At 43.0% G+C, this 128,998-nt stretch overlaps 1 protein-coding gene across 2 annotated transcripts; it reads right to left on the reverse strand.

The window, feature by feature from the left end:
* Window positions 1-7,655: 7,655 nt before the first annotated feature.
* Window positions 7,656-67,223, reverse strand: NEO1 (neogenin 1). Of its 2 annotated transcripts, none has more exons than XM_032232570.1 (28): window positions 66,554-67,223; window positions 42,004-42,321; window positions 38,986-39,261; window positions 38,316-38,469; window positions 37,094-37,230; window positions 34,247-34,401; window positions 32,081-32,201; window positions 29,279-29,438; window positions 27,912-28,066; window positions 27,660-27,808; window positions 26,899-27,037; window positions 26,366-26,415; window positions 25,759-25,903; window positions 24,806-24,916; window positions 24,268-24,462; window positions 23,590-23,685; window positions 22,171-22,346; window positions 21,660-21,798; window positions 21,437-21,544; window positions 20,420-20,614; window positions 17,226-17,294; window positions 16,828-16,972; window positions 15,639-15,877; window positions 15,444-15,536; window positions 13,744-13,902; window positions 12,514-12,771; window positions 11,240-11,376; window positions 7,656-9,594 (listed from the first exon to the last, which is right to left on the reverse strand). In XM_032232570.1, exons 1-28 carry the CDS (start codon window positions 66,678-66,680, stop codon window positions 9,511-9,513), a joined length of 4,290 nt encoding a protein of 1,429 aa, XP_032088461.1. In that variant the 5' UTR covers window positions 66,681-67,223; the 3' UTR covers window positions 7,656-9,510. The 2 variants fall into 2 exon arrangements, with proteins under 2 accessions (XP_032088461.1, XP_032088459.1); XM_032232568.1 differs by having other exon boundaries at window positions 29,279-29,498; window positions 66,554-67,222.
* Between the last annotated feature and the right edge of the window lie 61,775 nt (window positions 67,224-128,998).

Here is a 128,998-nt window from a genome sequence, read left to right on the forward strand (position 1 = left end):
TTCTAACTCCTGAGCCCTGTTATTATTCTGAATTCTCTGCCGCTGCAGAATGAACGTCAGGAATTCAAGGAAAAACGAGGATCCCTCCCAAGGGTGCCAAGATCCATACTGGGACAATAGCACTGATTCTTTCGGCAGCCCTGAGCTTTCTCTAAATGTTTTGCTCCATTTTATACCAAAATAGTATCGGGAGGGTCTCTCTCTCTCTCTCTCTCTCCCCCTTGGTTTTTGTTTTTTGCACAAAAGAGAAAAAAAGAAAAAAAAATTCCTTCAAAGACGAGCAAAAGAAATCGACTCTTTACTATGTGCCTCTTAATCTTCGAATGTTTGCCCCGAGAATATAGCTAGCTTCTCCTGCTTCAAATGCTTTTTGCTAGGTGGGAACGGAAATGTAAATTAAGTTTTGGTCTTCCTTCAAGGTTTAAGAGTATTCTAGGGAGAGGGAGATCTTTTTTTCTAATAAAAATTGTGAATGAAAGAGCTACAGGAGTGTGTGTGTGTGTCCATGCATAGGTGTATACGTTCAGTTTTGCAGTTACTAAGATTGTAGGACAAGCAGGTACAAAAACAGCCAGGGAACGGACCTCTTCATATCCATCATCGGACATTGGGGATCCTGTTGGCAATCCTATTTTTATACAACAGCTGCCAAAAAAATATATGCTGTTGAGTTTTGTCCAAACCGGTCCCTTAGGTTTTGACTCCATGCTGTTGTTCTTCTGCCTGGACCTTCCTTTGTCTTCAATCTTTCCCTGGAGGATTCTGGGTGTCGTATCACCTGTCCGAAATATTCTTTCACTTTTTGACGGGTTTTGACGATGTCCCTTGGCTTTCCCAGTCGGCTTACTCTACAGAAAGACTCCTCAACTCTCAGATAGCTTGATTTCCCAGTGATTCCCTTTCTCACATTCCGTTCGGTCACATCATCCATCCTAAAGAGCTTTTGATTTATTGAGTTGCCGTGCTCTGCAGAGGATGGGAGAACTACGGATGGCTTCTCTGCCTTAGTAGGAACAACGTAGTAGACCAGGAGTTTTCCTTCTGTCTAATCATGCTTCTCACTAATGCCCTCATTGGGAAAGAGGTTCTCTCCCCCCACCCCACTGGTCTCATCCCATGGTTCTCCAATTTAGCTTTCGCGCGGGGGGGGGGGATTTCCACAAGCGAGCAGTGCTGCGGCTTCTCCCTCTGCACAAAGCAAGCAGGGATTTCCCCGAAGTGCCCTTTTGTTTCTGTCTCCTGGCATGACGGATGCCACTTCAAAGTGGAGCCGGCAGCCCAGGAGCTGCCGTAGCTCCATGGCAACAGGAAGAGAGGATAAACAGGCCAGTTTTCTGCAACGGATTCAGGTGGCCGGCTATTAAATTGTCCAAAGGATTCACGTGCACGTTGAAACAACAACAACGGGAAAAACCACCACCTATTATTTTTTAAAAGGGAAGTTATTTTTAAGAACTCACTTTTAAGAGTGGAAAGCAAGATAACAAAGCAAAGAAGGTGCCAATATGGTAGGAGAACTAATATGGTGGGATAACAGAGTTGGAAGGGACCTTGGAGGTCTTCTAGTCCAGCCCCTGCTCAAGCAGGGAATCCTATTCCATTTCAGACAAATGGTCGTCCAATCTCTTCCGGAAAACTTCCGGCGTTGAGAGCATTTCACAAGAAAATTCCTCCTGCGTGCTAAGTTGCGTCTCTCCTTGATTAGTTTCCACCCGTTGCTTCTTGAGCCAAAAGCCACTGGATTGCAAAGGTGGAAACTGCCTACTGATCATTTCCCTCTCCTGCTCTGAATGCCAGTCCAGGTGCCTGCGGGCTAGGCGCCTGAATTGCAGACATGATCACTGCAGCCACAAGAGGGCACAAAAGTCTTTCCAAAAGGAAAAAGAAAAAGGAAACGCGGAGCACTTAAAATACTAGTTGCTGTGACAACACAGCAGAGGATGGAGCCTCCGCTAAGGCTTAACAGCTGGGAGGCCAGCGCTAATTAAATACCAGCCTGACAAGAGAAATTAATAGACGAGAGAGAAGCCTGGTCTAAATCAGTCAGGTTCAGATTGTTGTGACCTGAACACCTTGTTTCTCTCCTCCTTTCCTTTCCTTCTCCCTTTTCCCTTTCTTTCCTTCTTTTTTTCCTTTCCTTCTCCCTTTCTCTTCTTTTTCCTTTCCTTCTCTCTTTCTTTCCTTTTCTTCTCCTTTTCCTTTCTTTTCTTTTTTCCTTTCCTTCTCCCTCTCTCTTTTCTTTTTTCCCCTTTTCTTCTCCTTTTCCTTTCTTTCCTTCTTTTTTTCCCTTTTCTTGTCCCTTTCTCCTTTTTCCTTTCCTTCTCCCTTTCCCTCCTTTGCTTCTTTCTCTTTCCTTTCTTTTTCCTTTGCTTCTCCCTTTCCCTTCTTTGCTTCTTTCTTTCCTTTCCTTCTCCCTTTCCCTACTTTCTCTTTCCTTCTCCCTTTCCCTCCTTTGCTTCTTTCTCTTTCCTTTCTTTTTCCTTTGCTTCTCCTTTTTCCTCCTTCTTTCTCTTTCCTTCTCCCTTTCCCTCCTTTGCTTCTCTTTCCTTCTCCCTTTCCCTCCTTTGCTTCTTTCTCTTTCCTTTTTTTCCTTTGCTTCTCCCTTTCCCTTCTTTGCTTCTCTTTCTTTCCTTCCTTCTCTCTTTCTTTCCTTCTCCCTCTTTTCCTTTCCTTCTTTCCCTTTGTTCCTTTCTTTCCTTTCTTTTTCTTTTCCTTCTCCCTTTCCCTCCTTTCCTTCTCCCTTTCTCTTTTTCTTTCCTTCTCCCTTTCCCTCCTTTGCTTCTTTCTCTTTTTCCTTTGCTTCTCCCTTTCCCTCCTTTGCTTCTCCCTTTCTCCTTCCTTTCTTTTTTCCTTTCCTTCTCCCTCTCTCTTTTCCTCCCCTTCTCCCTTCCTCTCCTTTGTTGCTCCCTTTCTCTTTTCCTTATTTTTTCCTTTCCTCCCCTCCCTCCACTAAGCTGGTGGTTTAGTGTCCACCTCTAAGGCCACAGCCAAATACAGTGATGGGATCCTGGGCAAAATAGATTGAAGGGGAAAGGGGTTTTGGGGGAGTTGGGAGGGATTTCAAGTGAGAGAATGCTTCATCTTGTAGAAGGCTCAATGTTGGTTCCAACCAAGCCTTCCATAGCACTGAAAGGTCCAACAAGGCGATTCGTTTTCCCAACATACATCTTCCAACAAGGCGATTCTTTCCCCAACATACATCTTCACGCAAGATGAGCCCACACCACATCGGGATAACTTGGCTTGAGAAGAGTTACCTGGAGTTCAGGAAGCCCCCAGTCCCCTTTTGAGGCATCCTCAGAAGCCAGAAGGCTCTCTGAAGGGGGAGGAGGAAACCCCTGGAAAACCACTTGCTGTCAGCAGAGATCAATTTTACCGCAAAGAGGCGTCCTCCGTGTTGGTTAGCCTTCAGTTCCCAAACCTAACTGACCAAGCTAATGGCTGAAACCCTACTTAAGATTTGACTTACTTCGCCCTATAAAATTCAGGACAACCAAAGACTCGGGAGCACGTTCAGAAAAATCTTGCTGAGCTTCATAATAAGCGGGGAGATGACAAAAGCCATTTGAAATAATGAAGGGGGTACGACAGGGATGTCCACTCTACCTTATGACTTTAGAGATTTTATTAATAAGAATCAGATAGACTTTGGGAGTTAAGAGGAACTAAAATTAAACAAGAAGAATATAAAGCACAGGCGTTCGCAACCTGATATTTTTCATAGAAGAGCTGTTGGAATCGGGACCAATACTAATACGAGAGATAGAAAAATGTGGGGAAATAGCAGGCCTTACAATTAATAAGGAGAAAACCAAAATGCTAGTTAAAAACCATAAAGGAAAGAGAGAGAGAAGGAAAAGGGGCTGCAGATCGCAAAGAAGTCAGATATCTAGGTATTTGGCTAGGCGAGATGCTCCTCAATAAATGATAATTACAAGATCCCTTTTTCAACAAAGAAAGAAAGACTTAGAAGTAGGGGGGAAGTACAATTATTGTTGTTAGGAAAAATTGTGAGCAGAAAAAACTTGCTGGTCCTTCTTGGCTCATCGCTCTGGTTTCAGGATTCAGACAAATGTCAATGCGAAACAACCTTTTTCAAAGTTGGTGCCCAGTTTTCAGAGAGTTTCGGCTAGAAGTATTCAAGCATCATCAACTTCACAGATTACTAAAGGCCACATCCTTTTTATTCCCTTAAGCCTTTCTCCCCCGCACCCCTACCTTGGGGAAAAAAGGAGAGCATGTTTTATTAGAAGACACAGAGATGTTTTTCCCCAGGTAATGCAAAAAGTCTCCCGGTAATAAAACTTGTTTAAATAGAAGACACCCGGTTTCCCTGAAAGACAGACCTCCCTAGATAATAAGCCCAATCGGGCTTTTGAGCACATGCACTAAAATAAGCCCCCCCCCAAATAAGCCCTCCCCAAAAATATTGCAATGCAGCAGCAGTCAGGAGGGGACCAGGCTCACCGCCTCCTGCACCTCAAAAATAATAAGACCTCCCCGAAAATAAGGTCAAGCGCTTATTTTGGGTGTCAAAAGACACGCCCTAAAAAGTTGGCTTTTCCAGCAAGCCAGTCTGGCCTGAACAAAACAAAACAAATTATTGATCATTGTTAATTTTAATTCAATTTTTTTTAAAAATGTTATTGTTAATTCTAATTGCGTTTGTTTGGGATATTCTATTTTTTAAACTTTTGTATTATGTGTTTCTTTTAATGTTGTACGCCGCCCTGAGTCCTTGGGAGAAGGGCGGCATATAAATCTAATAAACCAAACCAACCAAGTCAAAATAAGACCCTGTCTTATTTTTGGGGAAACACAGTAATTATGTGGAACTTAAGGTCGAACTGTGCAGCTTTTGGTGGTCTCCAAGTTTGGTTGTTGGCTTGCAGACATTTTATTACCCAACTAGGTAGCATCATCACTGTGTGACTTGGGCTACACCATTTGTACATGGTGCACAAAAGTAAAAAGAGAAAACCACAAGAAGAAAATGAAAACAATAGCACACCCCCTCCAGGAGCCCAGATTCAAAGAAGCAGGGATTAATACCAGACAAACAATCAAACAGAAAGTAATGCTCTAATCAAGGAATTTATCAAGGAGAAAACCATAACCCTACCAACCCAGGCTACTGTAATGAACTGGGAACAAATCCTACACTCATCGCACGGATGATGTTACGTAGTTGGGCAATGAAATGGCTGCAAGCAAACAACCACGCTCAGATAAAACTTTTTTCTATCAACTTCAAGACATTCACCCAATTTATAACCCTAGGGCAGTGGTTCCCAAACTTGGCAACTTTAAGACTTGTGGACTTCAACTCCCAGAATTGTGGACTTCAACTCTGGGAGTTGAAGTCCACAAGTCTTAAAGTTGCCAAGTTTGGGAACCACTGCCCTAGGGATATATTTTATCTTAGAAGGTGTGTGTATAATTTCTGAAACAGACATAAAACTATTTTGTATTCCTTATTAAACCCTTAAAATTGTTAGTAATGATTCGTACATGTAGTACCCATTTGAAGAGGGTTATGATCCTGTCACTCATATGGGAAGGCAAACTATGAAAACCAATTGACAAAAACTCTGGACAAAATTGGAACTGGGTTTAGATTTTAAAAAAAAGTGTATTGGATATCCAATACCAAATAATAAACATGACAGTATTAAAAATGTAGAGAGTATACAACAAATACTACAGAAAAATAATGTACAGAAAGGTCGAAGTTTACAGCAGTCTTCAGAATTCTCCTACATCAGAACTGTAAAGCAATATACAGGAGTCTCTTCTGCCCCCCTGGGCTCCCCCATCCCACCAGCCCCCTCACCCCCTTCTTTTATTCAAGTGGAGGAAGCTGCCCAAAACAGCCATGAGGCTTACAAGATACACAATGTCGCAAATTTAAAATCACACGATATGTAAAAAAACAGTGTTAAAATGTAAAAAGTGCAATACATATTATACACTGGCTTGAATAAATGTTTTTTTTCTTATTCTTCTTATTTTTGATTCAACCTTTTAAAAAACCAACTCTGAACAGTTGCTTTATTATTAAAAAATATTCCCCCTCCCACCCCCCTCCCCAGACTCATGGCGGTATCGACAATATTATTCTTGGATGTTCTATGAAAGTAGCAATATAGTATAATATAACAAGAACCCACCAATGGGAGGAATACTGAATATACAAGAAGATGCTTCTTTGGGTCTAGTGAGAGAGAAAGGCACACACCTGTGGAAGCAGTGTGTCTGTGTGTGTGCCAATTAAATTCAATGGATGCGGCGAGAACTCCGAAGATAGAAAAGACTTCATACTCTTGGCTATGAAAAAGGATCTGTACAATGACGAATGGTCATACAAAACGCTTTTAGCCACCAGAAGACCCAACTAATGTCATTTACTTTTTACATGCCCGTCTTCCCACCAAAGGGTGGCGCTGTGTCCATTCACCCTGATGGACACACAATTTTAGATCACGTCCTACAGTTCGATTCAGAAAATGTGGGTGTTTTAACATCCTCTTTTAACATCTTCTAATGAGGCAAAAGGAGTCTTTAAAAAGATGTTTCTGGTTTATGAAGGTGGGAAAAGGGGGGGGACACCTTTCTTCCTTGTAGGGAAACTGCGCCCCAAATATGCATAGGGAAGACATCTAGATGCAGGTCAAGGCGTGAAACTTTCCACTGCTCGGATTTAATTAAAAGCTGGTCACCCTTTTTTAATTATTATGAATTGCTTCACCTCCAAGTAAAGTGGAGGATTGCATTAACTCATTAGAATGAAAAGACGTGGTAGGCAGAAATTTACACCCTAACCGTAAACAGCGTGAATTGTTAATGTTGGAAGACAGAGCACTGAGTAAGGTGGTCTACTTTTTGAGTTTTCATGGCACTTCTTATACAATTGCAAAAAACATTCTTTTAAAAAATAGATGGCTTGTTTGGATTCAGCGTGGCAGTTAAGGTTCATGCTAAAGAGGGGCTAATTAGAATGAATCAAGTTTCAGCTCATCGGTGCAAACGAAGGCTGAGTTGGAAGGGAAGGAAGGAAGGAAGACGGTGTGGGGGGAAAATGATAAATGGGACAGACAGAAAGGCGGAGAAAGGGTGATGTAGCTCTCTTCTTATCTGCTCCTAAAAATAATATCTTCTCTGTACAATTGGAGATAACATAAGCCAAGGGACTCTAAACTTGAATTGCTAGCAACATGCAATCCAAGTTTTGATCATATAGGAAATTAAAAGAACTTACAACATCTCTGACTGATCCCATCCTATCATAATCTTGTTATCACTGGGTTTGCAACAACAGCAATAGCACTTAGACTTATATACCGCTTCACGAGACTTTACAGGCCTCTCTCTAAGCGGTTTACAGAGTCAGCATATTGCCGCCAACAATTTGGATTCTCATTTTACCGACCTTGGAAGGATGGAAGGCTGAGTCAACCATGAGCCGGTCAGGATCGAATTGCTGGCAGTGGGCAGAGTTAGGCTGCAATGCTGCATTTTAAACCACTGCACCAGCATGGCTCCAGTATCACTTGGACCAATTATGTTGGTTGCAATAAAAAGATAATCCAAGCCTCCCATTTTTCAATCGCTTTTAAAGCCAGCATGAGATAACCAATGCTATGTTTTTTTAAAAAAAAAAAACAAATATTATTTTCTTAGCATGTTTATCATAGATGATGACAGAGAACAGTATGATTATGGGCAGCAAACACAAAAAGAAAATGTAATTTTACCAGTTTATTAGGAATTTATTTATCTCTCCCAATACACCCCCTTCTTCTACCGGCTCGGGCAACACCTGAGTCACAAACACACACACCTATGTCCCCCCCCCCCACCTTTCCTGCAAACTTAATTTGTTTTGATTGTGGTTCAACACTGGAAGTATTCCCCAAAACCTTGAAGATGATCTAACAGCTACATAGTTTTATTCCAGATACGTTAGCATACAATGATCAAACATAAACTATGTCTGAGCCATAGCTTATGTCTGATCATTGCATGCTAAAGTATCTGGGATAAAACTCCCACTTCAACGCAAATATCCAGAAGGACACAGCTTTGAAATCAAACATTCAAACAAGAAGAGCTGTGTTGCTAAGACGCATTGTGGTAACTGAACTTAAAAGGACCCAACATTTATGAGAGGGTTTTGCTCAACGCAACGTCCTCTGCAATTGGCAAGAAACAGGCTAAAGCCAAGAGCTCCAACTTTGGCAACTTTGAAGGTTTGTGGACTTGACGTCCACAAGCCTTGAAGTCGCCAAGGTTGGACGCCCCTGGACTAAAGGATGAATTTACAAAGGAGACCGACAAAAGCCTTCATTCTATTTTTTACAATTCCCTTTGATGAATTGCGGCTGGTTGACACCATGTCTTTGGAGCCACTTTCTGTTTTGGCAAGGCCTTGGACGGACGGAGGTAATGACAAAAGTGAATCATTGCAGGTAAGAGTTAACATCACGGCCATCCTTCAGATTACTGTGTGACTTTTTTTTCCAAGTCACTGTGATCAGGGAAGTTACTCGTAATAATAATAATAATTTATTTAAGTCACAACCGGGCATATTGCAAGGGATGGCTTATATGAGCCTGAAGGATAGAGCTGTGTTGCATTGCATTGTCCAATGAAGCTTCCTACCACTCTGTGGCTCCCAGCCCAAGGCTTACTTATTCTACTCCTCCTGCACTGAAAACGCTCAAAATAAAAATTAAGAAAAGTTTGCTCCGTGTTACATTTCTAGTTAACCTCACAGTGATGGGAAAGGATCTAATCAGGCTTTTTGAATTATTATTATAATATAAAAATAAAAAAAAGCTTACAAAAAGCAATGCAGCATATCCCAAGGCCATGGATTACAACTGCTGGAAGGTGACAGAATGATACAAGCTTTAGAAAAGAAAAGAAAAGAGAAGAAAAGAAAAGAAAGAAATCCGAACGAAGAAATGAACGGAACAATCCACACTGGCAATGAATTCCCGTATACACAATAGAACAAGCAATCGGACATCCGTCTAGGCTTTGGGGGAAACAACACAATTTTTTTTTTCTGTCAGGTTACACTTTTTAATAAAAAAAAAAGATACAATAAAATAAAAACACTCAAATAAAATTGTACATAAATGTGAATGTCCAACACTGAAAAAGCAGGGAAGGTTGCAGCACCGGGACAAAAGCTGCCTCCGATGAATGCGAAGTTTGTCTGGATGCTGGATTTCATCAGCCTGAGACGTCGCCCCACTCCTGGTTCATATCGGCATCAGCAGCGCAGCGAGGAGCGGAAATCCCAACAACCTCCAAAGAGGTTCATTTCAGGCCAATGAACTAGAAGAGCCATTTGGTTCACCGGAAGGGGCCCCCGGTGGTGCTGCAGCAGCCGGTTGGCAGGTCTCTTTCTGTGCTGTCCCCTAGTCTTTTATACATTTCCTTGTGCTCCAAGGCGAAGTCCCAAGGCCTGCGGGTCTGGAGTCATTCCTTGGGGAAGGCGATCACGCTGTGGTGATGGCGTTAAGGTCCTTCATTAGTCCTTCCAGGTGGGCCATCTCTTTGGTGAGTTCATCCGGTTCGTAATTCTGCAGGAGATTTAATAGGGTTATTGGGCTAGATGAGCTGCCTTGGGTGGGAAAGAGGAAGGAGGATAGCGGCCAAAGAGCAATAGCAACTAGACTTATATATCGCTTCAGTGCTTTACAGCACTCGCCAAGCGGTTTACAGTGTCAACAATCTAGGTCCTTTTACCGACTGTCAAGTGCCAGGGAAATCAGAAGATCCAGGCAGTTCAAATGCTTAAGCTCTCTACAAGAATCTGAACCACTAATGGCCAAAGCAAATTGGCGGTAGATAAGAGATAAAAGAATTCAAGGTGGACTGAACCTTGATCTTTTGTAGGCACAAAGGAACTCAGGACTGATGGCACATTTGTCCCCTCCTCCCTCGGGCTCAGTCTGGTCATCTCCTACATTGACCATCTTAAGGCTGTCAGGATCAAACTCCTGGCTGTGGGCAGACCTAGCCCTCAATACTGCATGCTAAGCACTGTGCCACCTTTCCAATGCTTATAAGGTAGGACTGGGCAGTCAAGCAAGATTGCTCAGCAGTTGTTGCTGCCAAAATGGGCCCATTCCAATTTTCGTTTTGTAGGGAGAGATGAAAGTGGTGGTGGCAGCAGCAGCTCCAGAACACGTCACATAAATGAGATCATAAACGATGAACCGAGAGCAAAAGTGACGGGAGAGGAGAAGACAAGCAGGCAACTTTCCTGCACCCACGACGATAATAGTTATGAAGCAACGATTCACATTTAATGGCCTCTCCAAATGTTGCTATTATATGGAAAGGCTGCAACCAAGCCCATTTAACTGGTGCTTTGGAAGGCTTAGCAATGCTACTTCAGATCTTTGAAACTCGGCATTAGCCAAAAGGGAACAGCTATTGAAGGGCAGAAATGCCTCATAATGGATGAACCAAAGATGGGGGCAATTTAACAACAGAGCACCTCATAAATGCTTAATATATCCTGCAGTTAATTGCCATTGGCTTTTCAAAAGCTTGGGCTGCAATGTTGTGATCCAAAGGTACTTTCCTAGGGGCCAAAGGATGGCTTGGTTTTCCCCAAGGTCAGAGGAGGACAGTCTACGATTGGACAGAAACCCAACACTGGATTCCCGCTCGCACCAAGGTTGATGGCTTTTAAGAGCGGTGATCCCCAGCTTCAGTTAGAAAGGACACTGATTGCCCCACTGATTGCCAGGAGAGATGGATCAGGAAGCGCTTCAGACTGGAGAAACCGTTTCCATAAAACTTGACCAGCTTATACGGGTTCTCCTCGACTTACGACCTTTTGTGCAGCAACCATTCAGAGTTAGAGCAGCACTGAAAAAAAAAACTTATGACAAGCATTTGCGATCTTCCCGGCTGGCTGGCTTTTGACAAGCAATTCAATGGGGGAAGCTAGCTTTGCTTAACGACGGTGTGGTTCACTGAACAGCTGAAGTGATTTGCTTAATAAACGTGCCAAAAAGGTTGTAAAATTGGATGTTACTCACTTAACAACCTCCTTGCTTAGCAATGGAAATTCTGGTCCCACTTGTGTTTTGTAATTCGAGAACTATCTGTATTTGGTCGATTTTCTTTCTGCTTACACTGTGCAGTGGAAGGGCTTCATTACTATTATTTTTACATTTATGTACATTTATTGTTACATTTAAGCCCACTTACACTTTCTGTGTCTTCAAGCATTCTTGTGGTTTCCTGCACTTCAGGGGCACTCGGGACTACCACTGGCATTGGAGGCCGAGTCCTTCCCAGAGTTCCAATCGATGCTGTCTTCACTGAATGAACTGGATGGCTAGAAGCTTGACACAATTATAATCATGGTCAGTCTTTTAATTGGCAAACGTATATCATGGCATGTTGATAACAAACCAGGGTTGTTGCTATTTAAATACAGTTAGATGCAAAGCAAATTCTTTTCAGGTTTTGATTCTGTGCCAAGTCTAGCCCACAGCCAGAAAACTACACATCAATGAAAACTATTATAATTGAAATTCGGAACTGAGAAACCAAAATTAAAAACTGTTATTTACAAGCCCGGAATGAAGATAAGCCACAGAGGCCCTAAGGATAACACTGGGAAAGCAGCTATATATGATACTAGATTTCATGGGTGTTTTGCAGGGAACTTCATTTGGGAGTATGACCTTTCCAGAGAAAGTCAAAGATGGCACCTGTGGCATCATAATCCAAACCCCTCCCCTTTTGTATACACATCAATGAGCCATAGGTATACACAAGGATGGTGTTTCAATTGCAATGCCACAAGCATCAACTTCTTTGCTTTAATGAACCTGCTTGGCTGCTGGGAAGGAAGAACAGGAACCACTTAACAGCCATAGCATGTACTTTTATATCGCTTCCCGGTGCTTTACGGTTCTCTCCAAGCGCTTTACAATATCACCCTACTGCCCCCAACAATCTGGATTCTCATTTTACCGACCTCAAAAGGATGGCAGGCTGAGTCAACCTTAAGCCAGTCAAGATCAAACTCCTGGCTGTAAGCAGAGTTTGCCTGCAATACTGCATTTTAACCACTATACCACCACATATCTCTGTAAGCTGACCTTCTAGAACAAGGGGGTCACTTGTGATGACATATTATCATCATGTGACATATCACAACTTTTTTCCTATTCACTGAAATGGGGGTGGATGTGACCAGTGTGTGACAGATCCAGGCCGCGGGCTGTGAGTTTGACACCCCTGTTCTAGAGTAATTGTGATTTCTGTTGCAAAAACCTCAAAGAAGCTGTGACAATTGCCTGTAGATCAGCGTTTTTCACATTTGGCAACTTTTGAGGTGTGAGGACTTCAACTCCATACATGCTGGCTGGGGAATTCGGGGAGTTTAAAAAAAGAAAACGCAAAAGACCCAAAAGATCACGTTATCGCTCACCTCCCTCCCCTCCATTCAACTTTCATTCTCCCGTTCTCACCTTGCTGTGATAATAAAGGTGTGCTTGGCAAGGCAGGGTCGTAGGTGCTGCCAGTGGGTGGGACGGCTGGCACAGCAAAGCTCTTCAGAGGATGAGAGGGGCGGACATGGGCAGTGGGCAGGTTCTGGCTTGTCTCCTCTTCCTGGGCGCTGGGCAGGTAGGATGCTGAAGCACTCTCTGGCTCTTGGTGGTCGGCACAACATGCCTGAGATGACGAGGCTGGCATGGTATCTGTGCTAGGCGTATTTCGAACAGATTCTGGAGATGAGGGAAGGGAACGAGTGGTTAGCTTTAACTTTTCAACCTAATGCTCAGAATCTCCCTGAAAATGCCAGGCGCCTTCAATGGCATTAGTTGGGTCACAAACTCTCTTTGGTTCCAAAGGAGGCCAACAAACTGAGAGAATGAGAAAGTCATCCCAAAGTTCACTTAGTTAGCACTTACACGTAACTCTACATTGCTGCTAAAGTTTTATGCTTTCTATTTAGGCTCTATAAAGAGTTAATTTGTTTTTTTAAAAAAGCATGTGATCCCATCATTTAATCAAAACAAAACAAAACAATGTATTCAGCTTTCTAAATCACCACTGAATTTGCTCTCTGATTCATCCTTTAGTGATCTGTCTGGAGATTTCTTAGTTGCCTATCTTTCAAGTGGTTTTTATTAAATGCTAGGTATAGATACCTCTAAGCTGTTAGTATTTCCATATTCGATGCAAAAATGGGTTCCTCTTGATGTTGGAAATTAAATCAGAAGCTACTAGCACTGTACAATTAAATAAGGGAGTATTCTCACTTCAGAGTCATTATTTGCAGCTTTAATAATACAGAAAGCAAATTATGCAAATCAAAATTCTCAACAGAGAAACCGAATTACCATCAGATCCAAGATTAAATAAAATTCTAAACACTTAAATGTGTCATTCACGAAACACACAGAAAGGGCAACCTTATTCTCAGGGCTTAGAGAGTCTAGAGGTCTAGTGTGACTCCAACAGAACAAAGTGCAGCAAAACAAATCCATCCACAATGTGTGCTATTAGCAAAAGGAAGAAAGGAACACACAATTAGGTCCAATCAGCAAATACAACCTTCTGAATTCTGTAGATTTGGGCTAGAGACAGCCACCCAAAACATGTTGTTTGATATTTGCAATTAGATCACATGAGGCTCTGGCCCTCATGGTTCTTTTGCCAATGGTGGACCTCCAAAAACGGATCGTTCTTCTCACCTGTGGAATTAGCCCTGTCTGAATGGGATACAGATGTGCCAACTGGCCATAGGTTTGCCTGATGATGGAGATAGTTGCAGGTTGGAGAAGCGAGGTTGCCGGAGTGGAAATGATGGTGAGGGTTATCAAGGGAATGGATGGGATGAGCACTAACCACAGCTGCGAATGAACATAAGACAGAAAAAAAAAGCTTAACACAAGACCAACCGGCATGCAGGCCGAAGTGAAGGCCCCCCCCACTTCATAAATGATGAACCTGCAATGTATTTTGTAATGAATAGTTTTGATATACTGCAGACTGGAATAAAATAAAGGGTGTAGCTTGCAACAAACTCGGTCACTGAACCATTCTCATGCTGTTGGTTCTGTTATTCTATGCCAGCCTTTGGCCATAATAAAGTTTAGTTTTCCAGTAAAAAGAACCATACACAACTGCATTAACAGAACTCTATGATAGGAAGAAATAATGTCTGAAAAGGAAGCAATGTTATTGATCTCCCTTCATTAAGATTGAGGAAAAAAGCAACGGGAAAGGATTGGTAAAATTATGAAGGATTTCAAACATCTCATCTTAGTATGATGAACATTTTTGGGCACTATGGGTGAGAAAATAACTCTGTAATATATTCCCACCCTTACCAATCCACGTTAGTTTGAATATTACACATAAAAATGGTTCACCTTTATGATGGGAAGCATGGCATTTGGATTTTTATCACCGTCAGTGTTTCTGAAATACCTTTTAGATCACAGTGATTAATTAGTTATAGGCATCTTCTCCTTGCCTCAATTTCTCAAAATATTTTTCTTAACTCTTTCACCACCCTGAGTGGGGAACGCCATCAAGCAAAAACTTGTTCTCTTCCTCACCTCCAATCTTGTAACCTTCACAGCCCAAAAACATGTGTTTCTCTCTAGCTCTTTCCCAGCTCTTTCAAAGAAAAAATAAACCCATCTAAAATCTTTTGCAATTTCACAACACACAAATTAGTATGGCCTCACCGTAATAACGTCATTTACGATAAACGGAGGACCTCGACCCACTCTGCTGAAAGGAAAACTCTTTTCTTCAGCTCCTTCTACTACTTGTGTACATGATTTGTAATAGGTATTAGCAGGATTTGGCTAATTTACAAATGCAAGCTGGCACTGATTTCTATGGTTCTGGCATTTATCTAGCCTATAATACCTAAATAGATTAAATTGATAGAACCCTCAATTGCACACGACATCTATTGGACCTGCCATACATAAACGACGGCTGTGCAAATTCCCATTTAGCTGGCAATGTTTGTTGTTTAAATCCACTAGGCTTGTCATTAGCATATCGCTATGGAGATCCAGAAACTACAACCCTGTTCTAAGGTGAAAAGTCCAAGGCCATCCATTGCTTGGCGTAAGTCTAACCTATGATATAATACAGGCAATTCTGCTCAGAATATCTGCATGACACACAGGACAGGCAGGGCAAATTTATTGCTGCTGCCAGGATGAATCTACAAAAACAGAGAGGGCCTGGGGTTGAAGTCAATGTCAAAGGGAAATGTAAACAGGCTATTTAGCCAGAGGTTTATTTCGTGCTCTTGAGGCTAAGCCCATTGGACTATTGCTTTAAATGAACTGCAAGATAATCTTATATGGATGAGATGGAACCAGAAATGTTGGATTTAATCAAGGTGGCTTTGGGAAGCTAGACTTACGTTGAGGAGGTTGAGAATCAAACGGCATCATCATCTTTGGCCGCATCCCTCTTCTTCCGGCGAGGGTGGACATGCTGTCCTCCGACTCATGCCCTGGATTCAGAAGAACAGAAGTCAGGTTCCGCTTGTCTTTCTGTCCACGTTAGGAAAGAACCACAGGATTCAGCAGTGAAGCTAACAATGGTGTCATCTCACCTCTGTAGGAGTTTCGCCTCTGATGAATATTGCTGTCCATAGAGTTGTCAACGGGGGTGATGTCTTGGGAATTACGAGGGATCGGGGTGTCGGTCATGATTGGATTGGGATCTGGAGATTTATCAATAGGCTTCAGCTCCAGCCTCTCGTGATGGATCCAAAGATCCGGTGGCTTGACGTCCTTGGAATTGCCTTTGTATTTATGAGACCCATTCACAGTTTTACAAGCAGCTCGTTTTCTTTAAAAGGAAAAAAAACAAAACAAATCACTCATACAATTTTCCTGCAAGAGTATCTTTGTGAACAATAACGCTGCCCAGTAGTATGTTTTGTGAAGGTCTTTGGTGCTCTCCGAGCTGGATTGTTTTCTTGCAGATGTTTCATTATCCAAACTAAGTATCATCATCAGTGAAAGCAACCCAGCTCAGAGAGCACCAAAGATCCCTCATTTCAACCTTGAGCTACAAATATTCTCCTTTTATTAGTCTGTTTTCTATTGTGCATGCAGGATCTTCGCTCTTTCTTTCCAAGGGCTCATCCAAAAACAGTGGGAAGTGTCCTTGTGTATCTTATTGGATGCCAAAATCCATTCCGTACCACCAACGTTTTCACCTCTCAAGCTCTGAGAAGCAGCCTGAAGGCAAACAGCTACTCTTTTCACTTCTGCTGACTTCTAAATACTGAGAACTGTCCTGCCACTAGCTGTTGTATATCCTGTAGCAATGAAAATCACCTCATCCACACTTCATGCAGAAGGGGAAGGAAGAAGCCATGGAGATGACCTTGGAGAAGTCATCCAGAAGCCCTTAAGACCGCAAGATTTTTGTCACTATCGCCAATCTCAATAGCAGCTCAGAGCAGCTAAAAAAAAACCCGAAATATGGTTCTGAAATGGTTTCAGCTATACTGCATCTGAACCATTAACAACTATTATTATGTGTTAACTGAATACATTAGTTCACCCTCCAACACTGTTCATGTTATAGAATCAGAGAAGTCTATTAAACTGGCACAGAATCTTTATGTGAGACAGCCCTAAAATTTAAGTCCAAAGCTATTGAGCCTTTTAGTTTGCCTTCATTGTAAATCACACCCGTATCCCTGAAACCAGCAGAAAGACAGACAGACAGACAGACAGACAGACTGACAGACAGACAGATGCACACACACACCGCTCAGGGCAACTTACTTCTTCTGGTGAGAGGTGGTCCTTCGAGTGCAAAATACAGCAACAATCACCACAACCACAATGGTTATCACTCCCACAGACACAATGATGATCAGAAGCATATTGTATTCTAGCGGGGAGGGGCTGCCATGAGGGCTGTTGCTTCCTAAGAAAGAACACAAAAATTATCCGAAATGATTTTTTTAGAGCTGTAATTTGAATTGGAATGAAAGAACTGAAAATTATTGCTTAAGCTAAGTAAAAATCCATGTTATGTGAGAGATACGGCCTCCCTTGTTGGGAATTTCAACTGACTTTTTCCTGTAATAAGCCTTTGACATTGACCTGCAAAACACACGCTATTGTAACATGAATTATTTCAAGCTCTTGGCTCTCAACAGAGATGAGAAGATACTTACCACTGATGGGAGTTTTATAATCTGTTCCAACATCCACTGGTCGATTTCCTTTTCCTGCAGTTCCCGATGCTGGAAAATAAAATTTTAACTGTGTTAAGGCTTTTGACGATCTCATCTTGTTCACTTGTTCAAAAATATAATACATTTTCCTTTTGGTTTTACACAGGTCACTGATGGGCAATTTGTGGCTCTCCGGCACCTACTCAGCTTGAGATTACATTGCCCCAAATATTTTATAGTGGAAAATCTTTACTGTATTTTCCAAAAGTAAAAGATAGGAATGGGAACAGGAGGGTTCTAATAGGCCAACCACCCTCTGTAATAAAAAAGAGCCCTCCCTTTCAAAAACATTGACCCTAAATTGTGCCAGAGAATTTAAGACCACTTTGTTGAAGAATTTTAGTAGGAAAATTTGGACTCTTGGGGGGGGGGGGGGAGAGTTAAAGGAGGAAATAGGAACAATTTGATTCTCATAATACTTTTATTTCTATCCCCACTGTTAAAACCCTCAAAGAAAAAAACCCCACCTCTCAAATACATCTTAAAGGAGTTAATTGCACTCCTTTTTGTGATCTCATCAACCAACAGGATGGTCTCTGAAGCCCTCTAAAGAGGCTGAGTTTTTGTCTGACCTCCAGGATAGATGCATTCTCCAAGTACACCCACATACAGACATACACAGAGAGAGACTGCAGAACATATTTAAAAATGTCAAACCAATTATATTAACAGCTAGACTATACCTCTGTAATCACGGATATGCAAAACATAACGTAGTAGCCTAAATCTTTTCTGATAACAAGACAAAATGTAATTTTCCATCCATGTAAGAACTTTGTCTTTTTTTTTCCTAATTCCCTGTCCCCCATTTCTGAACAGCTGGAGCCTAATGCTTATCTTACAAGAGCTCATACTCAATCACTGATATGGCAGGTATTTTCAAGACATATTAAATCCGGAAGGGAAGTGGGCACATTATGATTATCCCCCGGCTTAATCCTTTCTAACAAAGCCCAGATCACATGTAGGGATCTCTACAACCGATGTAACATTCAGTTCTTGACAAATTCCAGTTGATAGATGTTCCTGTCCATTGGGGGCTGATAAGAGGTAAATGCAGGGAGAGAGTCACTTCAAAGAGAATACAAGGCCGGATGAATGCAATCGTTCTTTGCCACCGATGGGCTTTTTCTTCTTCTTCTTCTTGCTTTCATTTATTTAAGGCTATTGTATGTTGATTCTGGTTTCTGATTACTGTATGCATACAAATCCTTATTTATTTATATGTAAATCATTTTCGCAACGTATTTTCAGACCTTCTAACAAATAAAGGAATACTATAAAAGTAAAAAATAAATAAAACTAGAAGATTAAAAAGTCAAAAACCTACCCATTAAATGGACTATTTTCATTTTTAAAAAGAGTGAAATGTACTGGCATACAGAGAATTTAAAAAGTCATTGTGCAGTTTTAATTTGCAACTATTTCACTTCTAGATTTAAAAAAACCCAGCATACGTTCCAAATCTACACTTTGCCAAAAGAAACCCCGGCTTTTGAGGTTCTAAAATTTCACAAGACTACTGTCATTTAGTAGCTCAAGAAGAAGAGTAATACTCATAGAAGACAGCACGACACATAAAGCACATCTATTGGTTTACCTTGATCATTAGACATTTTATCTGATGATTCCGCTACCAAGGGAAGCAGAGGGGAAAAAGCACACAAGAGACCAAAAATCACTGACATGGAAACAATAATCTCTGAAAACGGGAAAGGAAACTCATACTGGAGGCTATGAAACTCAAATGGACACAACTAAAGCGTCCTCGACTATTGACTGCTCACTTAGTGACTGTTCAAAATTCTGACAGGCTTCCCTGGAATATCCAAACTCATAGTTCTCATAGGCCATGATTGCATTTTCCAACAGTTTTGCTGGAAACCGGCTTTTGGTAATGACTGCTGTAAAAAAGATTGTAAAATCAGGTGGGTCACAGAGGTTGACACAATGTATAACCAGCCCTTGAGGACTATCTGGACTTCCACTGGCAAAGTAGGTGAGCAGCTTTCACCCAATGACAAAACCCTTTGCAAGGCCCAAAGAGCTTCTCAAACCTTTACCTTTAAAGCCCTACATGGCTCAGGACCAGCGTATCTGCGAGTCCACCTACTGCCACACACCTCCCAACGGCCGATAAGACCCCACAGGGTGGGCCTCCTTCGGATGCCGTCAGCCAGACAATGTCGGCTGGCGGGCCCCTGAGGAGAGCCTTCTCTGTGGCTGCTCCGACTCTGTGGAACCAGCTACCCCCAGGGGTCCGGACCTTACCCACTCTCATGGCCTTCAGAAAAGCTGTTAAAACCTGGCTGTTCCGGCAGGCCTGGGGCTGTTGACCTTATTGCTAAGGTCCTGCCCCGATTAGAAATGTTATGTGCGTTGGGAATTTTTAAATTATTCTTTTATTTTGCTTTTCTTTTTTTTCTTTCTATGTAAGCCGCCCGGAGTCCTCCGGGATTGGGTGGCCTAGAAATTTAACAAATAAATAAATAAATAAACAACCAATTCACACACTTTCCTCAACAGCAAGGAAGGAAAGAGGTGTGAGAAGAAAAGGGGGGGGACTTCTCTTACTGGTTGGTCAGCTTTGACCAACTTTGGTCTGCAATCCAGCTCCCAAAAGATGAATCCTGGGAGAACCCATCATTCAAAGAGACGAGGCAGCCCACCCCTGTGCTAAAGCCTTTCGGAAAGCATTAGCTGCTCTTCAGATCAGCCAGTACATTATCTATATCAGAGAAACTTATTTCCAAACAAAAACATTCTAGGTCACTGCGTTGAGCAAGTTCAGGTAATCAGCAGTTCTTATAATGAGGACAATGCCTGATAAACAATCTGCTTAAATGAATGTAAAATATTGCTTATAACAAAAATGCCCTTTACGTTGATTGCCTATTGGTTTTCACCCTACAAAAATGACCAGAAAAGTTACTATTATTATTGCAAATGTTTTAACAACTGTTTGTTTCCATCTACTGTACTTGGGTCACGGCAAAGTAAAGTCAAAATCCCAGATAGAAAATTACTTTAATTAGAAAAAAAACATCTTATAGCTCCTAGCACCAAGTGAAAACCTTTTCCTCATCAATTGATTGTCTCATATATTAAATTGGAAAAACAGAGCATTTCTTTACCTTTAGGTGTCCTGAACTGTACAGCCTCTGACATGGGGCCCATGCCTTTGGAGTTCCGGGCTTGGATCTTGAAATAATATGCTGTGTCAAGGGTCAGCTCTTGAATCTGATGGGTCAGTCTATTGCCTACCACTGGTTCAATGACCCAGTCGTGTATTTCAGCATTGACATCGGTGTTATAGTAAATTATGTATCCTGCATAACAAAAAAAACAGGAGGGTTCGCCAGTTATGAAGGCATGTTTCCGAGCTCTGAAAAATTCACACGTCTCAAGTTTTCTTGCTATCTCTTCTGCTAAAGAATTAGTGCCATTAGGAAAGTCTGTGTGTGTGTGTGTGAGAGAGAGAGAGAGAGAGAGAGAGAGAGGGAGGGAGAGAGAGGGAGGGAGGGAGGGAGGGAGGGAGGGAGGGAGAGAGAGAGAGAGAGAGAGAGAGAGAGAGAGAGAGAGAGAGAGAGAGAGAGGAGAGAGAAATATGAGGGTGAGACCATCCCTCCCCATCCATTGATTTTCTTTTAGCCCAGGTCTCATCCACGTGTACGCCTTCTTCCAGATGTTGCTTAAACCGGCAGATTTTGAGTGTGTAAGAGTTTGTAAACATATGTAGTAAGGCTGTAGAGTCCTTCCCATTCAATCCCCCAAAGCGGTTCAGAGCACCCAAGGGCACAAATATAGCATCTCTTTGCAACTCCGTCAAGTAGCTGCTCCTTCTCCTACACTGGGCAGCTGCTCTCCACAGCTGTTGTGCAACTCTGCCTGGAGTGGTGGGAAGCTACTTAAGAAGTTGGAGACAAGCACTGCATATGTAAGTCCTTTACATCTTCTCAAGTATCTTTCTGAAATGAAGTCCAAGGCATTTGCACAAACAAGTGACAAATGCGTACACACTGTTGTGTTTGTTGCGGATCTACTGAATTTGCCATAAATATATATATATATTACGCAAATATTGCAATCAATAAAAAGCTGCATCCAATGTCATTAATGTCTTTCTGTATTTTATCCAAAAGACATTTCACCTGTGATTTTGCCATTGGCTTCAGACGGAGGTTGCCAGTTGACGATGATAGTTCTGGGCTTTCCTTCTTTGCTGACCACTGTTACATCTTTTGGTGGAGAAGTTGGAACTGCAAGAAAATTTAAATTAAACTGACACAGAGCTTTAAAGTTTTGCTTTAAAGTTAAAGCAAAAGAAGTGACAACGTAATCCTTTAAAAAAAGGGCATCGCATGTGGCCAATACCTTGCTCAAAAGTAGTGCCATGTGCTGTCATGCTCCAGGTGCTTGATCTTCGGCCTTTAGTCACCATGACAGAGAATTCATATAAAGTGTTGGGTTTTAAGCCAGTGACCAAGAAGCTTAAGGTAGTTGTATTTGCTGTCTATGAAAATTAGAACATAAAAATGTAAAGATTTCATTCCTATGAGCCGAGGTGGCGCAGTGGTTAGAGTGCATTACTGCAGGCTACCTCAGCTGACTGCGAGCTGCAGTTCAGCAGTTCAAATTTCACCAGGCTCAAGGTTGACCCATCCTTCCATCCTTCCGAGGTGGGTAAAATGAGGACCCACATTGTTGGGGGCAAATAGGCTGACTCTGTAAACCGCTTAGAGAGGGCTGTAAAAGCACTGTGAAGCGGGTTATAAGTCTAAGTGCTATTGCTATTCCTGCTCCCTCATGGAAATACACATTGAATCTCTTTTTTTAATTGCAGATGGTTTGGACAAAATTCCTGTAAATCTACCATTTTTCTCACCTTGTACTTTGTGTTTGCAGGAATGTTGGTTTTCCAGCGGACGGTGTAGTAACGGGCATCCGAAACCTTCTGGTTCTTCGGCAGAGAGTTGTCTGCCCAGGTGATACGAATGGTGTCATGGCTCAGGATGGAAGCCTGAACTCCCACGGGTGGCATCATGGGGGAGGGGTCTGGCACTGGAGTGTATGGAGCATTAACAACAAATAAATCAACTTCAGAAGTGTCTAAAGAATTGAGGGGTAAAATGTGGGGTATTGCAATAAAAAAGAAAGGTGGCGTTATACATGAATAGAAACAAAAGGGTGGAATGCAGGGCAATACAATGAAATGAGAGGTGAGGAGTGGAGAAAAAGAGAGAAAAGCCAGAGTTAATAGGCAACAAGGCACCAGCAAAACAAGTTCTCAGCTATTATTTTGCTTCCTCTTAAAAAAACACAGCATCAGCAGATTCTACAGGACTTAGCATTTAAGTAGGTTATCGAAGATAACAAGGACAATGACTTTCAAATCTTCAGTATTCATTTGAAAAAGTTTACTAAGGATATATACAGTATTATAGTTGCATTGAAACGTTAATTTATTCCAACTGAAAAATCAAGGTAGAATTAGCATCCAAAAGAGGCAGTGATAGAGAAGTACAGTATTAATGCTTAGTATTAAAAGGAAAGTGCATATCTCCAAACTGTATAACAACTACTAGGATCTAGGGGGAAAAAACCCCAACAACCAGTCCAACAATACAAAATCAGTGTTTTCTTTCAAATTACTTATTTTCCAAAGCACCAGAAGGAAGGACAAGAAACAATGGATGGGAACTAATCAAGGAGAGAAGCCACCTGGAATTAAATTTCCTAACAGTGAGAACAATCAACCAGTGGAATGGCTTGCCTTCAGAAGTTGTGGGGGCTTCATCAATGGAGGTTTTAAAGAAGAGATTCGACAGCCACTTGTATCAAATTGTATAGGGACTCCTGCTTGAGCAGGGAGTTGGACTAGAAGACCTCTAAGGTCCAGCTGTATTCTGATTGATCTCTCTACAATGTTTTAAAGTTTTTTTTTTAATCCAACTGGTCATTTAGTTTAAAGAATGATAAAAACAAACAGTGCTGAAAAACATAACATGCTATTGACTGACATATATACCAACATGCTTACAATTATAATACTGTAGATTGGGAAGATCAGCAAACAAATTTAAGAATGTATAATCCATGCTATGGCCAATGTCCCAAATTGAAAGTACGGGTTATAAAGGAAATCAGGAAATCGCTGATCCAGATTTCAAAGTCATTGTTCAGAAGACAGTTCAGCAAATTATCTCTGAACACGGAACAAAGAAACAAGCCACCAGCAAACTACAAACAGTTTGTATTCCAGTATATTTTTTGGCTAAACCATCTAGGCTATTCCCATCTTTACCTGTATAGGCTCTAGTCACTGCACTCTCATAAAGAGGGATTCCTTCACCAACATTGTTATATGCTTTCAAAGTTATCACATAATGGGAACTGGGATCTGAAAAAAAAGTAAGTATATTAATATGTATTAAACACAAAATTTCTTTAGCGCTACAGAAACATCTGTTTTCCGAGATAGTTCAAGATTCATATAAAATGTCCTTAGCTTTATCATATTAACTCAGGCACTACAACAAGAATGGAAGAACATCCATTTTGCTATTATTTCCAAACATCATGAAATCTAGAGTGAATATAGAGAGCAAACACTTTTGATACCAATGAGGACATAAAAAGCAAGCACTTTGATCAGCATTGCTTTTATATTTTATATAGATGAGATTTTATACAGATGAGCTATGGTGGTGCAGTGGTTAGAGCGCAATACTTCAGGCTACTCCTCATGACTGCCGGTGACTGCAATTTGGCAGTTCGAATCCCACCAGGCTCAAGGTTGACTCAGAACTTCCATCCTTCCGAGATGGGTAAAATGAGGACCCAGATTGTTGTGGGGCAAGAGGCTGACTCTGTAAACCGCTTAGAGAGGGCTGTAAAAGCACTGTGAAGCTGTATATAACTCTAAGTGCTATTGCTATATTGTTATTTAGCAAAGTATCAGATTAAAATCTTGTGTAATTACCCAAATTTTCAATAGTGTAGTATCGTTGCTTATAATCCACCTTGATGGTCTGAGCATGGGGACTGCCAACGCCATACCCTATGGCGTAGCCTCTGACCACAACGTTCTGGTTTTCTGGTGGGGTCCAGCTGACAACAATACTGGTTACTAGTGGGCGGACATGCAACGAACTTGGCACTTCTGGAACTCGAGTTTCTAAAAAGAAGAGAACTTATTGTTTAAATATGTTAAGACAAGAAATAATAAAGCTAGAAGATGTATTTAGTTTTAAGAGACGTCACTGAGTTATTTGGATGATTCCATCCGCGCAGTCTCCTTATAGGGGAGATTAGCAGCACAAAACTATAAAATAATTTCTCAGCCTTATAAAGTAGACCAGACTAAGAAGCCAATGCTAATGTCAGGACTACTTTTGCTGACAGAATCTTGCATGTCTGAATGTGCCTCCACCCATCATCCTTTGACGAAGGAATGAAAAGATTTCTGTATTTTCTCATGAAGCTTTCATGATCGTAACACATGTGCTTGGTATCCATACCATCAAGGTCGCTCTCAAATGTTTCTGCTGATATCCAATCCGTAGCTATTCCTGTGCCATTGACTGTTAAGGCAGCCACTCGGAAGCTGTACTCGGTCCCTCGTTCCAAACCTAGTATAGAACACATCATACTGAAATACAATATTCAATATTAATTGCAAGCAAACTTCCTGCTTCTGATTAGAATAGCAATAGTTCCATTATCCTGTTTCTTCAAAGTGCCCCAATGAGTATCTTCAAGTGATTATTATTTCAAAGTTATAGTTTGAGTCACGGCTGACACAGATCTAGTTAAACAAATACTTTATGTTTTGGCCTTTCATCTTCCTGATGGTTGCTGGAGCATAACCCACAGCTAAGCAGGACAAATCAACAACGTTTGCTGTAAGACTCCAAGAGATTCAGTTGACAGAAATTACTATCTGTTAAGCATGAGAGGACCGACACACTGCAATGACCTTTCCTGTGTGTTGGTGGCAAAGGAATATGTAATTTTCTTTCAGCAAATAGAAGAACTAAGAGTTTCAACTGATTTACTCGTTTTATTTATTTCCACAGCGGGTGGTCTTAACATTTTCTATAAAAACAAAACACCTAGACAAAGGCATAACAAATCAATTTAAAATGTGAATTAAAATACTCTTATCCGATGAATCTGATTTATGGGGACATTACTAGATGGGTGAGCCCTTATTTCAAGGACAGAGAAAGCAGAACTAAAGAGAGGCTTCCTGAGAAATAAGAATCACCTGCCAATCTTTAGGATGGCTTGACTGAAAAAGCAGAATCTGTGATAATCCCACAAACTAAAACTAAGAAGACTTCCCAGAGCAAAAGAAATATTACAAGGACAAGAGGAGGTTATTTTTATAATAGACCTTTTTCTTTTCCTAAAATAAGAAGCTTGCAGTTAGTTTAGGTTATTATTAGATTGGGAATTCCAACTTATTCACCTTCAATCATCTGTGAAAGTTGTGTCCCCACAATGATTTCGGTGACATCACTTTTGCGAATCACTTTTCGGTACCGAATCTTATAGCCAGTAATTTGCCCATTATGTGTTCCTGTGGGAGGAGGCTGCCAATGCATCACAATGCTCTGTGGGAAGTTAAGCAGCATTATCAATCATATTCTCTAAATTAAATTAGGCTAATTGGCATGCTTCATTAATCTCCATTATACTGGTCCAAGAAATAATTTACACATACTTAGAAATATTATATATGAACTTAATATCTCTGACATTAAAATTATGTACCTGGAAATAGCCCAACCGTGTAACTTGCAAATAATATTGTATGTATATAAGTGTCAATAATTTCCACAAGGTACTTTGAAACATTAACGTGACTCTTCACCATTGGGGAATCTTCACTATTTGCACACTGGGCTAGTACGGTTAATGTTTACTGCAGCTTTTAAGCATGCAAATTGAGAATTTATCAAGTCGTCGTCCCATTTTGGGGGGAGTTTATAAACTATAGTGGATTCATCATATATTCAAGTTCTAAGGAAGAAAATCAGATGCTTCATCCATGTCTAAAGAGAGAAGTATCTTACCTTGGAGTTTTGCACTTCTAATGTTAGATTCTGGGGTGCAGCACTGGGAACTAGAAACATTAAAAGAAGTTATTCAAATATGGTTCAAAATTGAACATTGCTCAGGGAGCACCCTATCCCCAGTGTAAATTAAAAATGAATTATAGCTCTTCCAGTTTAAAAGCAAGTGGATTTTATCATGATCTCCCAATTTCACTGAATGTTTATCTCTGTGTGTAAATTTTCAGAGTAATATCTACAAAGATTTGCCAAGATAATGTCTTATGTTGATAGAAGCAAAGATATATGTGTACACCCGGAGGGGGGGGGGGGAGAGTCTCTCTTAAGATACTTTGCTCTATGCCAAAAATAGAAGGCAAAATAATAAAATATAGAAAATTCAAGGAAAAAGCCCAACAAACCATTTTTCCCAAAAGATTTCAGCATAACTTCCTATTTAGATCTATATAGTATGAAGAAGCCAAACCAAATTGGTTATATATAAAATGCAAATAAATACATAGGAATTCTTTCTACAATTAGAAAACACTTACCATCTGACAGTGTACGAATGACAACATCTTGAGTAGACACACCTGGACCATGTTTATTGTAGGCCACAACTCTGAAGCTATACTCTGTATATTTTCTCAAACCAATTATTGTATAGGAAAGACCTCCAACATCAATGTCCTATTTAAAAAAATGAAAAACATGATGTATAAATCATAATTTGGGCTTGATAATTTATTAAATATGCAAAGTCCACATGAGGCTGAAATTATGGCTATACTTGAATATTTGCTCATTTCTGATTCTGGAGATGTCTATCTCTGTCTCTGTCTCTCTGTCTCTCTCTCTGTTGTCCTGGGTTCACATCAAAATACAATACAATTGAGGACAAAATAATCTATTTAAAGTCAAAGCAAAGCTTCCTAACAAGTCAGGGTAACAAAGGCATGGTTTTTTGAGTAAATAGATGCTTCCACAGTTTTGCACTAATACGTTCAAAAATAGAAGGAAGTACTGACAAAAGTCAACGTCAATTTTAATATATGTGAAAATTCCTCAGAAAATCATTCCACCAGGAAAAAGTCATCTCTTTATATATCTGCAAGCAACAATTCAGAGGACAGGGGCATTCCTAAAGATCACACTTTTCTTGATGAGATATTCTGACCTAACTGGAGTAGTGTTGGTTTTTTTAGGTCTTAGTTATTAGGAGCAAAAAAAGGATAAGCAGATTCAAGAATTATATCCCATAATCATCATATGCAAATATAAAAACTGCTTCCTTAACATACAGGTCTCTCACCTGTTCGTTCTCCATTCCCTTCTCCATGTAATACAGTTTGTAGTTCTGGATCTCGCCATTGCCCGATAAGGGTGTACCCCAAGTAACAGTGATTGACGTGGGGGAGGTGGCATACGCACGAATGTTGGGGGCTGGACCTGGAAGCTGAACTAAATAATAAGCAGGGCGTATTACAAAATAATAAAAAATATTAACCACAAAAATGTTAAAAAGAGCAACGTAAGTAGCAAATCACCAATGTTTAATGCTTACCCTCAGGTTGTGTGGCTACTTTCAATGGTACCGAACTCTCCCCAGGTCCATGTCTGTTTTGGGCTACCACTCTGAAAATATATACTGTTTCAGGCATCAGGCTTTGGATTGTCACTTGCATTTCCCCAGGATGACTTGTGTTTTCAACACGCTCCCTTTATAAAAAAGAGAGAGAGAGAGTTGGGAATGGAAATTGGCATGCAAGACTTATTACGACAGATCATTGTTGTTTTATATTAGAGTGAAATCATCAATTATGGATAACATGAATAGTACTACTGTTGTTTTGATTTAATCTAGGAGAATCAATTGCGATGCTGTAATATGCATTATAAAAAAATGCAACTATGATAAACTTCATTGAATTAATGTGGAGTGCTAGACGATATAAAATAAACTCATCTGTGACCACCACAGCCTTCAAGTAATTGATACCCAACTTTTAGTATAACCATAACAATAGATGCCTTTCAGTGAGAAATTGGTAGAACATGACCTGCTAAAAAAGCACTACAATTTTTTTTTTTTTTAAATCAGGATCTATAAGCTAGAAGTCGAGACTGTTAGAAGAACTGCTACAGAAAAGATGAATAGAAAAAAAATGAAGCAAATAATTATTGGCAGAACAGCATATTTTGTCTAAGCATGGACAGTCGTGACTGGAAGTATTTATGCAATCTTTGAACCAGTGGGATCTGATGGCATCTTCCATTAAAGTTCTATGTCTTTGGCATAGCTTGATGTTTTAGCATCATGAAAGTCTGGAACAATTTTGTGAAATCATCTAGTAATTAGTAATTTAATAGTAATTTAATAAATTTGTATGCCGCCCAATCCCGTAGGACTCTGGGCGGCTTACAGAAACAAGATAAAAGTTAAAAGTTAACAATAAAAAAAGATACAATTTTAAAAACAACACACCATACGTTCCGTCTAGATGGGGCTGGACCTTGTTCAACAGCCCCAGGCCTGCCGGAACAGCCAGGTTTTAGTGGCTTTTCGGAAGGCCGAGAGAGTGGAAAGAGTCTGGATCTCTACGGGTAGATCGTTCCACAGGGCCGGAGCAGCTACAGAGAAGGCCCGCTACAGAGAAGGCCCTCCCCCGAGGGGCCCCCAGCCGGCATTGTCCGGCCGACGGCACCCGGAGGAGGCCCAACCTGTGAGATCTTATTGGTCGTTGGGAGGTATGGTAGGTATGTGGCTAAACTAATTATCTAGTTCTGGTTATTTTAATGATTAAACTTCGGTCTTAATAGGTACTAAAATAAGAGGCTGTGATGCTTTGCCTATCAGCCCAACTCTTATTTTTCAGTTATGGCTCAATGCTCCTAAATGCTCACAGTTTAGCAATATTTAAATAAGCACACCTGTTACTCATTTCCTTAGTGTAGAACACCGAGTAGGTAAGATTGTCTCCCTGTGGATCAGATGCAGGGGTCCTCCATGTGAGCTTGATGAAACGAGTAGATACAAGAGACGCCACCACATCTCGAGGGGCAGAAGGCAAAGGTCCAGTTGTAGCTGGTGCTAGATGGTCAGTAGTGGCACTGGTCAGTGAAGTGGGAGGTAATGTTGGGATGGCAACATCTTGTCATGTGCAAACATTGGGGAATATGAAGGGCAAACATCACGACGATTTAAGGAGAAACAGAAAAAAAAACAAAATAAAAGAAATAAACAAAACCACGATGGAAAACAAAAACAAAATGAACACACAAAAAAGGCCATTAAACTGAAGGTTGGCATGCAGGCAAAAAGGCAACTACTGAAAACTAATGGGAAATATCAAGGAGACATCACTATTGGAGAAGCAATCAAAAAAATCTCCATTATAATGAAAGTGAGAAGGAAGGGTAGGATGAAAATTACATATAAAGAATCATTTCATCATTAAAACATTAGTTTCTGAAAATTAAGTCTGGTTATGGGGTAACAGTTAATTTTTAGAAAACCATCTGTTCAAATCTGGAGTCAAATGCATGGAGGATTATAGTATCTGTCCTTAGCAGAACTAGGACAGAAATGCAGAACATTCAAGGTAAGGTAGCACTGTAAAACTTCTTAAAATATTGGTAAATTATGCAATTTTTAATTTGGGCATTTCCTTTTTACTGATCTCAAATACCCACTATATGAAATGTCATAGTAAAATGGTCGTGCTAATTTAAAATGGCATTTCTTTTTAATGCAACAATTATATTTTAATTAATTGCTCTGAACAAAGAAGAATATTCAATTAAAAAAACTTTAAAATTGCATATTATATCCCTCTTCATTAAATCTACTGAAAACTCATTAGCAAAGTCATTATAACTAAATTCCATAATATGATCATCCATTCTGAAACAGAATGGTTATTTTGTTCCCCAACACTGGCCAATGATATTCTGCCTTGTACAGTCATACTGAAGAACAATAATTAGAACAGGATCCTTTACATGTTAACAAAAAAGCCTTTAAGTTATCTCTTCTTTTATCTTCTTTAAGCAGTGTCATTTTTCAATATTAACTGGAGGCAATCATTAATTGATACAGTATTATTTATGCGTTGGAATAAATTTCAGAGGCAACTCAAGTGCCTTGACAGATGTGGAGAGTATATAAAATGGTTTGGCATAATGATGAATAAAAGATGAATTCTAGAACAAGGGAGGAGGGGAGAAAGGGAGAGAGAATTGAAAGGGGGAAAAACAAAAGATGGAAAAATTAAAGAGATGAATAGTAATACTTATACTGAATTTACTGTAAAGAAGTTGAAATACTACATCAATGAGACATTTTTGTGGCATATACACAACTTGGCTGTAATGCAACGGGAAGTTTATGGAAATTGCCAAGCCTTTACAGTTTCAGACTGCAAATTTGTATTGATCAACTGCAACACAGACATTCCAACTCCATATGTTATATTTGTAATTCTTGAATGGTGCGGACAATATGAGGATATTTTAATTATTTAAAACTTTGGAGAGTTGATTTTTTTCCTGATCTTTAAAGCTATTGAAAGTCTATCTGTTGAGCTCCCTGACAAATGCATGAGTTCTACTGATTTTGACTGGGATGATTTCTTTAATCTTTTTTTCCCAGTGCAAACTTTTAAAGGAAATCATAAAAGTGCAATAAAAACAACTCTCCCGTATTTTGGGAAATGTTTTGTTTTAAAGGAAGTCATTTTATCCTGTACTATCATGCCCAAATAATTAAAAGGTGTGTCACCATCAATATATCAACAAAGAACATTAAAAAAAGGAAAGCAACATTTCCTGCCAATCCAACCAGAAGCGATGCTGTATTTTAGATTAGATAGCAAAATCAATTGTTAGTAACATAAAGCAGAAAATATTTTGCACATGTCCAGTAATAAAAGATATATGCTCAGATCTTTCCAATGAGGGAAGGACACCCTAACATGCTCCATTAGAACTTGGAAAGAAGAACAGCAAATAATTACGATATGTCATTAAAATCTAGCTGTCACACACAGATTTATCTTTTTGAGAACTGTGAAATCTTCAGAATTACAGCGTCAAAATCAATTCTGAACACTTGGGCTTCACATATGATGCTAAATCATAATGTGGTTCATATCATAGTTCATATCGGAGCTCTGCAGCTTTTTCAACAAACTTAGCCTCAGGGTTAACTTGTAAATAGCTGCAAGAATGGAATATTACCCCGATTATAAAAACACCAATGGATCGCCTTAAACTGACAGCCTTAAGTAGATTTCAAATTCTGTCCTAATAAACCTATGGATAAACAGCTCAACAAGAAGAAATAAACTGATATCAATTTCATACTGATAGGACAGATTTTAAAAGTATTGATAAGAATAGAATGCTAAAAAGGCATGTCTTAATTGTAGGCCAAGGTCATGAGCTCCGGTCCTGCCTTAAGCATAATGGCAGCTAGGTAATCCTGGGCGAGTCACGTTCTCTCAGCCCTAGGAAAGAAGCGATGGCAAACCACTTCTGAAAAACCTTATCAAGAAAACCGAGGTGGATTGTCCAAGCAGTATCTGAGAACTGGACATGATTGAATGGGGTGGAAGAAAACAAAAATTATAGGTAGGAACAATCTATCCATGAGTGAGCAGTGCCCCATGGAGAGTAAAATATAGCTTGATATTCTGCCCTATATTTTAACAATGTATGACTCTACTTTCTTACCATGATCCAGTATTATCAGCTGGGCTCCAGACTGTATATTTCCCACATCATTTTCCGCAATACACTGATAAAAGCCTTCATCTGATTTCACCAAACCCAAAACTTGTAGGTTGTGCTCATTCTTTAAAAAAAAACAAAAGATGTACAGCATTCACTATAACATCTTCTACTCATTGTTCTGGATTTTGAAAATAAAAGCTATAAAAAATATCTCTGTGTTTGTTACGTTTCTTCACAACTCTCTTTCCATCCTTACCATTCTGATTTGTCCTTATTTCATTCTTCTTTTTTTTTTTTTTACATCTTCACTCCCCTTATTTATACCGTTCAACGCTGACAGGAGTAATTTAATAAGTCCTTCGTTATTTTTTTACTTCTGCCATTTGCGTATTGCCCAATCTGCAAAGTATCCCTGCTGCTTTGTGATCATCTCCCTTTGGTGGCTCAACCTCCAGCTGCTGTGCCCTATCAGCAACGCCGGGAAAAGATATTTTGCAAGCAAAGGGCAAGCCAGTGCTCCCTTTCTGTCCAATGTCCATAAAGCAACAGAACTGAAACACCATTTCTTGTTTTAACACTAACAACCTGATTGCCTTCTTTCCTATGCTATCTAAAGAGAGCAATTTAGTCCATATCCTCCAACATGCTAATCTTCGGTCTCTGGTTCTGGCTGAAGCAGTTTGTCAGGCCTGCAATTATATTCCTTTTAGAATTTTGGCCTGCCACACTTTCTCTTATTTCATTATGCTGTTTCATTAGTATAGTTGATGGGAGGGGGGAATAGAAGGAGTAGGATTGTGGAATGTATTATTTTCATTCTTTACTAGAAGCCAAGGTCATCCTTTGTCTCCATGTTCTTTGACACCTGACCGGAAGCAGCTGGGTGGAGATGCCCGCGTGGAAGAAGAAGATTGGACCATGTGATGGATTGTGGGTGTGGGGACAAGATCATGAACTTTTAACTGGGTGGAATTCTGATGTCATTTCCAGTATTGGGATTAACACAGATGTGCCTAAGATGTCTATCTTATTAAATTGGAACAAAAAGGATCATTTTGCCTTGGACTCTGATTTAATTCGGAATGATACTTGGAACACTGACACAGTTGCTATATTCTAGCTAAAGATAGGTTGGCCTTTTATTTTCTCTAGTTTTCCTGTTATTATGCTTCTGGTTGTTAGATTTTCTTTTCTACATTTTACTGCCATTGGAGATTTTAAGCTTGGTTATAACAAGGGGATCAATGGGGAATAAATTTTCTCCTTAGAATCCTACTCCCCACACCTTCAAAGCAAACATGAATGGTAGGATTCCTTGCAAAGTAATATAAAACTGAATTGGTACATTTTTAGTGGCTGTGCTCTAGGATTCAGTTTGCATCAACTGTATAACTGGAACAGTTATACAGTTTAAAGATGAGGACAAAAACAGTCATGCGATCCCAAAAGCTCTTCCAACTCTCTAAGTGCAAACTCTTGTGACTGGGTTATTTGAAGGGAAAGATTTTTACACTTTCAGTGATCCAAAAGGATTGGGAATTCTTTTAGCAATAGCAATAAGAGCAGGGGTCTCCAACCTTGTAAACTTTAAGACTTGTGGACTTCAACCCCCAGAGTTGAAGTCCACAATTCTGGGAGTTGAAGTCCACAAGTCTTAAAGTTGCCAAGGTGGAGACAATAGCAGTAGACTTATATACCGCTTCATAGGCCTTTCAGGCCTCTCTAAGCGGTTTACAGAGAGTCAGCATATTGCCCCCAACAATCTGGGTCCTCATTTTACCCACCTCGGAAGGATGGAAGGCTGAGTCAACCCTGAGCCGGTGGGATTTGAACCGCTGACCTGCTGATCTAGCAGTAGCCTGCAGTGCTGCATTTAACCACTGCGCCACCTTGGCTCAGACCCCTGACTTAGACTTATATACTGCTTTACAGCCCTATCTAAGCGGTTTACAAATATTGCCCCTAACAATCTGGATCCTCCTTTTACCAACCTCAGAAGGATGGAAGGCTGAGTCAACCTTGAGCCTGGTGAGATTCAAACTGCCAAATTGCAATCAGCAGAAGTAGCCTGCAGTACTGCACTTTAACCACTGCGCCACCATGGCTTCTAAGTGGGAGCTCATGATCATTACACTACACCAAATGTCTTATTAAATATGTACTTACTACAATTTTAAAGTAGTCACTAGGGATGACGACGTCTCCGTTCTTCACCCACTTGACCGTTGGAGTTGGCTTTCCGCTCATATCACATTCAAACACAATATCCATGGATTCGTGTGCATAAATATTAGCAGGCTGCTTCAGAAACGTGGGAGGCACTTCAGAGTGAGAGAAAGGTCAATGGCTAATTATTGATCAAACAGAAAGTGGCTTGATCGGACGATACCTTTTCATTTCTTTTTCAAAGGTATCTAACTTTGTTCTAAGATGCTTTCCAAAAAATGAATGGTTATTGGTAAAGGACAAAAAATTAAGCAATACAATTTTACTAAGGTTAACTTGTGGAAAATTTTAACAGCTTTTTTTTTAATTACCAAATTATACTTTAAACAAATAATTTATGAGAAGCAAAGACAAGTTTTATGGCTTGCTTTCATATTGCCTGGCATTGGCAACTATCTTGTGAAATCCCAGTTAAAGCTTTCAGCAATATTTTTTTATATCAATTAGCAGATCAAGATCAAATGTCCTGCTTTAATGAGCGTAACACAATTCTGAGTGTCTAAGCTCAAGCACATGTTCAAACTTCACCCACAAATGACCTTTTTCTGAGTGGTAAAGGGAATAATTCTGTTTTCTATGAAATAGGCGAGGCACAGCTGTGATGTTTTAGTCAGCAACACCAGAACTGATTCAAATAAATAGATCTGAAATATATTATAACCATGAATGCTTAGAACTGTACTGTTGGAACTGTATATAGTAATGTATCTCAATACATCTGCCTTTAGTCTCTACAAGCCCCATTACCTTTCATAACTTGTTGATAATGTGCTATTCCAGAGTCAAAAGAAGATATTTTTTTAAAACATCCCCTTCACTTTTAGCCAAAGGAATTTTAATTTTAATTATAAGACCAATGATTTCAGATAAGCGCTAAAAAAGAAACACAAAATTTCCCACTGTTGCAGAATTTAAAAGTGGGAAAGCAAATAAAATGCTGCCAGTGTAGCAGATATAATCTTCTAAAACTGGCAAGCTATCATAAAGCAGCAGCTGGCATAAAGCTTTGTTAATACATTATAAATCAGTTTTTAAGAAATCCTAGCTGAAATCTAAAAGCTATCAAATACAATTCTCTTGAGTGTCAATATCACTATCACAGATACTTTACGTATATACATATCAACTACTCAGGGATATATTTTGGTCCCACAGGATTTGATGGGAAGCTCTTACTGAAGAAGCAATTTTTCACAAAGATTCAGTCACTAATATCTTGGTTTTAAGTTTCATAATGCTTCTTCATAAAAGTAAAAACAAAGCAATTCATTAATTCTAAATGATGTCTGTAAAGAATTAAAACAAAGAAGACTGTTGATGAACAATGCTACTTTGGGTATGTATTCGTCAATATTTTCATTTTATAACTCTTTTGAAGTCCAGAACAATTGATAACATAGCAAGGATGCTTTTGAAAATAATTCTGCCACTAGAGACTCCAAGATTTCCCAGGTGTCAAAACAAAAGGCAGAGAAACCACCTACATGTGATATCAAGGCTTTTATTTTATTTCATTTAATGAATTAAGAGCAATAGCAGCTTCTAAATTCACACACACACACACACACACACACACACGGAATTGAATCCCATTTTTTTAGCACTGAGATATTATTTAAATCAGCCCATATACTCTGGTTACAGGAGTAATCTGGGATGCTATCAGTTCATTTACATTTTTCAAATGCTCGTTTTAAATCTTCATTTTAAAAGAACAAAGAGAAATTCCACTTGTTGGAATTTTTTTAACAATAATATTTGACACTGACAGGCCGGGAAGCTCAAAAACTAATGTAATTTACGTCATACAATCTCAGGAATCGCCTGCAGAGCTAAATACGGTGGTTGACATTCCCAGCTGAAAAGTGAACTCATAACCTTGTCTTCATCTATCTGTCTTCATGTTACTTCCTGAATTACAGTGATAAAAGGGAAAACTACCTTCTAATCATTTATACAAGGGAAATCTGGTAAGGGAGATCAGATCAATTTCCTCTTCCTTAATGTACCTTTTCATACAGAGCCCTAAAATTGAAAGTTGGAAATTTACAGAGGTCGAAAGTTGTTTGAAAGCCAGTTTGGTGTAGGCACCAGGCCAGATACCAGGACATGGGGAGTTTTAGTCCTGGCTTAGGCGCAAAGCCAGCTGGGTGACTTGAGCAAGCAATCCCCTTTTATTCCTAAGAAGGAAACAACGGAAAGCCACTTCAAAAATTGTTGCCAAGAAAAGTCCATGCAGACATCAGACGTCAGGACTGACTTGTAGTACGTATACAGGTGAATAATTATCCACCTGTATATGTACTACACTGTCTGTGTACATTTATGCAGATGATCTACTTTACTATAGAAAATAATGTGTGCCTCTATTGAAGAATATTGCACTCTCGGGAGAGAAAGGTTCTTGTTATCTTCAAGCCACAAGGTAGCAATGCCATCTCTGTATTTGCAAAGTAATAAATTAAGCACCTTTATGCCATCTGTTTATCTGTATACCTAGCACTGTTTTCGAGGTGGAACCTTTCCAGTGGTTTAAGCTGAGCTCTTTCCCAACTCTGCATAGAAATGTCATAAATTTAATTTGCAAATGATCTATTATTCCATTTCTACGCTATAATAATACTCTTGCGCCAGTCACACTGCTCTCCCGATACCTGGGATCAGTAATCATAACTACGTTTATTTTGCTCCTAAACAAAACAATGAAGAATTCAACTGCCTCAGCTATATTAGCATGATTTTTTTTTTAAAAAAAGTGTATATATGCATATAGATATAGATATATACCCTGCACAGTAAGGTCAGCTCGAGCTTCAATAGTTTCATTCCCATTATCTGCGATGCAAGTATATGTTCCTGAATCATCTTCGGTGATATCATTTATCTTCAGCATTCCCCCAGACAGGAACAGAAATTTGTGAGAACTGTATAAAACAAGAAACATCACTGGAATGATTTTTCTTTTAAGTATGGGGGATTCAATTTTTTTTAAAAAAAATAGAAACATTTACAACATTGGGCTGTTGGTTTGAGCTCTGAGCTTGGCACAGACGAACACAATTCAAAGCGCACTGACGATGTCTCCTTGAATGGTGATGAAACGTTTGCAACCAAATTGCCAAGCTTGGAGCTGAAACCAACAGCCCAACTACCAATCCGAGCTACTAATATTCAAATATATTTACAACATTCTTCAGAAGCCAGAATATTTTTGTAACATCTTTCCTCTCAAACCATTTTAGTTCTTATATTCAACTGAAAATATTCTGGTTGAAAATCTGCTGCATTAATTATTACAGGTGATACAAGTTCAACATTGCCATAGCAACTATCCAAGACTTAGGAATGTTTGAAGAGTTAATAATTGACACAAAAACAATAATTAAAACAAAAGCTCTAATGAACAAAGCTAAAAAGCACCGAGCTTATAATTACAAGAGCTTGAATACTAAGAGGGGGGGGGAAGGGGGGGGAATATTTCCAAAGTATATACAGTTGTGTCATCAAATACTGTATGGCTTAGAGATTGGAAAGCTGCATAGACAGATTTATAGCGCAATGAGGCATTTGATTGCATGGACCATGATAAAATGTGAAATAAAAATCAAGACATATATTAAGAGATCTCTTATGGAAAAGAGATAATAAACCTCCAAATAATGGGTTTGGGAGCGGCTTTAATTTCAGTTTTTAGTGGATCCAGTTGTAGAGGAGCTGCTTGTGAGGACCACATTTTGAAGAAATAGAAGATTTCATTAGACCATTAGTCTAGCATCATGCCTTGTTGAAAGAAGACGACCCCACTGATGCCATTTCAATGCTTTCTTAACTCAGGGACAAATTTGACACACACACACCCCCATCAACATTTTGAGGGTTGTTAGGTCCCTCCTTTTAGCAGTTTCCATGATACGGGACCGTAGTTGCTGGTTCTGTCTGCTACCCAGCTGTCCCCCAACAGCAACAATTTCTGTGACTTCCACACGGAACATCAGAATTAAAAACTCACTTTTCGGTAACGAGCTCTTCCTCTTTTCTTGTCCATCGGATTAGTGGGACAGGAATGCCTGAAGCAACGCATGGTAAAACTGCACTCTGCCCAGTCACTTTGGTAAGGGGAAAGGGTTGTTTCAAAAAAAGCAAGCCTGAGGAGAGGTCGGGTTCTGCAAATAATATCAGGAAATAGGTGGTTAAGTTAAATGAAAAGGGGTGGCAATATAATATTCTAACCGGTTTTTCACTTGCTTCTAATTAAACATTTAACAGCAAATTAGGATTAGAGAAATGAGCTTGAAATTGGCATAGATAACTGCCTTATCTTGCTAAAGTGTCTAAAACTACACCTGTCTTGCAAAAACAGGTGTATAATACGTTTTGTTAATATTCATTCACCCCCTGGCAAAAGAATTGAAACCGTTAGAACAGAGGTGTCCAACCTTGGCAACTTTATTCCCCATCCAGCTTGAAGTCCCCAGGTCTTAAAAGGTGCCAGGATTGGACATCCTTGCTTTAGAATAAATGTTTACAAGGACTTTTAGCGGTCCCAGAGAAGCATCCATTTCAAATGAGCAAGTCTGGATACCAAGTTTTTAGACTTTCTGACACCTGTTGAATGACCCTGTTCGTCATCCGCAAGAAAGGAGCCAGGAGAGGAAAACCCTCCTCGCAGGTGCCTGTACCTGGAAGAACTTTGATCTCTGCTTCGTCGCTGTATTTGGGAGAGCCCCCAATTTCAATAACACAACAGTAAGTTCCAGCATCCTCATCTGTAGCATTGCTGACAATTAAAGTCCCACTTGGCAACTTGAGGACACGGTCGTCCAGAAAGAGGGGCTGATGATCCAGCTCCCACCTGACGAACGGTGCTAAGTCAGCATTAACTTCACAGTTAAGAACTATGGGGTTTCCTCTATGGACAGATGCAGACTCTGGCTGGGTAATGAATCTTGGAAGCCCTAAAGACAACAAAAATGGAAAAAACCAAACAAATAAACAAACAATGCAAGTACATTCCTACATCTTTTGTTTTGCCCTGAGATGTTCTAACAGTATTTTAAGCTAGCATTCTTTTACGCACCAAAAGATTCACGAATTCGTTGTCCAGGTGTCTTGTGAACATGGGGAGTGCAAGTTGTTATTATAGATTCTAGTTTACCTCTGAGAAATTACTTTTGAATGCCATATAACCAATAATGAGAGTAGAAACTGATACCGTACAGCTGCTCCATGTCACATATTTAATTAAATTAGGGCCTAATTGGAACCACGGTTTAAAATCAGGTGGGAGAAAGTAGCACGTCAGATGAATAGTGATGTACAGCTAAAAAAAATTCATGAAGTAAAAAGAAAAACATAAGAAGAAAAGCCACAATAAAATATAAAGGAATGACCTTGGGCCAGTCACTCTCTCAGCCCTAGGAAACAAGCAATGGCAAACATTTCCCCAAAACCTGGCCAGAAAATTGCAGAGGCTAGAAAAGGAAGTAGCCAAGAGTCAACACTGACTTAAAAGGACAAAAACAAGCCCCTAACACAAGTATTTACAACTTATTCCACTAGTGAGTCCATAAACAACAACAGCATCAAATATATAACCTGCATAGCTGCCACCCCATAATTATTATAGTAGTATCCCAGGAAAGCTTATTATATTCTAGTGTTATAAAAATGCAAACAGTTAGATGAGTGGTCCGTTGAGAAAACAGCAAATGCTGTTGCCCTCTGCAAAGAAGGAAAGAATACCTAGTTAATTGCTGCAGGAAGATCACCCAGTCTGATTACAAGCAGCAGCATAAGAAAGAAGCAACAATGGTACTTTGGAAGATGTGCAAGAAATACAATTGGTCTGTAAGCAAGAAGTGGTGGGGCCACAAAAACGAGACAATCGTAGAAAATGAAGAAGCTAAAGTACTTTGGAACTGTGGATTTCAGGCAGACAAGCAGCTGCTGCAGAATACTCCCAAATAAACAACTGTTGATTATAACAAAGACAAAGAAATCCGACAATACTAGGAGGCAGCAGAATAGACAAAAATATCACACAATACAAAGACCCACACACAGAGGTGGAAAGATTGTAGCAAAAGAAAGCACAGATAGTACCAATAGTCATAGGCACCTTGGATGCAAATCCTGAAACATCTGGAGCAACATCAGGACTGACAAAATCACCATCAATCAACGATAAAAAGCAGCTTTACTTGCAACAGCTTACATCTTGTGATGAGACCTTTAACACCAACGAACAACATCTCAACAACATCTGCCAATCCAGATCCCTGGGAAGGATTTGATAGGTGAATAAAAATGTCAAATCTAGTCTAAACATCTGGCAGATCGTGCAACCAACCATACTAACACTATACTCTTTTCTAAACCATAAGAAATGAAAGAGGAAAATATAATGGCAAATGATGATCAAAGAAACAATTCACCTAGCTGGAAAAAGCTTTTTAATGCCTTAAACCAGTTCACGGTTAATCATTCTTTCAAAATGTTTAATGTACTATAAAAATAATTTTGGCTGCACAAATTCGCTGAGAAGCAATATATTCAATTAAAAGATATTCTGACTGTTTAATCTGAAGCTGATAAATTAGCAGCTTCTAAAACTCCCAAATTATTTGACTGAGAAATGTTTGTTTGACTGGAAGATATCAAAGCCGCCAAAGTAATGAGGAAAGGAATAAAATGAAGGTTCATTACTTTCCCTCCCTATTGAAGAAAAGTAGGCTCTTGATTTTCCTGACAGCACCCCACAAATCAGAGAACAGTAACAATGATCTCATGAGATAAATGATCATCTCCCAAATTAAATGAGAATCTTGGCTATCAGAAGAACTGGAGACCACACTTGTCAGTAACAAAGTATTATTTTACTAGAGGTGGTTGGGAAAGTGCAGTACGCTCAAACACAAGGCATTCTGTAATGACAGCAGGCAGGAAAATCCCCGAGGAGGAAAAACACTATAGCTGCTTCATGTGGAAAGGTCTCAGGCAATGCCCACCCAACCTTTCATTGTTCTCTACTTCACTTTATTTTTTAAAAAATAATAATAATCAGGAAATGACCTTCATAGAGTGGGGAGGAAATGGTGGAGTCAGGAATCACACGCTAGATTATTTAATAGCTATTTAATGTATATTTATAACTAACCTCAATATGAATAATTCAAAATGATATATAATATAAACCAGACCTAGTCCTCGGTTTATGACAAGTGAGCCTACTATTCTGGCTATAAGTTGTAGTGGTTGTAAGTTGAGACACCAGGTGAGTGGACTTGATTTTATGACTAGGAGGCAACCCCCCAACCCCCAATTTACTATATCTTGCCCTCTAACACTTGCCCTAAAGTTAACCCTCTAAAGCAGTGTTTCTCAACCATGACAACTAGATATGTCGACTTCAACTCCCAGAATTCCCCAGTCATCCATTCTCCATGCTGGCTGGGGAATTCTGGGAGTTGAGGTCCAGACAACTTAAAATTGCCAAGGTTGAGAAATACCACCCTAACGTTTCAAAGTAAGAAATGGTCTCTGAGGACTGCCCTTTTTTAAAATAGACATTACTTTTTTGCGAGACTGCCTTCTCAGACTAGTTCTTCTGCAGTACACAATATGCATTTATTTCTGCCGAAACATCAACCTCAGATTTGGAAAACATACAGCAATAGCTATCCAAATAAGGTTTTCACCTGCAACTGTAAGCTTAGCTGTCCTGCTTACGATGGTGCCAAGACTCTCCACGGTTGCCACACACTGGTAATGACCTTCATCAGGTTTATTGTGCTTGGAATGGACAACACTGTTGATTAACAAAGATCCATCTGGTAGCAATTGCCGGCGGTCATCTGATACCAAGTTCAAGAAAGTCCCGTCCTTTCTCCATTCAATTTTTGGAGGTGAATCACAATATGCTGAACAGTTCAGTATAACAGAAGACGCTCTAACTGACAGAGTGTCCACTGGTTCTACTAGGAAATAAAACGGAGTAAAAGTTCTCACTGTAGGTTCTATAAGAGAAAGAGAGAGAGAGAAATGGCATTATTTAGGGCATTCCAAATATATTATGCAGAAATCTTATATTATTATGGATATAAAAAAGACCTTCACTGCTCCAAAATCTATCTTCCTTGTATATCATACTAAAATAAATCCTCAAGCTTCTTACACAAAGAAGTCTAGATTAGCAGAAGAAACCATAATCAATAGTCTGAAGAATGACTTTTGCAACCTGGCAGGCAAATACTAGAGAAGAGTAGGAAAAAGCAGTAGCAGTTTCTAGACATTTAAAACAAAGCCTCCAGTTATTCTCCCTTTTTGAGAATGGAACAAGTGTCTCACAAAAACCTTACCTTCGGGTAATTTGGGTATACATTGCCCCATATTCTTAAAAAGAAAGAAAGAGTGCAACAGTGTGTGTCACTAGAAAACATACGGCCCCATAATTAGCATGCACATCTTGTAATATGTCATTCTCAAATATTAACAAAAACCCTGATCTCTATCAATACAATTTTGAATTAGAAAAGGAGAGAGAAAATGCAGATCATGGCTTCTGGGATTCTTTCCAACCTTTTTATCAGAATTGGCCACAGGAGGCATCTATATTCTCTTCTATCTGACCGAGTGTACTAATCTGTTGCATCTCTGATATACGGTGGAAACCACAGGGCTAGTGGCGTATGCTTTATTACAGATCACATGACCAGAAGAGAGGTGGGCTTGGAATGGAACAATCAGCAACATTTTGAACACCTAGCTGACTGTTCTATCACTGGGATTTTTTATGAAATGTTTTTTTTCTCCACAATTTTCAAAGACCCAGCCCATTATTAAGGCTCAGTGTGTTGCTTGCCAGATTCTCCGGTTCTGTTCACTTTGCAGATAATTATCCTGTGAAACAGCAGGGTTATCATTTATTTCCTAGCATTCGAATGGAATTGAAAGAATAAAAATGAAGAGCTATTTGTGCATAAAGCCTTTAATTAAATTATGCAACACTATTTTGCTGTGTTAATTTTTTAGCCAATAGCATCATCTCTTCCTTGCAATATCATTGATCCAAAAGAAAATTTGTTTTGTTTCTCCAATAACTGTGGCATTTAATAACAAACATTGAATTGGGTCTTTTATGTATCAATGAACTCAATGCAGGTCCTAATGCGGTTTTCCTATAAACACATCTTACAATAACTACAAGATTTAGAACTTAATATTTCATATTCCATATGAAGGATTTCTTGAAAACTTTTAGAAATTATTTTGCATCTTGGGGAAGAGCTTAAAAGTGGGGAAACCCTTAAGGTAGAAAAAGAGATTCCACAGCCACATATGTTTTTCCCAAATCATAAGCTCTTGCAAGTAGAGCATTAAACTAGGCAGCAGATTTAAAACACTGTAACAAATAGAACAAGAAGCAGGACAAAGGAACACTTTATGAAGACTTACTTATCTCTTTGTTCTCCTTGTGCATTAAAGTAACATCACAGCCACTAGATGGCATCCAAACCAACAAAATAAATGCCCAAGGGTGCTCAAAATTAAAATCTTGCACTGCTGTAGGACTGCTCCTTTATGGGCAAAGTGTCAGATGCTCATTTCTAGTATAGTTATACAATTTCAGACCAAGATATTTTTACTATAATGCTGAAGCCACCTTCTAAAGATTATTACATTTACACACAAAATTTCATTTTCCCTAAATGTGCATTGACTACCAGATACAGAATAGAAAAAAATAATAATATAGCCAACAAATCCCTTAAAATACGGCTTGAGCTGAACAATAACTTAGAATGTATTAAAATGCGGATATGTCTTATATACTAAAGGAGTCAACTCTTGGTTCTTCAAGGTCAATACTGATCCCTTGCCAAGGCAACCAACCTTGGGGTTCCAGCAGAATCCCTTCTCAATTACTAACAAAACTTTAGGAATACTTTGGTTACATTATTAAGCTATTCCTACTGCCTGGGAAGGGGTATCATATGTTGTTGTTGTTTTAAAAAACGGTTCAGCAAATATGTGCTCCCTCCCATTGCAGTCAGAACTACATGCATGCCACCTAATAACAAAAGCAACAAGGATGCAGTGTGTGTGTGTGTGTGTGTGTGTGTGTTTGTGTGTGTGTGTAAAAAATTCATCAAAACTCTTCAACTGGAAAAACGCTTTGCTTTTTAAGGGTATATATACATCCTGGCAAATGTATGCCTTAATTGCCAATTGGAGACAGACCCATAAAATAAAGTGTCAGAAATGGAGACAATACTCTAATAGCGTTGTTTTAAAGCTTATTAAGAGTGGAAATAAAATGTGTTCCACAAAAAGCCAGACCCCCAGTCAGTGGGGGGCTGGGGAGAGGGAGGTTTCTGTACTGAGTCATCCACCTTTCCCTATAAGGGAGAAGAGGTTGGGGGGGGAAGCAGCTGGTGTTCCTCCTGCTGCTCTAAAAGTAGCTCCTTATGACTGTTGGCAAAGGCAGGCCATGCTCCAAAATTGTTCCCGTAAATCAAGATCTGGATTTGATCAATGCTAGCACTGGATTCCAATTCCACAACCAATTTATAATATATAGGAAATTGATTCACCGGACTCTCAAATGCCCAGTTGATTTAGATCCCCTCAGATCCCCTTTAACCATTCAACGCAACTTTCTGATTTGAAAGTTGAGCTGATTCAACAATGTGACAGAATCTGCTTTGGCCAGAATAACCAAACTTGAGGTTTTGCACAGCCCTATTTACCGAAAAAATTGAATTGACCTCCCCATGACATTCTTTCACACACACACACACACACACACACACACACACACACATATATATATATATATATATATAATATGAAAGGATAGTTGAAATACACAAATAGTGGAGATATTGCACTTACTCCTTGCCTATTGCATTGATTGGCCAGTTGTTTCAGAGTACAATCCAAGGTGTTGATTTTGATCTTTAAAGGCCTATTTACATTTACAAAGTCCTGAATAATCTTGATGCTTCCTATCTGCAGGCTTGATTATACCTATGAGCCTGCAGAGAGATAAGAGAAGGCCTCATCCACTGGCTTATCATTTGCCTTACTAGATAATAAAGTTCTCTAGGCAGCAATTCCTTTCCCTTGCAATTTCCTCTCATTGCTTTTAAAGACATTTTTCCCCGATCGCATTTGGCACTTTAAAAAGTTGGTAATAAACAAAACCAGCTTTTTAAATATAATTTCAGTATAATTACTTCTGTGTAAGAAGAATCTCATGCACTATCTTGGGAGGCAATTTTTCCTGCAGCAGATTTCAAATCTCCAAATAATTGATTAAACAAAATGAAATTAGTTGGCAGTTTTGTGCCACAGTTTTGGAACCAGACACAGTGCAGTATTTCTGCCTGCATCTACAGTTAACTGCAAAGAACATTCTGAATGCGCATTTAGATGTGCAGATTTGTTCCCTTTCCACTGAGCTACATAGAGCAAGCAACATATCACTTCGCAACAGATTCATTTCAAGGTATCTTTCTGTTCCCATTGTTTTGCATGTAGGGTTGCTTGCCTAGTCTTGCTACAAAGAAGTACAGCTTTTTCAAATTGTTTACATATTGTCAACACCTCATGCATCTGCATCAGTCAACTTTCAGTATGTAACTCTTGCAATGTTTACTGAAGGTCACTGACATCAATCCAGTCCTTTGACAGACAGGCACAGCACTGAGAGAGTCCTAAGAGAATGGACTTGGCTGAAGGAATTTGCTTTGTAGAATACAAATAATTAGCACGATGATTTTAATCTCTGTTATGATCCACATGGAATGAGGAAATATACCTCAATTTCTAGATTACAGTCAAAAGGGGGGAAATGTTAAAACACAAGAACCCTGCTGGAACAATTGAAATTTTTAAATAAAGCGAACGATTTACTGGCCAAATAAAATCTTCTATAACAGAAATCACTTATCCTGGCAATAAATGTTATGCTAATTATGTATAGTAGAAAGCACCTTGCACCTGTCCTGTGCCACTTCTAATCAATAGGTAAGAGCACCAAGGTCTCATACTGCAGGGAAATTTTTCTATTTGTTTTATTTCTAAATGTATAAACTTTTTAAATTTTATGTACTCATTTCTGGAAAAAAGAATTCATAGGGAAAATGATACGACGTCATTTTAACAGTTATTCTTTTCTGTGTTTTCCCTCCTTTGTTATTAATTTGGTGATTAAGTTAAAAATAAAATTAATTTGGTATTCAGACTGCTTTACATATTTATATAACTGTTTTGTTTATACTCTCTTTTTAGCACTAAGCAATGGACACAGCTTAGAGGTAAGTCAGATGCTTTTGGCTGCAGAAAATCTTCCTTTGTGGAATCATCATTATTCAATACCTGAATCACAAAATTCTACTTTCCACCAATTCATGGCTAAAGTTATATTGATAGCTCTAATTTTCTACATCCCCAGATGTTTTGATTATGCAGGAAGCTTGTATGTTAATTATTTGTAACAGAATATTTTCAGCAAAATAAGAACTACAACTCTTGTTAATCATTTTCCTGTAACATAGTAACCCTTCTCATGATATTTACAAAACAGTCAAAAAATTCCCAGAAGAACCTGAAAGATTGCCCAACTGCAGCAAATCCAGTGCCAACAATCTACTATAGTTTCATTACTGGAATGGAAGCACCTTCTAATCTAAAACACCAATTAAACTAGGGCTATATTTTTGGATCTGGTGTTAGAAAGCAAGCTACAATCCTTATAAAAATGTGCACTAATTAGGAGTTTAACTGAGATGTAATTATATATTTAATAATTTTGGCCCACCATGCTTACCATCTGTGGGAGGCAGGCAAGCTGTGTGTGTCTCAGAATGAAGGAAAGGAGGGCATGTGACAGAAGCAAACCAACCAAGCAGGCACTATTGTTACGGATCAAGAGAAGAAAGGATAAATTAAATGTTCTTTTTGCACTTAAAAAAAGGTGGTGTATCATCTGACTGTTGTTTAGAACTACTGTGCTAATAACAGATTTCAGTAGAGCTTCATGCTTCTATATGATTCTGTGTGTGATGGCGAACATACAAAAAAGAGAGAAGACAAAAAGAGAGAGATTTTGTGTGTGTCTCTTTCCTCTTCTATGAAAAATAATTAGTAGTTTGCATTAAATAGTTCTCATGACTCTCTCACATTGTTTTAATTGGCAAAGTAAAAGGCATGGAAGACACATATGTGGCTTTTGGTTTGGGAGGGTTGCTGTTTTAAGCAGGGCACCGTGAGTGGTGATGGTTTTAATCTTCACACACTGTCCAAAGTCAATGCAATTAGATAGGAGACTCTATAAATAATATAAATAAATGTATGCCCTGCATATTAAGCAACAGCATAATGTCTTGATTGCTGATTGTAGGCATCTATAAATATTACATGAAAATGACCAAAAATGTTCTATGACCTTATAACATAACCCTCATAGCTTGTGTACTTGCTTGATACTGGACACAAGTGTATTAATGATGGACTAATCATGACTCAAATTTCCTTATTTGCCCCTTTGCTTCCCCTATGGATGCTCACATTGCTAACATCACAGAATCGTATTAAAATTATATCCATGCCATACCGGAGAACACAATGCCATAGTCGGAACGTAGGCAATAGTTCTATGAAACGATTCTGATTCAGGAAGAAAACGTTACTTGTTGTGTGCTTGGATGGACACATCACACCTGCTGGCAATTCATTATAGAAGATGCCAACTGGCCTAATTTGGGTCCACGTGTGCTTTAAATCGCCTCCTCCCGTTCGGATCTAGGACCCTCCCGATGGCTCCTAAAAGACAAAACTAAACTGTTCGTGTAGTGAATGCTGGCATTTTCACAGGCCTCGACTTGTTCTGCTTGGAAGAGTTTTCTTTCCCCACCCACTTCTTCATTGACATAATTAAAAGCTGCTTAACTCCATTGCAATCTTAGGGGAAACTGAGGGAGATGGTTCATCAACATTTATATGAGTTAGATAACCCAGAGCCCTCAAGATGTTCTAGATCGTTTTACTAAACCTTACAGAAATCTTGAGGACTAGTTATGAGGATTAGTCATGAAGAGAAGAACATATGGGTATTTCAAGCTTATTTACTATTTCATTAGAACAACAGTTCTTGTCTTAGGAAGCTGAAACAACTTGATGCATGCAATTGCAGTTTTACTTTTAAAGCCTGAATTTTCGCTAAACGGGGTACAGAAAGTGTTTTCAAAGTTCCAAAATTGGTATTAAATCAGAAGAACTCAGTGTGTTTAACATGACAAGTCTTTCACTGAAATAGACTTTAGTGCAGAGAACGGCACTGAACTATTATCACTTAGAAATATTTCTGCCTAATTTCAGTAAAAGCTACATTTAATAGAATTTGGGGGGGGGATGTTTGTTAAAACTGAGTGACCCTTAAATCTGAATTTACATCACTGACACAATTTATGTCATTCATTTGATTACCCAATTAAGGTTTTCAATCATTTGTTTTAGTATGTCTCCTATTTATGAAGCAAATGACATCAAAACATTAATGTAATGTACTCAAAATGAAACCAATGGAGCCAAATGACATAACTTGTATCAATGGTCCAGGCTGTTAAAGTAACAAGAAAAACATCTGATCCATCCAAATATATATATATATATATATATATACATATACATATACATATACATATACATATACATATACATATACATATACATATACATATACATATACATATACATATACATATACATATACATATACATATATATATATATATATATATATATATATATATATATATGTTTTGTTCAAAATCTGCTGAATGCCTATCTAGAAAACTGAGGATTGATTCTATGACAAATTGGCACCTGTCTTTGCAACAACCTATATCTTTATGCCCTAAGTTGTCAACTTAAAGCATTTTGTTTGTTAGTGGAGGGAGGGAAAATGTAAATCTGTGCCCTTACTGAAAGAACAAACTGAGAAAATACTTTTTTGGCAGAACAAGGAGGAACAGTTTAACCAAAGCCACCTGAGAGCCTTTGTGCAGGCTTTCTGAATACGAAGGGGGGGAAATGAAGAAATAATGCTTTCAGAACAATTTTCTTCCACTGGAATATGTACAGGATGGCAAGATTTCAGGGGAGAGTGTTCAAGCTCTGTTTTTCATCCGGCTAACTAGAGGAGAAATAATGAAGTCCTTGGCAGTCACAAGCAACACACAGCAAAGGATGTCATTCAAGCCACTGAATGTATCTTGTTTTGGAAAGCTATTTCTTAAGGTAAAGGTTAACAGCGCAGACAAAGCTGTGTGAAAGGAAGAAGAACATGCTTGACGTTTAATTTTGTTCCAAAGGCACTCCTGTTGCATAGAATAAAATTCAACAACCCCTTTACATCAAACGCTAAGTAATATTCACAGAAACGAAAATGACTTTGTGAGTTTGACATAAATCTCTGATATTAAACTGTTATTGTTCTTTCCATGCAAACCAAGACCTTGGAAAAGTCATTTGCACCTGGAATATTTATGCATTTAAATTTCTTAAATTATGAATATTGTTATGTTAAAAACGTTAAACATGACTGAATCTTGGATAGCAACTTATCTAGCAATGTAACTCAGAGCCTAATTCAGTGTTTCATTGTTCAGTTTTATGTACTTAAGAGCAGCAATAAGCAACAAATGATCATTTGTTAAATTAACACTTTATTGATACTCTTTTTTTTCTTATGAACCAACATGATGTATTTTACTTCATGCATAACCTGGAAAATACCTACCCTAATTGGAACCAGCGTTGGAGGAAAGAGCTTCCACTATTTATTTATTTTTAAACCCTCACACTGAGATCTACTTTGCACACAACTACAAGTTAATATTACAACTTAGTTTGGAACCTTTTAAGTATTGCTGCAGTGCACTTTTTACATTGATCCTGTTTTAATTCTGAATCTAAGAGTTATAATGGATCTTTGAAAATATATTCTCAATGTGTATTGCAAAAGAAGCTGTTCATATGAGATTTCTTCTTCGGAAAGCATGGTATGAATGGGCAGTTAATTCTATTTCATTCCTCTTAGTCTCCCAACCATTTTTAAAAACTAAAGTATTGAATTACGAAGAATTCAAAATTAGTTTCAATGCAGTTCATTTGATATTCAGTTCAAGGTTGGCATTTACCTACTATAGTAGTACATGGTATCTGACTAGGCAGTGTTTTTCAGCCTTGGCAAGTTGAAATTATATGGACTTCAACTCCCAGAATTCCCCAGCTGGGAAGTCCACTAAAGAAGTCCACACATCTTCAACTTGCCAAGGTTGAGAAACCCTGGCTAGGGCTAAAGATGGCCATCATATGGTTGCTCTCTCCCCTGACATTAGTCAGGCACAAATTATTTCATCTGTTGAAAACCTACCTCTTCACCCAGGGCGTCTCTCTGTGAATGTTTATTTTCCAAGTCCTTCTCCTTTTGAAGATGGGATGACATTTGTTCTTGTCTAGTCTTCTGAAGCTTCAGCAGTTGTCCAGAAGGTTTCAAAATTTCCAAGAATGGTTCTGTGATTAGCTCCACTGATTTGTTTAGGACCCATAGAGACAGGGTCATCCACCTAACCCAGGAATCTTGAGTTCACTTAAATTAGCTAAGTTCTCCCTTATCCTCTCTTTGTCTACCTTACGTTGCAGTTCCCTCGTTCCCCCAGGGATGTAATATTGAAAGAGCTGGAGTTTCGTCTCCCTTCTAAGAGGTAAAAAGGTGCAAAAGAGGAATGGAAAATTATGTCTTTTTGTTTGTGGAGATTCTCAGTCATCCAGGTCTTGGTTGCTCCCAAAGGTGCTTTTCCCAAAAGGCAGCGGGACGTACTTGGTTTTTCTGTCTTTTGCCATCAGCCACTACCAATTCACCACATTCTCAAGGTTTCAATTAGCTATAATTGCGCCTTGGATAAACCTCATTGGCTACGATAACTGCCACAATCTACATATGCCCTCTGAGCATTGATTAGGTAGAAGCTGAGTTTAGTACATCAAGTATGTTCAAACACAAGCAAGTACTCTACAGGTAAGTGGGGTCATTTGCTTATACATTCCTGCTTGGGAAATCTCTTTGTGCTTCCTAACCCCTTGCAGTTATAATTTTCAAGGCAGTTGTCAAATACTTTATGTTGTTACTTATATTTGTGGAGATCTGGATTTGTTAGGGATGAGATTCATAGGATTCCCAGTAAAGCTATTTTCCCAATATGAAAGCTGTGCTGTTCAACACAGAATTTCATATTTGTCATTGTTTTTGCTCTAGGAGTTCCTAGGCTATTTGGATAGCTTAGTTCTGAAGAAGATTATTAATGTTGGAACTAGTCAGGCTGCATAAGCTTCCTGAAAGGAAGCAATTGCAAAATAACTAGGAAATAATTAGGAAATGAGGATTTCTGCTTTTGCTTTGTCTTTATGGAAAGGGCACAGACTTTCTTTGGCAAATACTGATGTGCAAAAAAAGAAACCCATAATTTTGGGTTGATTGATTATTATGAGAGCTTTTTTCTACAGCGACTTTGACTTCAGAAAATTTAACTTTATTAGTCTTTTAATTATCATTTGAATAGAGATTGATTGTTGGCATGCAGTGCTCCTAAACAGCTTTGAATGGAATGGCTCTCATGTTTATATATTGTTTATAAATTGTTTTAATCATAAGTTGATATTTACGAAGGCAAGCACCCTATTTGGACAATCCTATTCATATCAGTATGTTTACCTAAAATGCTAATAAAAAATGAATTCCTAGAAGTATTATAACTTAAATATAATTTCACTCATTGTATCTGTTGGTGGCTCCTTAAAAACTGCACTTTTTCCTGAAGTTGCATAGTAGCCATATAGTCCTAGAAAGAATAGGCATTTCAATTAAGAAAGCACCAACAGCAGGCAACAAGATTATCATGTCCTATTGCTACCTCTTTAATGTCACATTATTTTATAATGTGTTTATAAGTAATTCTGACCACTTAAAATATTTTATTTGTTAACAAAACATGCATGCATATATAGCAATTCTTCCCCCCCCCCTCCTTTAAGAGTTGGAGAAGAAACCTTTCCTTCCTTCCTTCCTTCCTTCCTTCCTTCCTTCCTTCCTTCCTTCCTTCCTTCCTTCCTTCCTTTCCTTCCCTCCCTCCCTGAGAGGCTAACAATAATTAAAAACAAAACAATCAGAAACCCATAGCTGAGATTAAAAATACAACACAATTCAGCACAGCCCACACAAATGCTCACACACAAATCTGGATCCCAAGCCTGGCCCCACAGCCATGTCTTTGAGGTCTTGTGAAAGGCTGATGAGGTCCAATCTAATTTCCGGGGGAATGAAGCTCCAAGGAGAGGATGTAACTCCAGAAGAGGCTGTATACCTGGACCCCACCAGATGACACTCCCTAAAGTCAACACCTGGAGTCTTGACCCTTCCTGCTAGACCTTGTGGGACAAGTGGACATAATTGGGAAGAGTCAGTTCCTCAAAAATCCCATTGTTCTTATAGGAGCTTTTCAAAGACTATAGTCTTCAAAGCAAAACCAGAAAGCCCAGTTGCCTCTTAAAAAAAAGCACCTTTGGGACAACCATGACCTGGGTGAGTGAGAATCTCCATAAACTTTTAAAAGACTATAGGTATTCCACAGGGGATTTTAAAAGATCTTAATAGGCCGCCTGTCTATATTGTGATTTATCCATCTTTTTTTCTGTTTGTCTGCTGTAGAACATCAATAGGAAACTGCTTCTTCATTCATTGTTGTTGGGGTTTCAGGGGGTTCTGAGTACTGCATGTTTCTTTAGAATCTGTTGATAGTTAACAGCCCATATTTCTCCTGATAGAGAGAATTAATGGCAAAAGAAAATCCTTTCCCACATGAGCATAATACTTTTTGGCAAATATGAAGTCAAAGTTTCTTTGAGTTCAGTAGCTATTGTTACTTAAAACATGGGTCAGTTCGGAAGCAATTACATCATAATTTTAGGTCAAACAAGTTTTTGTTGAAGCCTAATTGGATGCATGTGGAGTGGAAATATCTGTTGTGAAAAGGCTTTGGATTCATTGGCAAGTTATAAAATACTTACTGGTAAAACAAGCCAAAATTCCTGGACTTCATAGTGCTGCAAATTCATTCTTTAAAGTACTGGAAGAACAAATCTAACGTTTCAATTTTCTTTGTTTACTTGAATGTTGTTCAACACTTGGAAATGTTTTCATAGGGATTGCAAAAATAATTATAGGATGAAGGAATTATGTTAGTATTGATTTCTTCATACCATCTCATTTACTCCACCCGTCGGGAACTGCCACTTCAGCATTATGACTATGATGATGGATGGCCTAGCTTTCTAACTTAGAAGGGTTGGAATTTGTTAGTTGTGTGGGTTTGATGGCCCCCTTTTCTCCTGTTCCAGGCTATCATCTAGTGATCGATGTGCCTGTGTCACATAGATCAGGATTGGACATCTTTTTTCTCTCTGAAGTCTACCTTTATCCCCTTCCCTCTATCATACCCAACCTCATTCCAGCATTCTCTACCTCACCAAGATTGTTGGAAAGAAGAAGAAAGTTTTTATCACTTGGCCATTTTAATGCATTTGAAATTGCAGCAAGATTGAAGCCCCCACACCCACCCTTCAATTCCTTTCCTTGCTTGCCCTCTTCCTCCCTGCTACTCTTACAGTTGTTAACCTTCAATTTTCATGCACGTTTTTTTTCCTGCAAAGCATGGTGACCATATTGTCCTCTTGTGTATAAGAAGGTTCAGTTCTCTGGCTTCTGCAGAGACAGAACCGACGGTAGCTGCAACAAGTGCGAGGGGGAAACAGATCGGCACCCGTATTGTAATGGATTTCCCCCCAAAGCACTGAGTAAAACCATATGTTGCCCTATCCCGACTCTCCTGTTATAGATTGTATCTTCTGGAGCTTCATTTAGTATGGGGGAATGTATTTTAAACTATATTGATTACACAACATCTGTAGTTTGTTTCTAAATGTTGCCTGTATAATATATTTCTCCCTCTGCCTGGTATGTTACTACTAATTCTCAAACTTTTTTCTCTCTCGCAGCATTAATGTTAGTGTGTGTTTCTTTTCCATTTTTAACTTCTTATTGTCCTAAGGGACTTCATAAATATTGCTTCCTCCTACAAAGCTGCTGACATGTAGCAAAAATTTCTAATTCATTATTCATGTGATGTTCATTTTCTATGTTTAGGAATTAATGCATCTTCAATGGAGATTTTTTTTTTCCATGGCTGCAGTACGAAAAGAAGAAAGCAGGCAAAGCAAACACTACATGCAGAGTTATGTGGCAAGTGCTAGAATGCTAATCAACAAAGAAAATGGTGGGCATAAATATTTGCTATACTTACAGAGGAATTTAATTTTATGGGGAGAGGAAATGTGTAGTAGTATTTTTATTAACGTACTGTATGTTATACTGTTTCATATACAAACACATCTCAAAGTGATTTACAAAATAAACATACCAATAAAAAATGGTAATTAAAAATAATATTAAAGAAAGCCTGTTTACTTTAGAAACAACAGTGGAGAAAGGAAAGAAAATTATCAGCTTCTTTGCTGTGCTACGAAACTGTAGTGGTGTATTTCTTGACTGCTGGTTCCTTTACTTAAAAGGCAGAACCTATCCATTACTTCAGTATCTTAACAGGTAGCCCTCAACTTACAACCGTTCGTTTAGTGAACGTTTGAAGTTACGACACTGAAAAAATGACTTATGACTGTTTTTCCCACTTACAACCATTACAGCATCCCCATGGTCATGTGATCAAAATTCAGATGCTTGGCAACTGACTCATATTTGTGATGGATGCGGTATCCCTGTGTCATGTGATCCCCTTTTGCAAACCTCTGACCAAGAAAGTCAATGGGGGAAGCCAGATTCACTTACCAACCATGCTACAAACTGAACCGCTGCAGCGATTCACTTAACAATTATAGCAAGAAAGGTCCTAAAATGGAGCAAAGTTCACTTAACAACTGTCTCACTTAGCAACATAAATTTGGGGCTCAATTAAAAGTTGAGGGCTACCTATACTATGAATTCTAAAGCTGACTGCTATCCTTGATGCTATGAGTTTGGTGTTCTTTATATTTAACTTAAGTCCCACTTTTCCCCACTATGATCCCTGCTTATATATTAGCTGGATTAGCAAGAATGAAGGAGGTGGATATAAATATCACTGTAAAACATTTATAAATAGTGACCTAGAAACCTGAAATTATTACCAGTACCATTTTGACAAATGTACTTCAGCAGCATATTTTATGTATAGGATTAATTTAAATAAGCTGACTTTCTAAAAATTGCACTAGTTAATTAGATTTGTATTGCACTCTTTGAACATGTTCATATGTTATGATGGAAGCTTCTTGTCACAGCAGGGTTTTTTTTTCTTTTAAGGCAACTTCCTAAGCTATTATTATCATCACCATAATCAAATATGGGAGATGAAGATTACTGATTAAGTACTGACAGAACAAGGATCCACGAGTTATAGCTTAGTTTAATAACCAACATTTACTTATGCTTATCATTGTTTGCTTTTTTGTTAAGTCTCTACAAAGGGGGACTCTGTTTCTAACAATTTTATTTCTTATTTCTTAAAACAGTTTTATCCCACATTTTCTCTCTTTAGAGCAGCATACAATCACTCTTTTTCTCCCTCTGACTGATATACATGTAGCCGAAATACAGTGACTGAACCCGGAGTCCCACATCAACTTCATGATGGAAGAAAGTCAATCCAAGTGTACATGTTTTAATCAAAATATTTAGCCATTGCCATGCACTAGTGTGTAGAATACTATGTTCCCTCTGAAAATTAGAGTGGCAAGCTACTATAGCTCTTAGGTCCCAATTGTCTTATTAACGCAGGATGTTATTTACAATAAAATAGCTGCACATTCCCATTTAGTTTTGCATACAACCACTGTTTTCTGTCCCCTGCTGTGGACAGAGATCCTTAAATACTGTTCAGCAAGAAAACAAAAGTACCCAAGCATTACTTGGGTGGATTTTCCATTTTATACATGTGGGCAGAGACACATTAGGATTGTAATTCTGTATTCACTTCTTGGAAAGTAAGATTTACAGAACCCAGAATCCTAATTTTAAAGTCTTATTATAAAAGAATAAGCAAGCATTCATAGAAATAATAGAAAAAGTCTACTAACAAAAAGAATATTTAGACAAGGTAACATTTTACAAATATTTCATTTAATAGGTTTTTTTTTAAAGGACTGTTTTAAGGAATACTTTTTTCTAAACTGAGAGAACACTGGGTGTTTTGTTTGAGCCTGCCAAGAGCCATACACCAAAATCAGACTTTCTCCCCCCTAAAGTACACAATCTTAGTTCACATCACACAAGCTTCCTTGTTCCTGCTTAAGTGCTCTCTTCTGTGAAGCAAGGCTTTATATGCCTGTGGTGGAAAAAGCCCACTAGTTTATTTCTCTTTCAAAATGTATGCAGTTAATTAAAGTGTAAAGTAATACCTGTTTTGAAAGTTTGGCACGGAGGAGTGACATGTTCTTTTAAACTGAGAATGTGTCAAAAGAAGGTCAATTTGTGCTCAGGAGTCATGTAAACGTTTCATTTTAGAATTCCTGTGCATTTTTAAAAAGCTAGGAGAATTAGTTGGTTATTATAAGTTCATCAATTTCCTTCTTCAGTTTTAAACTATTAGTCTAATGGTCCAAACATGCAATGACTGGATTTTCCTTCCCATTTATTTTTCCCCTTAAGAGAATGCCCTCTTTATTTCTACTCAGACAATCCGACACTTTATTGTTTTATTCAAACAATAAAACAATTCATTTTAAAAAACAAATCCAGAATGCAAGTACAGCCTCTTGCATTTAGGAAAGAGTAACTTTTTGGGGCTTCCCAATGAAACTCACCTCATGTAACTTTGTTGAGACTACAGCACTGCTGCATATTTTGCCTACTTCAACCTAAGAAACGTGTAACCCAGGGTGAGCAATCTGTGGCCTTCACCCCTTATGTAATCCTTGGTCTAATCTTTTTTGGCCCTCAATTAATTTCAAGAGCCCTTTGAAGAAAATCAATTCACCTTGGGTAGGAGCAATCTGCCAAGGAAGGATGGACAAAGGTATCAGAAAGAGAGAGGGGAATATTGTAACTTCACTGTTACACTCTGGCCTTATTTATTGCTTGCTGAACTCCCAATTCATTACTGACATGCAGTTCCTACAGATTATTTCCAAATAAACATGAACCTCGACAGAAAAAAAGTTTCCCATTGTATACATTTACCTACAGGTCTTACAACCATAAGATCGTGTTCAGCAAAAGCAATACTATATGTTAATAGTCACTTTCCTTTCCTAAAGTATGCTAAGGAAAAACACCTCTGCACATTCCCTTTAAAACATTTAAATGTATTATGAAAGGAGTGCATCAAATATTTTTATTTCATTTTCTAGATTATCTCCCCCCCAAAAAGGATATATTATTTCTAACAACTGTTATGACTGTATATTATTAATACAGTAAACACATTTCCAACTGCATTACACTACACAATGGGTTCCAGTGATGGCAAATGTGTTCCTTATTTTTTGTGCCAGTGAAGAAAGTTTCCCTCATAACTGCAAGTTTGCTTAAACATTGGTTGATCAATATTCTGGGAAAGGACTATAAAGCAGCAATAGAATTTGTGCTTTATATATGCACATTAAATAAAGAACTTACATTATTCTTTATTCAGCCTAAGAGGTTTTTTTTTAATGATTATTTTTTACTTATTTCGTAAGTAAACTCTGGCCAAGACACTAAACCCACTAAAAAAATTCAGATTAAACATCTAATCTACAGACAATTTCAAAATTGTATATAGTGTAGAAATTTACAGAATCACTGCATTTGACATATCACAGATCAAGGACATTTTTCCAAAGGGAAAAGTGGTTGAAATACAATCATACCAACAAGAACCGCCAATTGTCCTCAGATGCATTATCAGCTGATTATACTATATCCAAGTTATCTACTGAAATTCCTCACAGACAAGCAGCAAAGCTTAGTACAGCTCTTGGCAATTTGTATTTAAGATCTCACTAGAGATCTCAATCTTCCATATTCTATCATCATATGTGACACTATAGCTAGATTCACATATTCTAAATAAACCAATACTGGCTGGATTGAAAGAAAACTTTTGAAGACTCTGTCAGAAGTACAATATCTGGAATCATACAGCATGCTGGGATATTTTGCCCATCACATCAATGTTTTTTTTTAAGAAATCTATTTTATATTTACCTAACTTGCCATTGATAGTGACTTTATCACTCATCTGAGATAAGAATCATACAAAATCTTCTTTGGGCTTTAAAGGGCCTGACCAAGTTCCTAGGTGACCAAGTTCCTGCTTATTGGGTTAGTCAGGGAAAGTTGTCTAGAAAGGAAGGCACAGCCAAAGTACATTAACAAAGAAGATGCAAAAGCTAGAAAGATAATAAGGCATAACAAGAAAAAATGGAGAGCTATTAAATAGATAAATAAGTGCTATTTTAATTAGGACTTTGAAGTCTCATAATGAGATGCATTATACTGCAATTCAATTAAATGAATTGTGTGTTTTCGAATAATCTACAAGCTACTTTCTGACTTGATTAGTTTACTAAAAATACAATGTAAACATATATAGATGCTCACTCAAAAGTACACAGGATGCTAGACAGATTTTCATTACCTTGCAAATCATATTATGAGTGTTACTATGTTATAATGTTATATTTGCAAAGTACAGCTTGGAAACATTTAAAAATAATAAATATCTCCATCTCTAAGCAATGGAGTGTACAATAAAGTATCACCTAGAAGCAGAAATATACAAGCCTTCCAACTCCACCCTTCTCTCAGTGAGATGAATGCATTGGAAATAAGTTACCACTAATTCAAAACTGACACTTAAAAAAATTAGCCAATCAATACATTTTTAATTTCCTTTGCATAGCTCTATGCATGCATCCACTCCGATACACCACAGTTCTTAGTTAACTTATTTTCTGTGGGAAATAAATATCAAATTGTTCAATATCTATAGTGTTGATTATTATGGAAGGCTATATTACTATTTACTTATTCATTTCAGAGGCAAGGACAGAAAGTAGTTGAGTTTCACTGTAGAAACAAATTTAGGATTAAAATGGCGGAAGAAACAGCGACTCCATGGATACAGCAATTCCTCTGCAATGTATGATTTTTCTTTTATGCAAGGAGAATAGATGCTGATAGATAACTCTTCAGAGATCCTGTGTCAAGTATTCTTCAGCCTCTGGCCAATGTGTTATTGTACACTTATCATAAAGTTATTAATGAATAATTTGTTTTAAGTAGATTAAAGAAGACATTTATTATCTTCTTCATATTTTAGTGTTATAGCATGTGTATTTACATATATATTCTACTATTGTAAAGTAAAGCCAATTAAATTAGTATGGTCATTTAAAAAGCATGAAAATGAGTTCTTTGAATGGATAATCAATGTTTAAGCAATAGTACAGCCAAAAAAGTTTAGGTAACACATCACTTATAATCAATAAGTATAAACCAAGGATCATTGTTATTATTGCTGTTCGCTCATAATTTCTGTAACTATTGATTCCTAATATTTTAATTACATGATTGCTTATATTGTATTGTTGCAAACTGCTGTGACCCTATTGGCTGATAGACAAATACAATAAATGAACTGATAAATTCCTGCATTTTGGATATTTTTGCTTATTATCTCCATCCACAATTTCCTACTTTAGTAAACCGTAGGCATTAAGTTCTGTTTCCTCTGTTCTCCAACAGAATCACAAAGGAATCAAACTCACTATATAATTGGCAATGGCCTTCCTAAAGCTCATACATTACATCTCTGCTTTGATAGCTGGGAAAGAAAGTGGGGTCTCTCACACATCCATATTCTCCCTCATAGAGTCTATTCTTCTTCACTGGCAGTTTAACAGTGCTGCATCAGGCATTTTGATGGTGAAACCATTAACACAGGAAACCCTCAAGTGTCTGGAGGTATCCTTTGACATACTTTTGATTAGCAGATTTCAGACATGATGGACAAAATCTGTCTGGTCATTGCAAGCTTCTGCATAAAATCCCACCTTTAATGATGCGTGTGTAAAATTCCATAACTCTGGGAGACCTGGAGGAAAGGGGGACCTGGTGTGCTATGGTCCATGGGGTCACAAAGAGTCGGACACAATTTAGTGACTAAACAACAACAAAATACACATGCTAAAAAATAAATTCTTATGCATGCATAAAATTACATTTAGATTTAATAAGATTCTGTTTTAATGCATAACTCTTCATACCTTGTTAGATCAAAAGATTATTAATATGTGGGGAAAAAACAAAGCTACTAATCTGGACACCCCACCCAGTTCTACCACAGCTAAAATGCTGTCCATACTTTTTAACCTTCTCTCAGTTGGGATCAATGGGTGGAAAGACACAGGTGTCATCATCCGACAAATGATGCAAAGTCATAATGCAAAATAATTCAAATATGTAATTCATGATTAGTTAGCTTATAACTGAGCAGATGGTTGGGAACCAGTTCAATGATAGACTAGCTAAGTGTCAATCTGACACCAAGGAATAATGGAGAATTCTCGCATTTTCTCCAAAGAAAGAATTATGTGAAAATAGGTCACTGACTCAAAATAATCAAATCTGAATTTGAATTATGTGTTATCTGAAACAACATAATTTGAATTATGTTAAATAGAGCATTGAGCTGAACAGACTAGTTCCACAAACCAACATAGCATTTACAAATTTCTGGAAAAATACATTGCCCTTCTCAATCAAGTTACCTTAACTTTCCATATACCCATTGTTTTGCTAATGGATATACAGATAGTCCTCGATTTATAATGGTTCATTTAGTGATCATCCAAAGTTACAATGGCACTGAAAAAAGTGACATATGACCACCTCTCTTGCGTCCCCCACAGTCACATGATGAAAATTCAGATGTTTGGCAACTGGTTCATACTGATTGACCATTGATCTGTCCCGAGGTCATGTCATCCCCTTTGGTGACCTTCTGATGAGCAAAGTCAATGGGGGAACCAGAGTCACTTAGCAACCGTGTGACTAACTTATCAACTGCAGTGATTCACTTAACAACTGTGGCAAGAAAGGTTGTAAAAAAGAGCAAAACTCACTTAAGAAAATGTCTCAATTAACAACAGATATTTTGGGGTCAATAGTGGTTATAAGACAAGGACTACCTGTATACAAAGCTAGGTTTTGCAATGAATTATGAAGAAACAGCAAAACCTGGAGCTTTTTTTCCTCTTTTTTCAGTTCTGAGCCACTCATCACAACAATGGCCACAGGAGAAGCTATTTAGTCTCCTTTCATGTAGGAATGGATGGCTCTACTGACCCCAATTTCTGTTCCTTTATCTACATAGTTTCATCCGGCATTGGGACCCAGCATTGTGAAACTGATTTTCTGAAGCAGAAGTGCTCTAGTTGTTCACTTCAGTTCTATTCCATAATTCCATCTATCTTAGTCCCTATCTGTCTTGTTTCAGCTATCACAATGGCAATAATCACAGCAATAGTGAGATGTGGATATTATTTCACATATTTCTCACCTTCATCGATTGAGACAACAATAGTTTAGTGGAGGGAAGGGAGGAACTAGGATTCCCTTTCATTCAAGGAAACTCCCTAATACTACAATATAATTTTCCCATCTTGCTCTTTGATGATAGCAGCAATTCGAACATAAAGGAACATTACAAAAATCAGTAACTTTGTTGAAAAATGCAACGTTCCAATAATGTATAGCGGTAGGATGTTTTTTGTTGGAGGGAAAGTTTTTTATAGTATTTTACCATCTCACAAATTTTGTCTTATGACAATTGCCTTGTGAGATGCTACAGAATCATGGTTGTCTGTTTTGAGTGACTCATTGGCAATTCTCAAGGGAACAATTTAGAGATGAAGCCATCATACCCCACTGTTAGTTCATTACCTCTGTCCTAGAGAATTTTTGCATAGGATCAACGGAACAGTTGCACATACCTACACCACTTTCTGTATAACATGGGCATTTTCAAAGACAGAATTGGTTTATTGTCTATTTATCTTTATAGCTATTGGTCATATTGATATTCTACTGAAATGCAAGGACTTTTGGCAGCTTCCATTATAAAAAAAAATGAGATACCTACAGTACATAAAACATAAAACTATAAACCAATAAATTTTTGTCAACTATTACAAAAACAAAGGCAAAACATAAACATGAGAATAAAAGATGGCACAAGTCATGAACTTGGCTGGAAAGCTCTCCAACATCCTTCTAAAAATCATCAGGGAGAAGGCTAGTCTGATCTCCCTTGGGAAAAGTCCTTGACTTACAACCATTCATTTATTTCTGACCTGCAAACAGATACCTTAAATGGAAATACTTAAAAAAAAAAAAAAAGCAGTTTGATACATCCAAATGCAACAATTACACATCTGACAATTCACAAAGTGTAATTTACTAGGACGTATCCTAAGGATTTAAGAACAAGTAGAAGAGCCAAGGTGGCGCAGTGGTTAAATGCAGCACTGCAGGCTACTGCTAGATCAGCAGTTCAGCGGTTCAAATCTCACCGGCTCAGGGTTGACTCAGCCTTCCACCCTTCCGAGGTGGGTAAAATGAGGACCCAGATTGTTGGGGGCAATATGCTGACTCTCTGTAAACCGCTTAGAGAGGCCTGAAAGGCCTATGAAGCGGTATATAAGTCTACTGCTATTGCTATTGCTATTTATTGACTGAAGTTACAATGGCCCTGGAACAAGTGACTTACAACCTGTCCTCGCACTTAATTCGCTTAATGGTTTTGTGATTCACTCAACAATTGCAATGGTTCACTTAACAATCATGGCAAAAAGGTTCTAAAAACAGGCATGACTCACTTAACCACCAACTTATTTAGCAACGGAAATTCTGATGCCAATTGTGGTTGTAAGTCGAGGACTACCTGAATTCCAAAACACTTGAAAAGTAGTGCCTTCCTGAGTTCAGCTCCTTTCACCTCCTTGGAAGTGCAGAATCCCAAGCAGTTTCTACTTAAATGCTCTGGTGTATTGGGCCAATTCAGATTGGCGGAGACTGCCCTATAGGCACTAAATCTGGAGTCACTTGTTCTAAATCTACCTTGAGTACTTATCACCAGAAGCCCTTCATGGAATATCAGAGATGGTAACTTTCAATGTGCAATTACAATCGAAAAGGGATGTTTTCAGCAGCAGCAGCCTCCTAATAGTAATTCCTTTCCTCAAAAACTACCTGACATTTAGTTGATTATCACTTTTATCTTTCTAAGTCTTTTAAACTGTTTTAAGGCCATTTGTGGATTTTGCTTTTTATTCCCCTGCTCTTTATTTTAATCTGGTGGTTTTTTCTTTACAGTATCCCTTCTTATAATGATTGTTAGTTTTAAGTTGCCAGACACACAAAGAAATTTAGTTGCAGAATAGCACACAAACAAAATAAATAAATGAAACATTTTAAGTACTACCTTCTAAGTCATTCTCCAAAGATGTAAACATTCAAAGAACACACCCAAACATTTATGACTGACTTTTCAAACTATAGTATCAGTAGCCACAACTTCTGCCATGTCAGGGCTTTTGCATGTCAGTCATCTAAACTCACCTCAAATGCACAAGGATGCTAAGCTCAAATATAGACTTCAAAACTGTGACTAAGGTAAAGATCATAAGGCATAAACTAAAACCAGCTCATAGTTTTAATAGGTATTATTTATTACCATTCAGAATTTCAGCCTTCTCCAAAGTGTTGCCCTCTAAATGTTTTGGAGTACAACTGGCATCATCCTCAGGCAGCATATTTAAAGTGGTAATTAAACCAACTGGAATATATGAAATAGCTGAAATAAGAGCCCTTTGCAGTTTATGTGCCTTCTCTCAGCATTATTCTGATTTCAAGTTGAGGTAACTTCCCAGCTAAATGAATCAACATTCCCTTTGTGTGTACACATTTATCCCCACACAATACACACTGCCAACTCATTTTTTTCCCAGCTTAAGCCATGTACCATAACCACAGGATACACCATAAATACTACAGGTACCGAAAAGCTGAGATCACTGCAGATATAATCCACTGAAAAACAAAACCCATGCCAGATATAGTAAGTCCCTTGATGTGTAATGTCAAAAAGACAAGCATAACCATTTGAGGCTGTTTTCGACATTCCTGACCAGATTGAATCTGCTTTTATCTGTCTTAGTATCAGCTCTCCTTCACTGCGTTGTGAGAACCCAGCCTCTTCTAGTGCGCACATTTTTAATTTCAAGCCTTTCAAATCTGAAATGTTGCAGGTTCCAAACACGTTGCACCTCCCTAATGCAGGGCTGCAACTTACACATTCCTCCGGCAGTTAATTAACTTTACTTTCTGTCTGTGACACAAAAAGCCATTTACGTGGGCAGCTCGCTAATTGCTAACACCAGCTTCCCATCCTGCCCAGGTCTGTAGAAGTAAACAAGCCCAGGATCACACTTCACACACCCACAAGATTGAAGGCTAGGTCTGCTCGCCACTGCACCTGACATAACTTGGGGATCACGCCTGCGCCGGCATCACACACCAGCTTTAAAAAAAAAGCAAAAACCACCCACACTGACTGCAGAAAGCCAAGCAGGTGAAGGGGAGGGGGATTCCCTCCTTAAGAATACCACCAGGTTTCCCCCTACCCTTTGCCTACCACCTCAAAAGAGCTGCACTCATCCAATGCGATGGCGAGCGGGGAGAGGAGGGGTATTCGCTGATGAATGACCAACCAAAGACGCACTTCTGCAGGGGCTCTCCCTCCTTCCTTCCTTACTCCACAGCCATAGTAGTAGTAGTAGTAGTCGTCGTCACCATCACCATAGTAAATGGCAAGAGCAACTGTCTATTATTGAGAGGCGCAGTGGCCTCTGCTGGCACAGCAAACCCTTGTGAAACACGTTGAGATGGGACTCTTACAAGTGGAGGCAACCTGTGCAGGCTTTTTTTTTCTGGGGGGGGGGGACACTGGGCAGAAGGAGGGAATGCCAAAAGAGAGAGAGAGAGAGAGGGAGGGAGGGAGGGAGGGAGGGAGGGAGAGAGAGAGAGAGAGAGAGAGAGAGAGAGAGAGAGAGAGAGAGAGAGAAGGCTGGAGAGGGGGGGAAGCACCCCTTTTCCCATCCTTTTCTGTCCACCTTTCCATCCTTTTCTGTCTATTTTTCAGGCTGGGGTGGTGGTGGTGGGAGAAAAGAGACCCCCCCCCCCTCTCTTCACAGCCCATCTCAGCCACACATCCCCATCACTGGCCAAGTCTCTCTGGTGACTGCTGACAAAAGACCTACACCAGCCCCCCACCCACCCCTCACACCCACCAACACACACACTCAAGAGACGCACAAACACCCACCACACACACATGTGGGGAGGGGGGGACAGAGTCCTCTGCCTTGGGAAGCGAAGGAAGGAGGAGAAGGAGAAAGAAGAGAGAGAGAGAAAGGGAAAGGAGAAGGGGAAAAGGAAAGAAAGGAGAGAAAGAAAGGAAAGGGAAAGGAGAAAGAAAGGAGAGAAAGGAAAGAAAGGAGGAGAGAGAGAAAGGGAAAGAAAGAAACGAGGAAAGAGGGGGGGAAGGGAAAGGAAGAAGGAGAAAGAGAGAGAGAGAGAAAAAGGAGAAAGGGAAAAGGGAAAAGGAAAGGAGAGAAAGAAAGGAGAGAAAGGGAAAGAAGGAGAAAGAAAGGAAAGAAAGGAGGAGAGAGGGAAAGGGAAAGAAAAAGGAGGAAAGAGAGAGGGGAGGAAAGGGAAAGGAAGGAGGAGGAAAAGAGAGAGAGAAAGGGAGAAAGGAGGGATCCCCGCCTGCTGTTGCTTCTCCTGCTGCTTCCACAGTCCAGACCGGCGCCTGCGGGGCTCCTTGGCGGCATCCCCGCTCCGAGGCCAGCAGACCCTCCGAGACCCTCCCCAGCCGGGGGTCCCTTTCGGAGGGGAGGGGGGATTCCTGACGGGGCGCCCAAAGAGACCCTCCGTCCCCTCCTCGCCGCCCCCTCCCCAAACGACCCCCTCCCGGCTGCAGCAGCGGCGGCGAAGAAACCCCCCTCCCCAACCGGCCGGGGACTCACCTGCGGGCGGGAGGTGCTGAGGCGGCGCGGCGGCGGCGGCGGAGTCGGGGCGCTGCCCGCCGAGCAGCGCGACCCACAGCGAGCCTAGGAGCGGCAGCAGCCGCCGCCAGGCGCCCCGCGCCGCCATCGCTCGCTCCCCCTCAGGCCGGCGGCCGGGCACGCAGAGGGGGCGCGGCGGCAGCGAGGGCAGCCGAGCGGGGGCAGCGGAGGGAAAGAAGGGATGAAGGAGAGCCGAGCTGAGGAGGGGGAAAAAGAAGCTCTGCCGGGCGAGGGACCGGTGGGAGGACGGGGGTTTCACTCCATGGCGGGCCGGTCCCGTCGCCGCCGCGGAGCCTTTTATTTTATTTTTTTCTCTCTCTCCCCCCCTCACGAAGAGTCGCGCCGACAGGAGGAGCAACAGCCTGGCGCGCGCGCCCCCGATCGCGGCCTGCCTGCGCGCGCGCGTGCGTGCGTGAGGCGCGCGCTCCCGTCCTTCTTTTAAACACCCCCCCCCCCTCTCTTCTTCTTCTTTTTTTTTTCCCCCTTCTCCTCAGGCTGCCAACCGCCGTCCTTCGCCCGTTGGCCGGCCGCGCAGGCGCGCCAGCCTTTCCATTGATCCCTGGCGGGGCGCGCGAGCGGCTGAGCGAGTGAATGTCTGTCCGTCTGTGTGTGTGTGTGTGTGTGTCAAGGAGGGAGAGGTGAGCGCGCGCTGAGCTGACAGAATTCCAAAGGAAGGGGGAGGGGCACACACGCACACACATACACACACACACCCGGCAGGAGCCGAGGAAGCCCCCAAAGGGGGCGTGTCCGACGCACGCGCACGCGCGCGGCTCGCCCCCCGCCACCTCCTCTCTCTCTCTCTCTCTCTCTCTCTCTCTCTCTCCTCCCCCCCACCACCATTCGTGTGTCTCACGGACATTCCCGAACTCCGCCCCGAGGAGTGACGGAGGGCAGCGGCAAGGAAAACCCGGCGAGCGGGAGAATTCCAAAGAGGAAGAGGAGCAGCAGCAGCAGCAGCGGAGGAATCGATTGCGCTTAAAGAGACGGGACGGGGAGCCGGACGGAGGGAGGGAAAACCCGTCCTGGCTTCTTCGAGTGCGTGGGGGTGTGGGGAAGGGGACGGGAAGGGAGGAGGTCCAGCGGGGATAAATAAAGGGGAGTTTGGGGGGATGAAAAGCATATTCTTATAGGACCAATCTCCCCCCATCCACCCACCCATTTAATGGACACTGGACCCGTTGCACGGTCGCTAAGCAGGGTGCAGGCAATCCTCGCTTTGCAACCATCAATGGGAGCAGAATTTCTATCGATGTGCCAGGGGTACCTAATTTGGCCAACTTTTTTTCCCCCCTCTTACAGCTATTATAGTAAAATCACTGCGGCTGTTAAGTGAGTTGTGCGTTGTTAATGCTGCTTGGAAAGCAGGCTGGGGGATCACACACCTGTCATAATATGGGTGCCAAATGCCTAGAACAGTGTTTCTCAACCTTGGCAACTTGAAGATGTCCGGACTTCAACACCCAGAATTCCCCAGCCAGCGAATGCTGGCTGGGGAATTCTGGGAGTTGAAGTCCGGACATCTTCAAGTTGCCTAGGTTGAGAAACACTGGCCTAGAATTTTAATCCGTGGGAATGCTGGGATGGTTGCAAGCTCGAGAAACGGTTGCAGGGCGGTTATGACTTCGAACCAGTGGTGAAATTCATTTTTTTTAAAAACTGCCCGCTCTGTGGGCGTGGCTTGGTGGGCGTGGCAGGGGAAGGATACTGCAACATCTCCATTCCCAGCCCATTCTGGGGCCAGCCAGAGGTGGCACTTCCTGCTTCTCCAAACTACTCAAAATTTCCGCTACCGGTTCTCCGGAACCTGTCAGAATCTGCTGAATTTCACCCCTGCTTTGAATCGTCACTAAAAGAATGGTTGTAAGTTAAGGACAACCTGTATTGATAGATGGGAGTCGAGACAAGGTTGATAAAGATATCCCTTGTGGGACAAGTTGAAGGAACGATCTTTCTGCCAGAAAAGAAAAGGCTCAAGAAACATGATACCCTGTTATGGTGCATAAAAGGACATGGTGGCTCAGTGGCTAAGACGCTGAGCTTGTCGATCAAAAAGGTCAGCAGTTCGGCGGTTCGAATCCCCAGCGCCACATAATGGAGTGAGCTCCCGTGACTTGTCCCAGCTTCTGCCAACCTAGCAGTTCGAAAGCAGGTAAAAAATGCAAGTAGAAAAATAGGGGCCACCTTTGCTGGGAAGGGAACAGCCTTCTGTGCGCCTTCGGCATTGAGTCATGCCGGCCACATGACCACGGAGATGTCTTCGGACAGCGCTGGCTCTTCGGCTTTGAAACAGAGATGAGCACCACCCCCTAGAGTCGGGAACGACTAGCACATATGTGTGAGGGGAACCTTTACCTTTTTAATAGAGAAGTTGGCTATTAGTTGGAATTGCTAGATGTCACGTAAATATAAGGAAAATCTTCTTGATGGTAAGATTTCTACACAGCAGAGCAGTGTGTATTTACACAAATTGGTAGGGTCCCCACCCAAACTTTTCTAAGCTGGGACATTTATCCCAAGCTCACACTGAATGTTCCTGCAGCCGACAGGGAGCTAAAATTACACCCACACCTTAGGAAGAGCCCAGAGGAGATCTGTTATGTCAACTTGCGAAAAGTTTGCCGTATGAAAAACAAATCTATCAACACGCAATTACAATCCAGAACCACGGTTCTCTCTAAGCAAACTATCTATCTATCTATCTATCTATCTATCTATCTATCTATCTATCTATCTATCTATCTATCTATCTATATCTATCTATCATCTATATAAAAGCAAAATATCACTCACGCATCATCACGAAATCTCTAGAACTGTAAAGCCTACAAACTTAAAATTTGGCATATACTTTCCTCTTGGCTTCTAGATGCTCGCTAAGAAAGGATTTTTCGAAATGACCATCAGATCATCAGTATTCCTTATACAGGATTATATTAACCCGCATCCATGCTAAGGAGTTAAGATGTTCTACTCCCCCTCCCCACGGGAAAGGAACTCTGTTCCAACTGCCAGTTGCCTTACATGAGCGTGGCCAGCGCACGACTCATCCAGCCCGATCCCATGGCTTCATAGCGAAGCATGAAGTTTCAAATAAAAACTGAAATGCCCAGGCATACCAAATAAGGTTGGACTCTTTTATTTATAGGATGGGCCAAGAAGATGACCATTCCATTCATTACTTTGGCATAGTTTGGCACACAAAAACCTTGCATTGGGCCCCAAAACGCCCATCGTTCGTAACAGGCCCAGATTTTTAAATTATTGAAAACTCGTTTCCCTGGTTATCTTGGCAGGCAACCTCTTTATCCAAATGCACGCCATGAATATTTTAAGGATCTTTTTTTCCCCCCCGAGATGTTTTGAAATGTCTTGCTTTTGTTGATTTTTATTTTTTGAAATCCACCCCTTCGAGAGCTCCCTGTTTTCAGATTGTTTCATCCTCCCTTAATGAATGTGGAAAGAGTTCGCCCATCCCCTCCTCTCCCTCGGCTCTGTTTCCAACACCGGGGAGAGGGGCTTACTCCACGCTCGAGCCCACGCCAGCCGTGGTGCCCCCGATTCAACTCGGGCCAGAGCTGAGAGAGCCGTATTGCTTTCCAAAGGGCTGAATTTTGCCAAGCTCCAATCAGTTTCCCACAGCTATTTAAAAACTATGGGCATCTCTCCATCGCTGAAACACAAGCATTTCCCACCCAGCTCCGTCTGGCGAAACACTTGAAATTCCTTCTAGAAATATAAATTAGTTTTATCATATAAAATACAAAGCGATGCGGTGGCTCAGTGGCTAAGACGCTAAGAGCTTGTCGATCAGAAAGGTTGGCAGTTTGAATCCCTAGCGCCGTGTAACGGAGTGAGCTCCCGTGACTTGTCCCAGCTTCTGCCAACCTAGCAGTTCGAAAGCAGGTAAAAAATGCAAGTAGAAAAATAAGGAACCACCTTTGGTGGGAAGGGAACAGTGTTCTGTGAGCCTTCAGCATTGAGTCATGCCGGCCACATGACCACGGAGACGTCTTCGGACAGCGCTGGCTCTTCGGCTTTGAAAGGGAGATGAGCACTGCCCCCTAGAGTCGGGAACGACTAGCACATGTGTGCGAGGGGAACCTTTACCTCATAAAATACAAAAAACACAAAGGAAAATAGTAGGATAGTAAGAGAGGGAGAAGGGAAGGGAAAGGTGTAGGGGAAAAGGGAGAAGCCCAATTCGCTTAACGACTGCAGTGATTCACTTAACGACCGTGGCAAAAAGAAGGGCCATAAAATGGTGTCGAACAGAAAGCGGGAAAGCTGCCTGTTTCTGTAGGGCAGGAGACCCCGGAAAGAAGGAAGTCTTCTTGGTGCAGGGGGAATATTCCATTGATAGGAGAAGAACAGAAGAAGCAAAACCGTTCTCCCATCCCATTCCCAGTTTTCCTAGTGGAGATCCACATCCCCACTTTTCCTGCCATGGGAAGAAGAAGGAGAGAAGAGAGAACCATGGACTGAAGATGGGACACCTCCCTCCCTTCCTTTCCATTCCCTCTCTTCCTTTCCTATCTCCCTCCCTCTTTTCCTCCCTTCCTTCCTGCCTTCCTTCTTCCCCTCCCCATTTCCCATCTCTCCCTCTTTTCCTTCCTTCCTTCCTTCCTTCATTCTCCCCCCTTTCTTCCCTCTTTTTCTTCCTTTCCTTCCTCCTCCTTCCCTCACTCTTTTCATTCTTCTCTCCCTCCTCCGTTTTCCCTTCCTTCTTCCTTCCCTCCCTCCCTCCCTCACTCTTTTCCTCCCTCCCCTTCATTCATTCTTTCCTTCCCCCTTTCCCTCCCTCTTTTTCTTCCTTTCCCTCCTCCCTCCCTCTCTCCCTCCCTCCCTCTCTCCCTCCCTCCCTTCGTTCATTCTTCCCTCCCCATTTTTCCCTCTTTTTCTTCCTTCCCTTCCTCCTCCCTCCCTCACTCTTTTCATTCTTCTCTCCCTCCTCCTTTTTTCCCTTCCTTCCTTCCTTCCTCCCCCCCTCCCTCTTTTCCTCCCTCCCTCTAACTTCATTCATTCTTCCCTCCCTCTTTTTCTTCCATTCCCTCCTCCCTCCCTTTTTTCCTCCCTCCCTCCCTCCCTTCCTCCATTCATTCTTCCCCTCTCTCCCTCCCCCTTTCTTCTCTCTCCCTCTTTCCTTCCTTTCCTTCCTCTTTTCCTTCCTTCCTCCCTCCCTCCTTCCTTCGTATTCCTAACCGCGGCCCAAACCCTCTTCTCCCTCGTTGTCCACCCTGAACAAGGATTGGGGGCTCAGCCGTCTCTTCTTTAAGGTAACCCGGCTTCCTTCCAGCCACCCATCCACTCTCCCCCCCCCACTTATTTAAAGTAGGACCCAGAGCAGCCCCTCCCCGAATCCGCTCCTGCTTCCCCCCCTCCCCCTGCCAGATGCTCCTTTTCACCCCCCTGGCTTCATTTAGGAGGGATGGTGCTGAAGGGAAGGCGGAGCCTTGTTGATTCTGTGCAAATGAGCTTTCAACAAGTCCGTTCTGATTGAGGCCAGGTCCCTGTTTGGTTTTTATTTGATTTTTTTTTTTTAATCTGGCTGCGACCAACGACTTCAAGACAAAAGGGAATTTCTCCCCCCCCTCCCACTCTCCACAAACACAAAATAAGATAGTAATGAGAAAGCTCCTAGTGGAGTTTATCCTAGTAGTGACCAGCTAAAGCCAGAGGTCTTCAAACTCCCAGAATTCTCTCTCCCTCCCTCTTTTTTCCTTTCCTTCTTTCCTCCCTTCCTTTCTTCCTCCTCTCTCCCTCTTTTCCTTCCCTCCTCTCTTCCTCCCTATTTTCCTTCCTTCCTCCCTTCCTTTCTTCCTCCTCCCTCCCTCTTTTCCTTCTCTCCTCTCTTCCTCCCTCTTTTCCTTCCTTCCTCTTTTCCTTCCTTCCTCTCTCACTTTTCCTCTCTCCCTTCATTCTTCCCTACTCTTCTCTCCCCTTTCCTCTCTTTCTTCCTTTCCTCCTCCCTCCCTCCCTCTTTTCCTTCCTCCTTCCCTCTTTTCCTTCCTCCCTTCCTCCGTCCCTCACTCTTTTCCTCCCTCCCTTCATTCTTCCCCTCTCTCCCCTCCATCTTTCCCTCCCTTTCCTTCTTCCTTTCCTTCTTCCCTCCTCACTCCCTCTTTTCCTCCCTCCCTCCCTTTCTTCATTCTTCCCCACCTCCTCTCCCCCTTTCCTCTCTCCCCCTCTTTTTCTTCCTTTCCTTCCTTCCTCCCTCCCTCTTTTCCTTCCTTCCTCCCTCTTTTCCTTCCTCTGTCCCTCACTCCTTTCCTCCCCTCATTCTTCCCCTCTCTCGCCTCCCCCTTTCCCTCCCTTTCCTTCTTCCTTTCCTTCTTCCCTCCTCCCTCTTTTCCTTCCTTCCCCCCTCCCTCCCTTTCTTCATTCTTCCCCATCCTCCTCTCCTCTTTTCCTCTCTCCCTCTTTTTCTTCCTTTCCTTCCTCCCTCCCTCTTTTCTTTCTTCCCTCCCTTCATTCTTCCCCTCTCTCCCCTTCCCCTTTCTTCTCTCTCCTTTTTCTTCCTTTCCTTCTTTCCTCCCTCCCTCCCTCTTTTCCTTCCTTCCACAGGTTGAAATCCACAAGTCTTAAAGTTATCAAGTTTGGGGACCCCTACGCTAAACAAAGGATTCCCTGCGCCATGAAAGGGAAGGGAAGATGGGAACCTTAGCCCAACAAACTGGCTTGCGAGAACTTGTTTCGCTGAAGTGGGTGGATTCTGTCCAAGCAGACTTCTCAAAGAGCCCACTTGTTGTGTGCCCAGGGAGTCTGAAGGCATCCATAGGCACGGAATCAGGAAATGCAGAATGGGGAAGAAAAGAAAAAGAAGTAGACACTGAGAAAGGAGGAGGAGGAGGAGGAGGAGGAGGATGCCTTTCTTCTGTTGGGTAATTACACAGATTTCCTCCCCAATCCAAATTGCTCCAGAGCCCCCTCACCACCAGCACAAAATAGGATGCCTGGTGCTGAATCTCATTTGGCATTCTTTTGCAAAAACCGAGGAAATGTGGCTGAGATGTTTTCTTCCTTTTACAAAGCCTCGGAATTAAGATTGGGTTGATTATTTTTAAAACAACAAAACCCAGCTAAATGGCACTGTCAGCGTTCTTCTTCTCCTCGCAGCTTTCTTGTATGTTCGCTCTCCTTGATTATTTCTAATTCTTTCTTTTAGAAATGGTTGTTGTTTAATATAGGTCTCTCTCTCACTCCCTCCCTCTCTCCCTCCTCTCTCTCTCATCTGTCTCTCGGTCTGTCTCTGTCTCTCTCTTTCTTTCTCTCTCTCTTCCTCCCTCATCTCTCTGTCTGTCTCTCTCTCTCTTTCTTTCTCTTTCTCTCTCTCCCTACCTCTCTCTCTCTCATTTGTCTCTCTGTCTGTCTCTATCTCTGTCTTTCTTTTTCTCTCTCTCTCCCCCTCTCTCATCTGTCTCTCTGTCTATCTCTGTCTCTCTCTTTCTTTCTCTCTCTCTCCCTCCCCTCTCTCATCTGTCTCTCTGTCTGTCTCTGTCTCTCTCTCTTTCTTTCTCTTTCTCTCTCTCCCTCTCTCATGTCTCTATGCCTGTCTCTGTCTCTCTTTCTTTCTTTCTCTCCCTCCCTCTCTCTCTCATCTACCTCTCTGTCTCTGTCTCTCTCATCTACAGATCTCTTTCTCTCTCTCTCCCTCTCTGTCTCTGTCTCTCATCTGTCCCTGTCGCTCTCTCCCTCTCTCTCTCTCTCTCTCATCTGTCTCTCTGTCTGTCTCTGTCTCTCTCTATCTCTCTTTCTTTCTCTCTCTCTCTCCCTCTCATATCTCTGTCTGTCTCTGTCTCTCTCTCTCTCTCTTTCTCTCTCCCTCTCTCCCTCCCTCTCTCATCTGTCTCTATGTCTGTCTCTGTCTCTCTTTCTTTCTCTCTCTCCTTCTCTCTCTCATCTGCCTCTCTGTCTCTCTGTCTCTCTCTCTCTCTCTCTCATCTACAGATCTCTTTCTCTCTCTCTCCCTCTCTGTCTGTCATCTGTCCCTGTCGCTCTCTCTCTCTCTCTCCCTCTCTCTTTCTCATCTATCTCTTTGTCTGTCTCTCTCTCTCTTGTCTGTCTCTCTCTCTCTCTGTCTCTTCCTCTCTCTCTCCCTCTTTCTCTCTCCCTCTCTTCCCTCCCTCCTTCCCTCCCTCTCTCCCCTTTTTCTCTCTCCTTTAGATCATGTATTATATCGCCCCGAGGCCCAGATGGTCTGGTATTAGTGGTTGTGAGATATCCATTCCCCCAGGACATTCAGATAGGAAAGCGAGATAGATGGGCCACAGTTCGCTCGCCTGAGATGATACCACTGGCTCTTCTCTCCAGCTGGCCAGGAAAACATTTTGCTGTAATAAGAAATGTCTGAGAAAATGAAAATAATTGCTGTCCTCCCCTTCCTCTTCCCTCCAAAGCTCCATCTACAGGTAGCCCACAACTTACGCCCCCCCCACCGAGTATCCCAAATTGGGAAGCAACATCTGTGATGCTCCCTAGGCCTGGCCTTTTGTATCCACGTCCACCTTTAAAAACTTCCACTTCCCCTACCTGGCCCACCTTGCTCCCCCCCACCCCCAAAGGTACAGTTTCTTCTCGCCACCCGCTTTATGCTCCTTCCCTCCCGTGTTTCCTGCAGCCATTGTAATCCTTGTCATGTCTCATCGCAACCTCGCAAGGCGAGGTCTCCATTCTGCACGGCGAATTATTATCGTTGCGCGGCTGATTGTGCGCACGCCGCATGCACACACACACACACACACACGCAAAAAGATCTCACTCGCTGGCTATTTTCAGAGCTGGCCTTGTTGGGACCGCACGACAATTTCCTTTTCACAAATGTACAGTGAAGCTGTCATTAAACGCACAGGCATATTGTGCGCCTGTTGTTGGGAACTAATGCCGCCCGATTCAGCTAAAGACTATTGTCTCGTTGCCCATACGCACACACCCACGCATGCACACACACACACACACACACACACACACACACAGAAACACAAGACGCCATCGCTGAAACAATTTACACTGTTTGCCCTGGAAAACAATAGGCTCCAAAATTAAAATTAGATTTTCATTGTAGTAGATTTGTAACACAGCAGCTTGCTCATCCGTTGGACGGTTGAAGCCAAGGGCGCAAGCTGTTTAGCAACTAGAGATTTGCAAACTGTAACCAGGTGTCCCACCTGCTGGAGGAAGGCAAGGTGCAACTTCATCATTTCTTACAAAGGATGGGAGAATTACCCCCTGCCTGGTCTCATAGATACAAGCCATAGACCAGCCCTCTCTCCTTGATGAGTTTCCACCCATTGCTTCTTGTCCTGTCTTCAGGTGCTTTGGAGAATAGCTTGACTCCCTCTTCTTTGGGGCAGCCCCTCAAATACTGGAATCCTGCTATCATGTCACCTCTAGTCCTTCTTTTCTCTAGGCAACCCCTACCTACCCTACGAATTTGTGTAGGTACACACTGATCTGTTGCCTACACATCTTACCGTCAAGAAGATTTTCCTGACGTTTATGTGACATCTAGCAATTGCAACTTTTACTCATTATTTTTGGGTCTATTTTGGGGGAATTAATGTCCAGCCACACAATGGGTTGAATGCCAGATGTGAATCCAGTTGTGTAAAAACCCTGCTGATTCACATTTTAGCATCCGTTAGTCCAGTGGTGAAATTCAATATTTCTTTTTTGCTGCCGGTTCTGTGGGCGTGGCTTGGTGGGCATGGCAGGGGAAGGATACTGCAAAATCTCCATTCCCTCCCCACTCCAGGGGAAGGATACTGCAAAATCTCCATTCCCTCCCCACTCCAGGTGAAGGATAGTGCAAAATCCCCATTCCCTCCTCACTCCAGGGGAAGGATACTGGAAAATCTCCTTTCCCTCCCTACTCCAGGGGAAGGATACTGCAAAATCCCCATTCCCTCCCCACTCCAGGGGAAGGATACTGCAAAATCTCCATTCCCTCCCTACTCCAGGGGAAGGATACTGGAAAATCCCCATTCCCTCCCCACTCCAGGGGAAGGATACTGCAAAATCTCCATTCCCTTCCAACTCCAGGGGAAGGATACTGCAAAATCTCCATTCCCACCCAACTCCAGGGGAAGGATACTGCAAAATCTCCATTCCCTCCACACTTCAGAGGAAGGATACAGCGAAATCTCCATTCCCTCCCCACTCCAGGGGAAGGATACTGCAAAATCCCCATTCCCTCCACACTCCAGGGGAAGGATACTGCGAAATCTCCATTCCCTCCCCACTCCAGGGAAAGGATACTGCGAAATCTCCATTCCCTCCCCACTCCAGGGGAAGGAGACTGCAAAATCCTCATTCCCTCCCCACTCAAGGGAAGGATAATGTAAAATCTCCATTCCCTCCACACTCCAGGGGAAGGATACTACAAAATCTCCATTCCCTCCCCACTCTGGAGCCAGCCAGAGGTGGCATTTGCCGGTTCTCCGAACTGCTCAAAATTTCCGCTTTAGGTTCTCCAGAACCTGTCGGAACCTGCTGAATTTCGCCCCTGCCTTAGTCCTCAACTTCTGCTTCCCGTCCGATCTTCTTTGACTCCTAATGGCTCTAAAGCATCAAAGAAGACGGACAGATTCGCCATGATGGGGGCAGCAATAACCTCATTCTCTTCTGGGATTTTCTAAGGGAACATTTATGAGCCAATATGTCAGGTTTTCCCCCACTCTTCCCTCCCCATTTCAATATTTAAAATTTAACCAGAGCTGCCCACGTCGGCTCTTCCTTCCATTCCCTGCAACCTTCTCTCCTTTCCCATCGACTCCACCTCTGTACAGTCTCCTGGGGAAACTTGAGGCCTTCGGACCCAAAGCTTTTGCAAGACACATGTCATAAAGAGCCGACACGCAAAGTGCTTCTTGGCTCTGGGGCCAGGTTGTTGTGACCCTCAGCATGTCAGAGAAGGCCCCCGGGAATCACCGTGACAGCGGCCTTTACGGTATCATTAGTGGTGAAGAAATCCGTGATTAACTTGGATTTAAATACCAGAGGAGACATCTTGCTCAAGTGGAGAGTTGGATTCCCACTGGGCTCTGAACTAAAGCAGATATTTACGTATTTAATTTCTATATTTATCCTGAGGGGACGCGGTGGCTCAGGGGCTTAGATGTTGAGCTAGTCAATCAGAAAGGTCGGCAGTTCAGCAGTTCGAATCCCTAGCTGCGTAATGGAGTGAGCTTGCATTACTTGTCCCAGCTTCTGCCAACCTAGGAGTTCGAAAGCATGTAAATAAATGGAAGTAGAAAAAATAGGAACCACCTTTGGTGGGAAGGGAACAGCGTTCCGTGGGCCTTCAACGTTGAGTCATGCCGGCCACATGGCCACGGAGACGTCTTTGGACGGCACTGGCTCTTCGGCTTTGAAACGGAGATGAGCACCGCCCCCTACAGTCGGGAACGACTAGCACATATGTGTAGGTTCGAACAATTTTTGAAACCCACCACTGACCCCAGCAGTCCCTCTTTACACCGCCCTTCCCCCCAAAACAAGAGAGAAAACGTAGGGAACCCTACTCACGAACGCTTACACCTCCCTGATAGAAGAGGTGCTAAAGGCACCCTTCCATATTTGCGCCCTGCTGTAGCTTGAGCATCCTTGACCTTGTGCAATAGCCCTTCCAAATGAAACGACAGCCAGCCTCACAAACTTTGAATCCTGACAGCGGGATTGAAAACTCAATTCTGTCCGAGGCTGGGCTGACGTGGCGTGTGTGTGTGTGTGTGTGTGTGTGTGTGTGTGTGTGTGTGTGTGTGTGTGAAGCTCTGGTTGTGCCCTCTCATGAAAGGGAGAGTTGTGGGGTTGGTTTGCTTCATGGGGGGGGGGGGTCATCATGTTGCTTTGCTTTCGGCTCCGTGTTCCAGTAGAGCGTCTGGAAGCATCGGTGCGGAGAATCTTCTTCCAACGGAGCGCAAGGAAATCGGATCCTGGAGTTAATAGGAAGCTCTTCAAGAAGGACGGGGATCACCGTTCAAAGCGGTGGTGCAAATCTCATTGTTTCTGTGGCATGGAAACCCCTCGATGAGATGAAGCACATATGCACATTTGACACCCAAATTATCTAGCTATCTTGACGCACAGAGTCTGTATTCTCTCTGTCTGTCTGCCTGTCTGTCTCACTCTCTCTCTCGCTCTTTCTCTGACTGTCTCTCTCTGTGTCTTTGTCTGTCTGTTTCTGCCGCTCTTTCACTCTCTCTCTCTGAATGTCTCTCTCTCTCTGTCTCTCTGCCTGTCTCTCTCTCTTTTCTCTCTCTCTCTGTGTCTGCCTGTCTCTGTCTCTCTTTCTCTCTTTCACTGTCTCTCTCTCTCTCTCTCTCTCTGCCTCTCTCTCTTTCTCTCTGACTGTCTCTCTGTGTCTCTCTGTCTGTCTGTCTCCCTGTCCCTGTCTGTCTGTCTGTCTCTGTCTTTCTCTTTTACTGTCTCTCTCTCTTTCTCTCTCTGCCTGTCTCTTTCTCTGTCTGACTCTCTCTTTCTCTCTGAATGTCTCTCTCTGTTTGTCTGTCTGTCTCTGTCTGCCTGTCTGTCTCTCTTTCTCGCTCTCTGTCTGCCTGTCTCTGTCTCTCTCTTTCACTGTCTCTCTATTTCTCTCTCTGCCTGTCTCTCTCTCTGCGTCTGCCTCTCTCTCTTTCTTTCTCTCGGACTGTCTCTCTCTGTTTGTCTATCTCTCTGTCTGCTTGTCCCTGTCTGTCTGTCTATCTGTCTGTCTATTTTTGTCTCTCTGTCTGCCTGTCTCTGTCTTTCTCTTTCACTGTCTCTCTCTCTCTTTGTGTCTCTCTGTTTCTGTCTGTGTGTCTCTCTCTCTCTCCATCCACCCATTAAGAGCCGAGGTGGCGCAGTGGTTAGGGTGCAGTACTGCAGGCCACTTCAGCTGACTGCTATCTGCAGTTCAGCGGTTCAAATCTCACCGGCTCAGGGTTGACTCAGCCTTCCATCCTTCCGAGGTGGGTGAAATGAGGACCCAGACTGTGGGGGTGATATGCTGACTTGTAAACCGCTTAGAGAGGGCTGAAAGCCCTATGAAGCGGTATATAAGTCTAACTTCTATTGCTGTTGCTATTATCTATATGTATAAAGGAAAAAGTAAGGTTTTTCTTCTCTAGTTGTGTCTGACTTTAGGGTGCGATACTCATCTCCGTTTCTCGGCTGAGAGAGCTAACATTGTCCGAAGACAATTTCTGTGGTCATGTGCCCAAAATGGCTGTACACCGAAGGCTCATGGAATGCTGTTACCTTCTCATCAATGTGGTACCTATCAGGGATGAAATCCACTTACCTTTGCTAACAGTTCGCAAATGTGAGTGCGTGCATGCACTCTGCTTGCACTTGCCACCTCCGCGCATACACAGGTCCTTCCACGCATGCGCAGAGTGTCAAAAACAGATGTGATGTCTGGGTGGGTGGGCGGAGCCTGCTACCGAGTGTGCCTGCAAAGGTAAGTAGAACAGCGAGTGGTGGTGGTGGTGGTGGTGGTGGTGGTGGTGGTGGTGATCCTGCTTTCTACCTAATATAAATTGTGTGTCACAGTTGATAGTTGGAAATACCGGTTCACCCGAACCGGTAGCATTTCACCCCTGGTACCTATTTATCTACTTGCATTTGCATGCTTTCAAACTGCTAGGCGGGCAGGAGCTGGGGCAAGGAATGGGAGCTTACGCCATCCCCTGAAACTCTGGTCTCGAACCCAGGGTGTCAGATTTCCAGCTGACAAGCTCAAGGCCTGGAGCCGGGAACGACTAGCACACATGTGCGAGGGGGAGCATTTACCATTTAAAGCAAGGGGACCAATATTCCCGCCTGTGGCGTGGGATTCATCTTTTCTCCCGCAAATGGCAGCTTCCTCCTTGCTGCTGGCTGCTTCGTAAGCCTGGGAGCCTCGAGGAGTCACGTGAGGCTCAAACCGGTGAAACACGGAGCCTCATTCCGCCTGCCAACATGGCTGCTCGTGCTGTATTACATCCAGCTGGGAAGGTTGGAGGAATGCTTGCAATAATTAACCCTACAATTATGTGCGCCGGGCGAAGCCAACAGCCAAAAGGATTGAGGCCCTGGGAGTGTCCTGGCTTTGAAATGGTTCACCTATTTTTAGGATAGCAGAAGACACACACACACACACACACACACACACACACACAAACACACACACCCTTGCTGGGTGCAGCTTCGTTCTGTTGATTGCAACAGCCCGGCAAAAGATTTCTTTGGGAAGATGAGGCCACGGATATGGAAAGGGTGGAATGCGAAAGGAGGGAGGTGAATGGTAATTAGGAGGACAACACCACCACCACCACCACCCCCTTCTAGCATTGATAATGTCACCTAGTTTGGGTCATGTAACATCTGCAAGAAAACAACTAACCACAGAGAGCACCAAGGACCCCTCAAAACTAGTCCAGGCTCGACATTCTATGCCAACTCCCAGTAAATAAGTTTCAATTTGCCATATAGCAGGCATGTTGCAATGATTCTGGCTTTGGTATTAATAGACCAGATTCAGCAATAAATCACAGGGTTGTACGGCATTGGTAGAATAGAATAGAATAGAATAGAATAGAAAATAGCAATAGCAATAGCAGTTAGACTTATATACCGCTTCATAGGGCTTTCAGCCCTCTCTAAGCGGTTTAGAGAGTCAGCAAATAGAACAGAACAGAACAGAATAGAAAATAGAATAGAATAGAATAGAAAATAGAACAGAACAGAACAGAATAGAAAATAGAATAGAATAGAATTAGAATAGAATAGAAAATAGAACAGAACAGAATAGAAAATAGAATAGAATAGAAAATAGAATAGAAAATAGAATAGAAAATAGAATAGAAAATAGAATAGAAAATAGAATAGAATAGAATAGAACAGAACAAAATAGACTAGTTAAAGGGACCTTGGAGGTCTTCTAGTCTAACCCCCTGCTCAGGCAGGAAACCCTGATGGTGAACCACAGATGGCGCCCAGAGACCTCTCTGCGGGCACGCAAGCCATTGCAACAAATGGTTGTCCAATCTCTTCTTTAAAACTTCCAGTGATGGAAGCACCTATCACTGGGTGTTCAGTTACAGACCTTATCTGGCTTGGAGAGCTGCCATTCCGATATCTATTTGTCTCCTGCAAACTCCACTCCCCTTTCGCTCCTCTTTTAGTTCCTCTGGGAGGGGCCATTCATCGTCCAGCTGTGGCCTTACTCCCAAGTCCACCCCTGTTCTTTAGTTGTCCCCTTCATCCGGCAGCTCTGCGCATGCGCACACTGGGAACAGGCTCCAGCTGTTCGTCTGCCTCATTGATGTCTGACTCTGAAGGCAGCTGATAACTGGCATACGGCATACGACACAGAGACCTCGTCAGAGCCTTCCCCAGACTCCAGGACTGGCCCAGGTTCCTCCCCAACCTCCTCACTGTCCGAATCTGCTGCCAGCTCCACTGTCCGCTGGCAGGCCACAACATAAACCACGATTTACAAGCCACAAATGTAGCTTGTCATGTTGGTTGCACACAAGAATGCAGAACTTCACGCATGAAAGCAAAATTCGCTGGGAACTCCATTCAACCTCAATAACTCCCTTTTGGAGATCAAAAAAAAGCAAGTTATTGCAGATCTTTGCTTCTCCCCTCTGTCCTCCTGAGAACCAATACTAACTCTTGTCTTTTTAAAATTCTGCCGGTTTAGCAAGTACGGCGAGATGTTTTATGCAGGAGCCCTTTGGAATTTAAAAAAAATTAATCCTTATTTTTGGAGAATGCGAACTTATAAAAGACCAAGATACAGCATGCTAAAAGGAGAAAATTAAACAAAATACCCCTTTCAAAAAAAAAAAATTAGGAATCTGGGTTAAAAATGAGGGAGGAAATAACAAACAAAAATATAAACACTGTCACCCATTTGTTAATAAATATTGTGTCCTGTTATAATACAAACCAATGCTTCTCAACCACAGCAACTTTAAGACAAATAGACTAGACTAGAATAGACTAGAATAGACTAGAATAGGCTAGAATAGACCAGAATAGACTAGAATAGACTAGAATAGACTAGAATAGATTAGAATAGACTAGAATAGACTAGAATAGAATTACTGGTCATGTCCAGCCAGCATATTTTAAAATGTAGGGAATTCAACTCCCAAAATTTTGGGAGTTGGTCCACAGCAGTGATGAAATTCAATTTTTTTTACTATTGGCTCTGTGGGCAAGGCTTGGTGGGTGGGGCATGGCTTGGTGGGCATGGTAGGGGAAGGATACTGCAAAATCTCCATTCCCACCCCATTCTGGGCCAGCCAGAGGTGATAATTGCCGGTTCTCCGAACTACTTAAAATTTCTGTTATCGGTTCTCCAAAACCTGTCAGAACCTCCTGAATTTCACTCTTGGTCCACAGTTATTAAACCATGCTTGCCGAGGAATTCTGGGAGTTGAAGTCCACAGCTATTAAACCATGCTTGCCGAGGAATTCTGGGAATTGAAGTCCACCGCTATTAAACCATGCTTGCCGAGGAATTCTGGGAGTTGAAGTCCACAGCTATTAAACCATGCTTGCCGAGGAATTCTGGGAATTGAAGTCCACAGCTATTACACCATGCTTGCCAGGGAATTCTGGGAATTGAAGTCCACAGCTATTAAACCATGCTTGCCGAGGAATTCTGGGAATTGAAGTCCACCACTATTAAACCATGCTTGCCGAGGAATTCTGGGAGTTGAAGTCCACAGCTATTAAACCATGCTTGCCGAGGAATTCTGGGAATTGAAATCCTTCAAACCTAAAGCATGCTGACTAGGGAATTCTGGGAGTCGGAGTTCGCCTAGCTTAAAGCAGGCTGGCTGGGGAATACTGGGAGTTGAAGCCCACGCCTTTTAAAGGAAGCAGACTGGCCAGCTCTTAATTTATGGAAGTCAATTAGCCCTCCCAGATTACTTCAGACGATTCGCTCTCTAAGATTTCAGCCGCAGTTCTTTGGCCTCACCTGAAATCCCAAAGCTTTTTAAACAAGAGAGCAGGAATTCAGACTGCAGCCTCCTGCTGTGTGTGTGTTTGAGAGAGAGGGAGGGAGGGAGAGAGAAAGAGAGAGAGAGAGAAGGGAGAAGAGAAGAGAAGAGATTTATAGACGCTGGCGCTCGCTAGTTTTCCTAGTGGGATCTGCAGAGGGAAAGAGCATGCTCTAATTTTGGGAGCGAGAATTAAAGGGGAGGGTTTTTTTTTCCCAGGGATATGGTGATTTATGAAATTGACTAGAGCAACTTGCACATTTCCTGGCAAGCGGGCAAAATGCCAAGTCAAGGATGGAAAAGGGAAGAGATTTCTGCTTCTCTCAAGACAAGGTTTTTTTTTTTTTTTAAATTGGCTTTAAAACCATCCCCTGCGCAGAAATGGGAAGGAAAATGAAGTGGATGTGCAAAGAGAAAGAGAAACGGACGGCTATTTTATTTATTTTATTTATTTTATTTATTTTATTTATTCTATTTATTTTATTTATTTTATTTATTTTATTTATTTTATTTATTTTATTTATTCTATTTATTCTATTTATTCTATTTATTCTATTTATTTATTCTATTTATTTTATTATTTATTTTATTTATTTTATTTTTTATTTTTTTTATTTTATTTTTTATTTTATTTTTTATTATTTTTTATTATTTATTTTATTTATTTATTTATTATTTTATTATTTTATTTTATTATTTATTTTATTATTTTATTTTGTCAAATATGTATGAGATAACAGGTATAAGTATAAACATGAACAAAGGAAATGAGTACAGATAAATGGGGACAGTAGGACAGGGATGGAAGGCACGCTGGTGCGCTCATGCACGCCCCCTTGACGGACCTCTTAGGAATGGGGTGAGGTCCACGGTGGACAGTTTGAGGTTGAAGCTGTGGGGGTTAGAGGATGCAACAACGGAGTCAGGTAGAGAATTCCAGTCATTGACCACTCTGTTGTTCAAGTCGTATTTTCTGCAACCGAGTTTGGAGCGGTTTACTTTGAGTTTGTATCGTTGACAGGTAGGAGGTTGTAGCAGACAATTTTGTGTATTATCAGATCTTAGTCGGCGTAATTCTAGGTTATCCAAGCCCAAAATTTCAATCCTGGTGGCATAACTCTTAATGCTTTTTTGACAATGCTGTGATAGTGTTTTGTTTCTCATCCAAGAAGCTCCTTCAGTCCAGAGCTGAAGAAGAAGCTTTAATAAGATGGTGCTCCTTCAGAGGTGGCGCAGTGGTTAAATGCAGCACTGCAGGCTACTGCTAGATCAGCAGTTCAGCGGTTCAAATCTCACCGGCTCAGGGTTGACTCAGCCTCCCATCCTTCCGAGGTGGGTAAAATGAGGACCCAGATTGTTGGGGGCAAGAGGCTGACTCTCTGTAAACCACTTAGAGAGGGCTGAAAGCCCTATGAAGCGGTATATAAGTCTACTGCTATTGCTATTGCTATTCATCAACTTCCCATGAAGGTTCATTGTGTTCTCCTATCCACCAGTCCTTTTTTTTCCTGATACTCCTTCCTGATCATTTCCTGCCCCTGCTCGAATCTTCGGGGAAATATTTATTTATGAATAGGCCATCAGAGGTCAGCAAAACACAATGCCAACCAGACAAAAACCAACTTGGACTCCTTTCTACAAAAGGTGCAGATCTTCACTCAAAGTAATAAACCTTTGAAGAAGTCTAAGGCGAAAATCGAAGGTGTTGAAATATTCATCAAACTGAACATTATCCCGATTTTCTTCATGCCAATTGAAAGAGGCACGTTTTGCTGAGCTAATTGGAGGGGACGAGAGCAAAACCGGAATATCAATCTGACACTTCTAAGTCTAAGTTTAAAAATATATTTAAAGATAGCTTGGCAACATTGGCTTAAAAGCTGCATGAAGGGAAAGAAATGGCAAAGGGCTCTCCCAATGTTTATTTCGGGTGAAATCCGCTGCACAATTGTCCGATTATGTAGACACCATCAAATAATGTCATCATTATAATCCAGAGTTTAAGTTGTGTAGCAACTTATTCTGACCTTAGAAAGCAAGAAGCAAAGTCTTAGTCCCTGCAAAACCTCTTTATTTACCCGACTGTGAATTCCTTTCATTCATAGTCCGCAAGGCTTAGCAAACAGTTTTTCAGAGGAATGTTCATCTACACGCACCTTATCTCATTTGGAGAGCTGCCAGATAACTAGTTTCCAAATGCAGGGCATGGCAAAACTTGACACAGAGTCTCTTACAGTCACAAACAGAACTTTCCACTCTTGAAACGACCGAAGGAACAAATTGTTTCCTGCAAAAGCCCCCTCCCCATTCGCTCCTCTTTTGTTTCCTATGGGAGGGGCCAATCACCTCCAAGGTGTGGCTTTACTCCCAAGTCGGCTCTGTTTTCTTAGTTGTTCTTGTCTGGCAGCTCTGCACATGTGCACACTGGGAACAGGCTCCAGTTGTTCTTCTGCCTCACTGCTGTCTAGCTCCCTCTCTGCCTCCGACGCAGAGCCCTCGTCTGAGCTTTCCTCATCCCCCAGGACTGACCCGTGTTCCTCTCCAACTTCCTCACTGTCCAACTCTGCTGCCAGCTCTGCTGGCCACCACTGGGCCACAACACAACTATCTCAAACTGTGCGTCCTTTAGCACGGGGGTCTCCAACCAGGACAACAGTAAGACTTGTGGACTTCAACATCCAGAATCCCATACTTTGGCTGGGGAATTCTGAGAGTTGAAGTCCATGAGTCTTAAAAGTCGCCCAGGTTGGAGACCTCTGCTTTAGCAATAGCAATAGCAGTTAGACTTATATACCGCTTCATAGGGCTTTCAGCCCTCTCTAAGCGGTTTACAGAGTCAGCATATTGCCCCCAACAACAATCCGGGTCCTCATTTCACCCACCTCGGAAAGATGGAAGGCTGAGTCAACCCTGAGCCGGTGAGATTTGAACAGCCGAACTGCAGAACTGCAGTCAGCTGAAGTAGCCTGCAGTGCTGCATTTAACCACTGCGCCACCTCGGCTCTTAATATCTTCTCATTCCTAATCAACGTTGAGAATGCCAAGTTGAGAAAGGCTGTAAGACAACCAGGAAGGAAGGAAGGAAGGAAGGAAGGAAGGAAGGAAGGAAGGAAGGAAGGAAGGAAGGAAGGAAGGAGTGGAGGCCATTCAGCGATCCAGATGGCCTTCGAGTTAGACAATTCCAGTTCTATACTAAATCAAGTGGCTGACCTCTTCGTTTCTTTCCCTTCCTTGTCTGCCAAAGCCTAAAACTGATCTCTGGAATGAATCGTGTCGAAAACACCAGTAAATACAGCAATAACAAATATCCAGAGGCACTTTATCGTCTTTAGCAAACTTCCATCTCATCCCAATTCTCCAGATTCATTTAGATACAGACTTAAATACTCAACCCGGAGTCTCCACGGCTAGGAAGAATCCCAGAGCTGATTATTCAATGAAGAAAAAATAATAGGGTCACCCTTACTTACCATGAGATTTGCTGAATTTCTAAGATTCAAAAGCTGAGGGTAAAAATGCTAATTAGATGTAATCTCTTTATATCAAACATGTTGAGAAAAAGATGGAATATATATCTTTTTTTTTGAGGGGGGGTAAGGAACTTTGTTTTTCGAGGGTCCCCAGGATATGAGTTTTAAAAGAGAGGGGAAAGGATCAATGTAATCTGGCTGTAATTAACACACATACTTTTAGGCATGCTTTAATTTATTCATGGCTAATATAATGGGAAAATAATAAAAGGCCCACTAATACATTCGGTATAGCTGGAGTAAATCTACCCCAATCATCTCTGCACTTGAATTAAACAAAGACTCTTCTGAGAAATCGCAGATAAAAGCAATACAATGTAGAAATACTTTGAGACGATCAGCTATCAAAGTCTCTCTCCTATATTAAACTGTTTCCAGAGGATCAACAGTGTTAGTCTTGAAAGAAGAAGCAAGAGTCTTTCATGGTATCTCATATGAAAAAAAACCAAAACTTTATTTTAACATAAGCTTTGGTCACTCGTATCCATTTCATTAGAAACCACATCTAGTTTAAGATCATCTATTAGTCTTGGTTTTGTCGGCTGGCTTTTTAACCTCATCCTGTAGGGATGCTTGGTGCTTTCCAAATTTGACTGTTTTCTTGCAGATGTTTCTTGACCCAGCTGGGTAACATCATCAGTGCTAGAAGGGAGTGGGGGGAGGAGGAAGAGCAGGAGGAGAAGCAGAAGCAAGAGGAGAAAGGAAACTGTGGGGTCATTGGTGCCCCCTGAGCTGGATTGTTTTCCTACAGATGTTTCTTGACCCAGCTGGGTAACATCATCAGTGCTAGAAGGGAGTGGGGGGGGGGGGAGGAGGAGGAAGAGGAGGAAGAGGAAGAGCAGCAGGAGCAAGAGGAGGAGGAGGAAAACTGTGGGAACTTCAGTGCTCTCTGAGCTTGGTTGTTTTCCTGAAGATTTCATGACCCAGCTAGGTAACATCATCAGTGCTAGAAGGGAGTGGGGTTTGTGGAGAGGAGGAGGAGGAGGAGGAGGAGGAGAACTGTGGGATCATTGGTGTTCTCTGAGCTTGGTTGTTTTCCTGCAGATTTCATGACCCAGCTAGGTAACATTATCAGTGTTACAAGAGAGGGAGGAGGAGGAAGAGGAGGAGGAGATACTGGTCCTTGGTGCCCTCTGAGCTTGGTTGCTCTCTTGAAGACATTTCATAACCCAACTAGGTAACGTCATCAGTGTTAGAAGGGTTAGAAGGCTTTGGTTTGCTCCCTTCTAGCATTGATGATGTTACCCATGGAGTAGTGACGAAAACAGCTAAGAAAACATCAGATGTTATCTCTCATCTGTCAAATGTTTCTATCTGCCCCAGTGGTGGGTTTCAAAAATTGTTCAAACCTACTCTGTGGGTGTGGCCTCCTTTGTGGGAGTGGCTTGCCGCCCATGTGACCGGATGGGAGTGGCTTGCTGCCCATGTGACCGGATATGAAGATGCCGACGACACTTGTCAGAACCACCTTAAATTACCTCACACACAGCACTGGCATGCATAAGAATAGGATGTCAACTTGTTTTTTTAAAAGGCATCTTTGGTTTGCGTTAAAACAACTTCAACACATGCAATGTTCTGATTGCACCACAAACGCAGTCGTCATCCTTACCTTTCACAGAGGCACTGAGTTTTATAAATAGGAGCATGATAGTGTAGAATAATCACATCCAAGGACCAGTTGTGGGTTTTAAAAAAATTTGGAGCCTCTTCTGTAGGTGTGGCCTGCTTTCCGGGTCCCCTGTGGGACCTCTTCTAACTGGTTCGGTAGATTTGATGAACCGGTTCTGCTGAATAGGTGCGAACTGGTAGGAACCCACCTCTGATCTGCCCATACTTCACTCCAGCTTTGATTTTCTTTTTTCGGATCAAAGGATTGCTTCGTTCAAAAGCTTGTATCTCTCGTATGAACATCCAAGATCCCTTGTGACAGCTCACCATCTTCTCAGTCGCCAATATCTAGCAGTCGGAATGATGCCAGCTGAGGTCATGTCTGATGCTAAGCCATAAGGTTGCTTGCCACAATCCAGAAGTCTTGAAGTTCTCCCGAGTACCAAGATGACCACGATGGCATGAAAGAGTCAAGCCCATTGCCTTCAATCAGATCAAACTTTTGAAGGCATCTGAATAGGAGCCAGCCGTGGACAGCAGCTACCAAAAAAGCCAACACAGTTCTAGGCTGCATAAACGGAGGGATAGAATCAAGATCACGTGAAGGGTTAATACCACTTTATAATGCCTTGGGAAGGCCACACTTGGAATACGGCATTCAGTTTTGGTTGCCACGATGTAGAAAAGATGTTGAGACTCTAGAAAGAGTGCAGAGAAGAGCAACAAAGAGGATTAGGGGACTGGAGACTAAAACATATGAAGAACAGTTGCAGGAACTGGGTAGGTCTAGTTTAATGAAAAGAAGGACCAGGGGAGACATGATAACAGACTTCCAATATCTCAGGGGTTGCCCCAAAGAAGAGGGAGTCAAACTATTCTCCAAAGCACCTGAAGGCAGGACAAGAAGCAATGGGTGGAAACTAATCAAGGAGAGAAGCAACCTAGATCTAAGGAGAAATTTCCCACAGTGAGAACAATTAATCAGTGGAACAACTTGCCTCCAGAAGTTGTGAATGCTCCAACATTTGAAGTTTTAAAGAAGATGTTGGATAACCATTTGTCTGAAACGGTATAGGGTTTCCTGTCTAGGCAGGGGGTTGAACTAGAAGACCTCCGAAGTCCCTTCCAACTCTGTTGTAAATAAATAAATTTTAAAAAATATTCGTGTTAAGAGTTTCATGCAACAACACCCATCTCCAACAGGATGATTCATTCCTGCTGTGAACGCTGCCTCCTCCTCCCCCTCCTCCTCCTAGCATAGAGGATGAGATAAAAGAGGAGTTTTTGAGGTTGGAAGACTCAAGTTACCGTTTTATATAGTATATAAACACTTCGTTCCCTGATTAATTCCAGATGGGCATCTTTGACACGGAACAGAAAAAGAAAAAGAGATTGCAGGGCCTTTTAAGACCAACAGGTTAATAGCTGTGTAAACTTTTGCAAATTAGAAAGTCCTTCGTCAGATACACGGGAAGTTTCGATTGGCCAATAGGGAAGATACAGCAGAACAAAAGTCAAGATGGCAGCCAAGAGCTTATGATCATAGCAGGGATTGGTATTTAGCGGGTTCGGATCGGTTTGGCCGAAATAGTAGTGGTGACCTGCGGGTGATAGGCTATTTAAAAGCAAATGGTACTGTTGGAAGAAATGCCCTTCTGGGTTCAGTTCCAAGTGGTGGAAAAGACACTGGAAACATGGAGGCTGCTTGGAAAGATGGTTTAATGGTGGACAGGATCACATGGCTTGAGCTCCTGAACAGAAAAAGGGGGAATCACATGCTTCCAGATGTTGGGTCAAGAAGAGATGCTGAAACTTCCTGGTTTTATGCCCTCTCTGGCCTTTGATCTTGATCTTGTATTCTGATTGGTTGTCAGACTCCCATGGGGCCCTGCAGGGACTTCTATTTTGTCTTTTGAGCCCATGTTTGGTTGAGCCTTGCTTCTTCCCAGGTGCCCTGTGGTGAGATGGGTAAAGGGCTAAAATTATCATGCCTTAATCCCATCACCCTGGAGCTGAAGGGGAAAGATCTTTATTATGTAGAATAGCCTGGCTCAGGCCTTTAATGTCCGGTTGACAAAGGTGGGGGCTATTAAGAGTGAGTCTGTTTCCTGCCTAAAAACATGTCTCTCCGTTTCTGATCCAGGGAAATATAATATTCTGCCTTTTCAATATTTCCAAGGATGTTTCATTCTTCTAGGAGAGGGGTAGATGCTAACTCCTACAGGAAGGTTAGACAGGAAAAAAAGGGGGGGGGAAACCCACTGGCACCCTGTTTGGTAAGCGTTAATCCCAAAGGAAAACGTTCCCTGCTTTCTCGCTGGAGTTTATTCCCCAGATAATGAGAATCCCTGGAAATTCAAACTCACTTAGCTGCAATTCCATTATTGGTTTCCTCGGCTTAGATTTTAAACACAACAATCAAAGCGACAGAGTCACAAACACAGCCCTAAGATTTGGGGCGGTTTGAGGGTTTGTTTGTTTGTTTGTTTTAAAAAGGTAATTACGGTATCTCTGCCTTGTTTGTAAAAGAAGTCTGATACCATAAATCCATGCCAGGCAGAGGGATGTGAGAGGTTGCGGAGATTCGGAGCAGCTGGGAGTTGATGATCTTAGGAGCTACGTCAATGTGGTTCAACCTTGGTGACTGTAAGATGGGTGGACTTCAATTCCCAGAAGTCCAGGGGCTGGAGAATTCTGGGAGTTGAAGTCCACCTATCGTAAACTTGCCACGGTTGAGAAATATTGATTTAGAAGATGCTGGGGAATGTCTCCCACTCCCCTGGATGCAAATAAGGAAAAATCCCCTTTCTTTCTTTCTTTCTTTCTTTCTTTCTTTCTTTCTTTCTTTCTTTCTTTCCTTCTTTCTTTCTTTTCTTTCTTTCTTTCCTTCCTTTTTCCTTCTTTTTCTTTATTTCTTTCATTCCTTCTTTTCTTTCTTCCATTTTTTTCTTTTTCATTATTTCTCTTCCTTCTTTTTCTTTCTTTCTTTCTGTCCTTCCTTCCACCTTTTTCTTTTCTTTCTTTCTTTTTCTTCCTTCCTTCCTTCTTTTTCTTTCTTTCTTTGTGTCCTTCCTTCCATCTTTTCTCTTTCTGTCTCTTTCTTTCTTTCTTTCTTTCTATATTTTCTTTCTTCCTTCCTTCCCTCCTTCCTTTTTCTTTCTTTCTTTCCTTCCTTTTTTCCTTCTTTTTCTTTATTTCTTTCATTCCTTCTTTTCTTTCTTCCATTTTTTCTTTTTCATTCTTTCTCTTCCTTCTATTTCTTTCTTTCTTTCTGTCCTTCCTTCCATCTTTTTCTTTTCTTTCTTTCTTTTTCTTCCTTCCTTCTTTTTCTTTCTTTCGTGTCCTTCCTTCCATCTTTTCTCTTTCTGCCTTTCTTTCTTCTCTTTCTTTCTCCCTCCCTCCCTCCCACCTTCTGCCTTTCCCCTCTCCCTCCCTCTCTCCCTCTCCCTCTCTCTCTCTCCTTCCTTTCTCCTATCCTAATCTCTAGCTGATGGATGGCTTGATAAGGAAGAGTCAGTATTAAACCACAGGGGGGAAATATTGTCAGCTCTACAGGGGAGGCCAGACTAAGAAAACCTTGTAAGTCACAGGCCACGTTTGTTGTAACAGCTACAGAAACGGAATCCTGCCAGTCTGAATGGGTAACCGAGGGAGGGGTACATGTCTGAGACATTGCCTAATGTTACATTCTGGTCTGGGGTCAATCCCTCTTATCTAACCATTGCCTTAATAGTGGCTCCTCCTTTCGTGCTTCAAGGCCATTCCTTATGCCCTCTGTAGAATACACAGGTTTTGCCGGGTGTGTTGTCCCACCACTGGCTCCAGCGCCAAAGAAGGGCACTCCAAGGGGTCTTCTGCTTGTGCCTCCAGGCCGGTGGGAAATATTAGCCTCAGCCTGGATGCCCCCTGCCCACAATTAACATTGATGCTGGTCCTTCCTAGGAGGAGGCCTGGGCTGTGTTGACTAAAACCAGATGTCCTCCTTGTTAAACTTTCCCTTCCTCCTTCCAGAGTGCTAATAAGTCAATGTCACGTCACTCTTATTGGCTTCCAGCTCGGCAGCCTCTCCCTGGGGGGATCTCGGGACCCGGCTGCCGTGTTTGGTAGGCAGCCACTTCAGCTGCCTTGTCAAGCATTGACCTGTTTGCCTCTTTATGCACCTCCAGGGAAAAAGAGGACTCCGTCTTCCATTATACCTCATATTAAAGGTCAGGCTCAGTGAGAACTCCGAGTGCGTTAATGTACATGTAGATGTCTGAAGAAGGAAGGAAGGAAGGAAGGAGAAAGAAAGAAGAAAAGAAGGAAGGAAAGAAGGAGGGAAAGAAGGAAGGAAAGGAGAAAAGGAGGAAAGAATGAAGGAGGGAGGGAGGAAAGGAAGGAAAGAAAGGGGGTGGGAAGGGAGGGAGGGAGGGAGGAAAGTGGGAAGATGGAAAGAAGAAAGGAAGGAAAGAAGGAAAGAAGGAGGGAAAGAAGGAAGGAAAGGAGAAAAGGAGGAATGAAAGAAGGAAGGAGGGAGGGAAGGAACGAAAGAGAGGAGGTAGGAAGGAAGGGAGGGAGGAAAAAGGGAAGACGGAAAGAAGGAAGGAAAGAGAAATAGAGAGTGGGAAGGAAGAGAGAGAGGAAAGAGGGAAGGAAGGGAGGAAAGAAGGAAAGGAGGAAAGAAGGAAGGAAGTAGGGAAGGAAGGAAAGAGAAATAGGGGGTGGGAAGGGAGGGAGGGAGGAAAGAGGGAAGATGGAAAGAAGAAAGGAAGGAAAGAGAAATAGAGAGTGGGAAGGAAGAGAGAGAGGAAAGAGGGAAGGAAGGGAGGAAAGAAGGAAAGGAGGAAAGAAGGAAGGAAGTAGAGAAGGAAGGAAAGAGAAATAGGGGGTGGGAAGGAAGGGAGGGAGGAAAGAGGGAAGATGGAAAGAAGAAAGGAAGGAAAGAGAAATAGGGAGTTGGAAGGAAGAGAGGGAGGAAAGAGGGAGGGAAGGAAGGAAAGAAGAAAAGGAGGAAAGAAGGAAGGAAGGAGGGAAGGAAGGAAGGAAGTAGGGAAGGAAGGAAAGAGAAATAGGGGGTGGGAAGGAAGGGAGGGAGGAAAGAGGGAAGATGGAAAGAAGAAAGGAAGGAAAGAGAAATAGAGAGTGGGAAGGAAGAGAGAGAGGAAAGAGGGAAGGAAGGGAGGAAAGAAGGAAAGGAGGAAAGAAGGAAGGAAGTAGGGAAGGAAGGAAAGAGAAATAGGGGGTGGGAAGGGAGGGAGGGAGGAAAGAGGGAAGACGGAAAGAAGAAAGGAAGGAAAGAGAAATAGAGAGTTGGAAGGAAGAGAGGGAGGAAAGAGGGAAGGAAGGAAAGGAGGAAAGAAGGAAGGAAGGAAGGAAAGAAAGAAAATAGGGGGTGTGAAGGGAGGGAGGGAGGAAAGAGGGAAGATGGAAAGAAGGGAGGGAGGGAGGGAGGGAAGGAGAAAGAGAGAGAGGGAAGAAAGAAAAAATTAGAAAGAAAGAAAGAAAGAAAGAAAGAAAGAAAGAAAGAAAGAAAGAAAGAAAGAAAGAAAGAAAATGGGAAGGGAAGGGAAAGGAAGTGAGCCATGCCTAGGAAGCTAAATTAGTGCATAATCAAGCATCCATATTTACCTAACTGCCTTTCAGGATGGATTCCTGCAGGAGTCCTGGATTATTTCAGGGTTTTAAAGTAGGACTTGAATGTGCACAACATCAATGGACCAGTATCAAGGCCTGGATGCAAGCAGCAACCTGGGCCCGATCAGGATGCAGAAAATCAAGAGTGACGAAGACCCAAAGGGCAAACTCAAAACACATGGCTAGAAAATAAACCAGAACCCCTGGGTGCCCCCATCAAGCCAACTTCATCCACTCCACGTCGGTGTAATACCACAACTCACCCCAGGCGGCAGCAAGGAGCAATTCCTGACTTCCTGCCTAGGATAGGTAGGGTCAGGGATGCGGAACTACAAATACCAGCATCCCGAGGGTTTTCCCATATCCGAGGTGCCCTATTACAGCCAGTCCTCCGCCGAGCAGTTTTTTTTTAAAGACAACATTTTGCAGAGCTGCTATGTGCATAAAAAACACCAAAATAAAACAACCTCCCTCTCTCTCTGCCGATATATATAGACGGGCTAGCTGGATCCCCATGCTTTGTGACGAAACTCTGTGATCGGGCAATGCAGGAGAAATCCAGTGCACTACCGTTCACTCCGTTGGCTCAGTGGTGTTCGGGGATTGAAACACATAAGGGAATATCGCTCTCACCGCCTTGAGTCCAGAAGCAGTTCCAGAGGTGGAAGGCATAGAAATTTTGGCGAGGTTTAGTACTATAAGGAGCCCCAAACCGCTCCTGAGTAAAGGAGTGGAACATCTGCCAGTTTGAACGGAGATAATGGAATATGAGGCAACTAGCATTTGGAAGAGAGTTCTTTTCAGGTGGGGAGAGGGAGTAGACTGTCTAACTCCTTAGCATCAGAGTGTGTTAATATAAGGCAACTGGCAGTTGGAACAGAGTTCTTTTCAGGTAGGGAGAGGAAGTAGACTGTCTAACTCCTTAGCATCAGAGTGTGTTAATATAAGGCAACTGGCAGTTGGAACAGAGTTCTTTTCAGGTGGGGAGAGGAAGTAGAATGTCTAACTCCTTAGCATCAGAGCGTGTTAATATAAGGCAACTGGCAGTTGGAACGGAGTCCTTTGCAGGTGGGGAGGGGGAGTAGAACTCAGCATCAGAGCATGTTAATTACTTTATAAGAAATACTAATAATCTGATTGTCATTTCAAAAAAAAACTTTTCTTAGCAAGCACCTAAAAGCCAAGAAAAACATATGTGCCAAATTTCAAGTTTGTAGGCTTTACGGTTCTGGAGATTTCATGATGTCATGTGAGTGGCATTTCACTTTTATATATATAGACAGACATCCAGACAAATCATAAAAAGATAAGATAAAAAGACAACTCAATCGAAAATACATATACACACTTTTCTACCTTATTCTGAGACAACGCGTTGATGCGTCCAGCTTTCTACTATCGGGCTGACCATTGCAGCCTGCAAAAATCCAACTGACCACCAGGGGGCAGGAAACGTCACGTCCCTTATATTCCTTCTGGCCATCTTGTGGGTCTGTAGATCTTTGCAGCTACAGATTGTTAGCTGTAAGATCCACTGCAGGTAGAGGAGAGAGCATCCTTTCCTGAAAACCTTTTAAAACTTAGAGATGATAGAGATAGCGCCTGGAGCTTCCTACATGCAAAGCTTGCGCTGTGCCATTGAGCCGTATAACCCCCTGACAGATGAATCTATTAGCCCTGAAATCACTCTCTGGGACGTCTTACCTTTCTAACCAGTCAAGAGCAAAAGGGAATCTACCTTGCTACAAGAAAAGGCAGACAATTTTTTTTTTGGCACCTTTCCAGGCTTAAAAGCCATTTTTCCCAGTCTGATTATTTTTAACGATAGGACATTCGGGCAGTCACAAATTCCATGGGCTGCCAAAGTTGATGTATTTCAAAGTTTACGATGCTATCGCTTGTGCCCGAGGGAAGACGCTGAGGAGGAAAATACATGGTGCTTGTAAAAATGACAGGGTTGGAAACCTGGCAGGATTTCATTATCCTTGGGAAATTGAGGAGTAGGGTTGATGAGATTGACTAGAGGGGTGGAGTATGTGTGTGTGAGTGTGTGTGAGTGTGTGTGTGATTGTGAGAAACTAATCAGAGAACAGGAGCTGAGTTGTGTCCTAATCACATCTCCAGAAAGTATTGATTTCAGTCGCTAACATTTTTCAATTAACATTATGAGCCACGGTGGCGCAGTGGTTAGAGTGCAGTACTGCAGGCTACTTCTGCTAATTGTCGGCTGCCTGCAATTCGGCAGTTCAAATTTCACCAGGCTGAAGGTCGACTCAGCTTTCCATCCTTCCGAGGTGGATCAAATGAGGGCCCAGATTGTTGGGGGGGGGTCAAATAGGCTGACTCTGTAAACCACTTAGAGAGGGCTATAAGGCACTGCGAAGCGGTATACAAGTCTAAGCGCTATTGCTAGCAATTGTCTCCCTCAACCACAGAAGTTTTGGGCTCAGTTGTGGGTCGTCGAGGATGTCGTGTAGATCTAATTTCGTCCCTAACGCCAATGCCCCCACGGGGGATAAGGAGCTGCAACCCTAAAGGTCTCCTTTCATGTTATCCAAGCACCCCTCTGGCCGTCGGCCAAACAAGCCCCCGTCTCCCCACGTGTCCTTCAAATTTCACGTTGATGCTTTTCCAACTGTTATTTTTATTTCATTTTATTCCATTCCAGGTTTTTTCTCCCTGCAGGGCCCCATCTTCCTCTATCGGCTCTTACCATCCCGCGTGTGTGTAATCTCTCGCCAGCCTGGCTGTTCAGAGGAGATAGAAGGAGTCGCGTTCGGCTTTCATCCCCCAAATCAGTGGGGTTCCCTCCATGCCGTGGAAGGGAGCAGAGCTGACCCCAAGCGTTCCCCTTCTCAAGGGGAAGCCCTTCTGCTTCGGGCAGATTAGCTGCCGTCTTCCGTCTTGGGGGGGACGTCTATCTTTGCGCGCTTGGTCACGGAACGAGGAGCAGTGGGGTTTCCCCCTTCATCACGGTCCAACTCTCAGGGACTTTAGCGACACCTGCTTTGGCCCCCTCTGATTTCCCCAGGCCTGTCATGGCAGCCTTCTGATTTTGCATCCTTCTGCCGGGGAAGCGAAGGGGATGCATTTCAAGCTCTGGCACTCCAGTTAGAAAGGGAGAGAGCTTCCGTTGGGGGGCAAACGGCGTATTGTAGTTGGTGCACATGGCCTCCGTTTCTGGATTTGTCTTTTCCAATTTGCAATAAGCCACCAGTTCCCCTCTTCCATCTCTTTTTCTCCTCCTCTACCCCTTCCTTTTCAATCTCCTCCTCCTCCTCCTCTTCCATCTCTTTTTCTCCTCCCCTCCTCTTTTTCCATACAGTATCTCCTCCTCCTCCCTTCCTCCTTTTCCATCTCTCCTCCTCCTTTTCCATTTCTTCTCCTCCCTTCCTTTTCCATATCTTTCTCTCCTCCTCCTTTTCCTCCTCCTCCTCCACTCCTCCTTTTCCATCTCTCCTCCTCCTCTTCCATCTCCACTTCCCCTCCTCTTTTTCAATCTCTCCTCCCCTCTTCCATCTCTTCTTTTCCTCTCCTCCTCCTTTTTCATATCTTCTCCTCCTCCTTCTCCTCCCTTCCTCCTTTTCCATCTCTCCTCCTCCTCCTCCTTTTCCATCAATTCTCCTCCTCCCCTCCTCTTTTTCCATTTCTTTTTCTCCTCCTCCTTTTCCAACTCTTCTTCTCCCCCTCCTTTCCCTCCTCCTTTTCCATCTCCTCTTTCTCCTCCAAGACATTAATGGTTGGAATTGATAGTTTGTGGCTCCCTATCTGTGATCTGAAGACAGTTCATGGGTGAGAGAAGAAACAAGGTAGATGGATTCGAAAGTGGAACACGGCCGAAAGGAAGAATTAACGATGAAGCTCCAGTTAAAGCTGATTTACTGCTCATGCCTATATACAAAAATCTAGTCAACTCACAGTCAGCACTACATGGGTGCTATATAAAAGTTAACAAGAAGAGGGGTCAAATTTAGACCGCTGGTGAGAACATAACGACTCCAAGCTGATTCCTCTCTTGACTCCATCTCCCCAAGCTCTCCCCATACTTCTCCTACAAACAACGGCTTTTATTTGATGCATCTGAAAGTGTCTTTGACACAACTAGCTGACAGATGGTTTGCATGAAGGAAGATGCTGGAGCTCCTGCTTTATCTGGTCCAAGTTACTCCCTTGGTTAATACATATCAACCATTCAATCGCTACAAATATACAACTGTAATTTGAATGAGGAATCCTGCGATCTGTATTTAACCAAGAGCTTGGAAAAACCCCAGGGAGCCTATACTGAGTGTTCTGACCTAGGCTTCCCCCAAAAGCATAAAGCAGAGTCCTGGTCCCGACAAAACTTTTATTAAATGAATGTGAATTCCTCTCTTTCACATTCAGCAAGGCCTGGAAAATGGTCTTTCAAAGGTGAAGTTATGACCACAGACCTTATCTAGCTTGGAAAGCTGCCATGTAAATATTTTCCAATATGCTGTGCAAGGAAAGACTTGGCACAGAGTCTCTGAGATTCATGGACAGATCTTCACACTCCTGAAACGAACGGATGGACGAATGGACAAATTGTTTCCTGCAAAAGCCCACTCCCCTTTCGCTCCCCTTTTATTTCCTATGGGAGGGGCCATTCACCATCCACCTGTGGCTTTACTCCCAAGTCGACCCTGATTTCTTTGCTGTTTTTTTCTTCTGGCAGCTCTGCACATGCGCACATTGGGAACAGGCTCCAGCTGTTCCTCTGCCTCACTGCTGTCTAGCTACGAAGGCAGGTGAGAACTGCCAGATGGCCTTGGCCCCATCTCTGCCTCCAATGCAGAGCCCTCATCCGAGCCTTCCCCAGACTCCAGGATTGGCTCATGTTCCTCCCCAACCTCATCACGGTTCGACTCTGCTGCCAGCTCTGCTGGCTGTTGGTGGGCCACAACACTGAGTCCATAGTAACTGGACTCAGTATAATATATTTATAAGTCTGTGGTGGACACTCTCAGGTGATGCAGTGGTTAAATGCAGCACTGCAGGCTGCTTCAGCTGACTGCAGTTCTGCAGTTCGGCTGTTCAAATCTCACCGGCTCAGGGTTGACTCAGCCTTCCATCCTTCCGAGGTGGGTAAAATGAGGACCCAGATTGTTGGGGGCAATATGCTGACTCTGTAAACCGCTTAGAGAGGGCTGAAAGCCCTATGAAGCGGTATATAAGTCTAACTGCTATTGCTATTGCTATTTGTCCCAGTGAGCATACCAAGACTGAGAGACTCCAGGAAGAAAAAGACCAGAAGAATACATGCTCTCCAGCAGCAGCCGCCCAGATAAGCAGGGATTAACACCAGACAAACAGCCGGGCAGCAAATAATACCCTAATCAAGGAAGTATCAAGGAAACAAAAAAAAGCCACACCCCACCAAAACTGGCAGAGCAAGCTACTGTATAATGTATGAATAGGGAGCGAACCCCACATTTTCTCATACCAATTGAATAATAAAACATTTGCAAGCAAACTAGCCAGCTCCAGGAGCACCAATAGGCTCCACAGTTCAACTCATATGTATATATATATTCTCTTCTACCAATTCCAGGAAATGTAATCCAGCCACACGCGGAGGCTAAAATTTCCCTCGCCCAGCCATTTCCATCTACCCAGGAATAAATTTCATCAAACTCAGTAGGATCTTCTTTTTTTTTCTTTTCTGAACGTTCACATACAGAGTTAGGCTTTTACAGAAACATCTGTTCTTAATACACACCCAGCGCTTTGCAAAATGTAGCTCCGTTTTTCATTTACATTTGGGAAATTTGCAAAAGAGACAGAACTATCGTCTTCCAGGATGTAATCCTTGGCAATGTCGAAGATATCATCACCGTAAAGGTGAAGATTCCCCTCGCACATATGTGCTAGTCCTTCCCGACTCTAGGGGGTGGTGCTCGTCTCCGTTTCAGAGCCGAAGAGCCAGCGCTGTCCGAAGACGTCTCCGTGGTCATGTGGCTGGCATGATTCAACACCAAAGGTGCATGGAACACTGTTACGTTCCCACCAAAGGTGGTTCCTATTTTTCTACTTGCATTTGTTACGTGCTTTCGAACTGCTAGGTTGGCAGAAGCTGGGACAAGTAACATGAGCTCACTCCGTTATACGGTGCTAGGGATTCGAACCGTCAAACTGCCAACCTTTCTGATTGACAAGCTCAGCATCTTAGCCACTGAGCCATCGCGTCCCTTTGATCATCATCATACATACCCATTATCTACTAGACTAGACTTTTCTCCGCCTTATAGTCTAACAAGAACCCTCAAGTCAGCTATCCAAGCAAAATGGGTGGAGAAACAAAATACATCTCAGAATATTATATATATATATATATATATATATATATTTAATGAAATCCTTCAATCAATTCAGAAGACCAACCCTCAATCTAATGACATTTCAGTAGGCCTTGAAAAACTGGCTGTTCTCCCAGACTTTGGGGGTAAAGTGGCTGTAGTCCTTTTGTTAGATTTTTATTTTATACTAGTGCTGATAAACCGCCGTTGCCCAGGTATTTATTTATAGGGGGAAAATGTCCGGACCAAACATAATTTCTAATGTTGGATTTTCCCCCTTACCAGAGGGAGCCCCCTTGTGGAGTACTGTGAAGGCGTTACCATGGCAACTCCACTGCGCTGTACAGTAGAAGCCATTTTACGGCAGTACAGTAGAAGCCATTTTACAGCAGTACAGTAGAAGCCATTTTAAGGCACAACAGGCTGTATCTTAACAGAACACCATCACCCCTCCCAGGGGTGTTAGGGGCATCTTACCCCCACAGTATTTGTTTCCAGCGAGTAAGTCATCTGTGTACCAAGTTTGGTTGAAATTGCTCGAAATGTTCCAGAGTTATGCTGGAACATACACACACACAGACACAAACAAGCGTGCGCACACACAGCCATTATATATACATATACATATACACATATGTCCCAACAAATGCTGAAATGTCTGTGTTTGTGTGTCTCATATTTTACATTATGTTTTGCATTCTGTTGTGGCTTTCGGTTTGAGCTGCCCTGTGGAGTCCGGAGGCATCAACGTTGAATGAAATCAATCACTGACACACACACACACACACCCCATCTCTAAAATCGGCGGAAATTCTCGAAGTTGTGCGCACCGCAATTTGAAACAGAAATCCAAAGCACAAGCCCTTTGGATGCAACAGCATCCAAAATTTAAAAAACAAAACAAAAAAAAAACACCCTAGAATCAGCTCTTGTGAAGTTTTAGGAACAGGAAGCGTGTTGATGGGCTTTTAAAGTAAGCACAGATGTGCAGCGATGCTAGCGAGCATTTGACTGTTGATGTTCATTACTCCTCTCGGTGGTGAAACACTCCTCATCTAACCAGATGGGCACGATTACAATGTGAGCAAACACAACTCATGGGGGAGGAGGGGGGGCAGTTTATTCTGAAGCTCTGGTCGAAAACATTGTGGATTCCCTTCTTTTTTTAAGGAGGACAAGCTACTCCAGAGGATCATTGTATAATCTGGTATCAAGGGTCCCCCCTAAAACAGAATAATGAAGTAACAGAGTTGGAAGGGACCTTGGAGGTCTTCTAGTCCAATCCCCTACTCTGGCAGGAAACCTTATGCCATTTCAAGAGACCAGAAACAGGCTCATTTCTGGATTTCCGGAACTTCTGGGAGGCCTGTTTTCCCCCCTCCCAAAGCCTCCATATAGCAGTTGGTCTTATATACCCCTTCATAGGGCTTTCAGCCCTCTCTAAGCGGTTTACAGAGTCAGCATATCGCCCTCAACAACAATCCGGGTCCTCATTTTACCCACCTCGGAAGGATGGAAGGCTGAGTCAACCTTGAGCCGGTGAGATTTGAACAGCAGAACTGCAGAACTGCAGACAGCTGAAGTAGCCTGCAGTGCTGCATTTAACCACTGCGCCACCTCGGCTCTCATATGGGCCCTCCACTTACCTGACATCCAAAATGGGCCGCATGGAGACTCCTAGGAGGGAAGGGAAGGGTGTGGCCAGCCAGTCCTTGCAATTTCCAGTTCAGTGAACCAGATGTTAAATTAGCATCCAGTTCACCCGAACCGGTCCATACTGGCTGAATCCCTGGTTGGATTGACATACGTGCTAGTTGTTCCCGACTCTAGAGGGCAGTGCTCATCTCCCTTTCAAAGCTGAAGAGCCAGCGCTGTCCGAAGACGTCTCCATGGTTATGTGGCCGGCATGACTCAATGGCGAAGGTGCACGGAATGCAGTTACCTTCCCACCAAAGGTGGCTCCTATTTTTCTACTTGCATTTCTTACGGGCTTTCGAACTGCTAGTTTGGCAGAAGCTGGGACAAGTCACGGGAGCTCACTCTGTTACGCGGCGCTAGGGATTAGAACTGCTGAACTGCCGACCTTCTGATCGACAAGCTCAGCAGCCTTAGCCACTGAGCCACCAGGTCCCTATCTTTGTAGGAGCCCCTCAAATATTGGAAGACTGCTCTCATGCCACCCTCCCAATCCTTCTTTTCCTTAAGCTTGACGTACCCATTTCCAGCAACCGTTCTTTGCGGGTTTTTAGCCTCCAAAAATAGCAATAGCAATAGCAGTTAGACTTATATACCGCTTCCTAGGGCTTTCAGCCCTCTCTAAGCGGTTTACAGAGTCAGCATATCGCCCCCACAGTCTGGGTCCTCATTTTACCCACCTCGGAAGGATGGAAGGCTGAGTCAACCGTGAGCCAGTCAGATTTGAACCGCCGAACTGCAGCTTAGCAGTCAGCTGAAGTGGCTGCAGTACTGCACTCTAACCACTGCACCACCTCGGCTCTCACAACAGTTGTGTCTGTGTGCAAGAGAGCCAGTAAACCCCAATGGAACAGCTGAAGTTCCAAGCACCTTATTTAAAGTCAAGAATGTGTTCCTTTTCCCCTGGAACCCCTCGGAGAGAGGGCGAAACCGAAGGCCAGTGCACGGCTCGGCAGGGAGTGTAGATGGAGAAAAGGGAGTCTTTTTCAACTTAATTGAATTTCCTTGGGATATTTAGATTTTTACTCTTTCCGTCCCCAAGATTGAGCAAGCCACGCAGGTTTGCCTTTTTTTCTGAAACAGCCTAAGGCCTGCTGCTTATGCTGTAGTCTCTCACGTCTCTTCCAAGATTTCAAGATAAATGGAAACATTAAGTGATGGATCAGGTTCTCCAAGGTAGCTTAACACTTGGCTGCTGTATCAGCCATTGAAAGAGGAAACTAGTTAGTTAGTTAGTTAGTTAGTTAGTTAGTTAGTTAGTTAGTTAGCTAGCTAATCTCTTGCTTTTGTTATTTTGACAAATAATTCAAGGCGGCGAACATATAGCAATAGCAATAGCAGTTAGACTTATATACCGCTTCATAGGGCTTTCAGCCCTCTCTAAGCGGTTTACAGAGTCAGCATATCGCCCCCACAGTCTGGGTCCTCATTTCACCCACCTCAGAAGGATGGAAGGCTGAGTCAACCTTGAGCCGGTGAGATTTGAACCGCCCAACTGCAGATAGCAGTCAGCTGAAGTGGCCTGCAGTACTGCACTCTAACCACTGCGTCACCTCGGCTCTATCCAACATATCTTCCTCCTTCTATTCTCCCCACGGCAATCCTGTGAGGTGGGTTGGGCTGAGAGAGGGTGGGCTGGCTCAAAGTTACCCACCTGGCTTTTGTGGCTAAGGCAGGACTAGAACTCATGGTCTCTTGCTTTCTACTTGGTCCCTCAAACACTAGTCCAAACTGGCTCGATGCAACTTTCCTTAGGTGCAAATCCTGTTGACTTCAATAGGATTTCTCTTCTCTAGTACGCTAGAGGACTTAAAAGACGCTTACTCCTGGGGAGGAAAGCTATGGCAAATCTAGACAGCATACTACAAAGCAGAGACATCACCCTGCCAACAAAAGTGTGTATAGTCAAGGCTCTGGTTTTCCCAGCTGCAATGGACGGCTGTGAATGTTGGACCATAAGGAAGGCTGAGCACCGAAGAATGGAGGCCTTTGAACTCTGGTGCTGGAGAAGACTCCTGCGAGTCCCTTGGACTGCAAGGCCATCAAACTGGCCAGTCCTAGAGGAGATCAACCCTGGCTGCTCTTTAGAAGGCCAGATCCTGAAGAGGAAACTCAAAGACTTTGGCCACCTAATGAGAAGGAAGAAGGACTCCCTGGAGGAGAGCCTAATGATGGGAACGATGGAGGGCAAAAGAAGAAGGGGACGACTGAGAAGGAGGTGGCTGGATTGAGTCACTGAAGCAGTCGGCGTGAGCTTAAATGGATTCCAGAGGATGGTAGAGGACAGGAAGGCCTGGAGGAACGTTGTCCATGGGATCGCGATGGGTTGGACATGACTTCGCAACTAACAACAACAACAACAACTCTAGAGATGCAGAAACTGCTTTTAGTAAGATATCACCTTTAAAAAAAAAACTATCTCCTAAGTTTTTAAAATTAATTCTTTATATGAAAGTGACAGAGAATCATTTTCTGCGTTAACAAAGGGAAGACGAGTTCAAAAGGAAAAATAAAACGGGAAGGGAAAAGACAATTTGGTCACTCCTCTAACTCGGTGGGACAAAATTGCTTCTCAATCCAATCGTTTGTCCTTTTTTTTTGTCCAAGGACATCTTGTAAACCTGAAACACCCAAAAAAAAACCTTTGGGATAAAATCTGGGGTAGGTATTTCTCCTTCTGATCCCAAGTAATCACTTTTTGGCCAGCCAACATTCACGAAAGATTGTGGGACTGATTGCGGGGAGGATGGGCGGGGAGCAAAAGGGGGAGACATAAACAATTCAGAGCGAAACAGCTCGTCCCTTGTATGACCACTCAGCAAAAGTGCCCAGAAACTCAGGAAGAAGCATTTTGACTCCTTCAAAGAAATTCGGCTTTACTGTACTTAACTCGCTTGAAAACGAGGGGTGGGAAATTCTTCTTAGGGTTTCCAAGGTTTTGCATCTTCCCCAAAGGGGTGTTAAAGATAAGCTCCTGAAATCTATGTCATTTGCGCTTCCTTGATCTGGCCCAGCTGGGTGGGGCTTAACAGGCTGGCACTAATGAGCCCAGGCAGGATTGAAAATTGCCATGGGCCCAGGGGGCAGAATTCAACTTTGCATCCAACTTCCTCAATCTCTTTCTAAAGGAACGTTTCTCAACCTTGGCAGCTTTAAGATGGGTGGACTTTCAACTTCCTGCATTCTCCAGTCATTAGATTTTAAATTCTGCCTGCCTCAGACACCAGAATTCTCCAATATGGAGGCTTTTAAGATGTATGGATCTCAGCTCCCAGAATTCCCCAACATGGAGGCTTTAAGATGTATGGATCTCAGCTCCCAGAATTCTCCAACATGGAAGTTTTAAGATGTATGGACCTCAGCTCCCAGAATTCTCCAACATGGAGGTTTTAAGATGTATGGGCCTCAGCTCCCAGAATTCTCCAACATGGAGGTTTTAAGATGTATGGACATCAGCTCCCACAATTCTCCAACATGAAGGCTTTAAGATCTATGGATCTCAGCTCTCAGAATTCTCCAACATGGAGGCTTTAAGATGTATGCATCTCAGCTCCCAGAATTCTCCAACATGGAGGTTTTAAGATGTATGGACCTCAGCTCCCAGAATTTCCAACATGGAGGTTTTAAGATGTATGGATCTCAGCTCCCAGAATTCTCCAACATGGAGGTTTTAAGATGTATGGGCCTCAACTCCCAGAATTCTCCAACATGGAAGTTTTAAGATGTATGGACCTCAGCTCCCACAATTCTCCAACTTGAAGGCTTTAAGATGTATGGATCTCAGCTCCCACAATTCTCCAACTTGAAGGCTTTAAGATGTATGGACCTCAGCTCCCAGAATTCTCCAACATGGAGGCTTTAAGATATATGGATCTCAGCTCTCACAATTCTCCAACTTGAAGGCTTTAAGATGTATGGATCTCAGCTCCCACAATTCTCCAACTTGAAGGCTTTAAGATGTATGGATCTCAGCTCCCAGAATTCTCCAACATGGAGGCTTTAAGATGTATGGATCTCAGCTCCCAGAATTCTCCAGCATGGAGGCTTTAAGATGTATGGATCTCAGCTCCCAGAATTCTCCAGCATGGACGCTTTCAGATGAATGGACCTCAGCTCCCAGAATTCCCTAGCCAGCAGATTTTAAATTCCATGGGCCTCAGCTCACTAAATTTCTCAGCCAACAAGCTTTAAGATAGAGCTGTAGAACAGTGGTCTGGACAGTCTATGAGGTCAATTGGCTGTAACTGGGAACACAAAACCAACAGACCAAAATCAGCCAGGCATACTTAACCCCATTGGCACAAGATGCTTTGCTCACATCAGCAGAGACAGGTTTAAGAGAATTCGGACAACCCGTTTCTCTCTGGAGAGGAAAACCCTGGTTGGTTTCTGGTTTGGGCTATACTTTTCTGGGGGAAAAGCTTGGATGAGGGTAGATTGGCGAATAAAAAATGGGTTTTATTTTGTTCCCCCGCAAGGCTGATTCAGGACATCTGGTGTGAACAGTCTCCTCCAATATGGGCCATCTGTTAGATGTCACAGGAATTCCCATAATCCCCAGCAGCGTGACCAATTACCACGGACGTCTCCTTAAGGGACCGTTATCTGACATACCTATGCGTGTAAACTGCAGGATTTTTCACAATGCATCAGAAGCCGGTTTTCAGGAAAAAAATGTCCTACCAATATGCATTCCCTTCCGTCTTTCCTACGCCAAATGTGGACGAGCTTTTTGAAGGCTTTAAAAAGATGATGAAAAGGGGAGGGAAACCCTACAATAACCGTCTTGATTTGTAGACAAAGAATAAGAGACGAGTTGGAAGGGACCTTGGAGGTCTTCTAGTCCAACCCCTTGCTGAAGCAGGAAAGGCTGTAACATTTCAGACAAATGGTTTGGCCAATCTCGTCTTAAAAACCTCCACTGCTTGAGTCACCCTCACATAAGAAGCAACCTAGAACTAAGGTGACATTTTCTGACAGTTAAAATAATTAATCAACGGAACAGCTTGACTCCAGAAGTTGTGAATGCTCCAACACTGGACGTTTTTAAGAAGAGATCGGATAACCCTTTGTCTGAAGTGGTGTAGGGTTTCCTGCCTAAGCAGGGGGTTGGACTAGAAGACCTCCAAGGTCCCTTCCAACTCTATTATTCTATTCTATTCTATTCTATTCTATTCTATTCTATTCTATTCTATTCTATTCTATTCTACTCTACCCTACCCTACCCTACCCTACCCTACCCTACCCTATCCTATCCTATCCTATCCTATCCTATCCTATCCTATCTAGTCTAATCTAGTCCAGTCCAGTCCAGTCTATAGTCTAATTTATTCTACCCTACTCCTTATTCTATTCTATTCTATTCTATTCTATCCTATTCTATCCTATCCTATCCTATCCTATCTAGTCTAATCTAGTCCAATCCAGTCCAGTCTATAGTCTAATTTATTCTACCCTACTCCTTACTCCTTACTCCTTATTCTATTCTATTCTATTCTACTCTACTCTACTCTACTCTACTCTACTCTACTCTACTCTACTCTACTCTACTCTACTCTACTCTACTCTACTCTACTTTACTCATCCACCAGAATTTCCTGCTGCAATTCAATTGTTCACCTTGGGGGGAAAAACCACACACCCCATCTCATTTTTCCCTTTAAAAATACATCATATATAAATGTTTCTGCCTTGCTTGGAAGGAAGGGATAGTAAAACCCCAAATCTTCATCAGCGATTCTAAGCCGCTCATCACCTTTGGTGGGGAAGTCTTCAAAGGGTGGGACGATGGAAGATGAAGGGCTTGGTTGGAAGACCAAGAGGCCCCGTGGGTTCAGGAGACAATGCCTTCTCCTCCCTCCCTAGACGCCCCTCTCCTCCTTCGCTATTGTCCACATAGCCTAGGAAAGACCACAAGAGCTGTAAATTACCCCTCCCAACCTGGAGGGGTGGGGGAGGATGTTGATAGGCCAGGCCTGGGACTGACGCCTGGTGCACAATTTCAAAAGCTCATCATCTCCCCCTCCCTTCGACAGCTTCCACGGTGTTGTCCCAGGGGCGAAAGGCTGTAAATCCCATCTCTGCACCATTGTTGTTGAAGAGAGCAACCAAAGAGAGACAATTCGGGGCACACGGGGAGGGAGGGAGGCTGACCTTGGGCAGACTCCAACCTACACCGTCGATTGTGGGGGGAGGAAACAGCAGTGGGGAGGAAGCAAAGCAGGCAGGATAGGCCTTGTGGCATCAAACGCACATCGAATTATGGGTGGGACTCTTCCTGGACCGATGGGAGCGTCTTGCCAATGGCTTTAATGGAAGAGCTTTTTGTTTTATATTGTGCATGAGGGAAGCATGTGCAGACATCACGCAAAGAGGAACCCTACGTAATTGTTCTGTCCTAGGCTTCCCCAAATCACGAAGCAGACTCCTTGTTTACCCCCTTTTATGAAGCTCCTGGGAATTCCTCACATTCACACCCAGCAAAGCCCCAGCAAACAGTCTTTCAAGGGTGGATTTACAAGCACAGACCTTATCAGGCTTGGAGAGCTGCCAGGCCGATGCCTTCCGAACGCAACGCTTGTACAAGACAATACTTGGGAAGGAATCTCTGAGAGTCACGAACAAATCTTCACACTAATTAAGCGAACGAATTGTCTCCTGCAAACTCCCCTCCCCTTTCACTCCTCTTTTATTTCCTCTGGGAGGGGCCATTCACCGTCCACCTGTGGCCTTACTCCCAAGTCGGCCCCTGTTCTTTAGCTGTTCCTTCGTCTGGAAGCTCTGCGCATGAGCCCACTGGGAACAGGCTCCAGCTGTTCTTCTGCCTCACTGATGTCTGACTCCGAAGGCAGCTGAAAACTGGCATATGGCCCTGGCCCCCTCTCTGCCTCCGACACAGAGCCCTCAACAGAGCCTTCCCCAGACTCTAGGACTGGCCCATCTTCCTCCCCAACCTCCTCACTGTCCGAATCTGCTGCCAGCTCTGTTAGCCGCTGGTGGGCTATAACAACAATCTCTGCCCTCCACTCCATCTCTGTCAGTGTAACTACCACCTGCCTGCTTGTGCTGGGCAGCTGTTGCCGCCAATCCCACCTGCAACTGTGAGATACGGTCACAACGAATCAAGGGCATTCAGTCTCTTCTCCAGCCACAACAACTGGTCGCCCTTTGGGTTCCTCTGTCCCCAGTTCTGCATTGCCACTTTAAGATAAAGGCATGCCAGTTCCGTTGGCATGGCTTGAGACCGCGCGGCTCACTCGCCATGCCAGACCATCGCTTGTTGAATCAAGGTTTGTTGAACCTTAACCAGGGTTGGAAGGATTTGTTTCAGTTGATTGAACCATGGCTTGTCAGTGACCATGGGTAGGCTCCTGCAAACAAGCTTACATGACGAAGCTTTGTGTGTTCTGAGATCCTTTCCAAAGTCAGGGAAAGGTTTTTGAAAGTTCTCAGCCAACAGCTGCGTGAGACAATCCAAATTCGAAATGTACAACATACAATATATATTACAGATAAATTGGGACTTTGAGCAATACTTTGCCTTGGACTCTGATTTAATTTTGGATGCTGTTTGGAACCACGACACCTAACTGAAAATGACTCAACTTTTGAGAAATCGCACCCCTCTCCTCTCTAAAGGGCCTCGATTCTGCTCCAGAATTGAATACGAATTTTCCTTCCCCAAACATTTCCTCTCTCTCTCTCTCTCTCTCTCCTCCCTGCGAAGCGCAATATTGATTTGATTGATCTTTCAACCTTCTTACGTCTCTTAATTCAATATCTTGTGTTGTAATTTTCTCCGCTGCTGAGTTAATGTTTCATTTCCAATCTTTTTAATCTTTTTTCCACTTTAGCTTCAATTTTGTCTCTCTCTCTCACACACACACACACACATGCACACCCATGTGCATCCTGCACACTCTTCTTTTAATCTCTTTCCTTCTTCTTTTTTTCCCCTCCAAACTGCTCCTTCTCATCATCAGGGAATATTGGTGCAAGGGCCTGCCGGAGAATGCAGGGGCTATGAGGGTGGGTAGAGGGACCATGGACACGGGAGTGGGCCGGAGCATTACGGTCTTATCCCACAGACTAGGCCTCCTCCGAATTCCATCTACCGGCCAATGCCGATTGGCTACCACCCGGAGGAGGGCCTTCTCTGTGGCTGCTCCGGCCCTCTGGAACGAGCTCCCCGTGGAGATTCGGACCCTCACCACCCTTCCGGCTTTCCGCAAAGCCCTTAAAACCTGGCTGTTCTGACAGGCCTGGGGCTGACGAGTTCCCGTCCCCGCTCGAATTGTGTGGTTGTTGATTGTTTTTAAATTGTTGTAGTTGTTTGTTGTTTTCCTCTTGTTTGTATTCCCCCCCTCCCCTATTTTGGTTTATGAGCCGCCCTGAGTCCCTCTGGGAATAGGGCGGCATAGAAATGCAATAAATCAAATCAAATCAAATCAAACGGTCCCTCGTTTTATGCACCTCGATTCCTTTGCGGAAAATATCCCCGCAGCCTTTCCTTTCACAAAAGAAAAATCACTCCAGAACTTGCCCAGAGGGGCAACTGTCCAGCTGCTTCAAACAAATGGTTCCCCCCCCCCTCGTTCCTAGTGCTTTTTAAAAAAGTTTTTAATATGGAATTGTTTGCAGATCCGAACATGACAAGCATCCCTTTTAGAGAGTCGTTGAGGCCACTTGGAGGTTTAATCTCTGTCCTCAGTTGTCCCAGAGGTGCTTTTTTCAAGGGGCCGCTGAACTTCCTTTGTTTTTCTTTGAAAACCTTTCTCTTCCCGTCCAGGAAGCTTCTTCAACTCTGACTGGATGGTGAGGAATGGAAGGATTGATACTCCTTGCAGACAGCTGGTCATTTGCATCCTTTTTGGAGGGTCGTTGAGACCACTTGGGGATTTAATCTGTGTCCTCAGGGTCACCTGAGTGGTGCAAATGGGTGTGGAGCCTTTTTGGTTGCAGGATGTTTTCTGCCCTGGATCCCTTCCCTGATGAAGACAGGCGCAAGCTGTTGGGGATGAGTTGGAGTTGTCTGCAGCTCAAACTGAAACGCAAATGGTTCCTGTAGTCTGCAATGTTTTGCACTACTCGAGTGACACTGAGGACACAGATTAACCTCCAAGTGGCCTCAACAGCTCTCCAAAAGGATGCAAATGACCAGCTGTCTGCAAGGAGTATAAATCCATTCCTCACCATCCAGTCAGAGCTGAAGTAGCTTCTTGGATGAGAAGCGAAATGTCTTCAGAGGAAACCAGAAAGTCCAGTGGCCTCTTGAAAAAAGCACCTTTGGGACAACTGAGGACAGAGATTGAACCTCCAAGTGGCCTCAACGACTCTCTAAAAGGATGCAAATGACCAGCTGTCTGCAAGGAGTATAAATCCATTCCTCACCATCCAGTCAGAGCTGAAGAAGCTTCTTGGATGAGAAACGAAACGTCTTCAGAAAAAAATCAGAAAGTCCAGTGGCCTCTTGAAAAAAGCAACTTTGGGACAACTGAGGACAGAGATTAAACCTCCAAGTGGTCTCAACGACTCTTTGAAAGGCTGCAAATGACCAGCTGCCTGCAAGGAGTATAAATCCATTCCTCACCATCCAGTCAGAGCTGAAGAAGCTTCTTGGATGAGAAACGAAACGTCTTCAGAAAAAAATCAGAAAGTCCAGTGGCCTCTTGAAAAAAGCACCTTTGGGACAACTGAGGACAGAGATTAAACCTCCAAGTGGTCTCAACGACCCTTTGAAAGGCTGCAAATGACCAGCTGCCTGCAAGGAGTATAAATCCATTCCTCACCATCCAGTCAGAGCTGAAGAAGCTTCTTGGATGAGAAGCGAAACGTCTTCAGAGAAAAAACAGAAAGTCCAGTGGCCTCTTGAGAAAACACTTCTGGGACAACTGGGGACACAGATTAAATCCCCAAGTGGCCTCAACGACTCTCTGAAAAGGATGCAAATGACCAGCTGTCTGCAAGGAGTATAAATCCTTCCATTCCCCACCATCCAGTCAGATCTGAAGAAGCTTCTTGGATGGGAAACGAAACGCCTTCAAAGAAAAATCAGAAAGTCCAGTTGCATGTTGGGAAAAAAGCCTTTGGAACAATCTGTCATTTCTCTTTTCTCTCCGAGTTCTTCCAGGACTTTAGTGGGGTTTTTTGCAGTTGGGAGTGCTAATCTCACCTTGTATTCTTTTTCTTTCTTTCTTTTCGTACATTTGTGTTGTGGGAAATTGCTAGGAACCTTTTCGATTGTGGAAGTACAGCCAAGAAAAAAAGAAATTATCTATTGATCAATAAAAACATTTAGAAATAATTGCTTCTGTGCTGGGCCACTGTAATTCCCCCCAATGAGGCTCTTTGTACTGGAGAAGAGATATTATTTATTTGTTGAAGTCTTACGCATTTCTTCCATGGCCTCCTCCGGTACCCGGGAAGTGAAAAACTGGGGGTGCTCAGTATATTTGGGAGCTTCTTCTGGCTTCTTTGGGCCCTTTTCTAGAAAATTCTGCAATGAATAGGCAGAGCCTGGAGATTGTTCTGACCTTCGGCTTCACAAGATCGTGAAGCCGACTCCTCCTCGTGAAGCCGACTCCTCCTCGTCCTGATAAAACCTCTTTTATTTAAGTTAAAGGGAATTCCTCTCCAGCAAAGTTCCCGCAAGCAGTCTTTCATGAGATTTCATAACTACAGACCTTTATCAGACTTGGAGAGCTGCCAGGCCGATATCTTCCAAACGCCACGCTGTAGCAGCAATTCCTTGGCACGAAGTGAGGAGCAGATCTTCACCCTAATGGATTGAACTAATTGTCTCCTGCACACTCCCCTCCCCTTTCGCTCCTCATTTATTCCCAATGGGAGGGGCCATTCACCGTCCACCTGTTTGCCTCACTCCTGAGTCAGCCCTTGTTCCTTAGCTGTTCCCTTCTTCTGGCAACTCTGCGCATGCGCAAATCGGGAACAGGCTCCAGCTGTTCTTCTGCCCCACTGATCTCTGACTCCAAAGGCAGTTGATAACTGTGGGATGGCTCTGGCCTCATTTCTACCTCCGACACAGAGCCCTCATCGGAGCCTTCCCCAGATTCCAGGACCAGCCCATGTTCCTCCTCAACCTCCTCACTGTCCGAATCTGCCTACCAGTTCTGCTGGCCCTGGAGGACAACAACAAAGATCAAGCTCCATCAAAACAATGCTGAAGTTGACAGAAATCTTCCAGAATTGGGCCTATTCTGGTTAACTTCCAATCCTCCCAGGATGCCTAAATCTTGGCAGCAGCTTCTAACTTTTTTTTTAAAACAGAGATTCAATTTCACTTCCATCTCTGGTTGACTTCCCAGGAGTTTCAGCATGGTAGTTTTTCACAGAGCAACAACATTTTTGTCACTCTTCCATCCATCCATCCATCCATCCATCCTTTTCCTCCTTATTTTCTATATATTTTCCTCCCATATTTGGGCATACCAGGGGTTGTGACACAAAATACATATCTATTTCCCTGGCTCAGCTGATAAAGGAGGAGAGCCTGTGGCTTAGTGGCTAACACAACTCCCTAATATGTAATACAGCACAGGTTCAAATCCCAGTAAGGGTATAGCAATAGCAGTTAGACTTATATACCGCTTCATAGGGCTTTCAGCCCTCTCTAAGCGGTTTACAGAGTCAGCATATCGCCCCCAACAACAATCCGGGTCCTCATTTTACCCACCTATGAAGTATGGAAGGCTGAGTCAACCTTGAGCCGGTGAGATTTGAACAGACAGAAATGTATAGAAGGGAAAACACTAACTGTAAAGAAACCGATACGGAACTGCTGTATGATATACGATGGAACTTCTTGTTCCTATGTTTTTTTTAAGTCATGTGTTTGTTTTTGTTGATGTGTTTATGTGTTTAAAATAAAAATTAAAAAGAAAAAGAAATTGTTAGCACAACTGTTATTCCATGATTAAAGATGTTAAAACCGACAGGAAGGGAAGGTAGAAGAGGAAACCCCCGAAAGCCAAACATGGATTCCGATACAAAAGGCTGTTTTAGAGGGTTTTTTTTTAGAGTTTTATTTGGCATTTATAGGCCGCCCTTTTCCCTGAGGGGACTCGGGGCGGCTTACAACTCATGGGAGGGAGTGCAAGACAAAACATAAAATGTGAATAAAATAAAATAAAACAGTAAAACACAACATTCATTCAGCATTCGGGCAGGGCGGATTAGGATCTTCATCCCCAGGCCTGACGGGCTAGCCAGGTCTTAAGGGCTGTGTGGAAGGTCAGGAGGGTGGTGAGGGTACGAATCTCCACGGGGAGATCGTTCCAAAGGGTCGGAGCTGCTACTGAGAAGGCTCTCCTCCGCGTAGTCGCCAGTCGGCACTGACTGGCGGATGGAATTCGGAGGAGGCCCAGTTTGTGCGATCTGATGGGACGGAGGGAGGTAATCGGCAGAAGGCGGTCTCTCAAGTTGTAAAAACTATTTTATGCTGTTATGTTTGTCTTGTTCTTTTTCTGTATTTGTGGCCTGTTTTCCGTTTTTAAAAGTTAAAATGTCTAATCAAAGCTAGTTAAAAGAAAAAAAGAAATGTTAGCCTCCCCCCCCCCACCTTTCTTTCGCCCCCCCCCCCTCGCTGGAGAACATTTCTCCCAGCGTAAGCCAGACGTAATTTTACTTCAAGGGCTTGGCTCCCATTCCAAGATTTGAAGGAAACCGCCACTTAAACCGAGATTCTCCTTCACGGCGTCTTCTGGAGGACAATTAAAAGGATCCCTGTTTGATGAAGCATCTCTGGTGCAGCTGCAACTTGACGGGGGGTTTTTTTTGGGGGTGGTGGTGGTGGTGGAAGACGATGAGTGGGAAGAACATGTGTGCACGTACAGAGAAGCAGCATCTTGGCAAAAGCCTGACAGTGTAATGAACCTTTGGAAAGCCTGTTAAATCTGCCGTTTGTTTCTTAGTCTGGAAAGGAAAACCTGGCCTTCCCCCAGGGCCGGAGCGGAGAAACAGAGCCATAAATCATGCCATTTACAAGGCCAGCAATTAAGAAACAAGGCCGAGAAGGGAGCGCTCCAGTGGTGGGTTCTGGATCCCAGTGCAACTGTTACACCATGCGCTCCATGCGCCCCCGTAGCTGGGCGTACCGCCTGCAACCCACTACTGGAGCGCTCCCTCCCTCCCTAAGCAAGGACACTGAGGATGCTAGCAAACACGGAGGTGGTGGGCTTTGGTTCACCGACAAAAGGGCGAACGACAAAACCGTGCCCGATTAAACCTCGGTGACAAAACCGTGTGTTCTAAAGAGCTCCGACGAATGAGCGCTGAATCGCGCCGACAACAGTGCAGCGACAGAAGCACGCTGTAAAACTAAACCTAACCCTAACCCTAAATGTAACCCTAACCCTAACCCTAACCCTAAATGTAACACTAAACCTAACCCTAAACCTAACCCTAAATGTAACACTAAACCTAACCCTAAACCTAACCCTAAATGTAACACTAAACCTAACCCTAAACCTAACCCTAAAGCTAACCCTAAACCTAATGCTAAACCTAACCCTAAACCTAACCCTAACCCTAAATGTAACACTAAACCTAACCCTAAAGCTAACCCTAAACCTAATGCTAAACCTAATGCTAAACCTAACCCTAAACCTAACCCTTACCTTAAGTTAAAGCGCGCTTCTGTCTCCGCACTGTTGTCTCCGCGCTGTTGTCGCCGCGCTGATGACGTCGCAGTTTTAGCGACGCGATTTAGTCGGGCGCGGTTTTGTCGTTCGCCGTTTTGTCGGGTCACGGTGGGCTTTGGTTCCCCCTCATGATCCATTCTTGCATCCTTCTGCCTTCCTCTTCCTTTTATTCATTCATTTGGGGTGGGGGTGGGGGCAGATGGCAGTGGCCAACAGTTGTGGGACAACAACGCGTCAGAATAAGCCGCTCATCCAAGTTACTTTTAGGCGAGATGTCAAGGCGTTCCCACGGTCACAGAATCAAGATTCAGACACTTGACAACCGGTTCATATTTATGACGGCCCCGGGGGTCGTGTGGTTCCCTTTTAGCGACCTTCTGACAGGCCAAGTCGATGGGGAAGCCAGGTTCACTCAACAACCGAGTGACTAACATAACGACCGCAATGATTCACTTAACAGCTGCGGCAAGAAAACTTATAAAATGGAGCCAAAACTCATTGAACAAATGTCTCACTTAGCAGCATCAAATTTAGGCTCGTAAGTTGAGGACTACCAGTCCATAGTGTTTTACTGCACACTCTGGGCAGCATACAATATCAGCATATTGCCCCCAGCAATCTAGGTCCTCACTTTACTGACCTCGGAAAGATCGAAGGTAGTCAAGGATCAAACTCCTGGCAGTGGGCAGAATTAGCCTGCAATACCACATTCTAGCCACTGCGCCACCATGGCTCCTGAGTCAAGGCATTGGAACAGCAGGAAAAAAATATCAGTAGAACAATCTCGGTCAATGTTGGTCAACAGAATAGAATAAAATTTAGAACAGAACAGAACAGGACAGGAATAGGAATTACTAGAATTAGAATTAGAATTCTTTATTGGCCAAGTGTGTTTGGACAAACAAGGAATTTGAGGGGAAGAAAAGAAAGGGGGAGGGAGGGAAGTAGGGAAGAAGAAAGGGAGGAGGGAAGGGAAGAAAGAAAGGAAAGAAGGGAGAGAGTAAAAGGATATGATAAAGAGGCACAACTGTTTTCCGATAAAACACAGAAGGGAAGGAGGGAGGGAGGGAGAGAAAGGAAGGAAGGGAGAAAAGAAAGAAGATGGGAATGGAGGGAGGAAGAGGAAGGGAGGGAAAGGAAGGAAGGAAGGAAAGTGGGAGCAAAAGGAGGAATGCACAGGGAGGGAGGGAAGAAGGGAGGGGGAGGGAGAGAGAGAGAAAGGAAGGGAGAAAAGAAAGAAGAGAGGGAGGGAGGGAAGAAGGGAGAGGAAGGAAGGAAGGAAGGGAGAAAAGAAGGAAGAGAGGGATGGAGGGAGGGAGGGAAGAAGGAAGAGGAAGGAAGGAAGGAAGGAAGGAAGGAAGGAAGGAAGGAAGGAAGGAAGGAAGGAAGGAAGGAAGGAGCAAAACAAGGAATGGGGGAATGATAAGGAATCACAACTCCTTTCGGATTAAAAAACCCATGTTTTTCCAGGAGCCACCAGCTATTAGGAGGGAAAAAGGCAGGGAGAGTGACCCCATTAGCAGGGCCTTTCCCCTCCTACCCCCTTCACAGACAAGCGGTGCGGAAATCACATCTTCCTCGCAACGGCTTCTCTACCCTCTTCGCAAAAGGCAGCCGTCCTTCTCCTGCATTTGAAATGCTAAACATGCTGTCTCTTTGCCCTGCTAAGCATCTGGTGCATCAGCAGCTGTGCAGTGGAGGGAAGTTGTTGAGTCCACATTTTAATGCATAAATTGCTGGGGATCACAAATTTTTGAAACGTGAGCTGGAGCAGGAGGAGAACTTCCGGGATTCGCACCTCTTTTCTGATCTGTGAAATGTGATTCCACACCCCCCACACACACACCCCGTCAAAATATATGGAAGACGGAGCTACTTGGGGTTCTTGTAAAAGGCTTACTTTCTAGAAAATGGAATGCAAAAAATATTCGTGCGTTTATCCTCCCCGTGGGTTTGCAGATGTGACATTTCCCCCAATTAAAGGGAGATGATGAACCCCACCAGTATATAAAACTCCCTGAAAATCCCACTTCCTGCTAGCACTGAGGATGTTAGCTAGTTGGGTCATGAAACATCTACAAGAAAATAACCCAATTTAGAGAGCACCAAGGACCAGCATCTCCTCCTCTTCTTCTTCCTCCTCCTCCTCCTCCCTTGTACCATAAGGAGGAGTGGTAAGGGGAGAGAGGAGAAGGAGAAAGGAAGGGGAAGCAGAGGAGAAAATGATGGAGGGAAGACAGGATGTAGAAGAGTGGCAAGCAGAGGAGAGAAGAAAGCTAGGAAGAGAGGGATAGGAGAGAGGGGGAAGGGGGAAGATGAGGTGTATAAGGAGGAGTGGTAAGGGGAGAGAGGAGAAGGAGAAAGGAAGGGGAAGCAGAGTAGAAAATGATGGAGGGAAGACAGGATGTAGAAAGGGGGAGGAGAGAGCGGGAAGAAAGTGTCGGATAAGGTATAAATATGGTGTTTGGAGAGCAGAAGAGCCAATAACCTCCAATAGACCGATCAGATCCCACAGATTAGGCCTCCTCCGAATTCCATCCGCCGGCCAGTGTCGACTGGCAACTACCCGGAGGAGAGCCTTCTCTGTGGCTGCTCCGACCCTCTGGAACAAGCTCCCTGTGGAGATTCGAACCCTCACCACCCTCCAGGCCTTCCGCAAAGCCCTTAAAACCTGGCTGTTCCGACAGGCCTGGGGCTAAAGAGTTTTTTGCCCCCCTTCTCGAATGGTATGGTTGTTGTGTGCTTTAAATTTTGTATTGTTATGTCTCGTCTTTTTTATCCCCCTGTCTGTATCCCCTTCCCTGACTGAATTGTGAGCCGCCCTGAGTCCCCTTCGGGGAAAAGGGCAGCATATAAATGTAATCAATCCAATCCAATCCAATTTTCTTTTTTTTTTCCTTTGGTAGTCGATGGCAAGATGAATTGATGTAAGTACTTAATAATACAACATGATATTGACTATGCAATAGTATACATGTGATTATATGCTATGAAAATGGAAAATAAAAACTTTCTATGTAAGTAGGACAGGGACGGTGGGCACGCTGGTGGGCTTTATGCACTTTACTTTTTACTTTTACTTTTATTGAAATTTGTAAGCCGCCCTTTTCCCTGGGGGGACTCAGGGCGGCTCACAGTTTAAAAGGGGGGGGGGAGGACAGACAATATTCCACATGGAGACAATACAACATATTAAAAGAGAACACAACAGTCACACAATCACACAATTCGAGGCCAGCCGGGACAGCCAGATCTTTAAAGCGGCGCGGAAGGACTGGAGGGTGGTGAGGGTCCGAATCTCCACGGGGAGATCGTTCCAGAGGGTCGGAGCAGCCACCGAGAAGGCTCTCCTCCGGGTAGTTGCCAGTCTGCACTGGCTGGAAGATGGAATTCGGAGGAGGCCTAATCGATGTGATCGGATCGGTCTAGTGGAGGTAATTGGCAGTAGGCGGTCTCTCAAGTACCCAGGCCCACTACCATGAAGGACTTTGTAGGTGGTAAGTAGCACCTGGAGATCAACAGGCAGCCAGTGCAGCTCACGGAGGATAGGTGTTACATGGGTGAAGCGAGGTGCACCCACAATCGCTCGCGCGGCCGCATTCTGGACTAGCTGAAGTCGCCGAATGCTCTTCAAGGGCAGCCCCATGTAGAGCACGCCCCCTTTACGGACCTCTTAGGAATGGGTTGAGGTCCACGGTGGACAGTTTAAGGTTGAAGCTTTGAATTGAATTGTGACTTGCGAATCGAAGCTTATCAGTTTTACGTTGATGCATTTGTTGCATGTGGTCTGCCTTAGCTTGCTTTGGTACGGCTCTCTTGGTGCTTTGAATGGACGGGTGCGAAATTCAACACTGAACCTCAACATCGGCCTCCTTTCATTTTGAACCTTCAGCTCATCCCTAAAACTGAGCTTGCAAACTAGCCATTTCCTGCGGGAGATTTTTTTTTTTTTTTTTTTAAGCAGTTTCCTCCCACAGTCCCCGTGGTGTGAATCCCTCGTCCAGATAAGCTGAAATGTATCTCCAAGCACTTTTCTTCAGCAGGTCAAGGAGGCGGGAGATTTTTTTTTTCCAAGCTAGATAAGAAGCGATTGCTCTAAAATGCGCTCCTTTCAACTTGGGGGTTGCAAGAAGATGTTGAAAAGGAAGGCTTGGAGGGGAGGGGAATTGGGGGGGGGGAGGATAATAGCTTACAAGGCCAGAGGTGATGAAGATGGACCTTTTTTTTTTGAAAAAGGGTTTGAAATAGAATCCAGAAGAAAGATATGAATCACCTGTGTTTGGTAGGTGTACGTGATTTCTCAGAAGAAGGTAGGTTTTCCCAGCTGATAGATGGAGAGATTTTTAGTTTTTTAGATTTAAAGTTTATTTATATGCCGCCCTTTTCCCTGGGGGGACTCAGGGCGGCTTACAACTTAAAAAAGGGGGGGGGAGACAGACTTTTAACATATAAGACAAATACATAATTAAAACACAACATTCATACTATTCGGGCGGGTTGTAGTCTTAACCCCAGGCCTGACGGGATAGCCAGGTTCTGAGGGCTGTGCGGAAGGTCTGGAGGGTGGTGAGGGTACGAATTTCCACGGGGAGATCGTTCCACAGGGTCGGAGCTGCCACCGAGAAGGCTCTCCTCCGCGTAGTTGCCAGTCGACATTGACCGGCAGATGGAACTCGGAGGAGGCCTAACAGTGGCTCCCACCCCCACCTCCCATCCATCAATTCCTGTTAGAATAGAATAGAATGAAGGAAAATAATAGAATAGAATGAAGGAGTAGAATAGAATAGAATGAAGGAGTAGAATAGAATAGATTGAAAGAAATAATAGAATGGAATAGAGTAGAGCAGAACAGAAGAAAGAATAGAATAAAATGAAGGAAAAGAATAGAATAGACCAGAAGAAAAAATAGAATAGAAGAGAAGAGAATAGAGTTGGAAGGGACCTTAGAGGTCTTCTAGTCCAACCCCCTGCCTAGGCAGGAAACCCTACACTGTTGACTGCAGACACTTAAAAAAATACACAACCGAGCAGGGTAGGCAACCACACACTCTAGGAGACTGTTGTGGCTTGCCAGTGGCCAGTGGAGCTGGTAGCAGATTCGGACAGTGAAGAGGTTGGGGTGGAAGATGGGCCAGTCCTGGAGTCTGGGGAAGGCTCTGATAAGGGTTCTGTGTCGGAGGCGGAGAGGGGGGGGGCAGAGCCATCTGACAGTTATCAGCTGTCTTCGGAGTTGGAGATCAGTGGGGCAGAAGAACAGCTGGAGCCTGTTCCCAGTGTGCGCATGTGCAGAGCTGCCAGGAGAAGGGAACAGCTAACAGCGACTTGGGAGTAAAGGCACAGGTGGACAGTGAATGGCCCCTCCCATAAGGAATAAAGAGGAGCGAAAGGGGAGTGGAGTTTGCAGGAGACGATTAGTTCAATTCATGAGGGTGAAGATCTGCTCCTGACTTCTTGCCAAGTATTATCAGCTACTGAGTGGCGTTTGGAAGATATTGGCCTGGCAGCTCTCCAAGCCTAATAAAGGTCTGTAGTTGTGAAATCTCACGAAAGACTGTTTGCCCAGGACTTTGCTGGAGAGGAATTCCCTTTAACCTAATTAAAGGAGGTTTTATCGGGACGAGGAGGAGTCGGCTTCCCGATCTTGGGAAGCCTAGGTCAGAACAGAGACAATCCCTTTACCTGTTCTTCAGGCCACACCTTGGCTGGAGGCACCTCTCCAATTCGCTTCCGTAGTCAAATTCCACTCCAAAGAGCTTTCCCACTTTGCTATCGTATCGCAACATCTATCCGGGCGGGAGTCACCGAAAATATCTCATCAGCTTCATCGCTTGCTTCGTTCCAGGAAGTCTCAGCCCTGGTGGCCACATCTGTGGGAAATCTCTGCTGATGTGGGCAACTTTCACACAGAAGTGGGGGTAGGGTGGGGTGGGGGTTGTGGGAGGATGCCAGAAAGTGAAACTGCCTTTGGCTTGGCCCGTTCTCATATGTGTCCCTCAAGAACCAACTCTGGGAAAGTTTTGGTCTCTTCCGTGTGTCCCACTAGGGAAATCTCCTGACGGTTAGAACAAGGAATCTGTGGAACAGAAGTTGCCTCCAGATGTTGAGAGTATTCCAACGCTACAGGTCTTTAAGAAGAGATTGGAGAGCCACTTGTCGGGAATGGTACAGGGTCTCCTGCTTGAGCAGAGGGCAGAGGTGGGTTCCTACCAGTTCGCACCAGTTCGGTAGAACCGGTTCGTCAAATCTACCGAACTGGTTAGAAGAGGTTCCACCAGTGGACCCGGAAAGCAGGCCACACCTACAGAAGAGGTTCCAAAAAAAAATTTGAAACCCACCACTGGCAGGGGGTTGGACTAGAAGACCTCCAAGGTCCCATCCAACTTCTGTTCAAGTGCTCGGTATGTCTCCCCAAGCAGATTTGGTGATCTATTGACATCTGCAATATCTTATTGATTTCTGGCTTGGATGTTTTTGTCCCTGTGTCATTCATTCATGTAGTGTATGCATGAGTTCACTCCTCCGTGCATTCCCTCGTTCATCTTCCAGAGCCTTGAAAGGCTGAGCTGATGAGTGAATTGGCTTCCCTATTGGCAAAAGCTTTTATCATAGCCCACCTCCCGATTCTTGAACTCAAGGTGGCCCTGGCTTTCTCCCTCAAGAGCTTCACAAAATCTCTGAAGAAGAATTCAATTTTCTTGTCCACTTAGGGGAAAAAAAGCAACATCTCTGTGTTTCAGAGCCTGAAAATTCCCTATCAAAGAGAAGAGGAGGGATAACTGGGAGGAGGAGGAGGAGGAGGAGGAGGAGGAGGAGGAGGAGGAGGAGGAGGAGGAGGAGGAGGAGGAGGAGGGGGGAGGAGGAGGAGGAGGAAGCTTGCCACCTTCCTGACTTCACCCTCTGCTTCCCTTCAATTCCCAAGGGAAGCAGTTGTGGTTGTTTTCTGTGGCTCCTCTGTTGTTCCCTGTTCTGACTGAGGATTCCCAAGACCATGAAGCAAATTCCTGGTTCCAACAAAAACCCCTTTTATTAATTTCCTGTGAATTCTGCTCATTCACATCCAGCAAAGTCTTTCAAGGGAGGATTTACAGTCACAGACCTTATCTGGCTTGGAGAGCTGCCAGGCCGAGATCTGCAAAACCTGGCCAGGAGTCTCGGAGAGTCAAGGACCAATTAAGTGAACTAATGGTCTCCTGCAAACTCCACTCCACTTTTGCTCCTGTTTGATTTCCTCTGGGAGGGGCCATTCATCGTCCACCTGGGGCCTTACTCCCAAGTCGACCCCTGTTCTTTAGCTGTTCCCTTTGTCTAGCAACTCTGCACAAGTGCACACTGGGAACAGGCTCCAGCTGTTCATCTTCCTCACTGATGTCTGACTCTGAAGGCAGCTAATAACTGGCATACAGCCCTGGCCCCATCTCTGCCTCCGACACAGAGCCCTCATCGGAGCCTTCCCCAGACTCCAGGACTGGCCCATCTTCCTCCCCAACCTCCTCACTGTCCGAATCGGCTGCCAGCTCCACTGGCCATTGGTGAGCCACAACACTCCCATCCCCGTGAAGTTTTGTCCTTGAGCATCAAACTCTCCTTCTCTTGTCGAGATTCAGAGAATGCATCCGTTTTGAGTTTTTCTACCCACAATTCTGATGGGGGGATTTTAAAAAGGCCACTCGGGGCCCAGTTTCAGAGATGAGCAATTTGGGCGAAATAAGAAAGGGAAGGGGAAAAAAAAAACCCACCACCAGCTGAGGTTTTTCTTTTGAAACCGAAATTAATACGCGGGATAATTGGGAAGGGATAACAGACATTTTTTTCCTCTAAGCAAAGCAAATGAGCTTGGGGGTTGAATGGATATAACTGGCGGTCTCGTTCTCGCTCTCACTTGTGGTTTGAGATGTTCTGAGGAATTGAGCCTTTGCATATTTCCCTTCTCCTCCCCGATCTTCAGGGTTCATTTGCAAGTAATCAGAGTCATTTTTGGGTCAATTTGGCATCGCTCCAAATTAGTATTATAATTTCCATCGTATTATGTTCCGGCTGTGGACAGATTTGAAGGAGAGAGAGGGGAGGGGGGGTGGAAACAACAACCAGTATTGCAATCCTGTTGCATACAGTTAGAGACTGTTGTGTTTGAGGGAATTTTCTTCCGGAAGTCCCTCAGTGATGCCCAAATCCCTTTCAAACTGATTAGCAGCTTCTAAGTTTACCAGATCCCTGCTGGATGGAACAGACGTTCTCCGGGATGGATCTGTAGATTTGCAAAGAAAACCTGGCCCTCTTGGATCCCAAAGGCAGTTTCTAAAGAGGAATGGGAGTTTCTTCTGATAAATTCATATTCTGTGATGTTGTCGGACACTGCGGCAGGAATCTAAAGGAGCTTCCAGGCTCCTGGGTTTTCACCAAATTGAATCCCGAACTGAATTCCAAAGTCAACGAAGAAACTTAGGTGAAGGCTCCAGCCCTCTCACTTCCTGGCAAATAGATGGGGGAGAAATGGAGGGAGCGACAGATTTTATTTTCCTGGGCTCCAAGATCACCGCAGATGGGGACTGCAGTCAAGGAATTAAAAGACGCTTGCTTCCTGGGAAGGAAAGCTATGGCAAACCTAGACAGCATACTAAAAAGCAGAGACATCACCCTGCCAACAAAAGTGTGTATAGTCAAGGCGATGGTTCTCCCAATTGCAATGGATTGATGTGAAGGTTGGACCATAAGGAAGGCTGAGAGCCAAAGAACGGAGGGCTTTGAACTCTGGTACTGGAGAAGACTCCTGCATTGAGTCCCTTGGACTGCAAGGCCATCCAACCGGTCAGTCCTAGAGGAGATCAACCCTGACTGCTCTTTAGAAGGCCAGATCCTGAAGAGGAAACTCAAAGACTTTGGCTACTTAATGAGAAGGAAGGACTCCCTGGAGAAGATCCTCATGCTGGGAACGATGGAGGGCAAAAGAAGAAGGGGATGACAGAGAAGGAGGTGGCTGGAAGGAATCACTGAAGCCGTCGGCCTGAGCGTAAATGGACTCCAGAGGATGGTAGAGGACAGGAAGGCCTGGAGTAACATTATCCATGGGCTTTTTAGGACCCTGTACATAATCCCTGGCCTCAGGGTGCGGTTGGGATGACTGAATGGAGCTGAGCATTTACTGGCCGGATGCCCTCCCTGATGCCTACGTGGAGTTCACAGCATATATTTTCTCTTTGCACTCTGATAGAGAAATTATCCGTCACTGCTAGGATTGAACTCCCAACCTTCCAAGTGGGAGGCGAGCATCTTCACCTATAGGCCACTGCGCCGCTAGCTAAAAGTCTTTTATGAATCCAGAAATTATCTCATCTGTTTTTTATTGGTCTCAGAGCCGGCAATATGGGAATCCATGCTTCCATTTTATTCTTCCAGTGGATTTTGGCAGTGGCTACTTCCCGTCTAGAAAATTCAAAATCCAAAATTGTGGTGAATATTGGTGATGATGATAATGATGATGATGATGATGATGATGATGATGATGATGATGATGATGATAGAGAGATAGGTAGAGAGAGGGAGTGTGAGAGAGAGAAAAATAGAGAAATAGATAATTGCTAGGACAGATAGATGTGGAAAGAAGGAAGGAAGGAAGGAAGGAAGGAAGGAAAAAAATCAGTGGTAGATAGGTAAATGAGTAGCTAGGTGGACAGAGAGATAGAAAGAGAGAGAGATAATAGACAGGAGAGAAAGAGGGATGGATGGTAGATAGATAGATAGATAGATAGATGGATGGATGGATGGAGGGAGGGAGGGAGGGAGGGAGGGAAGGAAGGAGAGGAGAGAGAGAGATAGGCGGCCGGATGGACATGGGTGGATTGATGGAGAGAGAGAGAGAGAAAGAAAATTGATAAAGATAGATAGATAGATAGATGGATGGATGGATGGATGGATGGATGGATGGATGGATGGAAGATGATAGATGGATGGATGGATGGATGGATGGATGGATGGAATATGATAGATGGATGGATGGATGGATGGATGGGAGAGAGAGAGAGAAAGAAAATTGATAGAGATAGGTAGATGGATGGATGGATGGATGGATGGAAGATAGATAAATAGATGGATGGATGGGAGAGAGAGATAGGCGGGCGGATGGACAGATGGGTAGATTGATGGGGAGAGAGAGAGAGAGAGAAAGAAAATTGATAGAGATAGGTAGATGGATGGATGGATGGATGGATGGATGGAAGATAGATAAATAGATGGATGGATGGATGGGAGAGAGAGATAGGCAGGCGGATGGACAGATGGGTAGATTGATGGGGAGAGAGAGAGAGACAGATGGATTGATAGAGATAGATGGATAGATGGATGGATTAATGGATGGATGGATGGACGGGTGGGCGGGCAGGCAGGCAGGCAGGCAGGCAGGCAGGCAGGCAGGCAGGCAGGCAGGCAGGCGGTTAGTTTCTGAGGGTACTCAAAGGGCAACCAGATCTAAGTTGCTTCTGAAGGGCTGGGAGCAGCAGTTGAGGGAGGCATGGGGGGAGGGGGGGGAGAAGGAAGCCCCATCGATTCCCTTCCAGAAAAGGAACAGGGGCAACTCTCAGAAGTGCTCAAAGAAATATTATGACTTATCGACAAAGGCCTCCTGTTTTCCTCTGCTTTGCCTAATGCTCTTCCTCTCCGGCTGTCTCCCCCCTCCCCCCTCCTGCTTCCCCCCCCCCCCTTTGCTTCTACGTTGCCACCGTAATCCCCACAACGCCTCAAGATCAGAGGAGGAAAATCAAAACCCTTTTGTAAATAAATCACTGCTATTTAATTTAGCTCTTTCTGGGGCTGGGGAGGGGGGGGGCTGGTCTCTTTTTTTTCTTCTCCAGAAAGGATGTTGGAAGCCCCTCCTGCCCGCCAGCTAACCACACACGGAAAAAAAGGACTTCTCCTTCAAACATGTCCCCAGGAGGGGCGCGAGGCGGGAGAGGAAGAAAGGCAGGATGATAGAAATCAGAAGTCTCTTTCCTCCTTGGGAGAGTCTGAGGAAGACAATTTAGTTCCAGAAACTGACAGTGTGTGTTTGTGTGTGTTTATTAACACACAGATTAACCTGGAAGGGACCTTGTAGGTCATCTAGTCCAGCCCCCTTGCCCAAACCATTTCTGACAGACGGCAGTCCAGTCTCTTCTTGAAAGCTTCCAGTGACTGAAAGTCTCATAACTTCCGAAGGCAACTTCTGTTCCATGGGTTGATTGTTCTCACTGTCAGAAAGTTCCTCCTTATTTCTAGGTTGAATCTCTCCTTGGTCAGTTTCCATCCATTATTCCTTATCTGGCCTTCGGGGGCTTTGGGAAATAGCTTGATCTCCCTCCTCTCTGTGGCAGCCCCTCGAATATTGGAAGATTGATATCATGTCTCCCCTGGTCCTTCTCTTCACTAGACTAGCCAGGCTGGACTAGAAGGCCTCCAAGGTCCCTCCCAGCTCTCTTCTGATTGAAATGGTCTAGGGTCTCCTGTTTGAGCAGGGGGCTGGACTAGAAGACCTCCAAGGTCCCTCCCAGCTCTCTTCTGATCGAAATGGTCTAGGGTCTCCTGCTTGAGCAGGGGGCTGGACTAGAAGACCCCCCAAGGTCCCTCCCAGCTCTCTTCTGATTGAAATGGCCTAGGGTCTCCTGCTTCAGCAGGGGGCTGGACTAGAAGGCCTCCAAGGTCCCTTCCAGCTCTCTTCTGATTGAAATGGTCTAGGGTCTCCTGTTTGAGCAGGGGGCTGGACTAGAAGACCTCCAAGGTCCCTCCCAGCTCTCTTCTGATTGAAATGGTCTAGGGTCTCCTGCTTGAGCAGGGGGCTGGACTAGAAGGCCTCCAAGGTCCCTCCCAGCTCTCTTCTGATTGAAATGGTCTAGGGTCTCCTGTTTGAGCAGGGGGCTGGACTAGAAGACCTCCAAGGTCCCTCCCAGCTCTCTTCTGATTGAAATGGTCTAGGGTCTCCTGCTTGAGCAGGGGGCTGGACTAGAAGGCCTCCAAGGTCCCTCCCAGCTCTCTTCTGATTGAAATGGTCTAGGGTCTCCTGCTTGAGCAGGGGGCTGGATTAGAAGGCCTCCAAGGTCCCTCCCAGCTCTCTTCTGATTGAAATGGCCTAGGGTCTCCTGCTTGAGCAGGGGGCTGGACTAGAAGACCTCCAAGGTCCCTCCCAGCTCTCTTCTGATCGAAATGGTCTAGGGTCTCCTGCTTGAGCAGGGGGCTGGACTAGAAGACCCCCCAAGGTCCCTCCCAGCTCTCTTCTGATTGAAATGGCCTAGGGTCTCCTGCTTGAGCAGGGGGCTGGACTAGAAGACCTCCAAGGTCCCTCCCAGCTCTCTTCTGATCGAAATGGTCTAGGGTCTCCTGCTTGAGCAGGGGGCTGGACTAGAAGACCCCCCAAGGTCCCTCCCAGCTCTCTTCTGATTGAAATGGCCTAGGGTCTCCTGCTTGAGCAGGGGGCTGGACTAGAAGACCCCCCAAGGTCCCTCCCAGCTCTCTTCTGATTGAAATGGTCTAGGGTCTCCTGCTTGAGCAGGGGGATGGACTAGAAGAGCCCCCCAAGGTCCCTTTCAGCTCTATTCTGATTGATTGAGTTGATTGATTGATTGAGTTGATCTATTGGGTTGGCCTGAAGTGGCATCTTGAGCAAAGCTGGGGCTAGGTTTAAGGAAGGCTTCCCGCTCTACGATTTCAGAGCGCTGGCTTTAGCTGCTGGATCCCGCCCAGCCTGACCATTTCTCATGGTTTGGAGAAGTTCCTTTTTTTCCATTCTACCTTTCAACAACCAGCCGGGCTTGGAGGAGCGAACGGTGTTGAAATCACACGCTAGATTTGCCTCCAACCCTTCGCTCCTTGCCTCGGGCAGCCGATTGCACGGCCCTCTTCGGTGGGTGGGTGGGATGGGACTGAGGAAAGAGAACCAAGGGCTGAACCCGGGTTTGGCTTGAAGAAGGCCAAATTCTCATGCAAATCGCGCCCTGAAGCTTCGCGCTGTCCCCTTTCCTCCCCTCCCACGGCTGTGCTGCGT

The sequence above is a fragment of the Thamnophis elegans genome, chromosome 16, assembly GCF_009769535.1.
Source record: "Thamnophis elegans isolate rThaEle1 chromosome 16, rThaEle1.pri, whole genome shotgun sequence".
Taxonomy (NCBI): Eukaryota; Metazoa; Chordata; class Lepidosauria; order Squamata; family Colubridae; genus Thamnophis; species Thamnophis elegans.

Bases quoted from the DNA above. Each gene is read 5' to 3' on its own strand.
- NEO1 (XM_032232568.1), bottom strand. From the start codon at position 66,680: ATGGCGGCGCGGGGCGCCTGGCGGCGGCTGCTGCCGCTCCTAGGCTCG. The intron at 15,537-15,638 runs GTGAGATGACAC...TTCTGAATCCAG, and splicing joins GAGGCGAAACTCCTACAGAG to GGCATGAGTCGGAGGACAGC. The intron at 13,903-15,443 runs GTAAGTCTAGCT...GTTCATTCGCAG, and splicing joins TGATTCTCAACCTCCTCAAC to CTGTGGTTAGTGCTCATCCC.